Consider the following 136,251-nt stretch of genomic DNA (forward strand, 5'->3'; position numbering starts at 1 on the left):
AGTGCTAGCTGTGCCACTAGAGATCCTGGTTCGAATCCAGGCTCTGCTGTAGCCGGCCGCAACCGGGAGACCAATGGGGCGGCGCACAATTGGCCCAGCGTCGTCCAGGGTAGGGGAGGGAATGGCCGGCAGGGAGGAAGCTCAGTTGGTAGAGCATGGCGTTTGCAACGCCAGGGTTGTGGGTTCGATTCCCACGGGGGGCCAGTATGAAAAAAAGAAAAAAAAAGAATAATGTATGCACTAACTGTAAGTCGCTCTGGATAAGAGCGTCTGCTAAATGACGTAAATGTAAAACAAATTATAGTCCCACTAAGCGCAAACCAGATGGGATGGCGTATCGCTGCAGAATGCTGTGGTAGCCATGCTGGTTAAATGTGCCTTGAATGAATTCTAAATAAATCACAGACAGTGTCACCAGCAAAGCACCCCCACACCATCACACCTCCTCCTCCATGCTTCACGGTGGGAACCACACATGCAGAGATCATCCGTTCACCTACTCTGCGTCCCACAAAGACACAGCGGTTGGAACCAAAAATCTCAAATTTGGACTCATCAGACCAAAGGACAGATTTCCACCGGTCTAATGTCCATTGCTTGTGTTTCTTGGCCCACTCAAGTCTCTTCTTCTTATTGGTGTCCTTTAGTAGTGGTTTCTTTGCAGCAATTCGACCATGAAGGCCTGATTCACGCAGTCTCCTCTGAACAGTTGATGTTGAGATGTCTGTTACTTGAACTCTGTGAAGCATTTATTTGGGCTGCAATTTCTGAGGCTGGTAACTCTAATTAACTTATCTTCTGCAGCAGAGGTAACTCTGGGTCTTCCTTTCCTGTGGTGTTGCTCATGAGAGCCAGTTTCATCATAGCGCTTGATGGTTTTTGCGACTGCACTTGAAGAAACTTTAAAAGTTCTTGAAATTTTCTGGATTTACTGACTTTCATGTCTTAAAGTAATGATGGACTGTCATTTCTCTTTGCTTATTTGAGCTGTTCTTGCCATAATATGGACTTGGTCTTTTACCAAATAGGTATATCTTCTGTATACCACCCCTACCTTGTCACAACACAACTGATAGGCTCAAACGCATTAAGAAGGAAAGAAATTCCACAAATTAACTTTTAACAAGGCACACCTGTTAATTGAAACGCATTCCAGGTGACTACCTCATGAAGCTGGTTGAGGGAATGCCAAGAGTGTGCAAAGCTGTCATCAAGGCAAAGGATGGCTACTTTGAAGAATCTCAAATATAAATTTATTTTGATTTGTTTAACAATTTTTTGGTTACTACATGATTCCATATGTGTTATTTCATAGTTTTGATGTCTTCACTATTATTCTACAATGTAGAAAATAGTAAAAAATTAAGAAAAACCCTGGAATGAGTAGGTGTGTCCAAACGTTTGACTGGTAGTGTATGTCTATAGTATACTTTCTTATTCTGTCTTTGCAGATGTTTCCTTTTCTGTATGTTTGGAATCAGGCGTCAGGACTGACTCAAGTATGACCTCTTTCTTGTTCATTGACAGCGATATTGAATATTCACCACTTTATTTATATGATCAATGCATGTGAAGCATAGAGAACAGTGGTATGATTGTATTTCATGTCCTGGGTATTATGTCCAATGTATGGTGTATTCTCTAATCTCTTCCAGTCTACCCATGTTTACAGTTTTAAGAAGATTCTCTATTTTGTTAACCATTTTGGCTGAGGGAATCATACTGAAGTAAATTCTCTTGAATTGTTAGAAACCAATATTATAATTTCTGAAAATTAGATTACATTAGATGTTTCATTTTGTGGATAACGTTCATTCCCCACAGAAATATATTCTCTGGGCCTATCGAGGCAACAGGGTGTTTGCCATGATCTTTGGGTATTGTTTTTCATTTAAACCAAATGGTACTGTTGTGTAATAACAACAGCTGTTCAACTTTCCCATTGGCTGATACTTAGCATTGCAAAAAGGCAGTAAAAAGTGATCCATTCTATTTCTATAGCCAAGGCATAGTAATATTCATATATTTTATATGTTTATCCTCATTTCACTGGGCTGAATAAACATCTCGGAAATGTTCACTTGTCATTAAAACAGAGAAACCTTAAATGGGAGTGCCACTGGAAGCTGGAGATGGACTATGTAAAACATGTACTGTACAGTGCATTCGGAAAGTGTTCAGACCCGTTGACTTTTTCCACATTTTTTACGTTACAGCATTATTCTAAAATTGATTAAATTATTTTTTTCCACTCATCAATCAACACACAATACCCCCATAATGACAAAGCAGGTTTTTCTAAATTTGTGCAAAATTATTAAAAATCACATTTACATAAGTATTCAGACCCTTTACTCAGTACTTTGCTGAAGCAACTTTGGCAGCGATTACAGCCTCGAGTCTTCTTGGGTATGACGCTACAAGCTTGGCACACCTGTATTTGGGGAGTTTCTCCCATTCTTCTCTGCAGATCCTCTCAAGCTCTGTCAGGTTGGATGGGGAGCGTCACCGCACAGCTATTTTCAGGTCTCTCCCGAGATGTTCGATCAGGTTGAAGTCCTGGCTCTGGCTGGGCCACTCAAGGACATCCAGAGACTTGTCCCGAAGCCACTCCTGCGTTGTCTTGGCTGTGTGCTTAGGGACGTTGTCCTGTTGAGTCTGAGGTCCTGAGCGCTCTGGAGCAGGTTTACATCAAGGATCTCTCTGTACTTTGCTCCGTTCATCTTTCCCTCGATCCTGGCTAGTCCTGCCGCTGAAAAACATCCCCACAGCATGATGCTGCCACCACCATGCTTCACCGTAGGGATGGTGCCAGGTTTCCTCCAGACGTGACGCTTGGCATTCAGGCCAAAGAGTTCAATCTTGGTTTCATCAGACCAGAGAATCTTAGTCTGAGAGTCTTTAGGTGCCTTTTGGCAAACTCCAAGCGGGCTGTCATGTGCCTTTTACTGAGGAGTGGCTTCCGTCTGGCCACTCTACCATAAAGTCCTGATTGGTGGAGTACTGCAGAGATAGTTGTCCTTCTGGAAGGTTCTCCCATCTCCACAGAGTAACTCTGGAGCTCTGTCAGAGTGACCACAGGGTTCTTGGTCACCTCCCTGACCAAGACCCTTCTCCCCCGATTGCTCAGTTTGGCCGGGCGGCCAGCTCTAGGAAGAGTCTTGGTGGTTCCAAACTTCTTCCATTTAAGAATGATGGAGGCCACTGTGTTCTTGGGGACCTTCAATGCTGCAGAAATGTTTTTGTATCCTTTCCCAGATCTGTGCCTCAACACAATCCTGTCTCGGAGCTCTACAGCGAATTCCTTCAACCTCATGGCTTGGTTTTTGCTCTGACATGTACTGTCAACTGTGGTACCTTATATAGACAGGTGTGTGCCTTTCCAAATCATGTCCAATCAATTGAATTTACCACAGGTGGACTCCAAGTAGAAACATCTCAAGGATGATCAATGGAAACAGGATGCACCTGATCTAAATTTCTAATCTCATAGCAAAGGGTCTGAATACTTATGTGTCACGAGAATTTTGTTATCTCAATGGTTGAAGTCAACTACTTCTTAAGTATTTGAATAATTCCCAAAAGGTCTCAACCCTGCAATGGTCAGCCTTTATTCATTGAGAGCGCTCTGCAACAAAATGGTCGTACAATATTTTTATACGCACACGTCAGAAGAGAAATCCCACCCCGCTGTAGGCGGCTGTATTTTTCCACTGTACACATCTTGTAAGTTCACACCTGGGTCTAGCTTATGTGATTTTCCTCTGCTCTCCTGACCATCAGGTCACACACCTTCTTATCATAGTCTACTCCTTGCTCGGGCAGGCTGCATTCTTCAGTTATCGCGTCCTCACAATGTCCTGAAAGCCTTTTCACTCCCCTTTCCCTGTGTGTTTTGGGAACCAGTCTCCTGTTATTTGGTTTCAATCGTTTTGCACTTCTGCTTGCCTAATTACAAGACACAAATACTCTGTTGCTGTGATATAAACACATTTGATTAACTCTCTAAGCTCTAGTCTATTAATTAGTCATACATTATTAGTTTAACTGAGGGTGTGACATTTTAGTCATATCTTACTCACACAATTCTTTATCATTATGTAAATAAGGTATCTGTTTTTTATTTTTAATAAATATGCAAAGATTTCTAAAAACCTGTTTTCGCTTTGTCATTATGGGGTATTGTGTGTAAATTGATGAGGGGAAAAAATTATTTAATCAATTTTAGAATAAGGCTGTAACGTACCAAAATGTGGAAAGCGTCAAGGGGTCTGAATACTTTCCGAATGCACTGTATGTCAAACATTTTAAGGAGGCCACTGTTTAATAATACAATCATAAGACTGGATCAAGTGTTATGGAAGAATTGTGCCTAATCAAGTAAAGTGATTCTAGAGTAACTATGGGCGGAATTAATTCAAAGGCGCGTTGTAGCGCTGTAAAAGTTATTTCCACTTGAGCCGACATCTGCAGCGCTTACCATGAATTAATGCGATCTCCGCAAATGTTGTGGAAAAACGTATGAACATTTCACCACTGTTACCTTGTCCAATGTAAGAATATGACATTAGATTTGTCCTCACATAATTGTGTAAAACTATGTCAGTACATTGTGTCATAAGCCCTGTTTATACCTGGTGCTAATATGCATCCTTTGTCCTGAACTTGTCCACATTCTGATTGCGCCCCATGTTTAGACAGATGGTGATTCAAATATGCATTCTGATTGTGACCAGTTCTTCCTGACCACCTCTGGAGGTAGTCAGGCACACGTTGTTTGGATATCTTACAGTGGGGAAAAAAAGTATTTAGTCAGCCACCAATTGTGCAAGTTCTCCCACTTAAAAAGATGAGAGAGGCCTGTAATTTTCATCATAGGTACACGTCAACTATGACAGACAAAATGAGAATTTTTTTCCCAGAAAATCACATTGTAGGATTTTTTATGAATTTATTTGCAAATTATGGTGGAAAATAAGTATTTGGTCAATAACAAAAGTTTCTCAATACTTTGTTATATACCCTTTGTTGGCAATGACACAGGTCAAACGTTTTCTGTAAGTCTTCACAAGGTTTTCACACACTGTTGCTGGTATTTTGGCCCATTCCTCCATGCAGATCTCCTCTAGAGCAGTGATGTTTTGGGGCTGTCGCTGGGCAACACAGACTTTCAACTCCCTCCAAAGATTTTCTATGGGGTTGAGATCTGGAGACTGGCTAGGCCACTCCAGGACCTTGAAATGCTTCTTACGAAGCCACTCCTTCGTTGCCCGGGCGGTGTGTTTGGGATCATTGTCATGCTGAAAGACCCAGCCACGTTTCATCTTCAATGCCCTTGCTGATGGAAGGAGGTTTTCACTCAATCTCACGATACATGGCCCCATTCATTCTTTCCTTTACACGGATCAGTCGTTCTGGTCCCTTTGCAGAAAAACAGCCCCAAAGCATGATGTTTCCACCCCCATGCTTCACAGTAGGTATGGTGTTCTTTGGATGCAACTCAGCATTCTTTGTCCTCCAAACACGACGAGTTGAGTTTTTACCAAAAAGTTCTATTTTGGTTTCATCTGACCATATGACATTCTCCCAATCCTCTTCTGGATCATCCAAATGCACTATAGCAAACTTCAGACGGGCCTGGACATGTACTGGCTTAAGCAGGGGGACACGTCTGGCACTGCAGGATTTGAGTCCCTGGCGGCGTAGTGTGTTACTGATGGTAGGCTTTGTTACTTTGGTCCCAGCTCTCTGCAGGTCATTCACTAGGTCCCCCCGTGTGGTTCTGGGATTTTTGCTCACCGTTCTTGTGATCATTTTGACCCCACGGGGTGAGATCTTGCGTGGAGCCCCAGATCGAGGGAGATTATCAGTGGTTTTGTATGTCTTCCATTTCCTAATAATTGCTCCCACAGTTGATTTCTTCAAACCAAGCTGCTTACCTATTGCAGATTCAGTCTTCCCAGCCTGGTGCAGGTCTACAATTTTGTTTCTGGTGTCCTTTGACAGCTCTTTGGTCTTGGCCATAGTGGAGTTTGGAGTGTGACTGTTTGAGGTTGTGGACAGGTGTCTTTTATACTGATAACAAGTTCAAACAGGTGCCATTAATACAGGTAACGAGTGGGGGACAGAGGAGCCTCTTAAAGAAGAAGTTACAGGTCTGTGAGAGCCAGAAATCTTGCTTGTTTGTAGGTGACCAAATACTTATTTTCCACCATAATTTGCAAATAAATTCATTAAAAATCCTACAATGTGATTTTCTGGATTTTTTTCCCTCAATTTGTCTGTCATAGTTGACGTGTACCTATGATGAAAATTACAGGCCTCTCATCTTTTTAAGTGGGAGAACTTGCACAATTGGTGGCTGACTAAATACTTTTTTCCCCCACTGTACAAGTGTAGACGGATCTGGACAGTGAAACTATTTAAATCATTATTAAAGTGCCTATTTTGTAGTTAGGGCACACTAAAACATGACATAATACAATACAGAACGTCAGTGTGAATACATTTATTAAATATAGTCACCATTAATCATTCACAGCCAGTCTTGGTATACGCTTCACTTTTATTAATGTTGTCATTTTTGGATGACAACTTACAGCACATAATAAAAAAGAAAATAAAAAACTACTTGAATCAACAATCAACATTATTTTTGAGGCTGTGCTTTAAAGAACAAAAAATAGCTTCTTTTTTTTTCAAACCATTTGTGAATGTAGACCAAAGCAGGAGTAGCCTACAAAGTAAAACTTTGAGAAATTCAAAAAGAAAGCTAACCATAACAAAATTCTCAAAACGATGCGTTACTAAGCCTCCACTAGAACTAATGGAGGTTCTTCACATTGAAGCTTACAGTCAAGGTCTTTCATTAGATTTCCTAATAAGAGCTCGCTTACAGAGGTCATCATTAAAATGTTGCATGTAATGGCAGGTGAGAAGAAACGTTACTGGTACCACATTGTCTCCAATTTCGAAAAGTGTTTTGAACCTAAAAAGACAAGAGTCCCTACACCGCATCTCTCTCTTTTACATGGAATCATTATCAAGCAATCAAACATATTTTGCTGCAAATACATTTCCAAATGCGCTAGGTGAAAAAAATGGGTCTGGGAAATGCTGAGAAATAGGAATGACTACTTTCAGAACAGCTCCACTCGGAACACCTAGGAAAGGAATCCTTAACAAAAGCTTACAAGAAAGACGGTAAAATACAGATTAAAGAGACGGTTATCAAAAAGTGTAAGAAGTGTACACAATAAGAAAATCTATACAAACTTTACACATAAAATCACTGAAGTACTGTCGAGTAAAAACAAGAGACAAACAAAACAATAGGAAAACGCTAAGAAAAATCCAAAAATACAGCATTCTAACCGATGAGTTAAAATACAGGACATCACTGATGTCAGACGCTTTACACAAACCTCGGGGACAGACACTCCCATTGGTTCATTTCTTGCAATTAAAACGTTTCCATGGTCAGGGCTACGTTCAGTACGGAAAAAAACATACTGCAACGTTCAATTAAATGGAAACGGTGCTGTTCTGAACGGCCGGTTCAAAGAGGGGAACACCGTCAGCATGGCCGCTGCCCGTTAAATACGTCATCCATTGCTTCAAGCCACACCCACCAAACGTACCTCAAAGTCCATTCAAGAACGTTGGAATGTTTTGGGGAAACGTGTCGTTCAGTACAAACCGTTACGCAACGTAGCAAATGTTTAATCGAACTGAACGCACCCCAGGTTTCAAATAAGCAATGATGTCATGCAGCAGTGTTGCTTTATCCACTCGATATCAACAAAGAAAGAAAACAAAAGGATGAAAGTGCAACATAAGCCCCGTTTATACCTGGTTCTCAGATCACAATCAGTCCATTGTCGTGATTTTTTTATTTTAACCCTTATTTTACCAGGTAAGTTGACTGAGAGCACATTCTCATTTACAGCAACGACCTGGGGAATAGTTACAGGGGAGAGGAAGATGAATGAGCCAATTGGAAGCTGGGGATGATTAGGTGGCCATGATGGTATGAGGGCCAGATTGGGAATTTAGCCAGGACACCGGGGTTAACACCCCTACTCTTACAATAAGTGTCATGGGATCTTTAGTGAGCACAGAGTCAGGACACCCATTTAACGTCCCTTCTGAAAGACAGCACCCTACACAGGGCAATGTCCCCAATCACTGCCCTGGGGCGTTTGGATCTTTTTTTAGACCAGAGGAAATAGTACCTCCAACTGGCCCTCCAACAGCACTTCCAGCAGCATCTGGTCTCCCATCCAGGGACCAACCAGGACTAACCCTGCTTAGCTTCAAAGGTAAGTTAGCAGTGGGATGCAGGGTGGTATGCTGTGATCTTGTCCACATTCTAATTGTGCCAACATTTTTAGACAGTTGCAGACGATTAAAAGATAGATTGTGATCAGATGTTCCTGACCACCTCCGGAGGTAGTCAGGCATGCATTGTGTTTGGATATCTTACAAGTGTAGACAGATCTGGACAGTGAAAACATTTAAAATCATTATTCCGCCTTCTAAATCATTGACAGGTGGCACCATTGACTTATGGTAAATATTTTTTTGAAAGAATATCCGTTAAATCATTTGCATACAGCGAGGGACCAGGAAATCTGGTCACAACGCGGACACAGTGGACGGATTAGAGACACATTTTTGTGTAGATGCATATCTGAAAATGTGGGCACAATCAGAATGTGGACAAGATCAGAACAAAGATCGCATGTTAGCGTCAGGTATAAACAAGGCTTTAGCGAGCCTGCAACAGCACCAATCTGCCTGCCTATCGATCGTCCTGTCGAAGACCTAGATCCCTCAACATACAACACTGCCCCTTCGATTTCTTTATTTCAAATGGCATGGACAGCAAAATACCCATCAGTACATTTATTTAAAAAATATATAAATATTTTTTCACGTAAAAAAATACCACAGCCGATTTTTATGCTAATACAAATAGGAAGAAAAATACATTTTCTTAGCGTAAAATTTTTTCGAGATCGGTCTCTCCAGAAAAGGTGAAAAAGCAGAATGAGTAGAAGAATCAGTATGAATTGTTGTGCGGTGGTAGCAGTAATAGTAGGTAGGGGGAAGGGAGGGGTTCAAGAGCTGTGGTACTTTGGATGTGTGGAGCGTTGGAGGTTTTGCTGGATGGGGGATGAGGCAGGGCTATATGTTGCGCCCCTTTACAATCAGGCCGCTGCCCTCCCTCCGTTTGCTGGTGTGGCCCAGCCGGGTTTGGTTGGTTGGTATGGGTCGTATTCTCTAGGCACCAAACGGAAGAAAAAAAACAGACAAACATGGATGGACTACCTGAACTTGTCCAATAAGAAAATCTAGTTTTAGTTTTCCGTTGCAAAACATTTTGCTGCGATGTGCACTAATGAATACAACCATGTTGTTTTTTTTTAGGTTTGGTTCTGTGCACTTTGACCTCTCGGAGAAGGGGTCATCATTATCATTCGTCCTCTTGCTGGAGGGTCGTCACTGTTCTGGAGGGTTCCGGCTCGCTTTGTTCCGGTGACTCTGCCTCTGTCCGGCACCTCTTGGCCGGCATGTCATAGAGGGGCGCGTCTTCGCCGTCATAGTGACCGTTACCACAATGGGGCTCCAGGGAGCCGTTCCTGTCGTGGCTGGGAGCGGTGGCCACTGCATCGCAGCCGTTGGACTTATTGTCCGAGGTGGTGGGAGGAGGGAGAGCATCCAGAGAGGGGTGGAGGGCAGTGGGAGGAGGGAGAGCATCCAGAGAGGGGTGGAGGGCAGTGGGAAGAGGGAGAGCCTCCAGAGAGGGGTGGAGGGCAGTGGGAGGAGGGAGAGCCTCCAGAGAGGGGTGGAGGGCAGTGGGAGGAGGGAGAGCATCCAGAGAGGGGTGGAGGGCAGTGGGAGGAGGGAGAGCCTCCAGAGAGGGGTGGGGGGCAGTGGGAGGAGGGAGAGCATCCAGAGAGGGGTGGAGGGCAGTGGGAGGAGGGAGAGCCTCCAGAGAGGGGTGGAGGGCAGTGGGAGGAGGGAGAGCCTCCAGAGAGGGGTGGAGGGCAGTGGGAGGAGGGAGAGCCTCCAGAGAGGGTTGGGGGGCAGTGGGAGGAGGGAGAGCCTCCAGAGAGGGGTGGAGGGCAGTGGGAGGAGGGAGAGCCTCCAGAGAGGGGTGGGGGGCAGTGGGAGGAGGGAGAGCATCCAGAGAGGGGTGGGGGGCAGTGGGAGGAGGGAGAGCCTCCAGAGAGGGGTGGGGGGCAGTGGGAGGAGGGAGAGCCTCCAGAGAGGGGTGGAGGGCAGTGGGAGGAGGGAGAGCCTCCAGAGAGGGGTGGGGGGCAGTGGGCCCGTTGAACTGGACGGATTCTGCTTTGACTTCATTTGCCACCGTGGATGATTGGGAACCTTCTCCTGAGCCCGAGTTGTGACTCACTAAACCTGTTGGAGGAAAGATAAAGAGTTGTGACTCACTAAACCTGTTGGAGGAAAGATAAACCGAGTGAGCTGAGACGTCATGAAACATGTAAGGTACTAACAATATAGGGGCACACAAGGGTCTCCACAAGAATTCACATGAGATATGTTTTCTCAGTCATTGTAACAGCATTTCATGTCCAGTTGAAGTCGGAAGTTTACATACACCTTAGCCAAATACATTTAAACTCAGTTTTTCACAATTCCTGACATTTAATCCTAGTAAAAATTCCCTGTCTTAGGTCAGTTAGGATCACCACTTTATTTTAAGAATGTGAAATGTCAGAATAATAGTAGAGAGAATTATTTATTATTTATCTTTCATCACATTCCCAGTGGGTCAGAAGTTTACATACACTCAATTAGTATTTGGTAGCATTGCCTTTAAATTGTTTAACTGGATCAAACGTTTTGGGTAGCCTTCCACAAGCTTCCCACAATAAGTTGGGTGAATTTTGGCCCATTCCTCCTGACAGAGCTGGTGTAACTGAGTCAGGTTTCCAGGCCTCCTTGCTCGCACACGCTTTTTCAGTTCTCCCCACAAATGTTCTATAGGATTGAGGTCAGGGCTTTGTGATGGCCACTCCAATACCTTGCTTGGGGTCATTGTCCATTTGGAAGACCCATTTGCGACCAAACTAACTTCCTGACTGATGTCTTGAGATGTTGCTTCAATATATCCACATCATTTTCCTTCCTCATGATGCCATCTATTTTGTGAAGTGCACCAGTCCCTCCTGCAGCAAAGCATCGCCACAGCATGATGCTGCCACCCCCGTGCTTCACGGTTGGGATGGTGTTCTTCGGCTTGCAAGCCCCCCCCCCCCTTTCCTCCAAACATAACGATGGTCATTATGGCCAAACAGTTCTATTTTTGTTTCATCAGACCAGAGGACATTTCTCCAAAAAGTAAGATCTTTGTCCCCATGTGCAGTTGCAAACCGTAGTCTGGCTTTTTTTATGGCGGTTTTGGAGCAGTGGCTTCTTCCTTGCTGAGGTGCCTTTCAGGTACAGTGGGGAAAAAAGTATTTAGTCAGCCACCAATTGTGCAAGTTCTCCCACTTAAAAAGATGAGAGAGGCCTGTAATTTTCATCATAGGTACACGTCAACTATGACAGACAAAATGAGATTTTTTTTTCCAGAAAATCACATTGTAGGATTTTTTATGAATTTATTTGCAAATTATGGTGGAAAATAAGTATTTGGTCAATAACAAAAGTTTCTCAATACTTTGTTATATACCCTTTTTTGGCAATGCCACAGGTCAAACGTTTTCTGTAAGTCTTCACAAGGTTTTCACACACTGTTGCTGGTATTTTGGCCCATTCCTCCATGCAGATCTCCTCTAGAGCAGTGATGTTTTGGGGCTGTCGCTGGGCAACACGGACTTTCAACTCCCTCCAAAGATTTTCTATGGGGTTGAGATCTGGAGACTGGCTAGGCCACTCCAGGACCTTGAAATGCTTCTTAAGAAGCCACTCCTTCGTTGCCCGGGCGGTGTGTTTGGGATCATTGTCATGCTGAAAGACCCAGCCACGTTTCATCTTCAATGCCCTTGCTGATGGAAGGAGGTTTTCACTCATAATCTCACGCTACATGGCCCATTCATTCTTTCCTTTACACGGATCAGTCGTCCTGGTCCCTTTGCAGAAAAACAGCCCCAAAGCATGATGTTTCCACCCCCATGCTTCACAGTAGGTATGGTGTTCTTTGGATGCAACTCAGCATTCTTTGTCCTCCAAACACGACGAGTTGAGTTTTTACCAAAAAGTTATATTTTGGTTTCATCTGACCATATGACATTCTCCCAATCCTCTTCTGGATCATCCAAATGCACTCTAGCAAACTTCAGACGGGCCTGGCTTAAGCAGGGGGACACGTCTGGCACTGCAAGATTTGAGTCCCTGGCGGTGTAGTGTGTTACTGATGGTAGGCTTTGTTACTTTGGTCCCAGCTCTCTGCAGGTCATTCACTAGGTCCCCCCGTGTGGTTCTGGGATTTTTGCTCACCGTTCTTGTGATCATTTTGACCCCACGGGGTGAGATCTTGCGTGGAGCCCCAGATCGAGATAGATTATCAGTGGTCTTGTATGTCTTCCATTTCCTAATAATTGCTCCCACAGTTGATTTCTTCAAACCAAGCTGCTTACCTATTACAGATTCAGTCTTCCCAGCCTGGTGCAGGTCTACAATTTTGTTTCTGGTGTCCTTTGACAGCTCTTTGGTCTTGGCCATAGTGGAGTTTGGAGTGTGACTGTTTGAGGTTGTGAACAGGTGTCTTTTATACTGATAACAAGTTCAAACAGGTGCCATTAATACAGGTAACGAGTGGAGGACAGAGGAGCCTCTTAAAGAAGAAGTTACAGGTCTGTGAGAGCCAGAAATCTTGCTTGTTTGTAGTTGACCAAATACTTATTTTCCACCATAATTTGCAAATAAATTCATAAAAAATCCTACAATGTGATTTTCTGGAGAAAAACATTCTCAATTTGTCTGTCATAGTTGATGTGTACCTATGATGAAAATTACAGGCTTCTGAAATCTTTTTAAGTGGGAGAACTTGCACAATTGGTGGCTGACTAAATACTTTTTTTCCCCACTGTATGTCGATATAGGACTCGTATTACTGTGGATATAGATACTTTTTACCTGTTTCCTCCAGCATCTTCACAAGGTCCTTTGCTTTTGTTCTGGGATTGATTTGCACTTTTCGCACCAAAGTACGTTCATCTCTAGGAGACAGATCGCGTCTCCTTCCTGAGCGGTATGACGGCTGCGTGGTCCCATGGTGTTTATACTTGCGTACACATTTTTTTCTGAGGTCTTGGCTGATTTCTTTTGATTTTCCTATGACGTCAAGCAAAGAGGCACTGCGTTTGAAGGTAGGCCTTGAAATACATCCACAGGTACACCTCCAATTGACTCAAATTATGTCAATTAGACTATCACAAGCTTCTAAAGCCATGACATCATTTTCTGGAATTTTCCAAGCTGTTTAAACGGCACAGTCAACTTAGTGTATGTACATTTCTGACCCACTGGAATTGTGATACAGTGAATTATAAATTAAATAATCTGTCTGTAAACAGTTGTTGGGAAAATTACTTGTGTCATGCACAAAGTAGATGTCCTAACCGACTTCCCAAAACTATAGTTTGTTAACAAGAAATTTGTGGAGTGGTTGAAAAACGAGTTTTAATGACACCAACCTAAGTGTATTTAAACTTCCGACTTCAACTGTAGCTACTTTAATTTATGTTCCCTGAGTGTATTTCTCCCTTCCACAATCGCTCAGGGTTTGTGTGTGTTCCCTTACCGTTGTGGTTGATGCTGCCGTCCTCCCTCTCAGAGTGGCTGGTGCTGCTGTTGGAGGTGGTGGGAGGGGGCGAGGCCGCCCGGCTGGACGTGGCGCTCTCTGTCTCGTCCAGCAGCCGGTCCATGTAGTCCCTGAGACACACAGGGATAAAAAATACCAACCTGTCAGCACTGACTACAGCCTACCAGTTTAGCACTTACACTAATCACACCACATGTATACCCTTTTCACAACACTGAGCCATACTGGGCGGGCCTGGTTACGCCTCCAGGATCATGTGAAAAGAAACGTCCAGGACCGCATAGTACAGATCAGCTTGGGAAGATTGTGATAAAAGGGTATTAGATTCACACCCCTAGAACATAATGTCAACAGTAGGTATGGTTCACAAAACAAAGGTGATCACACATTGAGTGTGTATTAGTCACAGGGAATACCCATTCATGACAAGTTACATTTCATTGACTATAATCTTTTCGTTTCATGTTTAAAGAGGCAATCAGCAGTTGCTACATCGATTTTTGGACCTATAAATTAATGATATGTACCCATTGATTCTTGAAGAATATAATATATGTTCAACTGTCGTACCCCATCAGAACCCCAAATATAAGCTTGTTTTACTCCAATGTTTGTAAACAAAGTAAATGTAAACAAACACTGTATAGCCTCAAAACATGGTTCAAACTATAATGTTGATATAATGGATGGTCAGTCCTTGCATCCATAGCTCTGTCTATGAATTTGAGAGTGGTTACATCTCTTCAGCCCCATCCCTCAGCTTTTAATTATTTATATTTTTCTCTACTGCTGATTGCCGCTTTAAAATACATTTCAAATCAGGTAAGCAAAAATCTATAATAAATAATTTTTATATATATAGAAAAAATGTTTGTATAAACACAACACATTTGTTGACTTAATTGAATATTCAAAACAATTCACTTGGTCTGGTGAAAATACTTACGTGACACCAGGGTGAAGGCTGTATTTCCTTTTCCCCAGCCTGCTTTGCTGTGCAAAGAAATCATAACGCTCAGACTTCTTCCACATGTAATAAAAGGCCACACATTCTCCTACTGACCTAGTTCTCACCTGAAAAATGTAATATCAGCAGACAACGAGATAGCCATTATTACCATCGCTTTCCACAGTTGGACTCAATTCAATTTCAACCCCCCCAGTCAAGTCTACAAGGGATGAGTAGAAATGCAATTTGTGAAGAAAAATAAAATAAATGCCTTGTGGAAAAAGTAGGAGTAGCTTTTCAATTCATGAACTGAATTTCAATTCCTCACGAGAGTTGGAGGTTAAAATGGAACTGACCCCAACCCTGATCGTTTCAAAACACATGAGATGTTAAATCAACATGAAGATAAATATTCTGAAAATAAACATACTTTTTAAATCAGATACCGTTTGTATTAAATATAATCTGATACATAATACAGTGCTTCCCCTAGGATTCTTTTCAGCAGCGGTGGCAAAGTTAGCAGGGGGAGGGGGACAACTTGGCAGTAGGCATGGCCAATGGTGTGGTCTTGCTGTTCTAAAGCTAATTTCCTGCAATTCTACACATTTTGCCATGGGCGGAGAGTGTGCATTCGGAAAGTTTTTATTTTTTTGCATTAATGTACAGTGAGGGAAAAAAGTATTTGATCCCCTGCTGATTTTGTACGTTTGCCCACTGACAAAGAAATGATCAGTCTATAATTTTAATGGTAGGTTTATTTGAACAGTGAGAGACGGAATAACAACAAAAAAATCCAGAAAAACGCATGTCAAAAATGTTATAAATTGATTTGCATTTTAATGAGGGAAATAAGTATTTGACCCCCTCTCAATCAGAAAGATTTCTGGCTCCCAGGTGTCTTTTATGCAGGTAATGAGCTGAGATTAGGAGCACACTCTTAAAGGGAGTGCTCCTAATCTCAGTTTGGTCCCTGTATAAAAGACACCTGTCCACAGAAGCAATCAATCAATCAGATTCCAAACGCTCCACCATGGCCAAGAACAAAGAGCTCTCCAAGGATGTCAGGGACAAGATTGTAGACCTACACAAGGCTGGAATGGGCTACAAGACCATCGCCAAGCAGCTAGGTGAGAAGGTGACAACAGTTGGTGCGATTATTTGCAAATGGAAGAAACACAAAATAACTGTCAATCTCCCTCGGCCTGGGGCTCCATGCAAGTTCTCACCTTGTGGAGTTGCAATGATCATGAGAACGGTGAGGAATCAGCCCAGAACTACACGGGAGGATCTTGTCAATGATCTCAAGGAAGCTGGGACCATAGTCACCAAGAAAACAATTGGTAACATACTACGCCGTGAAGGACTGAAATCCTGCAGCGCCCGCAAGGTCCCCCTGCTCAAGAAAGCACATATACAGGCCCGTCTGAAGTTTACCAATTAACATCTGAATGATTCAGAGGAGAACTGGGTGAAAGTGTTGTGGTCAGATGAGACCAAAATGGAGCTCTTTGGCATCAACTCAACTCGCCGTGTTTGGAGGAGGAGGAATGCTGCCTATGACCCCAAGAACACCATCCCCACCGTGAAACATGGAGGTGGAAACATTATGCTTTGGGGGTGTTTTTCTGCTAAGGGGACAGGACAACTTCACCGCATCAAAGGGACGATGGACAGGGCCATGTACCGTCAAATCTTGGGTGAGAACCTCCTTCCCTCAGCCAGGGCATTGAAAATGGGTCGTGGATGGGTATTCCAGCATGACAATGACCCAAAACACACGGCCAAGGCAACAAAGGAGTGGCTCAAGAAGAAGCACATTAAGGTCCTGGAGTGGCCTAGCCAGTCTCCAGACCTTAATCCCATAGAAAATCTGTGGAGGGAGCTGAAGGTTCGAGTTGCCAAACATCAGCCTCGAAACCTTAATGACTTGGAGAAGATCTGCAAAGAGGAGTGGGACAAAATCCCTCCTGAGATATGTGCAAACCTGGTGGCCAACTACAAGAAATGTCTGACCTCTGTGATTGCCAACAAGGATTTTGCCACCAAGTACTAAGTCATGTTTTGCAGAGGGGTCAAATACTTATTTCCCTCATTAAAATGCAAATCAATTTATAATATTTTTGACAGGCATTTTTGTTATTCTGTCTCTCACTGTTCAAATAAACCTACCATTAAAATTATAGACTGATCATGTCGTCAGTGGGCTAACGTACAAAATCAGCAGGGGATCAAATACTTTATTCCCTCACTGTATAATAAGTTCAAACCTGAAATATCACATTTACATAAGTATTCAGACCCTTTATTCAGTACTTTGTTGAAGCACCTTTGGCAGCGATTACAGCCTCGAGTCTTCTTGGGTATGATGCTACAAGCTTGGCACACCTGTATTTGGGGAGTTTCTCCCATTCTTCTCTGCAGATCCTCTCAAGCTCTGTCAGGTTGGATGGGGAGCGTCGCTGCACAGCTATTTTCAGGTCTCTCCAGAGATGTTCGATCAGGTTCAAGTCCGGGCTCTGGCTGGGCCACTCAAGGACATTAAGTGACTTGTCCCGAAGCCACTCTTGCATTGTCTTGGCTGTGTGCTTAGGGTCGTTGTCCTGTTGGAAGGTGAACCTTCGCACCAGTCTGAGGTCCTGAGCGCTCTGGAGCAGGTTTTCATCATGGATCTCTCTGTACTTTGCTCCGTTCAGCTTTCCTTCAAGCCTGACTAGTCTTCCAGTCCCTGCTGCTGAAAAACATCCCCATAGCATGATGCTGCCCCCACCATGCTTCACCGTAGGGATGGTGCCAGGTTTCCTCCAGACGTGACGCTTGGCATTCAGGCCAGAGAATCTTGTTTCTCATAGTCTGAGAGTCCTTTAGGTGCCTTTTTAGCAAACTCCAAGTGGGCTGTCATGTGCATTTTACTGAGGAGTGGCTTCTGTCTGGCCACTCTACCATAAAGGCCTGATTGGTGGAGTGCTGCGGAGATGATTGTCCTTCTGGAAGGTTCTCCCATCTCCACAGAGGAACTCTGGAGCTCTGTCAGAGTGACCATCGGGTTCTTGGTCACCTCCCTGACCAAGGCCCTTCTCCCCCGATTGCTCAGTTTGGCCGGGCGGCCAGCTCTAGGAAGAGTCTTGGTGGTACCAAACTTCTTCCATTTAAGAATGATGGAGGCCACTGTGTTCTTGGGGACCTTCAATGCTGCAGAATGTTTTTGGTACCCTTCCCCAGATCTGTGCCTCAACACAATCCTGTCTCGGAGCTCTACGGACAATTCCTTCGACCTCATGGCTTGGTTTTTTGCTCTGACATGCACTGTCAACTGTGGGACCTTATATAGACAGGTGTTTGCCTTTCCAAATCATGTTCAATCACCACTAAATAAGCTTTTTTTTTTTATCTGCACAAATGTATAAAAACCTATTGTTGCTTTGTCATTATGGGTTATTGTGTGTAGATTGATGAGGAATTGTATTTATTTATTCAATTTTAGACTAAGGCTGTAATGTACCAAAATGTGGAAAAAGTCAAGGGGTCTGAATACTTTCCCAATGCACTGTATGTTTTACATATATTTTGGAGTGGCAGCAATGATTTAGCAGCGGAGACCCGCCACTGCTAAATTAATATAGGGGAAGCGCTGTATAAGATCGACATAGCTTACCTTGTTGGCTTGTATTGAATGAAAGTCTTTCCCATAACCTTTTAGTCCTTGCTCAAAATATCTACATTCTTCTTCTGTCCACACAGACAGCTCTTCTGTGACAGAGGGGAAAGGGTTAAGTATCATGACAACTGCTGCATTCAAATAAAATATAATTAAACTACGAACATGTTACAGGTCCTAGGCATGGGACGCCATTCAACAACACACAGACACAAGCCAGGACCCAAGTAAGTCAAGGACAGCCTTTATAATATTGAGAGAAAATATGGCAGATATTTGAGTGAAATCAAGACAGAAAGCCTAAACCATTTCACTGCAGGTCTTACCTCTAGCTACCTTCACATTAAACTTCAGTCTTCTTAAAGCTTCCTCTGTGTCAAATTCACACTTGACCAACTCATAAAGCGCCTGTTGAAAGACAACATTGAGACTGTAAAGAAGATGGTTACAGACAAAAGTACATACTACAGTCTTTATAGTATACATTTTGAAAACAGTGAAATGTGGAGGTACTACTTGAACATATAAAAACAAATAACACCTAACTCTCGAAGTCATCCTGACTTCAGAGTCTGGAATGGCTCTTTGATAATGCGGCACAATGCGTCAACATTGAAGGGGGCTGTGCTTCTACTGGTCTTTCTGTGTCTTTCTCACTCGAACACCCACAGCCACACAAAGACCCCGAGCGCCACCCTCTTCCATTACAATGGTTGGATTTTCAAATTCAAACAACGAGTTCTCAAACCTCAGAGTAAAAAACTAACATTTGAGAGAACCAATCAAACCCGTCGCACAATTTCCAAGCTAATATTGCATTAACAAACGGCCTCCAGGCTACCTGAAGACAACCCTGGAAGCCAGTCTGTTTGAACACTAATCTGTTCGACTGGGGTGGTCTTCATACCTGCTCATTGTCTTTGATATGGGATCCCTCAGGAATGGCATCCACTCCCTTCTCCTCTCCTGTTCGTTTTGACGCCTCAGTCAGAAACTCCACAACCTTGCCCTCGGGAAGGAACTCGGGGTCCCATAAAAGCTGGTCATCGTTTTCATATACTGGAAGGAGAGAGAGAAGAGAGAAAAAAGAGAGAGGAGAGAAAGAGGAGAAAGGAGAGAGAAGAGAAAGGAGAGAGATCGAGGAGAAAGGAGAGAGATCGAGGAGAAAGGAGAGAGAAATCGGGAAAGAAAGAAGAGAGAAAGTCATTTTATTTCCTATTTACCTCTGTGTGATTGGAAGATATTTAACTTGAACTTAATTAGCGCATCGCAAACAGAATGCTTTACCTTTCTCATAGTCTTGATATTTACAAAGGCCAGGGGGCGTTTCAGCCTGATACATGGACCCAACCATGATTTCCTGTCCAGATCAAAACAAAAACATTATTTAGTTTCACAAATCAAAAGTGTGCTTCAAATTAATAGCATGTCTTTAAGGTTTGAGACCCGTCATTCAGGGCAGAGCCCCAACTGTTTAGCTATAAAAAAATAAAAAATAAGAATCCCTTGAGTTAATAAAGCCGCATACAAACATGGTCTCGAGTAAGGCAGCTCCAAAATGCAGGTGTTTCAGCCTAGCTCAGTGCTTTCTGTGGTGGAGGGGCAGCCAGCGAAAGCACAGAGCGTAGGCGTTGGTCATCTTCTCTAGTTGCGCCGTAATTGGCTCAATGTTCATTGGGACACTACGTCACTGCAGAATCTAAAGGGAGAGCTAGAAAGTTCAAGCCCCCTTGGTTGCCGCCATAGATTTACATTAGAAGTGCCTGTCCAAGAAGGCTCAACGTCATAGGCCACAGATAAAAATACATAAAATCACGTTATAACTACCGTAGCGTTGATTGGACTGGTCATGTCAACATCATACTTTCAAAATCTTAGCTAGCAAGCTAAACAAGCAGTCATCATCATGAATCACGTCGACAATCTATGGCAAATCCTTACTGGAATTATATACTGAAAAAAATATATGAATGCAACATGCAACAATTTCAACGATTTTACTGAGTTACAGTTCATATAAGGAAATCAGTCATTTGAAATAAATAAATTAGGCCCTAAGCTATGGATTTCACATGACTGGGCAGGGGTGCAGCCATGTGTGTGCCTGGGAGGACATGGGCCCACCCACTGGGGAGCCAGGCCCAGCCAATCAGAATGAGTTTTTCGCCAACAAAAAGGGCTTTATTACAGACAGAAATACTCCTCAGTTTCATCAGCTGTCCAGGTGGCTGGTCTCAGACGATTCCGCAGATGAAGAAGCCAGATGTGGAGGTCCTGGGCTGTTGTGGTTCCACGTGGTCTGCAGTTGTGAGGCCATTTGGATTTACTGCCAAGTTCTCTAAAACGACATTGGAGGCGGCTTATGGTAGAGAAATGAACATTCAATTCTCTGGCAACAGCTCTGATGGACATTCCTGCAGTCAGCATGCCAATTGCACGCTCACTCAAAACTTGAGACATCTGTGGCATTGTGTTGTGTGACAAAACTGCACATTTTAGAGTGACATTTTATTGTCCCCAGCACAAGGTGCACTTGTGTAATGATCATGCTGTTTAATCAGCTTCTTGATATGCCACACCATTCAGGTGGATGGATTACCTTGACAAAGGAGAAATTATCACTAACAGGGATGTAAACAAATTTGTGCACAAAATTTGAGAGAAATAAGCTTTTTGTGCGTATGGAACATTTCTGGGATCTTTTATTTCAGCTCCTGAAACATGGGACCAACACTTTACATGTTGCATTTATATTTTTGTTCAGTATAGATAAAACATCTCAGTGCTTATCGGCCATAAACATTACACAACGGTTTCCGAGCTGGTCATGGGTAAACCTCAGCCACGCTCAAGGTCCTAAACGATATTATAACCGCGATCGATAATAGACAGTACTGTGCAGCCGTCTTCATCGACCTGGCCAAGGCTTTCGACTCTGTCAACCACCGAATTCTTATTGGCAGACTAAATAGCCTTGGTTTCTCAAATGACTGCCTCGCCTGGTTCACCAACTACTTCTCAGATAGAGTTCAATGTGTCAAATCGGAGGGCCTGTTGTCTGGACCTAAGGCAGTCTCTATGGGGGTGCCACAGGGTTCAATTCTTGGGCCAACCCTTTTCTCCGTGTATATCAATGATGTCGCTCTTGCTGCTGGTGACTCTCAGATCCACCTCTACGCAGACGACACCATTTGGCCCTTCATTGGACACTGTGTTAACAAACCTCCAAACGAGCTTCAATGCCATACAACACTCCTTCCGTAGCCTCCAACTGCTCTTAAACACTAGTAAAACTAAATGCATGCTCTTCAATCGAACGCTGCTGGCACCCGCCCACCCGACTAGATTCACTACTCTCGACGGGTCTGACAACTACAAATACCTAGGTGTCTGGTTAGACTGTACACTATCCTTCCAGACTCACATTAAGCATCTCCAATCCAAAGTTAAATCTAGAATCGGCTTCCTATTTCGCAACAAAGCCTCCTTCACTCATGCTGCCAAACATGCCCTCGTAAAACGGACTATCCTACCGATCCTTGACTTCGGCGATGTAATTTACAAAATAGCCTCCAACACTCTACTCAGCAAATTGGATGTAGTCTATCACAGTGCCATCCGTTTTGTCACCAAAGCCCCATATACTACCCACCACTGTGACCTGTACGCTCTTGTTGGCTGGTCCTCACTACATATTCGTCGCCAAACCCACTGGCTCCAGGCCATCTACAAATCACTGCTAGGCAAATCCCCGCCATATCTTAGCTCATTGGTCACCATAGCAACTCCCACCCGTAGTATGCGCTCCAGCAGGTATATCTCACTGGTCATACCCAAAGCCAACACCTCCTTTGGCCGCCATTCCTTCCAGTTCTCTGCTGCCAATGACTGGAACGAACTGCAAAAATCTCTGAAGCTGGAGACTCATCTCCCTCACTAACTTTAAGCATCAGTTGTCAGAGCACCTTACCGATCACTGCACCTGTACACAGCCCATCTGAAATTAGCCCACCCAACTACCTTATCCCCATATTGTTATTTATTTTGCTCATTTGCACCCCAGTATCTCTATTTGCACATCATCTCTTGCACATCTATCATTCCAGTGTTAATACTAATTGTAATTATTTTGCACTATGGCCTATTTATTGCCTTACCTCCATAACTTGCTACATTTGCACATACTGTATACAGTGAGGGGGAAAAGTATTTGATCCCCTGCTGATTTTGTATGTTTGCCCACTGACAAAGACATGATCAGTCTATAATTTTAAAATGGTAGGTTTATTTGAACAGTGAGAGACAGAATAACAAAAAAATACAGAAAAACGCATGTCAAAAATGTTATAAATTGATTTGCACGTTAAAGTGGGAAATAAGTATTTGACCCCTCTGCAAAACATGACTTAGTACTTGGTGGCAAAACCCTTGTTGGCAATCATAGAGGTCAGATGTTTCTTGTAGTTGGCCACCAGGTTTGCACACATCTCATGAGGGATTTTGTTCCACTCCTCTTTGCAGATCTTCTCCAAGTCATTAAGGTATCGAGGCTGACGTTTGAAAACTCGAACCTTCAGCTCCCTCCACAGATTTTCTATGGGATTAAGGTCTGGAGACTGGCTAGGCCACCCCAGGACCTTAATGTGCTTCTTCTTGAGCCACTCCTTTGTTGCCTTGGCCGTGTGTTTTGGGTCATTGTCATCATGGAATACCCATCCACGACCCATTTTCAATGCCCTGGCTGAGGGAAGGAGGTTCTCACCCAAGATTTGACGGTACATGGCCCCGTCCATCGTCCCTTTGATGCGGTGAAGTTGTCCTGTCCCCTTAGCAGAAAAACACCCCCAAAGCATAATGTTTCCACCTCCATGTTTGACGATGGGGATGGTGTTCTTGGGGTCATAGGCAGCATTCCTCCTCCTCCAAACACGGCGAGTTGAGTTGATGCCAAGGAGCTCGATTTTGGTCTCATCTGACCACAACACTTTCACCCAGTTCTCCTCTGAATCATTCAGATGTTCATTGGCAAACTTCAGACTGCCCTGTATATGTGCTTTCTTGAGCAGGGGGAACTTGCGGGCGCTGCAGGATTTCAGTCCTTCACGGCGTAGTGTGTTACCAATTGTTTTCTTGGTGACTAGGGTCCCAGCTGCCTTGAGATCATTGACAAGATCCTCCCGTGTAGTTCTGGGCTGATTCCTCACCGTTCTCATGATCATTGCAACTCCACGAGGTGAGATCTTGCATGGAGCCCCAGGCCGAGGGAGATTGACAGTTATTTTGTGTTTCTTCCATTTGCGAATAATCGCACCAACTGTTGTCACCTTCTCACCAAGCTGCTTGGCGATGGTCTTGTAGCCCATTCCAGCCTTGTGTAGGTCTACCATCTTGTCCCCGACATCCTTAGAGAGCTCTTTGGTCTTGGCCATGGTGGAGAGTTTGGAATCTGATTGATTGATTGCTTCTGTGGACAGGTGTCTTTTATACAGGTAACAAACTGAGATTAGGAGCACTCCCTTTAAGAGTGTGCTCCTAATCTCAGCTCGTTACCTGCATAAAAGACACCTGGGAGCCAGAAATCTTTCTGATTGAGAGGGGGTCAAATACTTATTTCCCTCTTTAACATGCAAATCAATTTATAACATTTTTGACATGCGTTTTTCTGGATTTTTTTGTTGTTATTCCGTCTCTCACTGTTCAAATAAACCTACCATTACAATTATAGACTGATCATTTCTTTGTCAGTGGGCAAACGTACAAAATCAGCAGGGGATCAAATACTTTTTTCCCCTCACTGTATATATTTTCTGATGTATTTTTGACTTTATGTTTTGTTTACCCCATATGTAACTCTGTGTTGTTGTTTGTATCGCACTGCTTTGCTTTATCTTGGCCAGGTCGCAGTTGTAAATGAGAACTTGTTCTCAACTGGCTTACCTGGTTAAATAAAGGTAAATAAAAAATAAAAAGTAGGAAACTGCAAATTCAAGAATGAGTGGTTTGCAAGGAATCAGTGGCTAACTCCGAGCGTCACAAAGCAATCACTATTTTGCTTCCCCTGTCTGCTATTTGGTGGAGAGGGTGTGTGGTCCAAGTCTGGTTTGAAGGATTTAAAACATCTGTCTGAAAGGGTCTATTTTCTAAGCTTAAAAAGGACAAACATTCACACGCAACACCATGGGCCAGAACATTTTGAATACATTGGCCATGCTGTCAATCCAGCATGACTTCATCCAGAGAATGCCAGACTTTGATGAAAGTTTGATGACAAAGTTTTGCCCACAAGAAGGACCGCCGCGCCACCTTCCTGTTCAAGTGAGCACAGCACAAACAAACGGTGAGTCCAAACATGTGTATTGTATGTTGCTGCATAAATGATGTAATATGCCAGGGAGATACAGTTGAAGTCGGAAGTTTACATACACTTAGGTTGGAGTCATTAAAACTCATTTTTCAACCACTCCACAAATGTCTTGTTAACAAACTATAGTTTTGGCAAGTCAGTAAGGACATCTACAAGTAATTTTTCCAACAATTGTTTACAGACAGATTATTTCACTTATAATTCACTGTATCACAATTCCAGTGGGTCAGAAGTTTAAATACACTAAGTTGACTGTGCATTTAAACAGCTTGGAAAATTCCAGAAAATGATGTCATGGCTTCAGAAGCTTCTGATAGGCTAATACACATCATTTGAATCAATTATTGGTGTACCTGTGGATGTATTTAAAGGCCTACCTTCAAACTCAGTGCCTCTTTGCTTGACATCATGGGAAAAGCAAAAGAAAATCAGCCAAGACCTCAGAATTTTTTTTGTAGTCTGGTTCATCCTTGGGAGCAATTTCCAAATGCCTGAAGGTACCACGTTCATCTGTACAAACAATAGTATGCAAGTATAAACACCATGGGACCACGCAGCCGTCATACCGCTCAGGAAGGAGACGCGTTCCGTCTCCTAGAGATGAACGTACTTTGGTGCACAAAGTGCAAATCAATCCCAGAACAAAAGCAAAGGACCTTGTGAAGATGCTGGAGGAAACAGGTACAAAAGTATCTATATCCACAGTTAAACAAGTCCTATATCAACATAACCTGAAAGGCCGCTCAGCAAGGAAGAAGCCACTGCTCCAAAACCGCCATAAAAAAGCCAGACTACGGTTTGCAAATGTCCTCTGGTCTGATGAAACAAAATTAGAACTGTTTGGCCATAATGACCATAGTTATGTTTGGAGGAAAAAGGGGAACGCTTGCAAGCCGAAGAACACCATCCCAACCGTGAAGCACGGGGGTGGCAGCATCGTGCTGTGGGGGTGCTTTGCTGCAGGAGGGTCTGGTGCACTTCACAAAATAAATGGCATCATGAGGAAGGAAAATTATGTGGATATATTGAAGCAACATCTCAAGACATCAGTCAGGAAGTTAAAGCTTGGTCGCAAATGGGTCTTCCAAATGGACAATGACCCCAAGCATACTTCCAAAGTTGTGGAAAAATGGCTTAAGGACAACAAAGCCCTGACCTCAATCCTATAGAACATTTGTGGGCAGAACTGAAAAGGCATGTGCGAGCAAGGAGGCCTACAGACCTGACTCAGTTACACCAGCTCTGTCAGGAGGAATGGGCCAAAATTCACCCAACGTATTGTGGGAAGCTTGTGGAAGTCTACCTGAAACGTTTGACCCAAGTTAAACAATTTAAAGGCAATGCTACCAAATACTAATAGAGTGTATGTAAACTTCTGACCCACTGGGAATGTGATGAAATAAATAAAAGCTGAAATAAATAATTCTCTCTACTATTATTCTGACATTTCACATTCTTAAAATAAAGTGGTGATCCTAACTGACCTAAGACCGGGAATTTTTACTAGGATTAAATGTCAGGAATTGTGAAAAACTGAGTTTAAATGTATTTGGCTAAGGTGTATGTAAACTTCCGACTTCAACTGTAAGTATACTGTAGCTAAGAAAGTAATACTAAGTATATGTTGTGTAGTAAGCTGTTAGTAGCCATGTGTTTCACCCTATGAATTTGGTCCCGCACCCCCTCAGAACTTAGCCTACTGTTCTGACTTGGTGGTGCACATGTAGCCTATAACCTCTTTTAGAGAAATGTAATCATCGATTATTGTAAGAGCTTTCATTGTCTGCTTATATGCCCCCTTTATTTATCCTACGGTTCTGACTTGGTGTACAGGGAGAACACTGTAAGAATGTCCCATGTTCTGAATTCTGTCGCTGTACATTTCAAACGTGCTGAACAAATAGTTACATTGACTCTGTCCGTCTTAGCTCGCTCATTGTCTTAATCGAAATTACGGCTTGCCTCTTATCCGCTCATCGTTTCCTTATGCCATAGTTTGTACATCTCAATTGTTATATTGTTTATATAGGTCTCTCTCATTATCTTATTCATCCTTTTAGGCAATGTTGGAATGATGCATTTCATTGTTTTGCTTACTTTGTGTACTATAATTAGCTCATGTGCCTTTCTCCACGAGGAGGGGATACTATATAATGTTGTTGGGTCTGTAACCATGCTTCCCATTCAAATATTTGTTTTAAACAAAAAGTTTAGTAGACCCATGTAATTCCAGTTGATAATGTGAGGGTTGATTTGTTTGCGCAATGCGCTGTCTGTGCGTCGGTATATTGTCTATATAAGCGGATCCTCGTGATTGTGGTGATTTAAAGAGTAAAGTTAAGGCCTTAACATCTTGCTGAATTTATCTGAACACCTATCTGGATTTCTGTCGGTGTCCATGTTGAAAGTGCTGAACGAAGGCCTACCTCGTCGCAGCTCGTTTGCTTGCGCTTCCTTATACTCAGAGCGAAGTGTTCATGATACAAGAATAAACATGATTAATTTTCTGAACATAAATGTAATAATGTTTGTGTACGGTTAAAAAGTCAAAACTCATGTCAGCATTCGTTACTATTGAAGGAGAATGCGTTTTTTAAATTTTTTTATCGGGTTACACAAATCCACAAGGGGTCAGTAGAAACAATTTTATTTAAGCAAGTCAGCCATATCAGCTATGGGTTTTTAAAAAGGAAGTAAATGAGCCTGAATTAACTATTTCGCTGCCAGACAAGGCTCCGCTGATAGCCAGGTGTAGCAGTGGTAAGGATTCATTCCATGGTGCTGAAAGGAAAGCTATGCGGTCGGGACAGCTTTATGTACGCCCTAACAGTTTGTGGGCACCGTTTGTCACTGTCATAGTGCACTGAATGTATTGTTTAGTGTTGTGTAGTGCAATGTTCCCTCTAATCTGCACGCGGGCGCACAGTAGCCCCGAGAATATCAGCCCACAGAGAGAAGCATGAGATTGAACTTCAGTCAACTTTCTAGAGCAGTGGTCACCAACCGGTCGATCTCGATAGACTGGTCCATCTCCAAGGCATTCCTAGTCGATCGCCAAACATTTATGTAAAAAAAAACAACGATAAAGCCATGTGTTCCTTTTTTCTTCTTCTTTTTTTTTCTTTTTCAGGCTGTTGGCGGTAGGTGCACCCGACTCAGCTGCCCTGCGCGCCGGGTTAGCAACCGTTGCCATTTTGAACCATTTCATGTGTCTGAAGGTACAAATCATATGCACTATAGGCCTACCGCTGGCCAATCGGATGGTTCAGATGACCGTGTCTGCAGTAACGTAGCAGGTATAAAAGAAAGCTACAGCAAAGTTGATACTGTGAGATTAAAACCATGACTAGAGAGACCGTCAACAAATACAGCAAAGAGTTGCTGTTTTTATGAGTGAGTTCATGTTTAAGTTCTTACTCAGCACTGTCAACACTTTGTATTCAACACGTTTATAAGCCATAAAATGCACGCTTCCTATTTCCACTCAGCGCTACAACAAGCACTGCAGCAGTAATGAATGAGTAGGAAAGTGTATCTATAGGCTTGCGTTGTTGTTGTTGTTATTAGCAGCTTGGGTCTTTTGTAATATCAAGGAATATTGATCCCTTTCTCTGTTCATAGGAGTAACAACATGAATTTGTGCATGAGGCAGAAATAATGCGGTGCGACTCGAGTTGCCATCAGCTGGAAGACGGTGTCCCTTTTTGGTCAGAGTCAGTGGAGGAAAGGGAGAGCGGAGGGATGTTGAGAGGCGGACCCTCAGTCTGCTGCGCTCTCCCTCCGCTGAGACTGACCATTAGATGGAGCAGGGGCATAACTTTGGTTTTAGAAGTGGGGGGAACATAACCTGGCAGTGGGACTGGGGGTCCTCCCACAGAATGTTTTGGGCCAGAATTGTTTTGTTTTTTTAGCTCATTTTCTGCATTTCTACACAATCCAATATGCCGTTCTATTTAGAACAACAAAAAGTAAGCAAAAATGCCCACAGTCATAAGGCTAGGTAAGAGATCATTATTAAACATGTTTACGTGATTGACAAGACTGAAATAGATCAAAGGCAATTCAATCATCAATATCGTGTTACACCTTTAACCAATAGCCTAACAAATGAACAGCTTTAAAAAATACAAAATACTTTTGATTGTCTTTATTCTCTATATCAAATTTCAGCCAGCCCAAACCGCCTGCACGCCTGACCCTCACCAGTCTAGTACAAAACTCAACTCTCTCCCAACAATTTCCTTCCCACTTTTTTTTTTATTCCCAAGGAAAGGGTTGGAAACAAACGTTTTAAAAAAATACACCCAAAAAAACACATACACCTCAAATTAATACACAAACAGCAAATCCTCCATATAATTAATCTCATAGGCCTAATGTACTGTAGAGCTCTTTCTACTTACCTGTCCATAGGGGTCCAACACCCTGTAGCGCCCCAACCCAACACACCCCACTCAACCTTAGGATCTTAGAGAAACATAAATGATTGGTTTCGGGTTTTAGGCCAAGGCCAGAGTGACAACCCACAAGACGGCAGACCCCCAGGGCCAGGACTGAGCAGCCCAGCAGCTAGGGATTGCCTGAATAGGTATCTCCGCTGACGTCGGCATGTTTTCAATACAGACTCCTTTAGTTGTACTGTACTCCATATAAGGCATCCAGACCTTATGAAAGTTGCCCAGTATACCCTTAATCTTGTAATAAATCTAGTAATACATAACTTGACATTTCTGCCATCCATTGTGACATTGTGGGAGGATAACCAACCTTCCAATTAATGGCAATTAATTTCTTAGCCGCTATAAATGCTAGGTTACACAGTTTCTTCTGATAACAGTCTCAAGTATTCCAAGCAAACAAAAACTGGGAGAAGGGAGAATCTGTAGACATGCTGAGATAAAATAATATACATACTCTTTGCCAGAATTCAGTCAGCCTTCACAAGACCATTTGTGTTTTACACCTCCAGCAGAGGAAATACATTTGAGTGCATGTAATTCAGTTTCAATGGCATATAGTACGTTCTATGGATGGTCTTAAACTGCAGTAATTTATGTCTTAAATTATATGAATATGACTGGGCATTCAAACATACAGTGAGGGAAAAAAGTATTTGATCCCCTGCTGATTTTGTACGTTTGCCTACTGACAAAGAAATGATCAGTCTATAATTTTAATGGTAGGTTTATTTGAACAGTGAGAGACAGAATAACAAAAGAAATCCAGAAAAACGCATGTCAAAAATGTTATAAATTGATTTGCATTTTAATGAGGGAAATAAGTATTTGACCCCCTCTCAATCAGAAAGATTTCTGGCTCCCAGGTTTCTTTTATACAGGTAACGAGCTGAGATTAGGAGCACACTAGGAGCACACTCCTAATCTCAGTTTGTTACCTGAATAAAAGACACCTGTCCACAGAAGCAATCAATCAATCAAGATTCCAAACTTTCCACCATGGCCAAGACCAAAGAGCTCTCCAATGATGTCAGGGACAAGATTGTAGACCTACACAAGGCTGGAATGGGCTACAAGACCATCGCCAAGCAGCTTGGTGAGAAGGTGACAACTGTTGGTGCGATTATTCGCAAATGGAAGAAACACAAAATAACTGTCAATCTCCCTCGGCCTGGGGCTCCATGCAAGATCTCACCTCGTGGAGTTGCAATGATCATGAGAACGGTGAGGAATCAGCCCAGAACTACACAGGAGGATCTTGTCAATGATCTCAAGGCAGCTGGGACCATAGTCACCAAGAAAACAATTGGTAACACACTAAGCCGTGAAGGACTGAAATCCTGCAGCGCCAGCAAGGTCCCCCTGCTCAAGAAAGCACATATACAGGCCCGTCTGAAGTTTGCCAATGAACATCTGAATGATTCAGAGGAGAACTGGGTGAAAGTGTTGTGGTCAGAGGAGACCAAAATCGAGCTCTTTGGCATCAACTCGCCGTGTTTGGAAGAGGAGGAATGCTGCCTATGACCCCAAGAACACCATCCCCACCGTGAAACATGGAGGTGGAAACATTATGCTTTGGGGGTGTTTTTCTGCCAAGGGGACAGGACAACTTCACCGCATCAACGGGAGGATGGACGGGGCCATGTACCGTCAACTCTTGAGTGAGAACCTCCTTCCCTCAGGCAGGGCATTGAAAATGGGTCGTGGATGGGTATTCCAGCATGACAATGACCCAAAACACACGGCCAAGGCAACAAAGGAGTGGCTCAAGAAGAAGCACATTAAGGTCCTGGAGTGGCCTAGCCAGTCTCCAGACCTTAATCCCATAGAAAATCTGTGGAGGGAGCTGAAGGTTCGAGTTGCCAAACGTCAGCCTCAAAACCTTAATGACTTGGAGAAGATCTGCAAAGAGGAGTGGGACAAAATCCCTCCTGAGATGTGTGCAAACCTGGTTGCCAACTAAAAGAAACGTCTGACCTCTGTGATTGCCAACAAGGGTTTTGCCACCAAGTACTAAGTCATGTTTTGCAGAGGGGTCAAATACTTATTTCCCTCATTAAAATGCAAATCAATTCATAAAATTTTTGACATGCGTTTTTCTGGATTTTTTTGTTGTTATTCTGTCTCTCACTGTTCAAATAAACCTACCATTAAAATTATAGACTGATCATGTCTTTGTCAGTGGGCAAACGTACAAAATCAGCAGGGGATCAAATACTTTTTTCCCCTCACTGTATCTGTATCCATTCATCATCATCAATAGCTTCTACCAGGTCTTCTTCACATTTTTGTTTTACATGTTTTGTGTCATCGGGAAAAGCCTCTATCAACCCTATATAGTTTGGAAATCAACTTGAGGTTTGTCAGAATACCTTAAAATAGTATCAATCTTTGAAGTATCTGGCTTGTCCAGTGTTTGCTGCAAAGAGAGAATAAAGTGTTGTATGAGGCATGACAATTACCTTGGTGTACATTTACACATTATATTATCCAAGAATAGAATCAATGGTTCAATAATTGAAATGACCATTATTCCCAGATCCCAGACTGTAGCTTTAAGCTTTAGCTGCTGTCCTGTAGCTACTGTAGGTCTACCCATCAATTCGATGGAACTTTGTTAATATACTGCAAAATTCACCTGAGCTACGTAGACTGGTCTTCCCTGGCTGTCTAACCCTACTGGGACACCTGTCACCATCATGATGAGCATAGTGTTGTGTACTGACTGTGCACCATGACAGTGAAGCCTGTAGAGCTGTTTATTACGGTCAGTGTGAAAAGTAGGGACTTAGCTAGGGAAACTGACAGATCAATAACGTTACATTGCTAGCTATACTGACTTGTGGTCCTCTGTAGCTCAGCTGGTAGAGCACGGCGCTTGTAACGCTAAGGTAGTGGGTTCGATCCCCGGGACCACCCATACACAAAAAAAAAAAAAAATGTATGCACGCATGACTGTAAGTCGCTTTGGATAAAAGCGTCTGCTAAATGGCATATTATATATATTATATTATAGTAGAAACTCACATTGCACAGAAAAAAAAAACTTAAGAATACCGGTCTTCAATCATTTGGCCGCTGCTTTCATCGTTTGATTCAGGTGTGATTGAGGCAAAAATAATAGCTAACGTTAGCCAACTTTTGGCCAGCTCTCTCTCTACCGGTACATCAACTGGCGAAAGCTAGTAGAGTTAATTTACTTCTGTTGAAAAGGGACAAAACAAAGGCTACAAAACATTTCCATACAAACAACAGCTGTTAGATAGTAATAATAGCCACCTCATATCGCTATATGATAGATAGCTAGAGGCTAGAGCTGAGCTGGCTGGGGAAGCTAGCGAATTCATTCACCTCAGTTGAGAGGGGATGAAACATTAGCTAACATTACATATCAGTTACACTAGCTACTAGCTCAGCACTGGGAATAAACACTAAATTAGTTTTTTCCCCTGTAAAGTTAAACAGCAGCTACCTTGCCAGCTACATCAGTCAACTAAATAGTAGCCAGTTTCTGATCTGCTTGCTTTTACAACTCAGAGAAAAGAACGCAACACATACCTACTGACAGCAGCTGCTGTTCAACTAGTGGCTTCCATTTCGTGGTGTCAAGCTCAGAATCCACTAACAATCGACTCATCTACTCCTAAGATTCAGTATTCTTGCAGTATTTGAAACTCTTTCCCGTAGTATACTTAGAGAACAAGCTCTCGCATCTTTCACAGCAAAGAAAGAGCGAGCTAGCGAGTGAGAGAGAGAGGTGGGAGGGGCACAGCCAGGCATAGGTAGGGTCGGCTCCCAGGCAGAACCGTGCCTCGATAATCAGAAGATGTAGGCTATAGGCAATGCTTTATTTCGCAACTTCTTGGCTTGCAATGTCTCGCGCAAGTTCACTAAAGTAGGGACTATCAATGAGTAGGCTGAGCTATTCTACATGCAACAGACCAAAGACCAAACAAACACTACTGTTTTTCATAACTAAGAGTAAGAGGAACAGGTGAGGGAGAGAGGATCGGGGCAGGCAGACAGTCAGAACCGTGCACATAGGCTATATCTTGGTAATCTGTATCTAGTGTGGCGTACCGCGGACAAGCCACCAGGGGGAGACTCGTCGAGGCCTGGTGACAGACGGAGTCTACATCACGCTCCCTCTGCTGGACGTGCGAGGTCTCGACGGGTCTTCCAACTAATTGGGGCTGGTGAGTAATCAAGGGGCTGATTGCTCACCAGCCGTACGGGGCCCATAAAGTTGCCAGGAGGGCAGCACACGAGAGGGTTGGAGGTAGTGAGATGTTGCTACCGGATAGACGTCTTCAAGGCCTGCTAGAACCGAGGGGCTCGGTGTTCTACCCCAGAGGAGACAGCATTCCCCGTAGCCCAGAACCCGGAAGAGGTCTCTTTTCTTTTTTTCTTTATTGTTTTAAATAAACCCTTTAAAACTGAGGTATCACACTTGTGTCTGATCTGTGTAAACGTCTAGCTCAAACACCCTGGTATGCCACACTAGCAATGCCTCGTAAATTCACCAAAAGTATATTAAAGTATATATTAGGCTATCAATGAGTATGGCTAAGCTATTATTTATAGTGCCAGTGAATTGAAGTTGAACATCGCCAAATGCATCAGTTACAGTGCATTCGTGAAAGTGTTCAGACCCTTTGATTTTTTCCACATTTTGTTACGTTACAGCCTTATTCTAAAATGGATTAAATTGTTTTTTTCCCCCTCATCAATCTACACACAATACCCCATAATGACAAAGCAAAAACAGGTTTGTCTAAAGTTTTGCAAATGAATTAAACAAAAAAACTGAAATATCAAATGTATTGTATTATACACAAGTATTCAGACCCTCAGTACTTTCTTGAAACAGCGATTACAGCCTTGAGTCTTCATGGGTATGACGCTACAAGCTTGGCACATCTGTATATGGGGAGTTTCTCCCATTCTTCTCTGCAGATCCTCTCAAGCGCTGTCAGGTTGGATGGGGAGCGTCGCTGCACAGCTATTTTCAGGTCTCTCCAGAGATGTTAGATCGGGTTCAAGTCCGGGCTCTGGCTGGGCCACTCAAGGACATTCAGAGACTTGTCCCGAAGCCACTCCTTCATTGTCTTGGCTGTGTGCTTAGGGTCGTTGGAAGGTGAACCTTCACCCCCAGTCTGAGCGCTCTGGAGCAGGTTTTCATCAAGGATCTCTCTGTACTTCGCGCCATTCATCTTTCCCTCAATCCTGACTAGTCTTCCAATCCCTGCCGCTAAAAAAACATCCCCACAGCATAATGCTGTCACCACCATGCTTCACCGTAGGGATGGTGCAAGGTTTGCACCAGATGTGACGCTTGGCATTCAGGCCAAAGAATTCAATCTTGGTTTCATCATACCAGAGAATGTTGATTCTCACGGTCTGAGAGCCTTTAGGTGCCTTTTGGCAAACTCCAAGCCGGCTGCCATGTGCTTTTACTGAGGAGTGGCTTCTGTCTGGCCACTCTACCATAAAGGCCTGATTGGTGGAGTGCTGCAGAGATGGTTGTCCTTCTGGAAGGTTCCCACATCTCCACAGAGGAACTCTGGAGCTCTGTCCTGGTGGTTCCAAACTTCTTCCATTTTAGAATGATGGAGGCCACTGTGATCTTGGGGACCTTCAATGCTGCAGACATTTTTTGGTACCCTTCCCCATATCTGTGCCTCGACACAATCCTGTCTCGGAGCTCTACAGACAATTATTTCGACCTCATGGCTTGGTTTTTGCTCTGACATGCACTGTCAACGGTGGGACCTTATATAGACAGGTGTGTGCCTTTTCAAATCATGTCCAATCAATTGAATTTACCACAGGTGGACTCCAATCAAGTTGTAGAAACATCTCAAGGATGATCAATGGAAACAGGATGCACCTGAGCTCAATTTCGAATCTCATAGCAAAGGGTCTGAATACTTATGTAAATAAGGCAAAAATTTTCACTTTTCACTTTGTCGTTATGGGGTATTTGGTGTAGATTGATGATGTTTAAATGTATTTAACCAATTTTAGAATAAGGCTATAACGTAACAAAATGTGGAAAAAGTCAAGGGGTCTGAATGCTTTCCGAATGCACTGTCAATTAGGCCTAACTGTGCAATAAAAAGTAATGTGCCTGTACAGTGGGGAAAAAAGGATTTAGTCAGTCACCAATTGTGCAAGTTCTCCCCACTTAAAAAGATGAGAGAGGCCTGTAATTTTCATCATAGGTACACGTCAACTATGACAGACAAATTGAGAAAGAAATTCCAGAAAATCACATTGTAGGATTTTTAATGAATTTATTTGCAAATTATGATGGAAAATAAGTATTTGGTCAATAACAAAAGTTTCTCAAAACTTTGTTATACAGTGATCCCTCGCCACTTCGCGGTTCACTTATCGCGGATTCGCTATTTCGCGGATTTTCATAATGCATTTTTTTTTTTTTTTTGGTGCATTGTGCTCTGCATTCTGATTCGCTAAAAACTCACTCCCGCTTCTTGTATCAAAACATGCTACGAATTGTGCTATCATTTTGTCGTCTCGTGCAGTTATGTGTACGTACATAAAACAGCTTGGCAAATTTACATTAAGTTGGCCAAATTATCTTGTAATTTCGAACATCTTCTAAACCCATAATGTCGACGAAACGGCCTACACGTGAGTCACTGTATTTGTATACATGTAATAGTTGCTAATTGTAAAAAAAAAAAAAGTTTTCTATTTCGCGGATTTCACTTATCGCGGGTCATTTTCGGAACGTAACCCCCGCGATAAACGAGGGATTACTGTATACCCTTTGTTGGCAATGACACAGGTCAAACGTTTTCTGTAAGTCTTCACAAGGTTTTCACACACTGCTGCTGGTATTTTGGCCCATTCCTCCATGCAGATCTCCCCTAGAGCAGTGATGTTTTGGGGCTGTCGCTGGGCAACACGGACTTTCAACTCCCTCCAAAGATTTTCTATGGGGTTGAGATCTGGAGACTGGCTAGGCCACTCCAGGACCTTGAAATGCTTCTTACGAAGCCACTCCTTCGTTGCCCGGGCGGTGTGTTTGGGATCATTGTCATGCTGAAAGACCCAGCCACGTTTCATCTTCAATGCCCTTGCTGATGGAAGGAGGTTTTCACTCAAAATCTCACAATACATGGCCCCATTAATTCTTTCCTTTACACGGATCAGTCGTCCTGGTCCCTTTGCAGAAAAACATCCCCAAAGCATGATGTTTCCACCCCCATTCTTCACAGTAGGTATGGTGTTCTTTGGATGCAATTTTTTTGTCCTCCAAACACGACGAGTTGAGTTTTTACCAAAAAGTTATATTTTGGTTTCATCTGACCATATGACATTCCCCCAATCCTCTTCTGGATCATCCAAATGCACTCTAGCAAACTTCAGACGGGCCTGGACATGTACTGGCTTAAGCAGGGGGACTCGTCTGGCACTGCAGGATTTGAGTTCCTGGCGGCGTAGTGTGTTACTGATGGTAGGCTTTGTTACTTTGGTCCCAGCTCTCTGCAGGTCATTCACTAGGTCCCCCCGTGTGGTTCTGGGATTTTTGCTCACTTGTGATCATTTTGACCCCACGGGGTGAGATCTTGCGTGGAGCCCCAGATCGAGGGAGATTATCAGTGGTCTTGTATGTCTTCCATTTCCTAATAATTGCTCCCACAGTTGATTTCTTCAAACCAAGCTGCTTACCTATTGCAGATTCAGTCTTCCCAGCCTGGTGCAGGTCTACAATTTTGTTTCTGGTGTCCTTTGACAGCTCTTTGGTCTTGGCCATAGTGGAGTTTGGAGTGTGACTGTTTGAGGTTGTGGACAGGTGTCTTTTATATTGATAACAAGTTCAAACAGGTGCCATTGTTACAGGTAACGAGTGGAGGACAGAGGAGCCTCTTAAAGAAGAAGTTACAGGTCTGTGAGAGCCAGAAATCTTGCTTGTTTGTAGGTGACCAAATACTTATTTTCCACCATAATTTGCAAATAAATTCATAAAAAATCCTACAATGTGATTTTCTGGATTTTATTTTCTCAATTTGTCTGTCATAGTTGACGTGTACCTATGATGAAAATTACAGGCCTCTCTCATCTTTTTAAGTGGGAGAACTTGCACAATTGGTGGCTGGCTAAATACTTTTTTCCCCCACTGTAGCTTATTGAATGAAACCCTGGCTGGCTGTTGATGTCCTAGGTCAGGGCTCTCCAACCCTGTTCCTGGAGAGCTACCTTCATGTAGGTTTTTCGCTCCAACCCCAGTTGTAATTAACCTTGATTTAGCTTATCAACGAGCTAAATGTTGAATCAGATGCGCTTGATTATGGTTGGAGTGAAAACCTACAGGATGGTAGCTCTCCACGAAGAGGGTTGGAGAGCCCTGTCCTAGGCAATAGATCGCAAAGCAGCATCCCAGCTAAAGTTCACTTTCTCATCCATAAACAAAGTCAAGTGCAAATATGGTTAAGCAGCTCAAATCAGCAGGATGGATCTAAATATTTTGGGGAGACCTATACAGTGAGGGAAAAAAGGATTTGATCCCCTGCTGATTTTGTACGTTTCCCACTGACCAAGAAATGATCAGTCTATAATTTTAATGGTAGGTTTATTTGAACAGTGAGAGACAGAATAACAACAAAAAAATCCAGAAAAACACCTGTCAAAAATGTTATAAATTGATTTGCATTTTAATGAGGGAAATAAGTATTTGACCCCCTCTCCATCAGAAAGATTTCTGGCTCCCAGGTGTCTTTTATACAGGTAACGAGCTGAGATTAGGAGCACACTATTAAAGGGAGTGCTCCTAATCTCAGCTTGTTACCTGTATAAAAAGACACCTGTCCACAGAAGCAATCAATCAATCAGATTCCAAACTCTCCACCATGGCCAAGACCAAAGAGCTCTCCAAGGATGTCAGGGACAAGATTGTAGACCTACACAAGGCAGGAATGGGCTACAAGACCATCGCCAAGCAGCTTGGTGAGAAGGTGACAACAGTTGGTGCGATTATTTGCAAATATAAGAAACACAAAAGAACTGTCAATCTCCCTCTGCCTGAGGCTCCATGCAAGATCTCACCTCGTGGAGTTGCAATGATCATGAGAACGGTGAGGAATCAGCCCAGAACTACACGGGAGGATCTTGTCAATGATCTCAAGGTAGCAGCGACCCTAGTCACCAAGAAAACAATTGGTAACACACTAAGCCGTGAAGGACTGAAATCCTGCAGCGCCGTCTGAAGTTTGCCAATGAACATCTGAATGATTCAGAGGAGAACTGGGTGAAAGTGTTGTGGTTAGATGAGACCAAAATCGAGCTCTTTGGCGTCAACTCAACTCGCCGTGTTTGGAGGAGGAGGAATGCTGCCTATGACCCCAAGAACACCATCCCCACCGACAAACATGGAGGTGGAAACATTATGCTTTGGGGGTGTTTTTCTGCTAAGGGGACAGGACAACTTCACCGCATCAAAGCGACGATGGACGGGGCCATGTACCATCAGATCTTGGGTGAAAACCTCCTTCCGTCAGCCAGGGCATTGAAAATGGGTCGTGGATGGGTATTCCAGCATGACAATGACCCAAAACACACAGCCAAGGCAACAGAGGAGTGGCTCAAGAAGAAGCACATTAAGGTCCTGGAGTGGCCTAGCCAGTCTCCAGACCTTAATCCCATAGAAAATCTGTGGAGGGAGCTGAAGGTTCGAGTTGCCAAACGTCAGCCTCGAAACCTTAATGACTTGGAGAAGATCTGCAAAGAGGAGTGGGACAAAATCCCTCCTGAGATGTGTGTAAACTTGGTTGCCAACTACAAGAAATGTCTGACCTCTGATTGCCAACAAGGGTTTTGCCACCAAGTACTAAGTCATGTTTTGCAGAAGGGTCAAATACTTATTTCCCTCATTAAAATGCAAATCAATTCATAACATTTTTGACATTAGTTTTTCTGGATTTTGTTGTTGTTATTCTGTCTCTCACTGTTCAAATAAACCTACCATTAAAATTATAGACTGATCATGTCTTTGTCAGAGGGCAAACATACAAAATCAGCAGGGGATCAAATACCTTTTTCCCTCACTGTACATTTGGCAGCCAAGCACGAGTTATCAATGTAGCCTATTATCATCTGGACATGACGTTGAAATATCTTCACGCCTAGAATAAAAACCTCCAGGCTTCCGTCATAAGGGTCAATTCAATTCGAAAAAAATGAATGACAGGGGGCAGTTTGGAAAGACAGCTGTGTGAATCATCCTCTGTAATAATGCACATGCTCGGATAATAATTACAGAACCAATGTCTCTAGTAATACCCGTCTGAATAGGGCTACATGGCAAAGAATAGGCTTATCAGCATAGAGAGCGCCGCATCATCCCATGGGATCTGTCAAGGCAGCGCACAGCAGAAATATCACTGAATTATTATAGTTCCTACACATCACCTTCTATATTCAAACGAAATAGGCATTTTCTAGGCAAATGGGCAGCATAATGCTCATGTCAGTCCTCTAGAACGCAAATGTAGTCTTGCTAGTAGGACTCTGGAATAATGAGGTGGTGTGTATCCGTTTCAGCGCGTTTTGGGAGTCGAGCAAGAGTCGACTCCTACGACTTCAAGCACAGGAGTCGGAGTCGACTCCATAAATCCAGTCCAAACACCACTATGTTCAACTCTCCCATACTGGTCCAGCCAGCCTTTCAGAAGCTTTGCCTTCACACAGCCTGTCCGCCCGCTTTGTGGTATCCTAAATCCAGCCTAGTGAAAACTCCAAACAGCCTACCCGACCGCTCTGAAGCATCCGCATGGTCCTAAAGCACACACTGCCGCTGTTTTTTGTATCCCATTGCAATTATAAAACTTATGGTGACAAAAATGCAATTTCAGAATGTGTGGGGGACATGACGCCCCCCCCATCCCCAGTGAAAGTTGCACCCCTGAGATGCAGGCACCATCAGCCCAGCAAAATAAAAAGCATATTATTTAAATGTATGCTCACTCAGCTGTGGCTCACAAGTAATACAAAAACAGATCTATTACCGGTGTGATTATATAGCCTACCTAAAATGTTGAAGTATCTACAGTTGAAGTCGGAAGTTTACATACAGTGGGGAAAAAAAGTATTTAGTCAGCCACCAATTGTGCAAGTTCTCCCACTTAAAAAGATGAGAGAGGCCTGTAATTTTCATCATAGGTACACGTCAACTATGACAGACAAAATGAGAAAACAAAATCCAGAAAATCACATTGTAGGATTTTTAATGAATTTATTTGCAAATTATGGTGGAAAATAAGTATTTGGTCAATAACAAAAGTTTCTCAATACTTTGTTATATACCCTTTGTTGGCAATGACACAGGTCAAACGTTTTCTGTAAGTCTTCACAAGGTTTTCACACACTGTTGCTGGTATTTTGGCCCATTCCTCCATGCAGATCTCCTCTAGAGCAGTGATGTTTTGGGGCTGTCGCTGGGCAACACGGACTTTCAACTCCCTCCAAAGATTTTCTATGGGGTTGAGATCTGGAGACTGGCTAGGCCACTCCAGGACCTTGAAATGCTTCTTACGAAGCCACTCCTTCGTTGCCCGGGCGGTGTGTTTGGGATCATTGTCATGCTGAAAGACCCAGCCACGTTTCATCTTCAATGCCCTTGCTGATGGAAGGAGGTTTTCACTCAAAATCTTACGATACATGGCCCCATTCATTTTTTCCTTTACACGGATCAGTCGTCCTGATCCCTTTGCAGAAAAACAGCCCCAAAGCATGATGTTTCCACCCCCATGCTTCACAGTAGGTATGGTGTTCTTTGGATGCAACTCAGCATTCTTTGTCCTCCAAACACGACGAGTTGAGTTTTTACCAAAAAGTTATATTTTGGTTTCATCTGACCATATGACATTCTCCCAATCCTCTTCTGGATCATCCAAATGCACTCTAGCAAACTTCAGACAGGCCTGGACATGTATTGGCTTAAGCAGGGGGACACGTCTTGCACTGCAGGATTTGAGTCCCTGGCGGCGTAGTGTGTTACTGATGGTAGGCTTTGTTATTTTGGTCCCAGCTCTCTGCGGGTCATTCACTAGGTCCCCCCGTGTGGTTCTGGGATTTTTGCTCACCATTCTTATGATCATTTTGACCCCACGGGGTGAAATCTTGCGTGGAGCCCCAGATCGAGGGAGATTATCAGTGGTCTTGTATGTCTTCCATTTCCTAATAATTGCTCCCACAGTTGATTTATTCAAACCAAGCTGCTTACCTATTGCAGATTCAGTCTTCCCAGCCTGGTGCAGGTCTACAATTTTGTTTCTGGTGTCCTTTGACAGCTCTTTGGTCTTGGCCATAGTGGAGTTTGGAGTGTGACTGTTTGAGGTTGTGGACAGGTGTCTTTTATACTGATAACAAGTTCAAACAGGTGCCATTAATACAGGTAATGAGTGGAGGACAGAGGAGCCTCTTAAAGAAGAAATTACAGGTCTGTGAGAGCCAGAAATCTTGCTTGTTTGTAGGTGACCAAATACTTATTTTCCACCATAATTTGCAAATAAATTCATGAAAAATCCTACAATGTGATTTTCTGGATTTTTTTTTCTCAATTTGTCTGTCATAGTTGACGTGTACCTATGATGAAAATTACAGGCCTCTCTCATCTTTTTAAGTGGGAGAACTTGCACAATTGGTGGCTGACTAAATACTTTTTTTCCCCACTGTACACTTAGGTTGGAGTCATTAAAACTCGTTTTTCAACCACTCCACAAATTTATTGTTAACAAACTATCGTTTCGGCAAGTCGGTTAGGACATCTACTGACACAAGTAATTTTTCCAACAATTGTTTACAGACAGATTATTTCACTGTATCACAATTCCAGTGGGTCAGAAGTTTACATACACTAAGTTGACTGTGACTTTTAAACAGCTTGGAAAATTCCAGAAAATTATGTCATGGCTTTAGAAGCTTCTGATAGGCTAATTGACATAATTTGAGTCAATTGCAGGTGTACCTGTGGATGTATTTCAAGGCCTACCTTAAAACTCGGTGCCTCTTTGCTTGACATCATTGGGAAATCAAAATAAATCAGCCAAGACCTCAGAAAAAACATTGTAGACCTCCACAAGTCTGGTTCATCCTTGGGAGCAATTTCCAAACGCCTGAAGGTACCACGTTCATCTGTACAAACAATAGTATGCAAGTATAAACACCATGGGACCACGCAGCCGTCATACCGCTCAGGAAGGAGACACGTTCTGTCTCCTAGAGATTAACGTACTTTGGTGCGAAAAGTACAAATCAATCCCAGAACAACAGCAAAGGACCTTGTGAAGATGCTGGATGAAACAGGTACAAAAGTATCTATATCCACAGTAAAACGAGTCCTATATCGACATAACCTGAAAGGCCGCTCAGCAAGGAAGAAGCCACAGCTCCAAAACCGCCATAAAAAAGCCAGACTACGGTTTGCAACTGCACATGGGGACAAAGATCGTACTTTTTGGAGAAATGTCCTCTGGTCTGATGAAACAAAAATAGAACTGTTTGGCCATAATGACCATTGTTATGTTTGGAGGAAAAAGGGGGTGCCTTGCAAGCCAAAGAACACCATCCCAACCGTGAAGCACGGGGGTGGCAGCATCATGCTGTGGGGGTGCTTTGCTGCAGGAGGGACTGGCGCATTTCACAAAATAGATGGCATCATGAGGAAGGAAAATTATGTGGATATATTGAAGCAACATCCCAAGACATCAGTCAGGAAGTTAAAGCTTGGTCGCAAATGGGTCTTCCAAATGGACAATGACCCCAAGCATACTTCCAAAGTCGTGGCAAAATGGCTTAAGGACAACAAAGTCAAGGTATTGGAGTGGTCATCACAAAGCCCTGACCTCAAAACCTATAGAACATTTGTGGGCAGAACTGAAAAAGTGTGTGCGAGCAAGGAGGCCTACAAACCTGACTCAGTTACACCAGCTCTGTCAGGAGGAATGGTCCAAAATTAACCCAACTTATTGTGGGAAGCTTGTGGAAGGCAACCCGAAATGTTTGACCCAAGTTAAACAATTTAAAGGCAATGCTACCAAATACTAATTGAGTGTACAGTGGGGAAAAAAAGTATTTAGTCAGCCACCAATTGTGCAAGTTCTCCCACTTAAAAAGATGAGAGAGGCCTGTAATTTTCATCATAGGTACACGTCAACTATGACAGACAAATTGAGGGAAAAAAGTCCAGAAAATCACATTGTAGGATTTTTTATGAATTTATTTGCAAATTATTGTGGAAAATAAGTATTTGGTCACCTACAAACAAGCAAAATTTCTGGCTCTCACAGACCTGTAACTTCTTCTTTAAGAGGCTCCTCTGTCCTCCACTCGTTACCTGTATTAATGGCACCTGTTTGAACTTGTTATCAGTATAAAAGACACCTGTCCACAACCTCAAACAGTCACACTCCAAACTCAACTATGGCCAAGACCAAAGAGCTGTCAAAGGACACCAGAAACAAAATTGTAGACCTGCACCAGGCTGGGAAGACTGAATCTGCAATAGGTAAGCAGCTTGGTTTGAAGAAATCAACTGTGGGAGCAATTATTAGGAAATGGAAGACATACAAGACCACTGATAATCTCCCTCGATCTGGGGCTCCACGCAAAATCTCACCCCGTGGGGTCAAAATGATCACAAGAACGGTGAGCAAAAATCCCAGAACCACACGGGGGGACCTAGTGAATGACCTGCAGAGAGCTGGGACCAAAGTAACAAAGCCTACCATCAGTAACACACTACGCCGCCAGGGACTCAAATCCTGCAGTGCAAGACGTGTCCCCCTGCTTAAGCCAGTACATGTCCAGGCCCGTCTGAAGTTTGCTAGAGTGCATTTGGATGATCCAGAAGAGGATTGGGAGAATGTCATATGGTCAGATGAAACCAAAATATAACTTTTTGGTAAAAACTCAACTCGTCGTGTTTGGAGGACAAAGAATGCTGAGTTGCATCCAAAGAACACCATACCTACTGTGAAGCATGGGGGTGGGAACATCATGCTTTGGGGCTGTTTTTCTGCAAAGGGACCAGGACGACTGATCCGTGTAAAGGAAAGAATGAATGGGGCCATGTATCGTGAGATTTTGAGTGAAAACCTCCTTCCATCAGCAAGGGCATTGAAGATGAAACGTGGCTGGGTCTTTCAGCATGACAATGATCCCAAACACACCGCCCGGGCAACGAAGGAGTGGCTTCGTAAGAAGCATTTCAAGGTCCTGGAGTGGCCTAGCCAGTCTCCAGATCTCAACCCCATAGAAAATCTTTGGAGGGAGTTGAAAGTCCGTGTTGCCCAGCAACAACACCAAAACATCACTGCTCTAGAGGAGATCTGCATGGAGGAATGGGCCAAAATACCAGCAACAGTGTGTGAAAACCTTGTGAAGACTTACAGAAAACGTTTCACCTGTGTCATTGCCAACAAAGGGTATATAACAAAGTATTGAGAAACTTTTGTCATTGACCAAATACTTATTTTCCACCATAATTTGCAAATAAATTCATTAAAAATCCTACAATGTGATTTTCTGGAATTTTTTTTCTCATTTTGTCTGTCATAGTTGACGTGTACCTATGATGAAAATTACAGGCCTCTCTCTTCTTTTTAAGTGGGAGAACTTGCACAATTGGTGGCTGACTAAATACTTTTTCCCCCCACTGTATGTAAATTTCTGACCCACTGGGAATGTGATGAAATAAATAAAAGCTTAAATAAATCACTATTATTCTGACATTTCACATTCTTAAAATAAAGTGGTGATCCTAACTGACCTAAGACAGGGAATTTTACTAGGATTAAATGTCAGGAATTGTGAAAAACTGAGTTTAAATGTATTTGGCTAAGGTGTATGTAAACTTCCGACTTCAACTGTATATATTTTTTTAATGGCCCGAACAACAATGCTAGCAGGGTAATTCAAACAAAGCCAATATGCGGTGATAATGTATTGGGCCTATAGCTTACCGCACAAACGTCATTGCTACAGTACTGTTTTTAATTGGTTAATGTTGCATAGGCTTAAGTTTTAAAGTTGTAAAAATCTGAGCGGTAGATCTCAGCTTGCATTTTGACTCAAAGTGATCTTGACTCAGAAAAGGTTGGTGACCACTGTTCTAGAGTTTTCCCTGTTAACACTATCAACGTTTCCCTTTACTGTGGCAATTGTGATCTAATCAACGCAATATTAGCCACTTTCAATGCAACATACTGAAACAGAAACTACGCAAGAGATTTTGTTGTAGGCAGAACACATCGGAGTAGGATTCTATTGCATTGACACACACGACTAAGCCCGTACTCTACACAGACTGGTGCGGCATAAACATTCCGATCTGCAGTAGGACTATATGCAAATAGACCATTGCCATATATGGATCTATGCCATTTACTTTGAACTGGACTGTGTTTACAGCATGAGCAGTCGTGAGTAGATGCGCTTGTTTTGAGATCAAAGCGAGAGCTGCATGTAGCCACCTGTGCACATTTTGTTCATATCCTTTGCTAGTTATTGAGTTATTAGCCCAGTTATACATAATTTGTAGTCAGCAATAGGGGAGTGATTGCTCCCTACAAGAGCACAAAACGTGTACATTTCTACACATTGTCATGACTTGCCCTCATGGGTTGAGGATCAAACATTCCTGCTAGGCAAAGGTTTGAACACCCCTGGGGGCCAGTTGTATGACTTAACAGCCGGTCATAAATAGTTTGTAGAAAAGGACTCCTTTTGGTCTCTCGTATGGGAAGAAATAATTTCCCTGTGAGACAAAGGAAGTCTTCCCGCCAAGACGCCAACATCCAAAAGTGGATAATGAAACAATATTCCTACTTAAAAGAATGTGAGAAATGGTCCGTGGGGATCTAAAGAATAATCATGTCATATTGTTTATTATTTTGTGATGTCATTAAGGATGGTATCAAGTAATAACTAACTCGGAAAGTGTACATATTCTATCTATCAAGTTCACATCTAAATGTTGTATAAAATATATGATTAAGTATGAGAGTATTTTGGTGAAGATAGGAATGTGATTTTAGTCTTCTAATGACAGTTTTTCACATTAACTATGCACAGTGACTAGCCACGCCCCGAGTGACATCAGGGATCGTGTAAACATGATGGGATGCCACTTTCACCCCGAGTCTATAAAAAGCCTTGAAAACAAATCAACCTCTAGACCAGCAGATGTGAAGCGTGAGCTAAACATTGCAAATGGTTGAATTTCTACCAGACCAAGAAGCCCACGGCTTAAAATGGTTGACACTCTACAAGACCAGCAGACGTGAAGTGTGAGCTAAACGTTACACAATGGTTTAAAACTACAACTCCATTACCAAAGGAAGACCAGCAGACGTGAAGCGTGAGCTAAACGTTGTAAAATGGTTGAATTTCTACAAGACCAGAAAGACCAGAAAACGTGAGACGTTAGTCCACACGTTTTAAATGGAGAAACTCTGAAACTCTCAACCTCTACACGAGGTGAAGAAGAAGACAATGCACTAGGCCATATCATTTCAGTCTGCAGCTGGCATGTATAGTCGTCTAGAGAACTTTCACTAAAGACACGAGTTGGGAAGGACAATCCCTCTCAGACAACCGCTGGTACATCTGAAATATCCATTCTAACCAGCACTACGACCAGAAACTCTACCAAGGACATTGGGATCTCTGGTGGCCAAAACAGAGTCCTACATCATCAACTCAACTATCGAGGCCAGCTACACGTAAATACATGTTGCATTTCTAATCCGAATTAGTGTTATTAGGGTGCATAAGTATTATGATTACTGTGAGCATAGTCTCCAAAGGAACCACGATAGTTTGAATCTCTGTCTCTCCCTTCCACTCTGACCCTCCTTCTACCCAAGCATTCAGGCTATTGTTAGTCCAGTCCACTAGGGACTTGTTTTCATTATATCACGTTAGTAATCAATAACCTGTGTGTGTTTGAATTGTGTTATTATTTAGTTAGTTAGTTAGTAAATAAATAATTAAGCCAATTTGTGTATTGCTGATTTATCAATAAGGTCAGGGATCTTGCAGGTTCAAGGATTATGCGACTTTCAGAATGAGACTGATAAGAGGTAATTATTTAATAAGTGACTGTTATCGATATATATATATATAAAACATATATCTCCTAAGAGTTTAATTCGGGAGATGGTAACTCGTTAAACAACTTATTCCGTGGTGCCCCAAATTCCTAATGAGTTAATTGTTACATTATTAATTTAATCGAGTGACAATTAAACATAGTTAGGTGATTCGATAAATAACAGTCATACATTAAAGTAAGTCACGTCACGACAACATCGTTGAAAAGCGAGTCAAGTAAAGAGCTTTTTTTTTTTGCCTTAAAGGGGCAGTGTTGTATTTTGAGAAGCTTGAATAAGCTAAGTAGCCAATAGGCAGAGGGTAGCATAATTTGCCTGAATCTCTGTAATAATGGTATGGGAATAATAATTGATTTTATTTTGTACAGTGGTTTCTTGCATCAAACAACAACATTTTCAGTCACTTCCTTGTCTGAAGGACAAGTGGATAAACAAGTTAATTTCAAAAGTCTCATGGAATGTAGGCCTACATTGAACCCGACATTGGCTGCTTCTGTAGACTGAATGATAGTACAGCTATTCCCATGTTAAGATGCATTTTCTCCATAGTTTTTTTATGGTAGGCCACTCTGGTAGTCCTACATTATGATCAAATAACCACAGCAGCCTACTTGACCACTTAAAACTGTAACTTAAAGCGGGTACAGCCTCAGTGTTCACAGTAAACACTGAGCGCTGGAAGTTGCACAGGATTAGGAGGGAACGTTGGTGTAGTGGCTCTTTAAAAAATGTGTTGAGTTTGCCCCACAAAGATTTACATGCTAAAATCGCCACTGGAACTATCATATCTAACGAATGATTAAACAATATATTTACCTTTTTCCAATCCTCAGAAGGGACATAATCCTGGTCTTCTTCTGACTCTTCCTCTGCATCCTTATCTGAAACGTTTGGCATTTTCACTCTTTTCGCCACTTTTTCCACACATCAGTTCTCATTTTGAACCACTGGATTAAAATGCATACAGTGCCTTCAGAAAGTATTCACAACCCTTGACTTTTTCCACATTTTGTTGTATTACAGCCTGAATTTTAAATGGATTAAATTGAAATAGTGTCACTGGCCTACACACAATACCCCATAATGTCAAAGTGGAATTATGTTTCTTTTTTTTCTTTTTTACAAATGAAAAGCTGAAATGACTTGAGTCAATAAGTATTCAACCCCTTTGTTACGGCAAGCCTAAATAAGTTCAGGAGTAAAAATGTGCTTAACAAGTCTCACTGTGTGCAATAATAGTGTTTAACAGGATTTTTGAAAGTCTACCTCATCTCGGTACCCCACACATCAAAGTATCTGTAAGGTCCCTCAGTCAAGCAGTGAATTTCAAACAGAAACAACTACAAAGACCAGGGAGATGGGTAAAAAAAAAAAAAAAAGCAGACATTGAATATCCCTTTGAGCATGGTGAAGTTATTAATTACACTTTGGATGGAGTATCAATACACCCAGTCACTACAGAGATACAGACGTCATTCCTAGCTCAGTTGCCGGAGAGGAAGGAAACCGCTCAGGGATTTCACCATGAGGCCAATGGTGACTTTAAAACAGTTAGAGGTTTAATGGCTGTGATGGGAGAAATCTACTCCACAATACTGACCTAAATGACAGTGAAAGGAAGGAATACTGTACAGAATAAAACATATTCCAAAACATGCATCCTTTTTGCAATAAGGCACTAAAGTAAAACTGCAAAAAATGTGGCAAAAAATGTACTTTATATCCTGAACAGAAAGGGTTGTTTGGGGCAAATCCAACACAACACATTTCTAAGTACCACTCTTCATATTTTCAAGCATGGTGGCTGCATCATGTTATAGATATGCTTGTCATCGGCAAGGAGTAGGGAGTTTTCTAGGATAAAAATAAACGGAATAGAGCTAAGCACAGGCAAAATCCTATAAAGGAAAACCTGGTTCAGTCTGCTTTCCAACAGATTCTGGTAGACAGATTCACCTTTCAGCAGGTCAATAACCTAAAACACAAGGTTAAATATACACCGGAGTTGCTTACCAAGACGACATTGAATGTTCCCGAGTTTTTACTTAAATTGCCTTGAAAATCTATGGCAAGACCTGAAAATGGCTGTCTAACAATGATCAACAACCAACTTGACAGAGCTTGAAGAATTTTAAAAAGAATAATGTGCAAATATTGTACAATCCAGGTGTGCAAATCTGTTAGACTTACCCAGAAAGACGCACAGCTGCAATCGCTGCCAAAGGTGATTCTAACATGTATTGACTAAGGGGTGTGAATACTTACAGTGAGGGAAAAAAGTATTTGATCCCCTGCTGATTTTGTACGTTTGCCCACTGACAAAGAAATGATCAGTCTATAACAGTGAGTGACAGAATAACAACAACAAAATCCTGAAAAACGCATGTCAAAAATGTTATAAATTGATTTGCATTTTAATGAGGGAAATAAGTATTTGACCCCCTCTCAAATCAGAAAGATTTCTGGCTCCCAGGTGTCTTTTATACAGGTAACGAGCTGAGATTAGGAGCACTCCCTTTAAGAGTGTGCTCTCTATTTCTGCATTTCAATTTCAATACATTTGCTAACATTTCTAGAAACATGTTTTCACTTTGTCATTATGGGGTATTGTGTAGATGGGTGAGAAAATCTATTTAGTCCATTCTGAATTCAGGCTGTAACACAACAAAATGTGGAATAAGTCAAGGGGTATGAACACTTTCTGAAGGCACTGTAGAATAAGATCTCACAAACTATCCAATATAAAAAGCGTGTTTCGGTAATGAAAGCAAAGGTGCATACTTTCAAAGTACTTGAGCGTCTGTGATCCGCGTATCAGCTCTGCCGTGCCGTGGGATTTGACGGAGCGCGTGCGACCCTCGCTGGACAACTGGTTCTCGTTCCCCAGTCCTGACGAGATCTTCACCCTCTCGGTCTGAACACACACACCCCCCAAAGCATTACACACAGATTTATCCCCAATGGTACATTACATTCAAAGAAGCCCCTTTGTAGGGTGTCCACCCACTCTGCCCAGAGTGGGAGAAACGCGCTTTGGTGTTGAAATTTCCTTTCCTTGTGTTATAAAATACATTTTACCAAGACAAATATTTTACCAAGACGCGCTTTTTTTACACTATAGCGTATTTATTGCCTTACCTCCATAACTTACTACATTCGCACACACTGTATATATATTTTCTGTTGTATTTTAGATTTTCATGTTTTGTTTACCCCATATGTAACTCTGTGTTGTTTTTATCGCACTGCTTTGCTTTATCTTGGCCAGGTCGCATGTTCTGAATAGTTTCTTTAACGTATTTTTAGTTTTTTCTTTTTTTTCCCCCCACCTTTATTTAACCAGGTAAGCCAGTTGAGAACAAGTTCTCATTTACAACTGCGACCTGGCCAAGATAAAGCAAAGCAGTGCGATAAAAACAACAACACAGAGTTACATATGGGGTAAACAAAATATAAAATCAAAAATACAACAGAAAATATATATACAGTGTGTGCGAATGTAGTAAGTTATGGAGGTAAGGCAATAAATACTCTATAGTGTAAAATAGTTATTATAGTGTAATTTCGTATTAACACTGGAATGATAGATGTGCAAAAGATGATGTGCAAATAGAGATACTGGGGTGCAAATTAGCTAAATAAATAACAATATGGGGATGAAGTTGGATGGGCTAATTACAGATGGGCTGTGTACAGGTGCAGTGACCGGTAAGCTGCTCTGACAACTGACGCCTAAAGTTAGTGAGGGAGATGAGTCTCCAGCTTCAGAGATTTTTGCAGTTCGTTCCAGTCAATGGCAGCAGAGAACGGGAAGGAATGGCGGCCAAAGGAGGTGTTGGCTTTGGGGATGACCAGTGAGATATACCTGCTGGAGCGCAGACTACGGTTGGGTGTTGCTATGGTGACCAGTGAGCTAAGATAAGACAGGGATTTGCCTAGCAGTGATTTATAGATGACCTGGAGCCAGTGGGTTTGGCGACGAATATGTAGTGAGGGCCAGCCAACAAGAGCGTACAGGTCACAATGGTGGGTAGTATATGGGGCTTTGGAGACAAAACGGATGGCACTGTGATAGACTACATCCAATTTGCTGAGTAGAGTGTTGGAGGCTATTTTGTAAATGACATCGCCAAAGTCAAGGATCGGTAGGATAGTCAGTTTTACGATGGCATGTTTGGCAGCATGAGTGAAGGAGGCTTTGTTGCGAAATAGGAAGACGATTCTAGATCTAACTTTTGATTGGAGATGCTTAATGTGAGTCTGGAAGGAGAGCTTACAGTCTAACCAGACACCTAGGTATTTGTAGTTGTCCACATACTCTAGGTCAGACCTGCCGAGAGTAGTGATTCTAGTCGGGCGGGCGGGTGCAAGCAGCGTTCGGTTGAAGAGCATGCATTTAGTTTTACTAGTGTTTAAGAGCAGTTGGAGGCTATGGAAGGTGTTGTATGGCGTTGAAGCTCGTTTGGAGGTTTGTTAACACAGTGTCCAATGAAGGGCCAGATGTATACAAAATGGTGTCGTCTGCGTAGAGGTGGATCCGAGCATCACCAGCAGCAAGAGCAACATCATTGATATACACAGAGAAGAGTCGGCCCGAGAATTGAACCCTGTGGCACCCCCATAGAGACTGCCAGAGGTCCAGACAACAGGCCCTCCGATTTGACACATTGAACTCTATCTGAGAAGTAGTTGGTGAACCAGGCGAGGCAGTCATTTGAGAAACCAAGGCTATTTAGTCTGCCAATAAGAATGCGGTGGTTGACAGAGTCGAAAGCCTTCGCCAGGTCGATGAAGACGGCTGCGCAGTACTGTCTTTTATCGATCGCGGTTATAATATCGTTTAGGACCTTGAGCGTGGCTGAGGTGCACCTATGACCAGCTCGGAAACCGGATTGCATAGCGGAGAAGGTACGGTTGGATTCGAAATGGTCGGTGATCTGTTTGTTAACTTGGCTTTCAAAACTTTCGAAAGGCAGGGCAGGATGGATATAGGTCTGTAACAGTTTGGATCTAGAGTGTCACCCCCTTTGAAGAGGGGGATGACCGCGGCAGCTTTCCAATCTCTGGGGATCTCAGACGTTACGAAAGAGAGGTTGAACAGGCTAGTAATAGGGGTTGCGACAATTTCGGCAGCTAATTTTAGAAAGAAAGGGTGCAGATTGTCTTGCCCAGCTGATTTGTAGGGGTCCAGATTTTTCAACTCTTTCAGAACATCAGCTGTCTGAATTTGGGTAAAGGAGAAGCGGGGGGGGGGGGCATGGGCAAGTTGCAGCAGAGGGTGCAGAGCTGGTGGCCGGGGTAGTGGTAGCCAGGTGGAAAGCATGGCCAGCCGTAGCAAAATGCTTGTTGAAATTCTCGATTATTGTAGATTTATCGGTGGTGACAGTGTTTCCTAGCCTCAGTGCAGTGGGCAGTTGGGAGGAGGTGCTCTTATTCTCCATGGACTTTACAGTGTTCGAAAACTTTTTGGAGTTAGTGCTACATGATGCAAATTTCTGTTTGAAAAAGCTAGCCTTTGCTTTCTAACTGATTGTGTATATTGGTTCCTGACTTCCCTGAAAAGTTGCATATCGCGGGGGCTGTTCGATGCTAATGTAGTACGCCACAGGATGTTTTTGTGCTGGTCAAGGGCAGTCAAGTCTGAGGAGAACCAGGGGCTATATCTGTTCTTAGTTCTGAATTTTTTGAATGGGGCATGCTTATTTAAGATTGAGAGGAAAGCACTTTTAAAGAACAACCAGGCATCCTCTACTGACGGAATGAGTTCAATTTTCATCCAGGATACCCAGGCCAGGTCAATTAGAAAAGCCTGCTCGCTAAAGTGTTTTAGGGAGCATTTGACAGTGATGAGGGGTGGTCGTTTGACCGCGGACCCATTACGGACACAGGACATATCATTAACATTATATCAAAAAAGTCTGATTTCGTAACCTAATACATCCAATAATTATCACCAAGCTCTGTTGACAGAGTGGTGTGCTTTCTTGCAATGACTTTTTAGGATTTTACATGTGGTAGTCATCTGCAAAGTTGTTTCCGTCGGTCGCAAAAAGCCAAATTATCATGACACAAACTGAATTAAATGTAAAAGGCTTTGAAAATAAAAACCTTGCGATACGCTCAGTGCTCCGTTGACATTTCAGAGCTACGCTTGTTTTTGTGAGAGAAAAAAACAACAAAAAGTATACTAAAATATGAAAATACTACATGTCATGTCTCAAAATCGATATCCATCTTACCTCTGGATTTGGGAAGAAAGATGACGAGTTCAACGGTGAGCCTGTCAGTTAGCCTTAATTGTCGTACAGCATCCAGCCAAGCTGACGCAATGCTATTTTCCTGATGTTTGACCGCTGTTTCTCTGGCCTCCTTTGATTTAGTCACCCTAATTCTGGCCATCCTACAAGGCTAAAAACTCCAATCACTTTTGACCGGATTATGATAGAGACATGAGGTTTGGACCGTTGGTTTTCATAGAGTATCTACATAATTAACATTATTTTACCCATTTGGTCAAAATATGCGTTTTTTTATTGGACATCCTACCCTTTGAAACAACAAAATCAACATTCATTACTCATATATGAAACAGTGACATCAGCATCAACGCTCACTAGATGCATCTATCATCAGAAGATTTGTAACTATACATTTCTGACTGAATATGTCAACCATGTTGGTTGTAGAATATGTAGTGGTGCTTTATAACAATCAAATTAGAGCAGTAAGGTGCCAACAAGCATTCCTTCTTTATGAGTGTGTTGGTTGATATCCTGTTATTTCAGGAGATTCATGGCACTCACCTTATTCCTCTTCAGCTCGCCAGTGCTTCTACTGCTTTCATCATTGTCCAGATCCTCTTCCTCCTCCTCTTCCTCATCCTCCAACTCCTCTTCATCCTCAAAGTCTTCTTCCTCCTCCTCTTCATCTGCGGGTGAACCACCGCCACATCCGTACATACTCAACAACTCATGAATGGGCATCTCTCCCTCCTATGGCACAAATGGAAAAAAAACAAATATATATTTTGTTGCACACTGAATTCAGTGGATTACACTTAAAAATAGACTAGATTCATATTATCAATATTTAAGTGTTGCCTTCTAACATAAATCACTTGTAAAACTATGCAAGAATAGGGATGAAATAGTATATACACTGCTCAAAAAAATTAAGGGAACACTTAAACAACACAATGTAACTCCAAGTCAATCACACTTCTGTGAAATTAATCTGTCCACTTAGGAAGCAACACTGATTGACAATAAATTTCCATGCTGTTGTGCAAATGGAATAGACAACAGGTGGAAATTATAGGCAATTAGCAAGACACCCCCAATAAAGGACTGGTTTTGCAGGTGGTGACCACAGACCACTTCTCAGTTCCTATGCTTCCTGGCTGATGTTTTGGTCACTTTTGAATGCTGGCGGTGCTTTCACTCTAGTGGTAGCATGAGACGGAGTCTACAACCCACACAAGTGGCTCAGGTAGTGCAGCTCATCCAGGATGGCACATCAATGCGAGCTGTGGCAAGAAGGTTTGCTGTGTCTGTCAGCGTAGTGTCCAGAGCATGGAGGCGCTACCAGGAGACAGTACATCAGGAGACGTGGAGGAGGCCGTAGGAGGGCAACAACCCAGCAGCAGGACTGCTACCTCCGCCTTTGTGCAAGGAGGAGCAGGAGGAGCACTGCCAGAGCCCTGCAAAATGACCTCCAGCAGGCCACAAATGTGCATGTGTCTGCTCAAACGGTCAGAAACAGACTCCGTGAGGGTGGTATGAGGGCCCGACGTCCACAGGTGGGGGTTGTGCTTACAGCCGAACACCGTGCAGGACGTTTGGCATTTGCCAGAGAACACCAAGATTGGCAAATTCGCCACTGGCGCCCTGTGCTCTTCACAGATGAAAGCAGGTTCACACTGAGCACATGACAGAGTCTGGAGACACTGTAGAGAACGTTCTGCTGCCTGCAACATCCTCCAGCATGACCGGTTTGGCGGTGGGTCAGTCATGGTGTGGGGTGGCATTTCTTTGGGGGGCCGCACAGCCCTCCATGTGCTCGCCAGAGGTAGCCTGACTGCCATTAGGTACCGAGATGAGATCCTCAGACCCCTTGTGAGACCATATGCTGGTGCGGTTGGCCCTGGGTTCCTCCTAATGCAAGACAATGCTAGACCTCATGTGGCTGGAGTGTGTCAGCAGTTCCTGCAAGAGGAAGGCATTGATGCTATGGACTGGCCCGCCCGTTCCCCAGACCTGAATCCAATTGAGCACATCTTGGACATCATGTCTCGCTCCATCCACCAACGCCACGTTGCACCACAGACTGTCCAGGAGTTGGCGGATGCTTTAGTCCAGGTGTGGGAGGAGATCCCTCAGGACACCATCCGCCACCTCATCAGGAGCATGCCCAGGCGTTGTAGGGAGGTCATACAGGCACGTGGAGGCCACACACACTACTGAGCCTCATTTTGACTTGTTTTAAGGACATTACATCAAAGTTGGATCAGCCTGTAGTGTGGTTTTCCACTTTAATTTTGAGGGTGACTCCAAATCCAGACCTCCATGGGTTGATACATCTGATGTGTATATACACTGCTTAAAAAAAATAAATGGAACACTAAAATAACACATCCTAGATCTGAATGAATGAAATAATCTTATTAAATACTTTTTTCTTTACATAGTTGAATGTGCTGACAACAAAATCACAAAAAGTATCAATGGAAATCAAATGTATCAACCCATGGAGGTCTGGATTTGGAGTCACCCTCAAAATTAAAGTGGAAAACCACACTACAGGCTGATCCAACTTTGATGTAATGTCCTTAAAACAAGTCAAAATGAGTCTCAGTAGTGTGTGCGGCCTCCACGTGCCTGTATGACCTCCCTACAACGCCTGGCATGTTTCTTCTTCTTTTTACTGAGTTTATATATAACTAACAGATTACTGTTCCCAGGGCCATAGTCATTAGGGTATGAAAAGGTTTTGCAACGTAAAACAAAAACAAGTGTTTAATCTTGGACAAATTCAGGTAGTCCCTCCCTGTTTCAGTCCATCTTCAGTCCAATCACTAAATGAAATGATTTTGAGACGCACCCGGGCAAGGTCGTCGATCTCATTGCTAAAGTTGGTCTCTCCCTCGAGCCTCTCCTCCTCTTCCAGTGTGCGTTCATCGTCAAAGTCATGGACGAGCATATCTGCTGAAGGATCAAACTCATGGTCCTCTGCTGAACCTCCTGAGGAAAAACACACCGCGAAATTTTAAGAGGAGATAGTCGATGATAAAGTGCTTCATGGTTTATAACTAACAATATTATGACAGTGGGATTTGTTCAGTCCAATTTTACTTCATAAAGGTTAATGTTCTAATGAGGGATTCAAAAGTACACATAACCATTAGAAAATACACAATAATATTTACCTGGGCTCGTACTCCCAACGGAGGGCTAAAACAAAACACTCAAGATTAGTCAGAACCAGATACACAAATACAACACACATAGCTGTAACTTTGCTATAACTTTTCGGTTCAGAGATACTTTCAGTGAATTATGCGGTTTTCTGGACGAGGCCAGTGTCGTCTACAGACAAAAAGCCTGAACAAAAACGTAAATAGGAACTACGATACATTAAACTGATCATCTGTCTGCTAGTAGGGTAGTGGATGGAAGTCAAAGTAAAAGCGCGCCTGAAACTTACGACTGGCTCCTTGTTGGCTAAAAATAGACATCAGTGACTGTAGCTTTTTTGGTTCTAACAAGGAGACCTCTGATGATCAGGCCAGAATAGAAACAAGTCAAATCAAGCATTTCAAGAGAGCGATAAACAAATGGGTTGTTCTCTCACAATGTGGACACTTTGAACGATAGCTATTTGCTAGCCCCCTGCCTCAGTTAACGTTAGTTACCTAATCACATAATTAGCTAGATACCTAGTGTCGCTTTCAGTACGCAGAATACCACCAGGTCAAAAAAAAAAATGCAATAGCATTCTAAAATATGAACTTTTATCTTTTCGAGTGGGTAACGTTTTAACGCTCGTAGTCAGCCAAGCTTCCCCAACAACAGGCTACATAGCTAGCTAGCTTAGCATAGCCATCGAGCTAACTAGCCAGGCATCATTGCTAAACTGAAGTTTGCAAAATACAATTTCTGGAAATTAGACAAGTTTAATATTTTGAAATGTATATCGCTTCTCCGTATATTAGTAAATATTTGTCGCTTCTCATTTGGAGCATGTGCACCCGACAGAATCAACTCTATAAACCTAAAAACATTGTTATTTTCCCGAATATTTATTAGACTTTGCGTCCTACCTCCGCCATGTTTGAAATTCTGTAGGGTCACATTGGGGGTCAGCGATTTCCCGGATAGACTTGCGCCGCGGGTCGTGCTATCTGGGATCCTTGGGACGTCCCTTCCCCCATTGAAATTGGAATTTAAAATGGTTATGTTAGTGTAAGGGTAGGGGTTAGGGTTAATATCTTGATTTACAATCTTCTTCTGAGAGAGTATCAGAAAAATACTGAAGCTACAGATGTTAGTCTAAGTTAGCTATCACCAACATTAGCTGACCATAATTTCATGTTATACTGATACATCAAACGGTTTCACATAGACTGTTACCTTTTTGGAGGAAAAATACAAGTTTATTGCTTTTGTTTTATTGAAACTTGATTGAACTAAAACTGTGAAATAGTGGTAAAGGGGACCGTTTTTCACAGAAGTGTGGTTGTCATAATTTCAAGGGATTATAATTCTACCTATGTTTCTTATTGCTATGAAAGGGTAATTGCCTACAATTACCTGCATTTAATTTACCATAATTGAGGAGCAAACATGTGTGACTCAGAAAACGGACCAAATATCGTGAGATCCAAAAATGCTGTCAAGTCCTTTCTGGGAAATGTTGACATTGTGATGAGAAAATTGCCACAAATACCACTATGTTGCTATGTGGAAGGCCATTGCCTGAATCTGTTTTACGATGGCCGGATATCTATATCTGTATCTATATCAAGATACCCTCATTAAGGAACACTTTACCAGAGCATGGCAATAAACTCACCCACTATCAAAAAACTAAATATCATCTGCAGATGATGCTAACCAGATAGGATGCACGTCACCATCACAGCACGTATGACACACCTGAAAATACTTTAGGAAAGCATGACATAACTAGAGAGCCTATATAAAAAGGGAGACCAGACAGGTGTCTTCAGAGAGACAGAAACGGTGTGTAGTGAATCCACAATCTACAGCATCTTGATCCACAGAGCCACCATGAAGTCCCAGTTGTTCTCTCTGCTGCTGCTGTGTGTGCTGTGTGTAGGGGAGGTTCGAATGGAGGACGGTGCGACTGTGAGCGTTGTGCGACTCTGTGGACGGGAGTTCCTGAGGGCCGTGGTGTACACCTGTGGAGGGTCAAGGTGGAGAAGGCTTCCAGTAGAGGACATAAATGGTCAGTATCACGGAATTACACAGAACTCCATGATATTGTATCTCTATGGTCATACTAATTATTTGAAAATCAGTGTCATAGTAGTAGCATCTGTTACAAGATTAGAAATATAACTCAACACTCAAGCAATGTATTTTGCCATATGCCATAATGTAAACTTGAACGATAAATCATCATACAACCTGCAGCTATGATTTGGTTTACATGTTTGTAAATGTTTGTGAAGTTTTATAATAGTTTGCCTATAGAATGAAGCAAGAACAGACACTGGTTGCGTACATTAACAGTTTAGAAAATATTCTGTAACATTGATAACAGTCGGTGTTCTGGTTGTCCAGGAAGGGTGGACCAGAATGGTCTAAAACCCTGGGCGGCCGAGCCTGTGGTGGACCAGAGACGACGAGACTTGAACGAAGCCCTGTCCACCGTGTGCTGTCAACTGGGCTGTCGGAAGAGTGACCTTACAATCATGTGCTAGGGGCCAATGTGCAGACATTGGCGACTTGGCGTTAATGTTTGTTAGAAAATAGTCCTTATTCAATATAGTTGGTTGGCTTTCAATGGATGTCAGCTAAAGATATCATTACTTCCAATGACTTTCATTTTACTTTTATCTTGACTTTCAATGCAATTCCCTCATTGATCTTATCAGCAATAAACACTGCACTTGTAACCACTGTGATATCTCCTCAGATTGCTTTATTATCATTGACCTGACTTTGGTTAATACAACAAGAGGCAATACATGTTGTACAATGGGGCATTTTAGCTAACCAAAGCGAATGGGTCACAGTCAGCAAGTAGACATTTGACTGGACAACTGTACAAAATCAATAACCTATTCAGCGAGTTGTGACAAGATCAGCAAATTATTTCAGCAAGTTATGATACTGAAAACCCATGAGTCATCAGTTCAATAACATTTCCGCTGAATGAGGTCTGTATGAGAACTGTACAGACTTTGCCTCTCAGGATGAAACTTAGACTATTTCTTTAGTCTAAGTTTCCTAAAAATATCAAACATGCCCTCCAAAATCTGAGAGCAATATTCAAAATATGCTAGAAGACAGTGTGTGACGATGTGCCACAGTGATTCCAAAAGCTATTTGAGATTTAAATGATCAGGAAATGCTGTATTATACAGAATTGGTACATTATTATACAGACAATAACATATGTAACCAAAATTAATAATTTCAAGAAAGATATTCAGACTACGGTATGAACTTATTTCCTTTTACCTGAGACTATATTCTTATTGCCGATGATACTTCCTTGATACGTTTGTTTGACAAAAACCCCAATGCTCTAGGCATGACCTTCATTTGAAGGTTTCACAGCACTTCCACACAACCATTCTCCATGATATGCAAATGAACATCATACACATGATAGACACTTTAGAATACCCACATTCTGTGGCATGAACACAGAAATTGAACATAGGCAATTTGGTTACACTTGACTTGAACGCTCGGTCATAAGGGTTTTATAAGACTGTCATGACAATGACATTACAGCTGGTGTCCCTTTGTGGCAATCGACGTCACACTGTCACGACACAAGCCAGTTGGCTAGCTTTAAACCTGCCCAATTAACTGATCAAAACATTATTTGTGTCATCACCGTTGTCATAAACTGACACCAACAGTCATTACTTTTTACCAAATCAATTATGTCATGCTTGTAACACTGTTATGTAGCCCTTATGACGGACTACATAGGACTATATAGGACGTGAGTACCCACAGTGCAAGGCAGTCATCTGTGACTGTGGTCGGCGACTCACTCAAAGTAAACAGCGTAGACGTTGGCCACGGCGAAGAGAGAGCTGTTCTTGAAGGTGTGCGAGGAGAAGGTATCGTTGGAGGCGTCCCACAGGCAGCGGCTCCCGATGCGCATGTTCTGGTCACTGAGCTGTCCGATGCTGATTAGAACAATGATCTTATAGCGGGGAACCATCAGATCCTTCACCCTGGCTTTGATCACCTACAGGACAAGGAAGAGGCACAGACTGAAAGGGAGAAAGGGAACGCTAGCAGCCATTCAACTCTCAGCCGGTCACTTTTTGGCAATCGGGAGTTTTTTTTTTTGTGGCATGACTGTGGCCATGTACACTGTAAGGTGTATCAGAGAGCTGTTGGTGAAGCTATTTCTATTTCAATGTTAAGATCAACCATACATGACAATAAACAACTCCTTGGAAATTGAAGCCAAAAGATGCAAGACTGTTAGCCTGTGTGCCTGACAATATGTTAAGCCAATTTGACATTATGGTAGGGCAACGATATTAGCTTGCTACGATATGACCATAGGAATTGGCAAGATAGCAAACAGATCTGGGACCAGGCTAGGGCAATGATATAGGGTAAGGTGAATGTAGAAGCAGTCTGGCATCTAGGCTACCAGGTACCTCAAATTGTACAGATACCAATCTCATCTGAAATAATAATAAAATAATAACTCTTGAATCATTTCATGATTTGCTCTGCATAAGCAAAGGCATTCTTTAATGACAATCAATATTACCTCGGATATGGTCTTTGTCATCTGCCGACAGAGCTCAGCTTCATACTTCTCCTCTTGCAGGTAACTTGCGAGCACATCCTTCAGGATGTCATTGACCGTGAGAACAGGGAAGCGTCGATATGGTGCTATTCAAGAGGGGGGCATAACGTTTCACATAATGTTACACCAATGCGATGTAGTTACTGAGTAACCACAATGGAATTACTCAATTATAATCCAAGTAGCTTCCAGGCTTCCTCGCCGAGTGATGAACAAGACTTGGCCGTATGGTAATGTAAGGCTATAGTAGCCCAACTAACCACTCCTTCAAATAAGAATGTAATTATTAGCCTGATCCCAGGTCTGTTTGTGTCGTCTTACCAACTATGGTCATTGTCACGTCAAACAGAGAGAGATCTGGGGCCAGGCTAGCACTGGTTACCATGTGGTGAAAATAAAGGCCTCACCCAATTGGAAGGTGTTCTCCATCTGTACTGCGGGTCGAGGGTTATCGTCATGGTGACCAGGCTCATCGATATAGGATACGGTGCTTATAGAACTGCAAGTCAAGATCCATATGTATTCAGATTCAGTGGAAGAACACCAAAAGGTATGTGTTTGAGAAGTTGTCCTCAACCACTGATACAGGGTCAGATATTTTTTCCATCTCCCTAATGGTTTTATTGGGTTAGGATTGGGAGTATGGCATCTACTGATCTGATCCTAGATCTGTGGCTAGGGCAACTTCTACCTCAAGCATTTGAATCTAACTTTAATATCATGAGGGCAAATCTTCCATCAGAGAAAATAAAATAACTAATTGATCTGGATAAATAAATGAAGTCTGAAATTCTTCAATAATTTGAGCTAAATGCTTAACTTCAGAAGAGTACTCACTCCTTGGTCTTGTCCCTTGTTTCCTTGGCTCTGACATCATGGCTGCCAAGAGATGACACACTACCTCTCTTCTTCAGAAGACGAGCTGCCTTTTCTTTTGCTAAATCAGACATTACTCTGCCTGTTGTCTAGCTAATCATTATAGGGGGAAAGCTTTGTATTAGGCACCTAAACACATTCAAAGCTAAAACGATTTGTGTATCTTATAGTGTAGTTGATGGTAACCATGTCAACACAAACAGATAAATAATAACACACACAAGACATTTATCAGTTCCAACTAAGTAAATAGTATAGTAGCTATAGGCCTAAATGAGACATTGTGAGAATTCTATCAGTCTCCTCTTGAAGGTTTCAAAAAGGTAATTGAATGCATAATGCACTGAACAGGGCAATATAGGCCTATTGGTGTGCCTACTTGGCGAATTGTTTCTCCCAAAATGTGAAAACTTGCTCAGTTGCTCGACCATGTGAAACAACTACAACTGGGAGAACGTTCATTCACATTTGAGCAGGAGAGTGCATTCATAATGACTTGCAACGGAAACCGTTTAACCATTTAGGCTGTGTTCTTAAATTCACTCTGGCCATCTACTCCAATTTCAGAGCACTCTCGTCTGAGTGTGCCAGAGCACCCGTTGAATGTGGCCGGTGTCAGTAAACGTAGGCAAAAAAAGCGTAATTAAATTGTTGCCAGCAGCACAATTACAGTCACCAACGCTCTTGATAACATGAAAACAGCCTAACCAACTCTGCTAGGGCGAGTAAAATGATCAGAATGAGGTGTTCTCTCATTTATGTCTGGAAGTAGCTTGCAAGCTAGCCAACGTTAGCCAGTTAGCTTGGGTACTTGACTGCCGTTGTTTTATTTTATTTATTTAACCTTAATTTAACTAGACAAGTCAGTTAAGAACAAATTCTTATTTACAATGGCCTACCAAAAGGCAAAAGGCATCCTGCTGGGACGGGGCTGGGATTAAAAATAAAAAATAAAATAAAAAATATAGGACAAAACACACCACGACAAGAGAGACACCACAACACTACTTAAAGAGAGACCTAAGGCAACAACATAGCATGGTACCAACACAACATGACAACAACATGGCAGCAACACAACATGACAACAACATGGCAGCAGCACAACATGGTACAAACATTATTGGGCATAGACAACAGCACAAAGTGCAAGAAGGTAGAGACAACAATACATCACGCGAAACAGCCACAACTGTCAGTAAGAGTGTCAATGATTGTGAGGTCAGAACGCTAGGTTCAACCCTACTCCTCGGCCAGAGCGTCCAGTGTGCGCTCTGAACGCTCCGAGAGCCGAAACGCTCTGAATTTACGAACGGACAATCTGATAATGCTCTGAATTTACGAACGCCCAGTGCGCACTCTGGCACTCCAGATTGACTTTACGAACACACCCATAAACTCTCGTTTCGTTGCAAAACATTTTCCGTTTGGCGTAAACGGTTTCTGTTGCAAAACGTTTTGCAACAGACGAAATGTTTTGCAACATAATCGGCGTAATGAATAAACCCCAAGTGCAACGTTTCACCCTGTTAGCAAAGCTACACGACAGCAGCAGAATGTTGTAACATGTGTATTACAAAGTCCTACAAGCAGAAACATTTAACCATTTTTGTTCAGCTCAAAATAACAACACTCTTACCTATTCAGAATTCCACGAGTCAAAGCGGAAACATTGTAGCGATTCAGCGCATTGTGTTGTCCTGACAACCGTCCGTTTTGGAGGAGGGGTTTCCTATCCTGCACCAACTGCATTCATAGGTCTTTAAAAGGACCCTGTACAGTTTGGCGCGCGCAATACAACTGACAAAAACAACAACAACAACAACAACGCAATGCACATTCAATAGCCTATCCAAAAGAGTAGTGTATATTCATCTGCGCCTGTAACATTGCATTGTAAAAAATAATAAAGACATCCATTTTAATTTCCAATATTCTCCCATTCTTTATTACCAAGTAAAACAGGTATTACATTATATTAACTTTTTATATATTTATTCTTAAAATCTTTGGATGGGGAATGTACATGGCATGTTTGCATATTCAGTGTCCTATGCAGTGAATAAAATACAGACAGAAAAAACGTTTATTTGTATTTGTGAATTATTTTTAAAGGACCAGTAAGGCTCAAATGCACCCAGGACAAAAAAGTAAAGTTGAAATACATTTACCATAGTTTTTGATTATATCAAGGATAAAAATTGTATTTTGTCATTGGTTGTGACTCATTTTGAATATACTGATTTGGAAATAAGTAATAAAATGTGAGGTAATTCTATCACCATTGTCATAAAGTGAAAATAATACACTAAAATGTTTCTCCTTGAGATGGGCAGGGGCAAAACAATTATAGTTACACAAAACTATTTGTTGTTGGTGTGCAAGTCAGGAGGAAACATAGGAGGACGTTACAGCAATATATCATGGAAGTGTGATAATGTTGTTGGGATTCATGCCAAAGGTTAAAGGTTAAATCTTCAGGTGAAAGGTCAAACACGATGACATGACTAAAAGTTACAGTAAAGGCAATCACATAGTACACTTACTAGCTATAACAGGCGTAGGTCTGAATTAACCTGGTTACATCCGACTGAACGCTACTCTCACTACTGTTTGGTTTAACCAGTCTAGGTCAGAATAGCATTGGATTAGGAGGGGGACTCTTTTGTGTTCTGCTGGGCATCATAAATGTCTTGAAATAAATTAAACTAGCATTGTAGAGTAAAAAGGTAACCAAAAACAACCTTTTGAGTAACGCAGATTTGGACAGTCAGTATTTTACAAGAAATACACATTAGAAATAAAATAAAACAAAAATGTGTTCTGTGATGTATTTTGAAGGCTAACACCAACCGTATAACATCAATCTTATTTGACAATACACAGAAACACCCATATGTCCAAAGGGATATACGAAGAAGCTTTTTTTCATATTTACACTTTTTTACAAATTGATTTTCAATATATTGCTATTAGAAAATGATAAAACATCTATTTACTCCACATGGTGGAAAAACAAGAAACATAACATTAGGGGCTTCCGTTAAATATTCATTATTATTCTATTTTAGATAAATCCTTCTAGGAGCACTTTTCCATCTTCTTTGATGTCCTCCGGTTATACCTCCCAGCGGGCAAAACTGGTTAAAACTGGTTGAAATGACCTCATTAAGACCTACTTCCAACCAGTAATTGATGTAATTCTAGCATTTACATTTTAGTCATTTAGCAGATGCTCTTCACCAGACTCCTGGACACAACAACTCTAAGGGACAAAACAGAACCCAGAAAGAAATGTAATCTGGTCAAAGCCAACTCTGCTATTCAGCCTGTACGGCTGCCTGCTTTGTTTTAGTCATCCACAATCAGGAAAACAATGTGAACCATTACATGAACCACTTGACCTCCCAGCAAACACACAACCACCACATACATAGTAACGTTGTCTCCACATTGACTCCCAAGTTGTGGGCCTCAACTTGCTGGTACAGTACCAGCTGGTACCATATCAGTTGAATCAACCCAATAAATAAAATAAAACCATCAAAATGTCATCCTAACCCTGCACATGGAGTATTTGTCGTAATCAATTGAATTATCAATTCATGTTAACAGTGTCTATCTATTCACTTAAATCTGTCCAGTGCATCTTCCATCATCACATACAATTCTTCTCACAAATAAGGCTGGATAACTGTCTGTGCTGCCAATGATAAATTACTTTGCTAAACGGGAGTAAATGTGTTGAATCCATAATCTTTAATTTATTTTGATTTATTAATATTTGTTTTATTTTTGATTAGGATGGCCATTAGCCGATGCCAATGGCGACAGCTAGTCTTACTGGGGTCCGACGCATAACGAAAACATTACAGACAAAAGACATTACAATTTACCTCAACAACCCTCAAGGTGCACAACATGGAAAAAGGCGGTGACTACTTGCATAAACTCCAACAGTGAGACTACTGTATTGAGTGAGTTAAAACATAAAGTGATACCCTGGTGAACCCTGGTGGACAGTGTGTGTTACATCACATCTTGTTGTTGCTGCTATGCCATCAGTCACCCCTCCCTGCGTAAGGTTTCAGACGTTTCTCAGTTGGTAACTTGTATCGAATGAAGAATCCATAAAAAGTCTCTCATCATCCTCACAGTCAAAAGCCATTGTATGGTTGAAAGGGTTCCATTTTACAACAGTGGTGACTAGTTGTCTGCCAGATATTTCCCTGTAAAGGAAACACAAGCAGAGTATTCAGTCAGGGGAATTCCAACTGTTTGCTATTGCCAAAGCGTTGTTGTCTTGCCCTGTCTGCATGGTCAGGCAACAATGTCATATTCAGGGTTAGAATCAATACAATTTCAGTTCAGTTTCAAATGGGGCCCGTGATCCCAGAACGTGTGACAATGACCATGGAAGTAGGCAAGACAGCACAAACCGATCTGGGACCAGGCTAGTATTTTAATGCTTCCCTCACACACAGACACTGACCTGCTGCAAATCTCTTTTTGACCAGCGAGAGCCTGTAGCCGGCCCCCACCAGCTGGATGTCACAGCCGGACAGAGTGCTGCCTTCACTGGTAAACTGCACCGCTAACTGAGACGGCTTACTGGGACCGTCTGTCAACTGGAACCTGCCCAGTAGAGCCCCCACTCCTATAGGAAAGAGAATAATGATGATGATGATGGTGATGATGATGGTGAGATGATAGTGTTGGTGATGATGATGGTAGTGAAGATGGTGATGATTATGTGATGGTGGTGGTGAAGATGGTGATGATTATGTGGTGGTGATGGTGATGTGATGACGAAGAGTATAATTACGATTATGACGACAAAGTTGAGGCAGATGATAACAAAGACGATGAGGAGGAAGACAGAAGAGGAGGAAGAGGAGGAAGAGGGGGAAGAGGGGGAAGACAGAAGAGGAGGAAGAGGGGGAAGAGGGGGAAGACAGAAGAGGAGGAAGAGGAGGAAGGGGAGGAAGAGGGGGAAGAGGGGGAAGAGGGGGAAGAGGGGGAAGACAGAAGAGGAGGAAGAGGAGGAAGAGGAGGAAGAGGGGGAAGAGGGGGAAGACAGAAGAGGAGGAAGAGGAGGAAGAGGAGGAAGAGGGGGAAGAGGGGGAAGACAGAAGAGGAGGAAGGGGAGGAAGAGGGGGAAGAGGAGGAAGACAGAAGAGGAGGAAGAGGAGGAAGAAGACACAGGAAAAGTGAAAGAGGAAGATCACCTACCTCCATTTTCAGACCTCTGGGAAAGGCTTGGTATCTTCCATAGAATGTTCTGCTGCTCTGGGTTCCTTAGAGACAAAACAAAATAAAGTTATAGTTGCCTTTATTATTTAAATGACACTAACCTGGATAAATACATTGTAAATTAAAATGTAAAATTATAAGACTAAATATGTTTTTAAAAATCTCAGTCAGCAATTCAGCATCCTCACCAGGTGGCAGTGGGGATCATGGCTTGGAGTTTGGCCACGCCCCCGTCCACAGGGACCAGGAAGTGGATGTTGTGGAGGGGGGAGGGGGCGGCGGCCATGGCCTCCATGTTGTATTTGTAGTCTATTCTGAGGTCCGTGCTGGTGGTGTCGCCACGCCAACTCACCGCCAGGTTCAGAGGAGTAGACTGGATCCCCTCAGCTGCCACCTGAGACACACACACACATGCATGCATGCAAAAACACAGTCATGTGCACGCACACACACACACACAACAGTATTTGGATTTAACTCTGCGCTGACAACAATATGTGCTGAGCTATGTAAGAGTAGAGTAACTTCAATGCATTTGTTTAACAATTACATGTCATTGTGACTATACAGTATACCCTGTAATAATATGTACTATCCAGATGGTCTCACCTGATATTTGATCATGTCCACATTGTAGTAGGTTGCTTGAGGCTTCTGGTCAGCCACTCTCCTCAGGTGGCTCATCAGGTTTGGCATATTTACCCAGAATTCCTTGGTGTCCACATTGGGCATGGTGGTGTCACTAAAAATGGGCATTTTTGGTTTGCTGATGGTACAATAGTACAATGACTGTATCTGATTCAAGTACTGTATATTATGATATTATCTTGCATGTTTTCCAATAAATTGTTTGGTGATCACGGTAAGTGGTTTAACCAGGTTTCAAATCACAGGGATGTCTCTCCCTAACCAATCACAGGGGTGTCTGTCGTAGCCGGCCGCGACCGGGAGACCCATGGGGCGGCACACAATTGGCCCAGCGTCGTCCAGGGTAGGGGAGGGAATGGCCGGCAGGGATGTAGCTCAGTTGGTAGAGCATGGCATTTGCAATGCCAGGGTTGTGGGTTCGATTCCAGTATAAAAAATAAATAATGTATGCACTCACTAACTGTAAGTCGCTCTGGATAAGAGCGTCTGCTAAATGACTAAAATGTAAAATGTAAATGTGTCTCTCCCTAACCAATCACAGGGGTGTCTCTCTATAACCAATCTGAGCCAGTGTGTCAGGCTGAACAACACCATTTTCCTGTGACTACATTCATGATAAAGCACAGGCTCTTCTGCCTTATTGTTCAAATATAAGGATTAAAACATGTTACTATTGGTCCTGTGACTGTCTACTACGATTAGGGGCATCCACCAAGAGCCCATCGTTTGTAACATTCCCCCAAAATAAAAAAATATGAATTCCTTGCCCCAAAACACAATATTGAGTCAGTGTACTGTATAATAAGCCTTACCAGCACAGTAGATGTGGGTTGGGGAGGACCTGCTCTAGCCGGCAGTAGTTGCTGATGCTGAAGGTGAGTACGGGGGCAGACGGGTGGCTGGCAAAGTGCCTGGTGATGCCTGCTGGGAAAGACAGCACCATCTCCCCAGTGATTTTCACCACACACCTAGATCATGGAGAACAGAGCCAGCTCAGTGCTCAAAAATGGGTCAGTCAAAAAGAGGAAACTACAGTACCCAGAATCCATAGGGGTGCCACAAACAAACTACATTTCACACAGAAATAGCCACATTCTCAGTTTTCAGAACAATATATAGCCTAGGCACAATGCATTTCCCTATGGGGACAACAAAAGGAGACATTACAGTTTGAAATTGAAATGAAATAGTCATACAGTAGTTGCAATATGATATATATATCAACAATATCATAGCCATCTTACTTGTTGCATATACTCTGATGAGGGTCGCTTTGCCGGCTGAAACATCACGTTGTCATGAATTTGCATTCACATCAGTATTAACTTTGATATAAATTCGACATCAATGTTGTTATTCATATCAGTATCAATATTGCTACTTGTGTTAGCATTAGCCTAGCATTGAGAGGAATAGCCTAGCATTGATAGGAATGCTAGCCTTACTTGCTGGGGTCGGCTCCTTTGAAGTAGGCGTTGATGGTCTCGGTGAAGGCAGCCGCCACAGGCAGAGTGTCCTGGCCTCCCATGGTCAGTGGGCTGGGTCCTCTGGAGCATCCTGACACACACACGCATACACACACGACACACACACACACACACACACGACACACACGACACACACACACACACACAACACACACACAACACACACACAACACACACACAACACACACACACACACACGGTTGATCACCACAGAAAGGCACTAATCTCAGTAGCTATATCACTTCCTGTGTGTGTAACGGCCTACAGACATGTGGTCAAATGAGCAGACATGCGTAAGGGAGAGAGAGGGGAAGAGCGTAGAAATAGCAAGATAGAAGATTGGACAGATCATAGAAAGCGATAAAATAACGCTTGACGAGACCAGAGAAACATGGACAGCCAGGGTAGTGCAGTACAGTACGGTAGCCTCCATGCACTGGTACGGAGTCATATTCATTAGGCGCCAAACGGACTGAAAAGGACTACCTGAACTTATCCAATAAGAAATGCTAGTTTTCCTTTTCCGCTGCAGAACGTTTATTTCCGCAGTGTGACCTAATGAATATGACCCCGGTACGACTCACCTCCAAAAGACAAATAAAAGCGGCCATGGTCAAACCATACCATGGTTGGCTGTTTTTCCTCTGTTCATGTGGGGCGGGGTAGAGGACATGGAGGGAGGGAGAGGGGGATGAGAGGCAGGCAGGAGCAGAGGAAGAGAAGAGGAGAGGAGAGGTGGATGACTTCCTGGAGGTGTAACCCCCATCACAAGACAGATGGAGCATGATGGATGGATAGAAAGAAAGTGTGCTGTCTGGTGGAGTCTGATTGGAGCATGGGAGGTGTAGATCATTGTGTGTTTAGGAGAGTGAAGATGACGAGGAAGGTATTCATCACTCTATCAACAGTATTTCACCAGTTTGTCCCATTATGGTTTCACAAAAGTCATATTTTATGCTTCAAATGTGAGCATACCTCCACTTTCAAAATGACAAAATAATGAACAGTTCATTATGATGAACACCGAATGTGTTAACACCAGAGGCATACAGTGGTGAATGAGGTGTTATGGAGGATGGTAGTACCTGTGGTGGATATGTTGAGCTCTCTCCCCATGGTGGGGGTGGAGGCTGCGCTCAGCAAGGTGATGGAGGAGATGGAGGAGGAACTCTCGGCTCGGGCCAGGGGGGCAAAGGGAGGGGGGCTGCCGGAGACTGGGGGGCTGAAAGGCCGAGCCTGGGGGAGGTGGGGTGGGAGAATATCAGTAGCATGTTGCTGTACCAAACATTTTTACAACACAATGTAATGTTAGCAGAGCAACCGCAGTTAGGTTAGCAGTATCTCAAACTTAGTGGAAATCAGTTGAAGAAAAACAAATAAGTCGCAAGTCTATCACAAGTCTAACACATTCTAATAGTATCTATCACAAGTCTAACACATTCTAATAGTATCTATCACAAGTCTAACATTCTAATAGTATCTATCACAAGTCTAACACATTCTAATAGTATCTATCACAAGTCTAACACATTCTAATAGTATCTATCACAAGTCTAACACATTCTAATAGTATCTATCACAAGTCTAACACATTCTAATAGTATCTATCACAAGTCTAACATTCTAATAGTATCTATCACAAGTCTAACACATTCTAATAGTATCTATCACAAGTCTAACATTCTAATAGTATCTATTACAAGTCTAACACATTCTAATAGTATCTATCACAAGTCTAACATTCTAATAGTATCTATTACAAGTCTAACACATTCTAATAGTATCTATCACAAGTCTAACACATTCTAATAGTATCTATCACAAGTCTAACACATTCTAATGTAATGTTAGCAGAGCAACCGCAGTTAGGTTAGCAGTATCTCAAACTTAGTGGAAATCAGTTGAAGAAAAACAAATAAGTCGCAAGTCTATCACAAGTCTAACATTCTAATAGTATATTTTACAAGTCTAACACATTCTAATAGTATCTATCACAAGTTTAACACATTCTAATAGTATCTATTACAAGTCTAAGATTCTAATAGTATCTATCACAAGTCTAACACATTGTAATAGTATCCATCACAAGTCTAACATTCTAATAGTATCTATCACAAGTCTAACACATTCTAATAGTATCTATCACAAGTCTAACATTCTAATAGTATCTATCACAAGTCTAACATTCTAATAGTATCTATCACAAGTCTAACACATTCTAATAGTATCTATCACAAGTCTAACACATTCTAATAGTATCTATCACAAGTCTAACACATTCTAATAGTATCTATCACAAGTCTAACACATTCTAATAGTATCTATCACAAGTCTAACATTCTAATAGTATCTATAACAAGTCTAACATTCTAATAGTATCTATCGAAAGTCTAACATTCTAATAGTATCTATTACAAGTCTAACATTCTAATATTACATTACATTACATTACATTATTATCTATCACATATTATCTATATTATCTATCACAAGTCTAACACATTGTAATAGTATCTATCACAAGTCTAACATTCTAATAGTATCTATCACAAGTCTAGCATTCTAATAGTATATATTACAAGTCTAACACATTCTAATAGTATCTATCACAAGTCTAACACATTCTAATAGTATCTATCACAAGTCTAACACATTCTAATAGTATCTATCACAAGTCTAACATTCTAATAGTATCTATTACAAGTCTAACACATTCTACTAGTATCTATCACAAGTCTAACACATTCTAATAGTATCTATCACAAGTCTAACACATTCTAATAGTATATATCACAAGTCTAACATTCTAATAGTATCTATCACAAGTCTAACACATTCTAATAGTATCTATCAAAAGTCTAACATTCTAGTAGTATCTATTACAAGTCTAACACATTGTAATAGTATCTATTACAAGTCTAACATTCTAATAGTATCTATCACAAGTCTAACACATTCTAATAGTATCTATCACAAGTCTAACATTCTAATAGTATCTATCACAAGTCTAGCATTCTAATAGTATATATTACAAGTCTAACACATTCTAATAGTATCTATCACAAGTCTAACATTCTAATAGTATCTATTACAAGTCTAACATTCTAATAGTATCTATCACAAGTCTAACACATTCTAATAGTATCTATTACAAGTCTAACATTCTAATAGTATCTATTACAAGTCTAGCATTCTAATAGTATCTATTACAAGTCTAACATTCTAATAGTATCTATTACAAGTCTAACACATTCTAATAGTATCTATCACAAGTCTAACACATTCTAATAGTATCTATTACAAGTCTAACACATTCTAACAGTATCTATTACAAGTCTAACATTCTAATAGTATCTATCACAAGTCTAACACATTGTAATAGTATCTATCACAAGTCTAACATTCTAATAGTATCTATCACAAGTCTAACACATTCTAATAGTATATATCACAAGTCTAACATTCTAATAGTATCTATTACAAGTCTAACACATTCTAATAGTATCTATCACAAGTCTAACACATTCTAATATTATCTATTACAAGTCTAACACATTCTAATAGTATCTATTACAAGTCTAACATTCTAATAGTATCTATCACAAGTCTAACATTCTAATAGTATCTATCACAAGTCTAACACATTCTAATAGTATCTATCACAAGTCTAACATTCTAATAGTCTCTATTACAAGTCTAACACATTCTAATAGTATCTATCACAAGTCTAACACATTCTAATAGTATACATCACAAGTCTAACATTCTAATAGTATCTATCACAAGTCTAACACATTCTAATAGTATCTATCAAAAGTCTAACATTCTAGTAGTATCTATTACAAGTCTAACACATTGTAATAGTATCTATTACAAGTCTAACATTCTAATAGTATCTATCACAAGTCTAACACATTCTAATAGTATCTATCACAAGTCTAACATTCTAATAGTATCTATCACAAGTCTAGCATTCTAATAGTATATATTACAAGTCTAACACATTCTAATAGTATCTATCACAAGTCTAACATTCTAATAGTATCTATCACAAGTCTAGCATTCTAATAGTATATATTACAAGTCTAACACATTCTAATAGTATCTATCACAAGTCTAACATTCTAATAGTATCTATTACAAGTCTAACATTCTAATAGTATCTATCACAAGTCTAACACATTCTAATAGTATCTATTACAAGTCTAACATTCTAATAGTATCTATTACAAGTCTAGCATTCTAATAGTATCTATTACAAGTCTAACATTCTAATAGTATCTATTACAAGTCTAACACATTCTAATAGTATCTATCACAAGTCTAACACATTCTAATAGTATCTATTACAAGTCTAACACATTCTAACAGTATCTATTACAAGTCTAACATTCTAATAGTATATATCACAAGTCTAACATTCTAATAGTATCTATCACAAGTCTAACATTCTAGTAGTATCTATTACAAGTCTAACACATTGTAATAGTATCTATTACAAGTCTAACATTCTAATAGTATCTATCACAAGTCTAACACATTCTAATAGTATCTATCACAAGTCTAACATTCTAATAGTATCTATCACAAGTCTAGCATTCTAATAGTATATATTACAAGTCTAACACATTCTAATAGTATCTATCACAAGTCTAACATTCTAATAGTATCTATCACAAGTCTAGCATTCTAATAGTATATATTACAAGTCTAACACATTCTAATAGTATCTATCACAAGTCTAACATTCTAATAGTATCTATTACAAGTCTAACATTCTAATAGTATCTATCACAAGTCTAACACATTCTAATAGTATCTATTACAAGTCTAACATTCTAATAGTATCTATTACAAGTCTAGCATTCTAATAGTATCTATTACAAGTCTAACATTCTAATAGTATCTATTACAAGTCTAACACATTCTAATAGTATCTATCACAAGTCTAACACATTCTAATAGTATCTATTACAAGTCTAACACATTCTAACAGTATCTATTACAAGTCTAACATTCTAATAGTATCTATCACAAGTCTAACACATTGTAATAGTATCTATCACAAGTCTAACATTCTAATAGTATCTATCACAAGTCTAACACATTCTAATAGTATATATCACAAGTCTAACATTCTAATAGTATCTATTACAAGTCTAACACATTCTAATAGTATCTATCACAAGTCTAACACATTCTAATATTATCTATTACAAGTCTAACACATTCTAATAGTATCTATTACAAGTCTAACATTCTAATAGTATCTATCACAAGTCTAACATTCTAATAGTATCTATCACAAGTCTAACACATTCTAATAGTATCTATCACAAGTCTAACATTCTAATAGTCTCTATTACAAGTCTAACACATTCTAATAGTATCTATCACAAGTCTAACATTCTAATAGTATCTATTACAAGTCTAAGTGTGCCATACCAGGTCTCCTATTGGTTTCCCAGGGGGCAGTTTGGGTCGAGAGGAGGGCCTTGTAGGAAGAGGGGGAGGGATTGGACTACCTCCTGACAGGGGCGTGGCAGGACGAGGTGGAGAGGAGGGGCCTGTAAAGGGAAAAGGGAGGCATGTGACATGAGGACATACTAAGCTTATGACCAGCACTATCTAGATCCCATAGCAATTGTAGTAATAGAGTGATGTCAACTAATTACATTTTCACGATGATCGGGTTACCCATTCTACTTGTATTGTATTTCTATGTTTTCCTAGAGTGGTAATCTACCTGTTGTATTTCTATGTTTTCATAGAGTGGTAATCTACCCATTATATTTCTATGTTTTCCTAGCGTGGTAATCTACCCATTATATTTCTATGTTTTCCTAGCGTGGTAATCTACCCATTATATTTCTATGTTTTGCTAGCGTGGTAATCTACCCATTATATTTCTATGTTTTCCTAGCGTGGTAATCTACCCATTATATTTCTATGTTTTCCTAGCGTGGTAATCTACCCATTATTTACATTTACATTTTAGTCATTTAGCAGACGCTCTTATCCAGAGCGACTTACAGAAGCAATTAGGGTTAAGTGCCTTGCTCAAGGGCACATCGACAGATTTTTCACCTAGTCGGCTCGGGGATTAGAACCAGCGACCTTTCGGTTACTGGCACAACGCTCTTACCCACTAAGCTACCTGCCGCCCCGGTATTTCTATGTTTTCCTAGCGTGGTAATCTACCCATTATATTTCTATGTTTTCCTAGCGTGGTAATCTACCCATTATATTTCTGTTTTCCAAGAGTGGTAATCTACCCATTGTATTTCTATGTTTTCCAAGAGTGGTAATCTACCCATTATATTTCTATGTTTTCCTACAGTGGTACTCACCACTGCCTGGGAAGGGTCCGGGGGAGGACACCATGGGCCTGTAGGTGTGCGGGGGGAGGGGTGGGGACAGCGTGCCCCTGAAGCCCGGGGTCAGTCCCAGGGGCCAGGCCATAAAGTCAGGCTGCTCCTCCCTGAGGAACACCAGAGGGGAAGGGACGCCTGCCCGAGGGGAGCGCTCCGCAGGCAGGGGGGGAGGGATGGGACTGGTAGGGGCAGGGGAGTACTCCAGTGGGGCAGCAGGGGCAGAGGGAGCTGCGGAGTACTCCAGTATCTCATCATCATCCAAAAACAGACTAGGATTGATGGCGATGCATGGCGGGGAGTCCGGGGGCGAGAAGTCGGGAGGCAGGGGGGGAACGGGTTCGTCTGGAGGGGGAATGGAGATGATGGAGATGGGCGAGTCGGGTGGAGAGGAGAAGGGCGGTGGGGAGGGGGGAGGCTCATCCGGAGGGGGGCCCGGCGAGAGGCAGGGGGAGTCTAGGGCAGAGGAGAGGGAGTTGGGCGAGTCAGGAGGAGGATAGGCAGGGGGTGGAGGCGGGGCCGGTTCGTCCGGTGGGGGCGGTCTCTCACTGTTGAAGCTGACCCATCGGGGCGAGGCCCTGCCCTCATTGGTCCGGGAGGATTCCATGGGGCCAAACACATCGTCCAGGTCAGGCACCGGGGAACCTCTGTATGAGGCTGGGGATTGGACATTCAGGTAGATGGGGGCGGGGCTTGAGACTATTCTCCCATTGGGTAAATCAGCTGTGGGGGAAAAAAAAGTTCAGAGATCTTCCTGAGTTCACTTCTATCAATGCTGTCCAAAGAACAATGACAAGTGTGCACGAGGCATGGGAATATGGACGCTGATTCATGCCAAAACGAAAACAAATAAAACCATTGAAGTTTTGGCATGAATCTGCTTCCATATGGGAATTATGGTCACTAGCAAAATAATATTACCGGAAGAATCAGACGAAGAATAGCCTTGACTAGCTGCTGGGATGTTCTTGGGAGGAAGTGGAGGAGGAGCTACAAAGAGAGTGACACTTGGTCAAACGACTTGCATTTTGTACACCAGTTAGTCTACACTACTACGGCACTAAAGGGTGTGACACTAGGTCAGTCTGTAGACTTACTTAAAGCGGCAATCAGCTGTTGAAACAATAACAAAGTGTTTCCCCACCACTGTTTTGGTAAAAAGCTGAGGGATGGGGCTGGAGAAATGTAACCACTCTCAAATTCATAGACAGAGTTATGGATGCAAGGACTGACCATCCATGATATCAACATTATAGTTCTAACCATGTTTTGAGGCTTTACAGTGTTTGTTTACATTTACTTTGTTTTATAAACACTGGAGTAAAACAAGCTTATATTTTGGGTTCTGATGTGGTACGACAGTTGAACTAAAGCTCATGAGGCATTTATAAGTTATATTCTTCAAGAATCAATGGCTACAACATTGGTCTCAAACTGGCGGCCTGCAAGCCATATGCGGACAACAAGCTGATTTCAATGTGGCCCGCGGCTGTGTTAGCAAATGCCATGCTTGTTCTATTATAATAATATAATAGCACAATCATGACTGATATAAATGATATAGTGGGGGCTTACCTCCTGTGGGAAAGTGTCTGGTCAAAGGGGATACAGAGTATGGTCTGGAGTCACTCCATGCATCAGCCTCTATACAGACTACTATGATAGACAAAGACAGGATATAAAAATGGCTCATCACACCTCAGTGGGATATGATGCACAAACCTAACAAACTATTGACACACATTTAGATCCCATTATGTAAAAACACAAAGACACACAAATATACATTCAGTCAGAAAGACTATTCTTGTGAGAGTTACCATCATTTCTGTTACTATCATATCTGTGTGTCTCATAGGTCGTCTCTGGAGGAGGCCCGAAGAAAGCTGGGGATGCTCTGCGATTCTGGGATACTCTCTCACTGCAAGAGATGGTAAATTCAAGATATGTAAATGCGATTTTACAACTCTGATAATCAAGATCTCAGCGATGTACTTGTACTTTGTTATTTAATTGAATTTAACAGCTTAATTGTTTTCCCAAACAGAACATTTAGCAGACCCAACACAAATTCTATCAACACAGTACATAGCAAATATGGTAGCATGTTTGCTGTGTCAGCATTAGCACAGTTTTGAACTCTGACCTTTGTGTCTCGGGGGCGGGTCTTGGTGTAGGGGTGGAGCGTCTGGGTCTGGCGATCTCCTCACCTGGAAGAACAACCCGATACCAGTGATATTAGATTATATACAGTATATCATCATAATATACTGTATCATATATTCATATCTGTATACTGAGGTCTTCACTGCTTGAGTTCTTGCACCTCTTATAGAGTAGCTCAAAAGTATTGTGGAGTTCCTGAACCTAAGTACAGTGCCTTCAGAAAGTAATCACATCCATTGGCTTTTTCCACATTCTGTTGTGTTACAGCCTGAAATTGAAATGTATTAAATTGTGATTTATTTTTTGCCACTGGCCTACTACACACAATACAACATGATGTCAAAGTGGAATTATGTTTTTCATTTTTTTTTTTACAAATTAATAAAAAAATGAAAATCTGAAATGTCTTGAGTCAATAAGTATTCAACCCCTTTGTTATGGCATGTTCAGGAGTAAAAATGTACTTAACAAGTCACAATAAGTTGCATGGATTCCCTCGATGTGCAATAATAGTGTTTAACATGATTTTTTTATGAATTTCAAACACAGATTAAACCACAAAGACCAGGGAAGTTTTCCATTGCCATGCAAAGAAGGGCACCTATTGGTTCAAAAAAGCAGACATTGAATATCCCTTTGAGCATGGATGGTGTATCAATACACCCAGTCACTACAAAGATATAGGCTTCCTTCCTAACTCAGTTGCCGGAGAGGAAGGAAACCGCTCAGGGATTTCACCATGAGGCCAATGGTCACTTTAAAACAGTTACATTGCTGTGATAGGAGAAAACTGATAATGATCAACAACATTGTAGTTACTCCACAATACTAACCTAATTGACAGAGTGAAAAGAAGGAAGCCTGTACAGAATACAAATATTCCAAGACATGCATCCTATTTGCAATAAGGCACTAAAGAAATACTGCAAAAAAATGTGGCAAAGCAATTCACTTTTTGTCCTGAATACAAAATGTTATGTTTGGGGTTAATCCAATACAACACATTACTGAGTACCAATGTTCCCTCTAAGATGTGCGTGCGCAGTAGCCCCAAGATTGCTGTGCAGCTCCCCAGGACTGCCTCGCAGAAAGCTCCCCAGGACTGCCTCGCAGAAAGCTCCCCAGGACTGCCTCGCAGAAATATCAGCCCACAGAGAGAAGCATGAGATTGAACGTCACTCAACTTTCTAGAGCAGTGGTCACCAACTGGTCGATCACGATGAACTGGTCGATCTCCAAGACATTCCTAGTCGATCGCCAAACATTTATGTAAAAAGAAACAATAAAAAACACCAGATTCAGCTGCCCTGCGTGCCGGGTAGGCAAACTGTTTCCATTTTGAACCATTTCATGTGTCTGAAGGTACAAACTCTGCCTTCCCGGCGGGCCCAGAGAGCAAATCAAGCGCACTATAGGCCTACCGCTGGCCAATCGGATGGCTCAGATTACCGTGTCTGCAGTAAAGTAGCCGGCATAAAATAAAGCTACAGCAAAGTTGATACTGTGAGATTTCAAAACGTTTAAAACCATGACTAGAGAGACTGTCAACAAATACAGCAAAGAGCTGCTGTTTTTTTGAGTGAGTTCATGTTTAAGTTCTTACTCAGCACTGTCAACACTTTGTATTCAACACTTTTATAAGCCATAAAATGCGCGTTCTTCCTATTGCCACTCAGCGCTACAACAAGCACTGCAGCAGTAATGAATGAGTAGGACAGTGTATCTATAGGCTTGCGTTGTTGTTGTTGTTATTAGCAGCTTGGGTCTTTTGTAATATCAAGGAATATTGATCACTTTCTCTGTTCATAGGAGTAACAACATGAATTTGTGCATGAGGCAGAAATAATGCGGTGCGACTCGAGTTGCCATCAGCTGGAAGACGGTGTCCCTTTTTGGTCAGTGGAGGAAAGGGAGAGCGGAGGGATGTTGAGAGGCGGACCATCAGTCTGCTGTTCTCTCCCTCCACTGAGACTGACCATCAGATACAGGCACCATCAGCCCAGTAAAATAGACTGACCATCAGATACAGGCACCATCAGCCCAGTAAAATAGACTGACCATCAGATACAGGCGCCATCAGCCCAGTAAAATAGACTGACCATCAGATACAGGCGCCATCAGCCCAGTAAAATAGACTGACCATCAGATACAGGCACCATCAGCCCAGTAAAATAGACTGACCATCAGATACAGGCGCCATCAGCCCAGTAAAATAGACTGACCATCAGATACAGGCACCATCAGCCCAGTAAAATAGACTGACCATCAGATACAGGCACCATCAGCCCAGTAAAATAGACTGACCATCAGATACAGGCACCATCAGCCCAGTAAAATAGACTGACCATCAGATGCAGACACCATCAGCCCAGTAAAATAGACTGACCATCGGATGCAGGCGCCATCAGCCCAGTAAAATAGACTGACCATCAGATACAGACACCATCAGCCCAGTAAAATAGACTGACCATCGGATGCAGGCGCCATCAGCCCAGTAAAATAGACTGACCATCAGATGCAGACACCATCAGCCCAGTAAAATAGACTGACCATCAGATACAGGCACCATCAGCCCAGTAAAATAGAAATAAATAAGCTAATTATTTAAATGTATGCTCACTCAGCTGTGCTTCACAAGTAATACAAAAACAGATCTATTACCGGTGGGATTATATAGCCTACCTCAAAAAAATGTAAATAGCCCGAACAACAATGCATTGGCAGGGCAATTGAAGCAAAGCCAATATGCGGTGATAATTCATTAGGCCTATAGCTTACTGCACAAACCTCATTGCTACAGTACTGTTTTTAATTGGTTAATGTTGCATAGGTTACATTTTTGAAAGCAATGTTTTTAAAAAAATCTGAGCGGTAGATCTCGGCTTGCATTTTGACTCAAAGTGATCTTAACTCAGAAAAGGTTGGTGACCACTGTTCTAGAGTTTTCCCTGTTAACACTATCAACGTTTCCCTTTACTGTGGCAATTGTGATCTAATCAACGCAATATTAGCCACTTTCAATGCAACATACTGAAACAAAACGAACTATGCAAGAGATTTTGTTGTAGGCAGAACACATCGGAGTAGGATTCTATTGCCTTGACATGCACGACTCAGCCCGTACTCCGCACAGACCGGTGTGGCACAAACAATCAGAGCTGCAGTAGGCCTATTTGCAAATAGACCACTGCCATATATGGATCTGTGCCATTTACTTTGAACTGGACTGTGTTTACAGCATGAGCGGTCGTGAGTAGATGCGCTTGTTTTGAGATCAAAGCGAGAGCTGCATGTAGCCACCTGTGCACATTTTGTTCATATCCTTTTCTAGTTAGTGAGTTATTAGCCCAGTTATAGATCATTTGTAGTCAGCAATAGGGGAGTGATTGCTCCCTACAAGAGCACAAAACGTGTACATTTCTAGACATCTTTGAAAAGCGAGTCAGGTAAGGAGCTTTTTTGGGGGTCTTAAAGGGGCAGTGTTGTATTTTGAGACAGGCTTGAATAAGCTAAGTAGCCAATAGGCAGAGGGTAGCATAATTTGTCTGATTCTCTGTAATAATGGTATGGGAATAATAATGCATTTTATTTTGTAAAGTAGTTTCTTGCATCAAACAACACAACAACATTTTCAGTCACCTCCTTGTCTGAAAGATGTCAAGCCCTGTTAATGTCAAGCCCTGCATGTTTTTTCCCCCCAAAGTCTCATGGAATGTAGGCTACATTGAACACCACACATTGGCTGCTACTGTAGGCTGAATGATAGAACAGCTATTTCCATGTTAAAATGTTATGGGATACATTTTCTCCATTGTTTTTGATGGTAGGCCACTCTGGTAGGCCTACATTATGATCAAATAGCCACAGTAGCCTACTTGACCACTGTTAAAACTAACTTAAAGTGGGTACAGCCTCAGTGTTCACAGTAAACAGCCTCAGTGTTCACAGTAAACAGCCTCAGTGTTCACAGTAAACAGCCTCAGTGTTCACAGTAAACAGCCTCAGTGTTCACAGTAAACAGCCTCAGTGTTCACAGTAAACAGCCTCAGTGTTCACAGTAAACAGCCTCAGTGTTCACAGTAAACACACACCGGAAGTTGCACAGAATCGTCACAAAGTTCCTGAGTGGCCGAGTTACAGTTTTGACTTAAATCTGCTTGAAAATCTATGGCAAGACATGAAAATGGTTGTCTAGCAATGATCAACAACCACTTTGACAGAGCTTGAAGAATTTTGAAAAGAATAATGGGCAAATATTGTACAATCCAGGTGTGCAAAGCTCTTAGAGACTTACCAAGAAAGACTCAGCTGTAATCGCTGCCAAAGGTGATTCTAACATGTATTGACTCAGGAGTGTGAATACTTATGTAAATTAGATATTTCTGTATTTCCTTTTCAATAAATTTAAAAACATGTTTTCACTTTGTCATTATGGGGTATTGTGTGTAGATGGGTGAGAGAGAAAAAATCTATTTAATCCATTTTTAATTCAGGCTTTAACACAACAACATGTGGAATAAGTCAAGGTGGTCCTCTGTAGCTCAGCTGGTAGAGCACGGCGCTTGTAACGCCAAGGTAGTGGGTTCGTTCCCCGGGACCACCCATACACAAAAAAATGTATGCACGCATGACTGTAAGTCGCTTTGGATAAAAGCGTCTGCTAAATGGCATATTAATATTAATTAATTAATTAATTTAATTAATAATACTTTCTGAGGGCACTGTATAAGCACTACCGGCACTCAAAATGAGCACTGGCACCTATTTCAGTCCAAGTCAAGCCCTGGTGATAATACAGCTACAGAAAGTATTATTGTGATTAGGAGCAATCAACCAAGATACCACTGACTGTACTAACACATAGCTAAAACCCATGCAACACAAACACACACATGCAGTCAGGAAGACTATTCTTGTGAGAGTTACCATCATTTCTGTTACTATCATATCTGTGTGTCTCATAGTCATAGGTCATCTCTGGAGGAGGCCTGAAGAAAGCTGGGGATGCTCTGCGATTTTGGGATACTCTCTCACTGCAAGAGATGGTAAAATCAAGATATGTAAATACAATTTTACAACTCTGATAATCAAGATTTCAGCGATGTACTTGTACTTTGTTATTTAATTGAATTTAACAGCTTAATTGTTTTCCCAAACAGAACATTTAGCATTAGCACAGTTTTGACCTTTGTGTCTCGGGGGCGGGGCTTGGCGTAGGGGTGGAGCGTCTGGGTCTGGCGATCTCCTCACCTGGAAATAACAACCGATACCAGTGATATTAGATTATATATCATAATGTAATATAATATATTATTTATACTGACAGCCACTGAATGTGCATCTTAACTCAAACTATTGAAACTACAGTATGCATCCCAACCTTAAACAACTAGTGTAACTGATGGTGTAGAACTATGACAAGATACTGTACTGTATGTGTATTCAGTTGACATTGACAGACTGTAAAACAAATTACAGATAGCATTACACTACTTCCACAAACAATGTACTTACAAGACAGGTGTCTCTTTATCGAGCCCTGCAACGAAAACAAAGTACTTTTCAGTATACCAGTAAAAAGGAATCGTAACCTAACATACAAAACATGAATGTAAACAGTTCAACCAGTAATTACAGTATAGGTCCTGGATTAGTCTCCCTGTACAATTGCTAATGTGAAAGAATAGAGTGAAAAACTAACTGTAAGTATATATGGAAACTGAAACAAATACAATATTTTGTGAGGTCATCGGTAAATGTCATAGGCATTGAAATGAAAAGGCAGTGTTTGGGTGTATAAAGAATTAAATTGACAGCACTCCAAAAGACAATCTTCATAATTAATTTATTTCCCTGCAAGTGATTTGGATGCAGACACTTTTAAAATGAACCACCAGGTGGCGACTTACCGGGCTGCGTCTCTGAGACCAGCAAAAAGGAAGAGAGAAGAGACCTGGTCAGAGAGTGAGTGACAAATCAGTCAAATAGAACTGAAAAGAATGTAACACCCCTTTACTTCAACACTGTGTAATAAAGCCTACATATAGTAACGCAGCAATACAACATAGCACGTGGTAGGTTACGTTACCTCAGCTTGTCAATACAACATAGCACGTGGTAGGTTACGTTACCTCAGCTTGTCAATACAACATAGCACGTGGTAGGTTACGTTACCTCAGCTTGTCAATATAACATAGCACGTGGTAGGTTACGTTACCTCAGCTTGTCAATACAACATAGCACGTGGTAGGTTACGTTACCTCAGCTTGTCAATACAACATAGCACGTGGTAGGTTACGTTACCTCAGCTTGTCAATACAACATAGCACGTGGTAGGTTACGTTACCTCAGTTTGTCAATTCAACATAGCACGTGGTAGGTTACGTTACCTCAGCTTGTCAATACAACATAGCACGTGGTAGGTTACGTTACCTCAGTTTGTCAATACAACATAGCACGTGGTAGGTTACGTTACCTCAGCTTGTCAATACAACATAGCACGTGGTAGGTTACGTTACCTCAGCTTGTCAATACAACATAGCACGTGGTAGGTTACGTTACCTCAGCTTGTCAATACAACATAGCACGTGGTAGGTTACGTTACCTCAGCTTGTCAATACAACATAGCACGTGGTAGGTTACGTTACCTCAGCTTGTCAATACAACATAGCACGTGGTATGTTACGTTACCTCAGCTTGTCAATACAACATAGCACCTAGTAGGTTACATTACCTCAACCTTTTTCATTTCCATATGTACTAGGAAGCTAAGTATTTGTTTCTTGTCCTTCAAGAATGTGACTGATCAAAGTGCCTCAGGCCTTGAAAATGAAAGAATTGAACTGATTGAAAGTAAGGGGATATTGGTGAACAAATGCCGTGGTCAAGACGATGAAGGTGACAGTGCAATGAGTGGAGCTTACTCAGGTGTTCAAAAGCGCATGTCAGACCGAGAGCCTAATGCTTCTTAGGTAGTTCTTTATGAGTTTTAGTTTAGAAAACGATCTCTCCGCAGAAGTGACAGTTACAGGAATGGTTAAAAACAGCTTGATTGCCATAGCAACAGAAGGGAAACAGAAGGGAGTGGTGATTCAAATACAGCAGTTCTGCAACACCTTTACATGAACCTCTCATTCTCCTTAATTGCCGGAAAGAGATGAACTGTATAAGAAGCTCTGGGGACAGGTCGTCTGGATACTGGACAGCCAATACATTGGCAGATGCAAACAGATTATAATCTTTAACTTACCACAGTTTTTAGGGGCTCAAACTAAAAAAGAGGTTTGCGATTTTGTTCATACTGTTGAACCGGCGTTTGAGTTGTGTGTTTGCAATATCAACAGTCCATTATCTCTGGTATATCTTGGCATGCATCATTCAAGACTTAGTTTAAATTGTGTGCAGCGCAATGGACATATCATGCACAATGTCTCAGAAAAGACTGTCTGGGTTGTCAATACTCGGTATAGAAAACAGTCGGGCCAGCAACCTGGACCTACAGGCCGTGGTGAAAAAATCTGCACACAAAAATGGAAGGGGACGCAGTCGCATACTGTAGCTACTGTAGGCCTCTACGTAGAAAAAGAGAGACAAGCACAGACACAGAGATACGTTCTTCTAAGAGAAAGAAAGAGGAAAAGAGACACAGCGAGAGAGAGAAGCAGCCAGGAGGACTTCAGAACACCAGAGAAGTCTCTCAAATTGGATTTCATTTCATTTAACTTGATTGCAGCCCATTTGTGTAGGCTGTTAGCCAGACAAAATCTGCTGAGTTCAACAATAGTAGCGAAATTTATCCTCAAGCCGACTGCTTTTTTCCTTAATTCTTAGGCTATTTGATGTGTATTTTTATAAAGAGTTTATAAATAGCAGTTAAATACTGTATATAGCTATAGCTAGTAGGCTACACTGCTTAATGAAACATAGTAAGATAGTGTTTTGAGGGTGAACTGACTGTATTATTTGGTTTTACACACAGCAAATTTCTATCCAAGCTGGGAGAGAGTGCGAGCAGGGCTTATGTCATGCAGGTTAAGGTAAGCTATACAGGACAGTTGTATAATTTTATAAAATCAATTGGTTGCTGATTAGTATGCTGTTGTATGGAACATTAATTTTATAAATCTGCAATGTTTGAATTTCCAACTTTAATTACTGATCAAGTAATTACATTTTTGCTGCGAGCCACCTGTCTAAATGGCAGCCTTGTGACACCGTGTATAGCTTTGTGAAATGTTTGGCTTAACATGAGAAAATTACGATCAAATAAGCTTACCAATAAACATTTATCCATTAGCTAAAGCAAAGCTATAGGCTACATGCCCTGGTACCACAGAAAGCCTATAATCGATTCACATAAACGTGTCGCAATTTCAGCACCATGGACAGCTATCGGTAGTCTATACTTTCTGAGTGGCTGTCTGGCTGTCGCATTCGTTTTTCTTTTTAGCTTTGGTCAAGGGAGATTCAAGTAAAGTTATCAACTAAAATAAAATGTGTTAAAGGCATGCAGTGAAAATGTAACATAAAGTAACATAAAACATAGTAACATAAAGCATACATAACATGCAGAGGGAGGAATTAGAATAGCTAAACAACTCAAATAGAAGAGCCTATCCCAGCGGGCAAAACTGGTTGTAATGACAATCACTGACATCATTATGGTTGTGAAAAGGACGTTTTGTAAACGTCTTTTTAGCAACCAGAAAAATACATCTTCATCTGGTTGTAATTGGGCTATACCTGACCAGATAACAACCAAAACGATGTCTTTCTTGATGTCGTCGTGAAAACAATGATTGTTTGGTTCTAATCTGATGATATGACAGAAAATCTGTTTATAACAACAACAAAAAGTGTAACATTTTGCCCGCTGTTTTTTTTTTTGCTACAGCATGGGAAAAATAATCCAAGTGAGAAAATAATCCACAGCCAAGTGAATTCATGCCATGCCTTTTCTATATACTGAAACAGATACACTTTTTTAAAATATTTTTTTTACTGACTTACCGGACTTCTCCTCTACAAGAGAAACAGATGTAGGAGAGAGAGGGAGATGGAGAGAGAGGGAGATGGAGAGAGTAGGGGGAGAGGGAGAGAGAGGGAGAGGGAGAGAGTAGGGGGAGAGGGAGAGAGAGGGAGATGGAGAGAGTAAGGGAAAGAGGGGGAGGAAGTGAGAGGAGGGACAGATATTCAGATGTTCAGTACATTCCAGATCATGTCACTGGCTAGAATTATCTGTAGCCGTCTTCAGTTTCATCAAACCGATTCATTTAATACTTCATATACCCGAGAGAGCTAGCGTTCTTGGAGTAGCAGCTAAGGCCGTGGCCCTTAGTAATAATGACCCAAGTTCAAGTCCGGTCAGGGACATTGCACTTTAACCTACTTCACTAGGTACAGTTCTAGGGTCAGCTTTCCCTCCCCTAATCCAAGACTTAACAATTAGCGGGAAAATGCTAAACTGACCCAAAATCAGCATCTAGGGACAACTTCACCATACTCCAGTTCCATCCAGTTAGAACATCAAGGGCTCACCATAGAGGGAGAGAGAGCCAAACCTCCTACGGAAGCTTTCAGTTCGTCCATGGAGGGAACTGCACACTTGGCAGTGTCGGAGGGCAACGGCTTGATCTTGATCTTGAACTTCCTGTTGTCGTCCTCATCCTCCGAGTCGCTGGAGAAGTGCTGCTTGCCTTTGGGAGCTGGTGAACACTCATTAAGTAAGAAGATCTTTTACATACAGATGTAGGATCTTAATTTGAGCCAGTTTGCTACAGCAGGAAAATAATCCTGCAGCAACAGGAAATGTGAATTATTATGTGGATTATCATTCATGGACATTTTTTGTAGGGGTTGATACATTTTTCATTAGGGCAAATCAAGTCTGTCATTTTAATGTGGAAATTACAAACTTTAGAAGCCTTTTTCAACCTTGAATACCTTACAAGTTTGCATTTCCTGAAAATTCTCAGCAACAAAAGAGTGATAAAATTAAGATCCTACATCTGTAAGGTGACATTAAATAACAATATATGTTACATAGGGTGACATTATATAATGTAGTTATCTTTTACATAGGGTGACATTAAATAATGTAGTTATCTTTTACGTAGGGTGACATTAAATAAGGTAGTGGAGATGAAGAGCTGCTTGCCTTTGGGAGCTGGTGAACACGCGTTAACATCTTTTACATAGGGTGACATAAAAGTACAACGCAGCCGTTTTTATCTCAATATCAAATCATTTCTGGGTCACAATTAAGTACCTTACCATTTTAATTGAAAACACTCACTGTAAAAAAAAAGAAGCTTATTAGCAAAGAGCAATTTCTCAAGCAATAATTTAGCTAGGACTGTCTGGGAGTGGGGAGGGGAGAACTGAAAACTAGCTGTTATTGGCAGAGAGGTTTGTAACTCTCTTTCTTATTGGTCTATTAACTAATTTACCACATGGTGATGTCACTATGGAAGGCCAAAACTCCATCCCACCAAAACAGTCTGAAATTTCAGGTGGTCTTTTCAAACAGCTCTTACACTAAAAGGGCATTATCATCACTTTCACAATTTCACAGTATTATTCCAACCTCATAATGTGGAAATATACACTGCTCAAAAAAATAAAGGGAACACTTAAACAACACAATGTAACTCCAAGTCAATCACACTTCTGTGAAATCAAACTGTCCACCTAGGAAGCAACACTGATTGACAATAAATTTCACATGCTGTTGTGCAAATGGAATAGACAACAGGTGGAATTATATAGGCAATTAGTAAGACACCCCCAATAAAGGACTGGTTTTGCAGGTGGTGACCACAGACCACTTCTCAGTTCCTATGCTTCCTGGCTGATGTTTTGGTCACTTTTGAATGCTGGCGGTGCTTTCACTCTAGTGGTAGCATACAACCCACACAAGTGGCTCAGGTAGTGCAGCTCATCCAGGATGGCACATCAATGCGAGCTGTGGCAAGAAGGTTTGCTGTGTCTGTCAGCGTAGTGTCCAGAGCATGGAGGCACTACCAGGAGACAAGCCAGTACATCAGGAGACGTGGAGGAGGCCGTAGGAGGGCAACAACCCAGCAGCAGGACCGCTACCTCCGCCTTTGTGCAAGGAGGAGCAGGAGGAGCACTGCTAGAGCCCTGCAAAATGACCTCCAGCAGGCCACAAATGTGCATGTGTCTGCTCAAACGGTCAGAAACAGACTCCATGAGGGTGGTATGAGGGCCCGACGTCCACAGGTGGGGGTTGTGCTTACAGCCCAACACCGTGCAGGACGTTTGGCATTTGCCAGAGAACACCAAGATTGGCAAATTCGCCACTGGCGCCCTGTGCTCTTCACAGATGAAAGCAGGTTCACACTGAGCACATGTGACAGACGTGACAGAGTCTGGAGACGCTGTGGAGAACGTTCTGCTGCCTGCAACATCCTCCAGCATGACCGGTTTGGCGGTGGGTCAGTCATGGTGTGGGGAGGCATTTCTTTGGGGGGCCGCACAGCGCTCCATGTGCTCGCCAGAGGTAGCCTGACTGCCATTAGGTACCGAGATGAGATCTTCAGACCCCTTGTGAGACCATATGCTGGTGCGGTTGGCCCTGGGTTCCTCCTAATGCAAGACAATGCTAGACCTCATGTGGCTGGAGTGTGTCAGCAGTTCCTGCAAGAGGAAGGCATTGATGCTATGGACTGGCCCGCCCGTTCCCCAGACCTGAATCCAATTGAGCACATCTGGGACATCATGTCTCGCTCCATCCACCAACGCCACGTTGCACCACAGACTGTCCAGGAGTTGGTGGATGCTTTAGTCCAGGTCTGGGAGGAGATCCCTCAGGAGACCATCCGCCACCTCATCAAGAGCATGCCCAGGCGTTGTAGGGAGGTCATACAGGCACGTGGAGGCCACACACACTACTGAGCCTCATTTTGACTTGTTTTAAGGACATTACATCAAAGTTGGATCAGCCTGTAGTGTGGTTTTCCACTTTAATTTTGAGGGTGACTCCAAATCCAGACCTCCATGGGTTGATCAATTTGATTTCCATTGATAATGTTTGTGTGATTTTGTTGTCAGCACATTCAACTATGTAAAGAAAAAAGTATTTAATAAGATTATTTCATTCATTCAGATCTAGGATGTGTTATTTTAGTGTTCCCTTTATTTTTTTGAGCAGTGTATATAAAACACAGGAAAATCCCATTTTTGACTGCACTGGGCCTTTAAATAATATAGCGCACATAGAGAATGAGCACAAAGGAGAGAGACAAATCAAGGGTTGAATTACAGAGGTGCACAGGGGTAATCTTGGCACCAATAACCTCATCTCGTAAACCCAGATCCCAAATCTTGTGTAACCTTGATTAGGATCAGATACATTTATGTTATGTACGTCTGTCCACGAGAGATTACCCATAACCAAATCTGTCACGAAATACTAGCACAGAGGTAGACAAAAGAGCAGCCCAAGCATTTCTAAGTAAATAAATGAGTAAAGATTGTCCGTCCCCTATCGTTCGGGTAACTCATTTATAATTAGCATTAGCATACATCCGTTCTAAAGACACAAATGGATACTTTATCAGACGCAAAGCTCATAGTCTCTGGAGCACAAATGGTGCGGCGATATAAAAGCTTACATGTCTGACTGTCAGTACCTCTCTAGGTGTCTACTGCAGTTTCAACAGGAGTAGTGTAGTTAGTAGGGTAATCTGATCCTAGATCAGGCAGAAGGGGGACACCTTCTGCCTGATCTAGGATCAGATTACCCTACTAACTACACTGCTCCTGCTGAAACTGAAGTAGACCTTCTGCCTGATCTAGGATCAGATTATGCAATCCCAAATCCTAACGGTTACTATTTATCTCACTGTTGAAGCTAGAACATCTCACTGAATATTACCTCACCTCTTACCTTGTCACCAGGCTCAATTGCTGATTTGACCCTTGGCCAGTGACTAGGGGTTACACAAACCTACATTTTCAATTGAAACCAATGGTATTAAAAACGTTCTAGGCTGGATGCAACAAAGATAGGCAAGGGAAACACTCTAATGTGACTGTTTTCACTTGCTGCCCCTCTTCTGGTCCTGCAGGTCAGGTTCACTCACATGTAGAGCATGAAGATAGAGAGAGATAGAGAGGGTGTCTGATTGATTTGGCCTATTTAACATTGAGATCCACTGGGCCAATGTGTCGCTCAGCTAGCTAAACAGGTCAATAGCTTAGCAGTCAGTGTACCAAGACTGTTGCCTGTGTAACAACATAGCTGCCACCCCTGTCTGTCCTGAGTTGGGCGTGAACCAGGGACCCTCTGCACACATTAACACTCATCACCAAAAGAAGCACAATAATGCTGACCAGGGCAACAGTACTTCTCTAGGTGTCTGACCAGGGCAACAGTACTTCTCTAGGTGTCTGACCAGGGCAACAGTACCTCTCGGTGTCTGACCAGGGAAACATTACTTCTCTAGGTGTCTGACCAGGGCAACAGTACTTCTCTAGGTGTCTGACCAAGGCAACAGTACTTCTCTAGGTGTCTGACCAGGGCAACAGTACCTCTCTAGGTGTCTGACCAGGGAAACAGTACTTCTCTAGGTGTCTGACCAAGGCAACAGTACTTCTCTAGGTGTCTGACCAAGGCAACAGTACTTCTCTAGGTGTCTGACCAGGGAAACAGTACCTCTCTAGGTGTCTGACCGGGACAACAGTACCTCTCTAGGTGTCTGACCAGTGTAACAGTTCCTCTCTAGGTGTCTGACCAGGGCAACAGTACCTCTCTAGGTGTCTGACCAGGGAAACAGTACTTCTCTAGGTGTCTGACCAGGGCAACAGTACTTCTCTAGGTGTCTGACCAAGGCAACAGTACTTCTCTAGGTGTCTGACCAGGGCAACAGTACCTCTCTAGGTGTCTGACCAGGGAAACAGTACTTCTCTAGGTGTCTGACCAAGGCAACAGTACTTCTCTAGGTGTCTGACCAAGGCAACAGTACTTCTCTAGGTGTCTGACCAGGGAAATAGTACTTCTCTACGTGTCTGACCGGGGCAACAGTACCTCTCAAGGTGTCTGACCAGGGCAACAGTACCTCTCTAGGTGTCTGACCAGGGCAACAGTAATTTTTCTAGGTGTCTGACCAGGGCAACAGTACTTCTCTAGGTGTCTGACCAGGGCAACAGTACTTCTCTAGGTGTCTGACCAGGGCAACAGTACTTCTCTAGGTGTCTGACCAAGGCAACAGTACCTCTCTAGGTGTCTGACCGGGGCAACAGTACCTCTCTAGGTGTCTGACCAGGGCAACAGTACCTCTCTAGGTGTCTGACCGGGACAACAGTACCTCTCTAGGTGTCTGACCAGGGAAACAGTCCTTCTCTAGGTGTCTGACCAAGGCAAAAGTACTTCTCTAGGTGTCTGACCAAGGCAACAGTACTTCTCTAGGTGTCTGACCGGGGCAACAGTACTTCTCTAGGTGTCTGACCGGGGAAACAGTACCTCTCAAGGTGTCTGACCAGGGCAACAGTACCTCTCTAGGTGTCTGACCAGGGCAACAGTACTTCTCTAGGTGTCTGACCAGGGCAACAGTACCTCTCTAGGTGTCTGACCAGGGCAACAGTACCTCTCTAGGTGTTTGACCAGGGCAACATTACCTCTCTAGGTGTCTGACCAGGGCAACAGTACCTCTCTAGGTCTCAGGACAGGACAACAGTACCTCTCTAGGTCTCAGGGCAGCACAACAGTACCTCTCTATGTCTCAGGACAGGACAACAGTACCTCTCTAGGTCTCAGGGCAGCACAACAGTACCTCTCTATGTCTCAGGACAGGACAACAGTACCTCTCTAGGTCTCAGGGCAGGACAACAGTACCTCTCTAGGTCTCAGGGCAGGACAACAGTACCTCTCTAGGTCTCAGGGCAGGACAACAGTACCTCTCTAGGTCTCAGGGCAGGACAACAGTACCTCTCTAGGTCTCAGGGCAGGACAACAGTACCTCTCTAGGTCTCAGGGCAGGACAACAGTACCTCTCTAGGTCTCAGGACAGGACAACAGTACCTCTCTAGGTCTCAGGGCAGCACAACAGTACCTCTCTAGGTCTCAGGGCAGGACAACAGTACCTCTCTAGGTCTCAGGACAGGACAACAGTACCTCTCTAGGTCTCAGGGCAGGACAACAGTACCTCTCTAGGTCTCAGGGCAGCACAACAGTACCTCTCTAGGTCTCAGGACAGGACAACAGTACCTCTCTAGGTCTCAGGGCAGCACAACAGTACCTCTCTATGTCTCAGGACAGGACAACAGTACCTCTCTATGTCTCAGGACAGGACAACAGTACCTCTCTAGGTCTCAGGCAGGACAACAGTACCTCTCTAGGTCTCAGGGCAGCACAACAGTACCTCTCTAGGTCTCAGGGCAGGACAACAGTACCTCTCTAGGTCTCAGGGCAGGTGACGTCACCTACACTATGCCCGCTACTAGCGCACCGCTAACTAGCTAGCCATTCCACATGGACTACATCTGATCATCTAAAAGGATATTTTCTCTCTCCTCTCCGGGTCTGAGACTGAAGCCCTCAGCGTCCACGTCTGGAGTGGCCTGTAACAGGAAGTAAATATGTAAGTGGTAAAATTATTGTTTGTGACATCGTGTAACAACAAATACATTCACTTCTCTCATGCTTGTGGTTAAAGAAATGCACACAAAAACTGCAGTCCTGTGTTTTTTATAGATGGAGATGTTTGAAGATGCTTGTTTGTTAAGACTCACACAAACTTAATGTACGATTCTGAAAAGAGAGATCACATTTTGAATCCAAATTCAATGTTACATGAGGATGATTGATTGCCATAATCAGGAAAGTCGTAGGGAGCAGAAGCGGAAGTGACGTCTGGTTGTGGGAAGTAACGTTTAGAATGTGGTTTCCCCATTGTGGTTGAAACATCTTTATAAGCAAATTATTGCATCAGCGGTTCTGAAATTGTTATATATTTTCTAAATTTGTATTAGTCACGTCATTAGTTACGCCATTAGTCATTAGTCACTAGTCAGTAGCTATTAGTCACTGGTCACTAGTGATTAGTTACGCCATTAGTTATTAATTATTAGGCACTAGTCACTATTCATTAGTCATTAGTCACCATTCATTAGTCACTTGTCACTATTCATTGGTCGTTATGTCACTATTAGTTAGTTAGTAGTCACTATTCATTAATTAGTCACTATTCATTAATTATTAGTCACTATTCATTAGTTATTAGTCACTATTCATTAGTTATTAGTCACTATTCATTAGTCACTATTCATTAGTCATTAGTCACTATTCATGCGTTATTAGTCACTATTAATTAGTTATTACTCACTATTCATTAGTCATTAGTCACTATTCATTGGTTAATAGTCACTATTTATTAGTCAGTAGTCACTATTCATTAGTTATTAGTCATTAGTCATTAGTCACTATTCATTAGTTCTTAGTCACTATTCATTAGTCACTCGACATTAGTCACCATTCATTAGTCATTAGTCACTATTTATTAGTTATTAGTCACTACTCATTAGTTATTAGACCCTATTCATTTGTCACGTCATGAGTTTGAGTTTTGACAACCAGGGGGTCACTACCTGTTATTGCTTATTCACTAACCCTTTGTATTACTACTAATCACTGACACTATAGAGGGATTACTTACTGCACTGTGTTGTACATATGTACTTACATATCGGTCCCAATCAATCTCCCCATAATAGCCATTTGGAGCCCCGTTGGTCTTTTTCTGTGATAATGGAACGTGTGAGTGAGAAACTCTCATAACAACAAGCATTTTATATACCCATAGCTTGAAACAACAACAACAACAACAACAGCACTATTCACAAATGAGATGCATTAAACGACAGTGAAGTAAACAAACAAAGAAGAGTGAGGATAAGAGTATCAATGACATCACATCGATTGTTTACCCCATAGTCTACCTTTCTCATACTTACTCCATCTTTGTCAGGGGAGCCCCTGTATAGACACACAACAAAGGAAAGGACAGAATCATCAGGTAAGACTACTTCGAAAAATATTGGTGTAAAGCTCAAAAATATGTTTTGAATGACCGCTCAAATAGCTATCAAATAAAAATAAAAACAACTTTATTTGGATATCCCATCTATTGATGTTCTACATAGAGCAACATAGCAACTGCATGTCTATGGATTTACAACCAAATAAAGTGTTACCAAAGTAAATCCTGATGTAGCTGCTGAATTATGCAATGTTTTGATGTCTCAGTGCTTCATTCTGCTCGTTAAACTGTCTACTCGTGCACACTCACGTGGAGTCTGTGTCCTTCTCCTTCTTTCGTAACCCAAAGGCCTTCCTGGTGCGTTTTTTCAGTCCTAAAGGAGAAGGAAAGAAGGGTAGCGGGAGAGAAAGTGAGTTGGAGAGAGTAGGCTATCTCAGTGCTGATAACTCAAATAGTTTGAGTTACTTTACTCAAATGAGTCAAGGCAACCGGTTCGTTTCCTCAAACCATTTGAGTTCAATTAACTTATGTGTTACAGTGGGTGGGTGGGGGGGGGTAAATTAGCATAAATGTATTGTGTCATTTTGGAGTCACTTTTATTGTAAATAACAATAGAATATGTTTCTAAACACTTCTACATTAATGTGGATGCTACAATGATTACGGATAATCCTGAATGAACCGTGAATAATAATGAGTGAGAACGTTACAGACACACAAATATCATACCCCCAAGACATGCTAACCTCTCACCATTAAAACAATGGGAAGTTAGCATTTTTGGGGGGAGTATATTTATGCCTCTGTAACTTTGTCTCTCATCATTATTCACGATTCATTCAGGATTAAGTGTTTAGAAACATAGTATATTCTTATTTACAATAAAAGTGACTCCAAAATGACACAATACATTTATGCAAATTTACCCCCCCCCCCCCCATTATTTCCCATTACCATTCAGACATAAACTTGATATAGTCATTGCGTGCTATGAATATGGGACCAAATACTTAACTTTTTACTACTTTAATACACATAAGTTAATTTGTTCCAATACTTTTGGTCCCCTAAAATGGGGAGACTATGTACAAAAAGTGCTTTCATTTCTAAACGGTTGATGAAAATACCCTCAAATTAAAGCTGACCGTCTGCACTTTAACATCATAGCCATTGTATCCAGAGCCAAAACAACAACAAAATGTGTCATAAGTGAATTTGTCCAAATACTTATGACTTCTTTAAATGCGGGGACTAGATACAGTACATTCGGAAAGTATTCAGACCCCTTGAGTCTTTCCACATTTTGATACGTTACAGCCTTATTCTAAAATTGATTAAATTGTTTTTCCCCCCCCTCATCAATCTACACACAATACCCCATAATGACAAAGCAAATACAGGTTTTTAGAAATGTCACACTTACATAAGTATTCAGACCCTTTACACAGTACTTTGTTGAAGCATCTTTGGCAGCGATTACAGCCTCGAGTCTTCTTGGGTATGACGCTACAAGCTTGGCACACCTGTATTTGGGGAATTTTTCCCATTCTTTTCTGCAGATCTTCTCAAGCTCTGTCAGGTTGGATGGGGAGTGTCGCTGCACAGCTATTTCCAGGTCTCTCCAGAGATGTTTGATCGGGTTCAAGTCCAGGCTTTGGCTGGTCCTCTCAAGGACATTCAGAGACTTGTCCCGAAGCCACTCCTGCGTTGTCTTGGCTGTGTGCTTAGGGTCACTGTCCTGTTGGAAGGTGAACCTTCGCCCCAGTCTAAGGTCCTGAGTGCTCTGGAGCAGGTTTTCATCAAGGATCTCTCTGTACTTTGCTCCGTTCATCTTTCCCTCGATCCTGACTAGTCTCCCTGCCGCTGAAAAACATCCCCACAGCATGATGCTGCTCAGTTTGGCCAGGCGGCCAGCTCTAGGAAGAGTCTTGGTGGTTCCAAAATTCTTCCATTTAAGAATGATGGAGGCCACTGTATTCTTGGGGACCTTCAATACTGCAGACATTTGTTGGTACCCTTCCCCAGATCTGTGCCTTGACACAATCCAGTCTCGGAGCTCTACGGACAATTCCTTCGACCTCATGGCTTGGTTTTTGCTCTGACATGCACTGTCAACTGTGGGACCTTATATACAGTGGCTTGCGAAAGTATTCACCCTCCTTGATATTTTTCCTATTTTGTTGCCTTACAACCTGGAATTATAATGGATTTTTGGGGGTTTGTATGATTTGATTTACACAACATGCCTACCACTTTCAAGATTAAAAATATATATTATTGTGAAACAAACAAGAAATAAGACAAGAAAACAGAAAACTTGAGCGTGCATAACCACCTTTTGCAGCAATTACAGCTGCAAGTCTCTTGGGGTATGTCTCTATAAGCTTGGCACATCTAGCCACTGGGATTTTTGACCATTCTTCAAGGCAAAACTTCTCCAGCTCCTTCAAGTTGGATGGGTTCCGCTGGTGTACAGCAATCTTTAAGTCATACCACAGATTCTCAATTGGATTGAGGTTTGGGCTTTGACTAGGCCATTCCAAGACATTTAAATGTTTCCCCTTAAACCACTCAAGTGTTGCTTTAGCCGTATGCTGAGGGTCATTGTCCTGCTGGAAGGTGAACCTCCGTCCCAGTCTCAAATCTCTGGAAGACTGAAACAGGTTTCCCTCAAGAATTTCCCTGTATTTAGTGCCATCCATCATTCCTTCAATTCTGACCAGTTTCCCAGTCCCTGCCGATGAAAAACATCCCCACAGCATGATGCTGCCACCACCATGCTTCACTGTGGGGATGGTGTTCTCGGGGTGATGAGAGGTGTTGGGTTTGCGCCAGACATAGCGTTTTCCTTGATGGCCAAAAAGCTCCATTTTAGTCTCATCTGCCCAGAGTACCTTCTCCCATATGTTTGGGGAGTCTCCCACATGCCTTTTGGCGAACACCAAACGTGTTTGCTTATTTTTTTCTTTAAGCAATGGCTTTTTTCTGGCCACTCTTCCGTAAAGCCCAGCTCTGTGGAGTGTACGGCTTAAAGTGGTCCTATGGACAGATACTACAATCTCCGCTGTGGAGCTTTGCAGCTCCTTCAGGGTTATCTTTGGTCTCTTTGTTGCCTCTCTGATTAATGCCCTCCTTGCCTGATCCGTGAATTTTGGTGGATGGCCCTCTCTTGGCAGGTTTGTTGTGGTGCCATATTCTTTCCATTTTTTAATAATGGATTTAATGGTGCTCCGTGGGATGTTCAAAGTTTCTGATATTTTTTTATAACCCAACCCTGATCTGTACTTCTCCACAACTTTGTCCCTGACCTGTTTGGAGAGCTCCTTGGTCTTCATGGTGCCGCTTGCTTGGTGGTGCCCCTTGCTTAGTGGTGTTGCAGACTCTGGGGCCTTTCAGAACAGGTGTATATATACTGAGATCATGTGACAGATCATGTGACACTTAGATTGCACACAGGGGGACTTTATTTAACTAATTATGTGACTTCTGAAGGTAGTTGGTTGCACCAGATCTTATTTAGGGGCTTCATAGCAAAGGGGGTGAATACATATGCACGCACCACTTTTCCGTTATTTATGTTTTAGAATTTCTTGAAACAAGTTATGTTTTTAATTTCACTTCACCAATTTTGACTATTTTGTGTATGTCCATTACATGAAATCCAAATAAAAATCCATTTAAATTACAGGTTGTAATGCAACAAAATAGGAAAAACGCCAAGGGGGATGAATACTTTTGCAAGGCACTGTAGACAGGTGTGTGCCTTTCCAAATCATGTCCAATCAATTGAATTTACCACAGGTGGACTGACTCCAATTAAGTTATAGAAACATCTCAAGGATGACCAGTGGAAACAGGATGCACCTGAACTCAATTTCGAGTCTCATAGCAAAGGGTCTGAATACTTATGTAAATAAGGTATTTATGTTTTTAGGTTTTTATAAATTTGCTAAAGTTTCTACAAACCTGTTTTCGCTTTGTCATTATGGGGTATTGTGTGTAGATTGATGAGGGGGGAAAAAATCATTTAATCCATTTTAGAATAAGGCTGTAATGTAAAATTTGGAAAAAGTCCAGGGGTCTGAATAATTTCGGAATGCACTGTCAATAAAGTGTTTCATTTCTAAATGGTAAAACAGATATGTATAAAATACCCTCAAATAAAAGGTGGCATTCTGTGTTGTCTCATATGAAACATTTGATCTCAAATCCAAAATTCTGCAGTATAGAGCCACATTAAAAGTTTTAGCTTCACTGTCCAAATACATACGGAGGGGAGTGTAGTACAACAAACCATGTCAGAAGTAATCATTTTGTTATACAAGTTGCATAAAATTAATTACTAAAGAGGAAGATTAAATTGCGGTCACTACATTTACAAAGGTAGGATGCGTAACTTAGGAACACAATCACCACATTTGTACAACCAAAGACTAAACGGAAAGGATAGAAAAGCCAGTAGTGGTCAATGGAAACACTCCATTGAGCCAGTGCTGTGGGGGAATATAGCTACAGCGGCCATTCTGTGCCAAAACGGAGGCCAAGCCCCCTCCAGGGTTGGCATCATACAGTGTTGTAATAATATAATAATAATATGCCATTTAGCAGACGCTTTTATCCAAAGCGACTTATAGTCATGTGTGCATACATTTTTACGTATGGGTGATCCCGGGGATCGAACCCACTACCCTGGCGTTACAAGCGCCATGCTCTACCAATTGAGCTACAGAGGACCACCAAAGAGTCAAAGAGTCAAAGAGACTGGAAAAAACAACACACCCTGATACAGTTTAATGTGTGGACACAGCCACAGCTCAGAGCTCAGGGCCTATGTCCCCCAGAGGGCACCCATGTTGGTACAGTCCTGTTTGAGGTGACTTTGGAGCAGAAGTGGACTAACCTAATACTGGGGACCCATAGGGTGGGCTGGGGACCCATAGGGTTGGCTGGGGACCCATAGGTTGGGCTGGGGACCCATAAGGTGGGCTGGGGACCCATAAGGTGGGCTGGGGACCCATAGGGTTGGCTGGGGACCCATAAGGTGGGCTGGGGACCCATAGGGTGGGCTGGGGACCCATAGGGTGGCCTGGGGACCCATAGGGTGGGCTGGGGACCCATAGGGTTGGCTGGGGACCCATAGGGCGTGTGTGTGTGCAGTCTGTTATTCCAGCCCAGTAATACTGTAAAAGTGACCCTTTACTGTGGTCACTTTCCGGGGTATTTGTCTCTTGCCTCCACTATCCGTGCTCTACCCTCTTGGTTACAGAGGATGTGAGATTATTTATGGCATGCATGCCCAATGCAGACGTGATGGGATTAGTATTGGCCTTGTGGGCATGTCCAATGCACTTGTACATGTGGCTTTTCATTTCTATACTGAAACAGGATTAACAAATCCTCACACATTGTTTACATTTTACATTTACATTTTAGTCATTTAGCAGACGCTCTTATCCAGAGCGACTTACAGTTAGTGAGTGCATACATTATTTTTATTTTATTTTGCATACTGGCCCCCCGTGGGAATTTTGCTGAGATGCTTTCTCCATTTTAAATGCCACTATTAGAAATTGGAAAAGCACTCACACAACTGAGATAACGTATGTGTGTGGGAATCATTTGCTAATAAGTTGAAAGAAAAGGCTGATCGATACTGGCAAGATCAGTGTGTGGGTTTTTCAATTAATGACGATAACCATGTTGAAGGATACCAGATTTGACTTCTACAGCTACACCACAGTACTTTACATGCCATCATGAAATGGATTAATGCAAGCCCTACCCTAGCGGACTAAACTCCACTTTCATCATAAACTTCCTGGACTGGAGTTTAGTCCGCTAGCCCTACCCTTGTAATTAAGGAAGGCCTTATTAAGGATGACACGCACAGGAGACAGATAGTATTAGCAAATATCACTATCATGAGGGTATGCAGAAATGAATTTAAGGTTATTTTGATTTAATTAAAAAAATACGTTGCTTGAAAAAGTTGCTATTTGTTTGCTTCATGTTATATATAGGTCCCATGTGGCTCAGTTGGTAGAGCATGGCGCTTGCAACGCCAGGGTTGTGGGTTCGAATTCCCAACCGGTATGAAAAAAAAGGTATAAAAAATGTATGCACTCGACTGTAAGTTGCTCTGAATAAGAGCGTCTGCTAAATGACAAAAATGTAAATGTATCATCCTGGTTTAATTAATATGCAGTTCAACATTGTCAGCGCTAGCATTTGTATTATAGTCCAGCTTTACTACATTAAACAAACCACTAGCTAGATCTCGTAATGTGAGGTTCATAATACACACCTAGCACAAGCTAGCGGTTCATTAAAACTGCAGTATGTTCCTTAATTGAAACTAAGTGGGCAATATACCTGGATAAAATATAATTGCCTTTTGGAGGAAGCAGACGAAGAGCTAGGAGAGACAGATTGGTGAGGGGGGAGAAAGGTTAATAGCGGGGTAATTACTGCTGCTAGCTAACTTTTGATGTAAACAATGTGGCCATCAAACACTGGACTCGTATGGCAGTTACATTTAGTTTAGTTATATTGTTGGCTGTCGTGAGAGAAATTAATCTATCTTGCTGGCTAACAAGGTAAGCTGATCTTTCTCTACCTTCACAACACACTAGCTCTGTGGTTATTTGCTGTGCTAGCCAAATGTAGCTAAGAGCAAATAGATAATAAACAGGAAATAAACGTTGTCTGATGATTTTGTCTAGTGGATCTGGTAGCAACAAGGCAATGTGTGTATATAACTCTTTGTTAAATTTTTGGGTTGGATCAAGAAATACTAACTTGCCATTTTGTGCTAGCTAGCCAACTAACTAGCTACAGTGGGGAGAACAAGTATTTGATACACTGCCGATTTTGCAGGTTTTCCTACTTACAAAGCATGTAGAGGTCTGTAATTTGTATCATAGGTACACTTCAACTGTGAGAGACGGAATCTAAAACAAAAATCCAGAAAATCACATTGTATGATTTTTAAGTAATTAATTTGCATTTTATTGCATGACATAAGTATTTGATCACCTACCAACCAGTAAGAATTCTGGCTCTCACAGACCTGTTAGTTTTTCTTTAAGAAGCCCTCCTGTTCTCCACTCATTACCTGTATTAACTGCACCTGTTTGAACTCGTTACCTGTATAAAAGACACCTGTCCACACACTCAATCAAACAGACTCCAAACTCTCCACAATGGCCAAGACCAGAGCGCTGTGTAAGGACATCAGGGTTAAAATTGTAGATCTGCACAAGGCTGGGATGGGCTACAGGACAATAGGCAAGCAGCTTGGTGAGAAGGCAACAACTGTTGGCGCAATTATTAGAAAATGGAAGAAGTTCAAGATGACGGTCAATCACCCTCGGTCTGGGGCTCCATGCAAGATCTCACCTCGTGGGGCATCAATGATCATGAGGAAGGTGAGGGATCAGCCCAGAACTACACGGCAGGACCTGGTCAATGACCTGAAGAGAGCTGGGACCACAGTCTCAAAGAAAACCATTAGTAACACACTACGCCGTCATGGATTAAAATCCTGCAGCGCACGCAAGGTCCCCCTGCTCAAGCCAGCGCATGTCCAGGCCCGTCTGAAGTTTGCCAATGACCATCTGGATGATCCAGAGGAGGAATGGGAGAAGGTAATGTTGTCTAATGAGACAAAAATTAAGCTTTTTGGTCTAAACTCCACTCGCTGTGTTTGGAAGAAGAAGAAGGATGAGTACAACCCCAAGAACCCCATCCCAACCGTGAAGCATGGAGGTGGAAAAATCATTATTTGGGGATGCTTTTCTGCAAAGGGGACAGGACGACTGCACCGTATTGAGGGGAGGATGGAAGGGGCCATGTATCGCGAGATCTTGGCCAACAACCTCCTTCCCTCAGTAAGAGCATTGAAGATGGGTCGTGGCTGGGTCTTCCAGCATGACAACGACCCGAAACACACAGCCAGGGCAACTAAGGAGTGGCTACGTAAGAAGCATCTCAAGGTCCTGGAGTGGCCTAGCCAGTCTCCAGACCTGAACCCAATAGAAAATCTTTGGAGGGAGCTGAAAGTCCGTATTGCCCAGCGACAGCCCCGAAACCTGAAGGATCTGGAGAAGGTCTGTATGGAGGAGTGGGCCAAAATCCCTGCTGCAGTGTGTGCAAACCTGGTCAAGAGCTACAGGAAACTTATCATCTCTGTAATTGCAAACAAAGGTTTCTGTACCAAATAATAAGTTCTGCTTTTCTGATGTATCAAATACTTTTGTCATGCAATAAAATGCAAATTAATTACTTAAAAATCATACAATGTGATTTTCTGGATTTTTGTTTTAGATTCCGTCTCTCACAGTTGAAGTGTACCTATGATAAAAATTACAGACCTCTACATGCTTTGTAAGTAGGAAAACCTGCAAAATTGGCAGTGTATCAAATACTTGTTCTCCCCACTGTATATAGTAATTATGGTACGCTGCAGCCCCAGATTTTTACTGGGGAACCTCCTAGGGTGAATTCTATTCAGCTGTTTTGATATTTTGGTGTAGGCCTAGTTTATGCCAAGCACAATGAGCAGAAAAAATGCATCTCAATAGTCTCCCATGGCTTCCTCTCTTTGTCCCTTTTCCTTCATTTGCACTGATGTGAAAGAGCTGGACAGGTGAGACGAGTTCACAGGGAGCATCTATCTACCCTATTGCTTTCACCAATGCCCAATGTTTTTTAAGGCCAGTGACAAAAGGAGAGGGTACTTCTTGGGGATGAAGTTACTTTAGACTATTTCACTTTCCCTCTCCACTCCAAATTCTTTAATGGACGACTTAATAAAACATTGTACACAAACACTGCACTGAATAGCAGTCAACTGGAGTCAGAGAAACTCTAGGCAGAGCCCTCCCTCTCTCTACTATGGATAGCGTCTCACAGCCATCTCTATTTCTGTCCATTCTGCCTATCTGTTCCCTAAGACCTTCCAATCCCATAGTGCACCTTGCACGTGGGCACTGAGACTTACACTACCATAGCTCTCATTGATGAATGGCGAGAAAGGCTGACATCTCAATTGTATTAGAGCCTAGGAGCTGCCAGCTTGGCATGCAAGTCTACAAATGGTTCAGTCGTCAATGACATATCATCAATGGCATGCTTCACAAATAATCTTTATCAATAAAGCCTGTTACACTCCTTGTGTTAGCCATTCATTCAGCAGGCCTAAGCAACCTGCAAGTAAGTAATGTTAGACCATATATGTGTATGTGTTTTGTTAGCAATGCCTACCGTGTTGACATGATGTCTGATCTGAAAGGGATGTATTAGCTGATGGTGAATGAATGCAACTATACTGTTTAATATCTACCATGTTTTATCATTACCATGATGGCTTGGGTTATAGACATATAACAAATAGAGAATAGACCAACCAATGTCACAATGAAAACACAAATTAAAATGGTTTGAAAATGTCCTCTTGATATGATGGGTAGGACCATCGGTGAATGGGTAACTGATTCACACATTCTGAAATTAGTTGGCATTATTTCAGCCAATACATTAGTCTAGAACATAATACACTAGAGCTCACAGAATTCTAGCACATTTAGTATTGAGACACAAGAGTGGGTATAACCTTGAGACACGACTATTGACTACACACACAGCCATCACCAGACACACACATACACAAAAGCAACCCTGCCGAGCCGGACGTCACTCTCATAGTGCTACATACACAGCTGTGGAGTGAACATCTATTTAATATAATATAATATGCCATTTAGCAGACGCTTTTATCCAAAGCGACTTACAGTCACGCGTGCATACATTTTTGTGTATGGGTTGTCCCGGGGATCGAACCCACTACCTTGGCGTTACAAGCGCCGTGCTCTACCAGCTGAGCTACAGAGGACCACTACCCTCCCTTTACAAATCCCCAGGTCATCACACTATAGGTAGAAAAAACATATGCTAGCCTAAGCAACAAACACACAGATGTGCCAGATAGCTTATTACCATGCACTAGCATAAGCGGGTAGGAGAAGAGAGGGAGGATGTAGAGGATAGAAAGGAGGAGGCACAAATAATTACCTTGAATCATGGTTGCAGTAGTTCATTCCTCTGTCCCCCTCCACGGATGGAGGGAGACCGGCGACAGATGGATAGCGAGACAGACGGACGGATGCAGAAATCCGAGATATTCCAAGTGGCTAAAGGATGCCGGGGTTGGGCATTGCTAATTCCCGAACGGCTCCCCAGTGGAGCGGAACGTCGTTGCTCCCTACGGGGGGTGGGGGAAGTATCCAGGCAGGCTGACAGGCAGGGGGAAGTGTCAGAGACAGAGACCCAGGGAAGGTGCAGCGAATCGGGGGAAGGGCCCTGCGCGTTAGGCCCCAGTCGCCCCAGCAGCACAGACACACGGCATCAGAAGTAGATGCTGAGGAGGAAAGGCAAAGGAGAAAAATACTGAGCGAGAGAGGCAGACTTGCTTTGGCAATGTAAACATATGTTTCCCATGCCAATAAAGCCCTTTGAATTGAATTTAATTTAATTGAGAGCAAGAGAGCGAGAGAGAGAGGGCGCAAGGGAGGAGGAGGGAGTAGGAAGCTTGCTGATGTCACAGCTGAGCAGAGCCAATCCCGGCACTCCGGCAATCATCTGCTTTCTCCAATGGCTTCTGTACCCTGATGCCTTACCCTTACCAAAGACAGTACAGTATGAAGGTAGGCTAAAACTGATCCCCGATCACACTTCGAGGCGATGTCATGGCGACGTTGGCTTGCTAAACTCATGCTTATAAACACGTAATCTGGTCTAACGGTCTTATCGCGCCAAACTGCGCATGTGCAGGTCGTCACCACAAAGGCACTCCTTCGATATAAAGTTGTTTTTGACGAAGATGAAAACGTGTCAGTTTGTCACTTTCACGAGGTTGGAATAATAACGTGTTCAACTACATAAGACATTGGCTCGAATCTAGGTTGGGCCTTTAGATTTCAAGAAAATTAACAACTAAGGAAGAATTGAATTGTCAAACCCTGGTCTGGTCTGTTTCGCAAGCGTTCCCGGAAGTCTCGCGAAGTTGCGTCTCTGGGTTTAGAAACTCTGTGCCCTCAGCTTGGTCGGTTAGCAGACATACTGTACTATACACACAATTGCACACTCATTGCATGGTTCTTCCTTTTGTGCCTGCTACAGCAACATAGCACAGGGATGCTTATAAATATTTATACTGTATGTGGACAATTCTACATGCATCTAACGGTATATTCTTTTTTGTGTGTGCATATAGTCCCCTGTAGCTCAGTTGGTAGAGCATGGCGCTTGCAACGCCAGGGTTGTGGGTTCGTTTCCCACGGGGGGCAGTATGAAAAATGTATGCACTCACTAACTGGAAGTCGCTTTGGATAAGAGCGTCTGCTAAATTAGTAAATATGTGAAATCTGTTTTCGCATCACAGGATGACAATCCTTTATACCAAAGTAGTGTTGTCAACAATCATCAGCACACGCGGAAGAGTAGGGAAGACGTCACACACTTGCCTTAGCTTGTCAGAGGCAGAGAGGGGAGAGAAGGATAGGGAGGGGGGGAGAAGGATAGAGAGGGGAGGGGGTGAGAATTTGAGAGGGGGGATGGAGAGAAGGATAGGGAGGGGGGGAGAAGGATAGAGAGGGAGGGGGGGAGAATTTGAGGGGGGGAAGAGAGAGAGGGGGTGAGAATTTGAGAGGGGGGATAGAGAGATGGGGGAAGAGGGAGAGAGGCACATATGTCAATTAGGTGCAATAGAAGAAGGATTCAAATGTGTGTGAGGGGAGGGATAAGGGTTCTTATGTGGTATCTGGGTAATTGTCGTAGGACATTTTAGTCCATCTATAAAGGAAATTACTGGGTCCTAGCAGACAACTACTATATGACAGGTGCAGAGTGGGGAGGGGGGGGACCCCTATTGTTCTGCTGTGTTGAGGGGACAGATGAGGGAGGTCATCTGGGGGGTTGGGTATCTGGAGTAGAGAGGTCATAGGTCAGGGGTATTCAATGACTGACAAACAGAACAGTTTTCCTTCTAACTGGTCCACCTTGAATTTGAATATTTCTCTCTCCCTCTGCCTGTCACTCCCTCTCTGCCCCTCTTTCTTTCTCTCTCCCTCTGCCTGTCACTCCCTCTCTGCCCCTCTTTCTTTCTTTCTCTCTCCCTCTGCCTGTCAATCCCTCTCTGCCCCTCTTTCTTTCTCTCTCCCTCTGCCTGTCACTCCCTCTCTGCCCCTTTCTTTCTCTCTCCCTCTGCCTGTCACTCCCTCTCTGCCCCTCATTCTTTCTCTCTCCCTCTCTGCCTGTCACTCCCTCTCTGCCCCTTTCTTTCTCTCTCCCTCTGCCTGTCACTCCCTCTCTGCCCCTCATTCTTTCTCTCTCCCTCTGCCTGTCACTCCCTCTCTGCCCCTCTTTCTTTCTCTCTCCCTCTGCCTGTCACTCCCTCTCTGCCCCTCTTTCTTTCTCTCTCCCTCTGCCTGTCACTCCCTCTCTGCCCCTCTTTCTTTCTCTCTCCCTCTCTGCCTCTCTGCCTCTCTTTCTTTCTCTCTCCCTCTCTGCCTGTCACTCCCTCTCTGCCCCTCTTTTGTTCTCTCTCCCTCTCTGCCTGTCACTCCCTTTCTGCCCCTCTTTCTTTCTCTCTCCCTCTGCCTGTCACTCCCTCTCTGCCCATCTTTCTTTCTCTCTCCCTCTGCCTGTCACTCCCTCTCTGCCCCTCTTTCTTTCTTTCTCTCTCCCTCTGCCTGTCACTCCCTCTCTGCCCCTCTTTCTTTCTCTCTCCCTCTGCCTGTCACTCCCTCTCTGCCCCTTTCTTTCTCTCTCCCTCTGCCTGTCACTCCCTCTCTGCCCATCTTTCTTTCTCTCTCCCTTTCTGCCTGTCACTCCCTTTCTGCCCCTCTTTCTTTCTCTCTCCCTCTGCCTGTCACTCCCTCTCTGCCCCTCTTTCTTTCTCTCTCCCTCTCTGCCTCTCTGCCTCTCTTTCTTTCTCTCTCCCTCTCTGCCCCTCTTTCTTTCTCTCTCCCTCTCTGCCTGTCACTCCCTTTCTGCCCCTCTTTCTTTCTCTCTCCCTCTGCCTGTCACTCCCTCTCTGCCCCTCTTTCTTTCTCTCTCCCTCTCTGCCTGTCACTCCCTCTCTGCCCCTCTTTCTTTCTCTCTCCCTCTCTGCCTGTCACTCCCTCTCTGCCCCTCTTTGTTTCTCTGTCCTTCCCCTTGGCCCTAACTTTGATGTTTGCAGACCTACAGTGAGGGAAAAAAGTATTTGATCCCCTGCTGATTTTGTACGTTTGCCCACTGACAAATAAATAATCAGTCTATAATTTTAATGGTAGGTTTATTTGAACAGTGAGAGACCAGACAAATCCAGAAAAACGCATGTCAAAAATGTTATACATTTATTTGCATTTTAATGAGGGAAATAAGTATTTGACCCCCTCTCAATCAGAAAGATTTCTGGCTCCCAGGTGTCTTTTATACAGGTAACGAGCTGAGATTAGGAGCACACTCTTAAAGGGAGTGCTCCTAATCTCAGCTTGTTACCTGTATAAAAGACACCTGTCCACAGAAGCAATCAATCAATCAGATTCCAAACTTTCCACCATGGCCAAGACCAAAGAGCGCTCCAAGGATGTCAGGGACAAGATTGTAGACCTACACAAGGCTGGAATGGGCTACAAGACCATTGCCAAGCAGCTTGGTGAGAAGGTGACAACAGTTGGTGCGATTATTCGCAAATGGAAGAAACACAAAATAACTGTCAATTTCCCTTGGCCTGGGGCTCCATGCAAGATCTCACTTCGTGGAGTTGCAATGATCATGAGAAAGGTGAGGAATCAGCCCAGAACTACACGGGAGGATCTTGTCAATGATCTCAAGGCAGCTGGGACCATAGTCACCAAGAAAACAATTGGTAACACACTACGCCGTGAAGGACTGAAATCCTGCAGCGCCCGCAAGGCCCCCCTGCTCAAGAAAGCACATATACAGGGCCGTCTGAAGTTTGCCAATGAACATCTGAATGATTCAGAGGAGAACTGGGTGAAAGTGTTGTGGTCAGATGAGACCAAAATGGAGCTCTTTGGCATCAACTCAACTCGCCGTGTTTGGAGGAGGAGGAATTCTGCCTATGACCCCCAAGAACACCATCCCCACCGTCAAACATGGAGGTGGAAATAACCATGCTTTGGGAGTGTTTTTCTGCTAAGGGGACAGGACAACTTCATCGCATCAAAGGGACGATGGACGGGGCTTTGTACCGTCAAATCTTGGGTAAGAACCTCCTTCCCTCAGCCAGGGCATTGAAAATGGGTTGTGGATGGGTATTCCAGCATGACAATGACCCAAAATACACGGCCAAGGCAACAAAGGAGTGGCTCAAGAAGAAGCACATTAAGGTCCTGGAGTGGCCTAGCCAGTCTCCAGACCTTAATCCCATAGAAAATCTGTGGAGGGAGCTGAAGGTTCAAGTTGCCAAACGTCAGCCTTGAAACCTTAATGACTTGGAGAAGATCTGCAAAGAGGAGTGGCACAAAATCCCTCCTGAGATGTGTGCAAACCTGGTGGCCAACTACAAGAAACGTCTGACCTCTGTGATTGCCAACAAGGGTTTTGCCACCAAGTACTAAGTAATGTTTTGCAGAGGGGTCAAATACTTATTTCCCTCATTAAAATGTAAATCAATTTATAAAATTTTTGACATGCGTTTTTCTGGATTTTTTTGTTGTTATTCTGTCTCTCACTGTTCAAATAAACCTACCATTAAAATTATAGACTGATCATGTCTTTGTCAGTGGGCAAACATACAAAATCAGCAGGGGATCAAATACTTTTTTCCCTCACTGTATAAGGTGAAATCTCCAACTGCTTATACCTCTCCAGACCCTTCAGATCCACCACTACACTGCTTATACCTCTCCAGACCCTTCAGATCCACCACTACACTGCTTGTATCTATCCAGACCCTTCATGTCTGCAAACAGCATATCTGCAAACAGCAACAGCACTGCCGCTGATAAACTGTGGCTGCCACATAATTTTTTTATATACAGTGCATTCAGAAAGTATTCAGACCCCTTTACTTTTTACACATTTTGTTACATTACAGCCTTATTCTATAATGGATTTAATAAAATAAACAGGTTTTTATAAATGTTTGCAAATGTATAAAAAAACAAAACAGAAATACCTTATTACATAAGTATTCAGACCCTTTGCTATGAGACTCAAAATTGAGCTCAGGTGCATCCTGTTTCCATTGATCATCCTTGAGATGTTTCTACAACTTGATTGGAGTCCCCCTGTGGTAAATTCAATTGATTGGACATGATTTGGAAAGGCATACACCTGTCTATATAAGGTCCCACAGTTGACAGTGCATGTCAAAGCAAAAACCAAGCCATGAGGTCGAAGGAATTGTCCGTAGAGCTCAGAGACAGGATTGTGTCAAGGCACAAGGTCACCAAGAACCCGATGGTCACTCTGACAGAGCTCCAGAGTTCCTCTGTGGAGATGGGAGAACCTTCCAGAAGGACAACCATCTCTGCAGCACTCCACCAATCAGGCCTTTATGGTAGAGTGGCCAGACGGAAGCCACTCCTCAGAAAAAAGGCACATGACAGCCCACTTGGAGTTTGCCAAAAGGCACCTAAAGGACTCTCAGACTATGAGAAACAAGATTCTCTGGTGTGATGAAACCAAGATTGAACTCTTTGGCCTGAATGCCAAGCGTCACGTCTGGAGGGATGTTTTTCAGCGGCAGGGACTGGGAGACTAGTCAGGATCGAGGGAAAGATTAACAGAGTAAAGTACAGAGAGATCCTTGATGAAAACCTGCTCCAGAGTGCTCAGGACCTCAGACTGGGGTGAGGGTTCACCTTCCAACAGGACAACAACCCTAAGCACAGAGCCAAGACAATGCAGGAGTGGCTTCGGGACAAGTCTCTGAATGTCTTTGAGTGGCCCAGCCAGAGCTCGGACTTGAACCCAATCGAATATCTCTGGAGAGACCTGAAAATAACTGTGCATCAACGCTCCCCATCCAACCTGACAGAGCTTGAGAGGATCTGCAGAGAAGAATGGGAGAAACTCCTCAAATACATTTTTTTACATTTTAGTCATTTTAGCAGATGCTCTTATCCAGAGCGACTTACAGTTAGTGAGTGCATACATTTTTCATACTGGCCCCCCGTGGGAAACGAACCCACAACCCTGGCATTGCAAGCGCCATGCTCTACCAACTGAGCTACAGGGGACTAGGTGTGCCAAGCTTGTAGCGTCATAACCAAGAAGACTCGAGGCGGTAATCTCAGCCAAAGGTGCTTCAACAAAGTACTGAGTAAAGGGTCTGAATACATGTAAATGTCATATTTCAGTTTTTTATTTTTAATACATTTGCAAAAAAATCCAAAAACCAGTTTTTCCTTTGTCATTATGGGGTATTGTGTTTAGATTGATGAGAGGAATAATGATTTAATCAATTTTAGAATAAGGCTGTAACGTAACAAAATGTGGAAAATGTAAAAGGGTCTGAATACTTTCCGAATGCACTGTATATAATGTATACGTATAGATCAGTGGCGGTCAGTGCGGTTTAAGATTATGGAGTACACTTTTTTTTAAATGTGCATGTCCTTATTTCTATTACAGCATATTGGATTACTGTCATTCATATTCCATTCACCCAGTTCAATGTAACAGCGATAGGTTTAGGCTACTACATGATACTCACATGTTCCCTATACCCATCATGAGGTTGCTACAACCTAGCCTATGAATGAAAGTTTACAACGTAGGTGCACAGGTCGAATGAAAAATGTGAATAAACAAGGTGACAAATTCAATACCAACTTGCACACTCTTGCCTGCATCTAGCTGACCTAGGGTGTAATCATTAGTCCAATAGTTGCAAACGAGAGTTTCTATTCAACAAATTCAGGCATGTTTAACCCCGTTTCATTACGTTTGCTTCCGTTTAAGAAACGTTTTTCAACAGAATCGGCAGACTGAATACACCCTGATCACCAGCACACACAGTTCCCTTTCATAGCAGCCACATACAAACAGTATGATCCCTTTGCTCGTTGCTTAATTCCTTCTCACATCTACGCGCGCTCCTCCTCTCACCTTTTTCCTTCGTTTGTGGACTTCAGTGCATAACAGCTATCCCATTTTTAATTTTTAATCTTTATATGTTTTTTTTTGTTTTGTATTTTTATTATTATGATGTTTTCATTATTTTTGATAAACATCTTTGTAAAGCACATTGAATTGCTTCGATGTATGAATTGTGCTATATAAATAAACTTGCTTGCGACCAGGCGAATAAACCTTTCCAAGCCAAGCCAAACCACAGCATAACCACTAAACACAGTCTACATCGTTGTCACCATATTAGCTAATGTCATAATCAACATAGCTACTAGAACTAATGCGTTAGTAAACCCACTACAATCATGCAGTACAGTAAGCAGTTTAGCAGTTACACCGCTGGGCCCCGGTGGCAATAAATACGTTGACTTGGAAGAGTTTTACATTTTTATTTTAGCAGACGCTCTTATCCAGAGCGACTTACAGTTAGTGAGTGCATACATTTTCATACTGGCCCCCCGTGGGAAACGAACCCACAACCCTGGCGTTGCAAGCGCCATGCTCTACCAACTGAGCTACAGGGGATTCTACAAGAGTGCCAGTGTTGGATAGCCTTAACCAGCTAGCTAACATAGCATCCCTCTCTGTTTGAACTGGGTGTTTGAGTAGGCTAAACTAGCTAGCTGCATTCGCTAGCTAAGTAAGTGAAAGTGAAAATAAAAATACTACAAAATATAGCTAGCGCTCTCTCTTTCTCTCTCTTGCTTCTCCTTCATTTTTGAAGAAATGTATTTGTTCAAAACAGTTCAACTATTGTCTTTCTCTCTCTGAGTCAACTACTCGCCACATTTTATACACTGCAGTAGCTAGCTGTAGTTTATGCTTTCAGTACTAGATTCTCTGATCCTTTGATTGGGTGGACAACATGTCAGTTAATTCTGCAATAGCTCTGGTAGGTTGGAGGACATCCTCCGGAAGTCATCATAATTACTGTGTAAGTCTATGGAAGGGGATGAGAACCATGAGCCTCCTAGGTTTTGTATTTTGTATTTTTTCTTTCACCTTTATTTAACCAGGTAAGCCAGTTGAGAACAAGTTCTCATTTACAACTGCGACCTGGCCAAGATATAGCAAAGCAGTGTGATAAAAACAACAACACAGAGTTACATATGGGGTAAAAAAACATAAAGTAAAAAAATACAACAGAAAATATATATACAGTGTGTGCAAATGTAGCAAGTTATGGAGGTAAGGCAATAAATAGGCTATAGTGCAAAATAATTACAATTAGTATTAACACTGGAATGCTAGATGTGCAAGAGATTATGTGCAAATAGAGATACTGGGGTGCAAAAGAGCAAAATAAATAACAATATAGGGATGAGGTAGTTGGGTGGGCTAATTTCAGATGGGCTGTGTACAGGTGCAGTGATCGGTAAGGTGCTCTGACAACTGATGCTTAAAGTTAGTGAGAGAGATAAGAGTCTCCAGCTTCAGAGATTTTTGCAATTCGTTCCAGTCATTGGCAGCAGAGAACTGGAAGGAATGGCGGCCAAAGGAGGTGTTGGCTTTGGGGATGACCAATGAGATATACCTGCTGGAGCGCAGACTACGGGTGGGTGCTGCTATGGTGACCAATGAGCTAAGATAAGGCGGGGATTTGCCTAGCAGTGATTTATAGATGGCCTGGAGCCAGTGGGTTTGACGACGAACATGTAGTGAGGACCAGCCAACAAGAGCGTACAGGTCACAGTGGTGGGTAGTGTATGGGGCTTTGGAGACAAAACGGATGGCACTGTGATAGACTACATCCAATTTGCTGAGTAGAGTGTTGGAGGCTATTTTGTAAATGACATCGCCGAAGTCAAGGAACGGTAGGATAGTCCGTTTTACGAGGGCATGTTTGGCAGCATGAGTGAAGGAGGCTTTGTTGCGAAATAGGAAGCCGATTCTAGATTTAACTTTGGATTGGAGATGCTTAATATGAGTCTGGAAGGAGAGTTTACAGTCTAACCAGACACCTAGGTATTTGTAGTTGTCCACATACTCTAGGTCAGACCCGTCGAGAGTAGTGATTCTAGTCGGGTGGGCGGGTGCCAGCAGCGTTCGATTGAAGAGCATGCATTTAGTTTTACTAGTGTTTAAGAGCAGTTGGAGGTTACTGAAGGAGTGTTGTATGGCATTGAAGCTCATTTGGAGGTTTGTTAACACAGTGTCCAATGAAGGGCCAGATGTATACAAAATGGTGTCGTCTGCGTAGAGGTGGATCTGAGAGTCACCAGCAGCAAGAGCGACATCATTGATATACACGGAGAAAAGAGTCGGCCCAAGAATTGAACCCTGTGGCACCCCCATAGAGACTGCCATAGGTCCAGACAACAGGCCCTCCGATTTGACACATTGAACTCTATCTGAGAAGTAGTTGGTGAACCAGGCGAGGCAGTCATTTGAGAAACCAAGGCTATTTAGTCTGCCAATAAGAATGCGGTGGTTGACAGAGTCGAAAGCCTTGGCCAGGTCGATGAAGACGGCTGCACAGTACTGTCTATTATCGATCGCGGTTATAATATCGTTTAGGACCTTGAGCGTGGCTGAAGTGCACCCATGACCAGTTCGGAAACCAGATTGCATAGCGGAGAAGGTACGGTAGGATTCGAAATGGTCGGTGATCTATTTGTTAACTTGGCTTTCAAATACTTTCGAAACGCAGGGCAGGATGGATATAGGTCTGTAACAGTTCGGATCTAGAGTGTCACCCCCTTTGAAGAGGGGGATGACCGCGGCAGCTTTCCAATCTCTGGGGATCTCAGACGTTACGAAAGAGAGGTTGAACAGGCTAGTAATAGGGGTTGTGACAATTTCGGCGGCTAGTTTTAGAAAGAAAGGGTCCAGATTGTCTAGCCCAGCTGATTTGTAGGGGTCCAGATTTTGCAGCTCTTTCAGAACATCAGCTGTCTGAAGTTGTGTGAAGGAGAAGCAGGCAATAAGGCAGTAATCGCTGAGATCCTGGTTGAAGACAGAGGAGGTGTATTTAGAGGGGCATGGGCAAGTTGCAGCGGAGGGTGCAGAGTTGGTGGCCGGGGTAGTGGTAGCCAGGTGGAAAGCATGGCCAGCCGTAGCAAAATGCTTGTTGAAATTCTCGATTATTGTAGATTTATCGGTGGTGATAGTGTTTCCTATCCTCAGTGCAGTGGGCAGCTGGGAGGAAGTGCTCTATTCTCCATGGACTTTACAGTGTCCCAAAACTTTTTGGAGTTAGTGCTACAGGATGCAAATTTCTATTTGAAAAAGTTAGCCTTTGCTTTCCTGACTGCTTGTGTATATTGGTTCCTAACTTCCCTGAAAAGTTGCATATCGCGGGGGCTATTTGATGCTAATGCAGTACGCCACAGGATGTTTTTGTGCTGGCCAAGGGCAGTCAAGTCTGAGGAGAACCAGGGGCTATATCTGTTCTTAGTTCTGTATTTTTTGAATGGGGCATGTTTATTTAAGATTGAGAGGAAATTACTTTAAAGAACAACCAGGCATCCTCTACTGACGGAATGAGATCTATATCCATCCAGGATACCTGGGCCAAGTCAATTAGGAAGGCCTGCTCGCTAAATAAAGTGTTTTAGGGAGCGTTTGACAGTGATGAGGGGTGGTCGTTTGACCGCGGACCCGTTACGGACGCAGGCAATAAGGCAGTGATCGCTGAGATCCTGGTTGAAGACAGAGGAGGTGTATTTAGAGGGTAAGTTAGTCAGGATGATATCTATGAGGGTACCCATGTTTATGGATTCAGGGTTGTACCTGGTAGGTTTGTTGATAATTTGTGTGAGATTGAGGGCATCTAGTTTGGATTGTAGGATGGCCGGGGTGTTAAGCATATCCCAATTTAGGTCACCAAGCAGTACGAACTCTGAGGATAAATGGGGGGCAATCAATTCACATATGGTGTCCAGGGCACAGCTGGGGGCTGAGGGGGGTCTGTAGCAAGCGGCAACAGTGAGAGACTTATTTCTGGAAAGGTGGATTTTTAGAAGTAGAAGCTCAAACTATTTGGGCACAGACCTGGATAGTATGATAGAGCTCTGTACTCAATGTACTCAGAGGAGGACAGAAACTAGCTGTCCTCTGGCTACACCATGGTTCTACCCCAGGTAGTGCTGCTGTGGCTACTGTAGACCTTCATTGCATTTTTAAATTTATCTTAATCAATTATTTGGTGACGTGAATATTTTTAGTTTTTTAATGTTTCACTATTTTAACTTTTATGAAATTCACTGATGAGGATGGTCCTCCCCTTCCTCCTCTGAGGAGCCTCCACTGGTATAGATGTATGCCATAGGAGGACCCCATCCACGGACCCCCCTCCTCCCCCATCTCCCGCGCTGGAGACCCCATCCCACCCCTCAGCAGGAAGACCCCAGGAAGAACCCCCCCCCCCCCCCCAACCCTGCTGAAAAAATCATAGGGGAGACACTGTTGGGAGTAAATGGGCATTTCTCTCTCACTCACTCTATCACCAAGATGGTATTCATTAGGCAACAAATGGAAGAAAACTGACTGAAGCAGGGAGGGACTATGTGGACTTGTGTGTCCACATGTGTCCAATATAAACAGATTGTTTTCGCTTTCCGTTAAGAAACGTTTTAAAACAGTGTGCCTTAATAAATAATCCAACCCAGCACTCCCCTCTCCACCACTGGCAAGTCAGGCCATAAGCAATGTTGTAGCTGAGCCTCTCAGTAACATGTTAAAGGGATTATTCAATTTGCCGTAAGACATCACAGACTGGCAACGGGCCACGGGTTCTGCTCTGTTAATAACCACCTGGTTACATAAGGAAGACCAGGCTATAATCTCAGGATATCCTTGGGTCACCAGCCAAATTAGTATGATATGTTACGTTTGGTTACATAAGACAGAAGGTTACTTAAGGCAAAAACGAGAAAAAAAAAATCATTAATTAATTGAAACATATATATATATATATATGTAGTGGGGGAAAAAAGTATTTGATACACTGCCGATTTTGCAGGTTTTCCTACTTACAAAGCATGTAGAGGTCTGTAATTTTTATCATAGGTACACTTCAACTGTGAGAGACGGAATCTAAAACAAAAATCCAGAAAATCACATTGTATGATTTTTAAGTAATTAATTTGCATTTTATTGCATGACATAAGTATTTGATACATCAGAAAAGCAGAACTTAATATTTGGTACAGAAACCTTTGTCTGCAATTACAGAGATCATACGTTTCCTGTAGGTCTTGACCAGGTTTGCACACACTGCAGCAGGGATTTTGGCCCACTCCTCCATACAGGCCTTCTCCAGATCCTTCAGGTTTCGGGGCTGTCGCTGGGCAATACGGACTTTCAGCTCCCTCCAAAGATTTTCTATTGGGTTCAGGTCTGGAGACTGGCTAGGCCACTCCAGGACCTGGAGATGCTTCTTACGGAGCCACCCCTTAGTTGCCCTGGCTGTGTGTTTCGGGTCGTTGTCATGCTGGAAGACCCAGCCATGACCCATCTTCAATGCTCTTACTGAGGGAAGGAGGTTGTTGGCCAAGATCTCGCGATACATGGCCCCATACATCCTCCCCTCAATACGGTGCAGTCGTCCTGTCCCCTTTGCAGAAAAGCATCCCCAAAGAATGATGTTTCCACCTCCATGCTTCACGGTTGGGATGGTGTTCTTGGGGTTGTACTCATCCTTCTTCTTCCTCCAAACACGGCGAGTGGAGTTTAGACCAAAAAGCTATATTTTTGTCTCATCAGACCACATTACCTTCTCCCATTCCTCCTCTGGATCATCCAGATGGTCATTGGCAAACTTCAGACAGGCCTGGACATGTGCTGGCTTGAGCAGGGGGACCTTGCGTGCTCTGCAGGATTTTAATCCATGACGGCGTAGTGTGTTACTAATGGTTTTCTTTGAGACTGTGGTCCCAGCTCTCTTCAGGTCATTGACCAGGTCCTGCCGCGTAGTTCTGGGCTGATCCCTCACCTTCCTCATGATTATTGATGCCCCACGAGGTGAGATCTTGCATGGAGCCCCAGACCGAGGGTGATTGACCATCATCTTGAACTTCTTCCATTTTCTAATAATTGTACCAACAGTTGTTGCCTTCTCACCAAGCTGCTTGCCTATTGTCCTGTAGCCCATCCCAGCCTTGTGGAGGTCTACAATTTTATCCCTTATGTCCTTACACAGCTCTCTGGTCTTGGCCATTGTGGAGAGGTTGGAGTCTGTTTGATTGAGTGTGTGGACAGGTGTCTTTTATACAGGTAAGGAGTTCAAACAGGTGCAGTTAATACAGGTAATGAGTGGCGAACAGGAGGGCTTCTTAAAGAAAAACTAACAGGTCTGTGAGAGCCGGAATTCTTACTGGTTGGTAGGTGATCAAATACTTATGTCATGCAATAAAATGCAAATTAATTACTTAAAAATCATACAATGTGATTTTCTGGATTTTTGTTTTAGATTCCGTCTCTCACAGTTGAAGTGTACCTATGATAAAAATTACAGACCTCTACATGCTTTGTAAGTAGGAAAACCTACAAAATCGGCAGTGTATCAAATACTTGTTCTCCCCACTGTATATATGTACAGTGGGGGAAAAAAGTATTTAGTCAGCCACCAATTGTGCAAGTTCTCCCACTTAAAAAGATGAGAGAGGCCTGTTATTTTCATCATAGGTACACGTCAACTATGACAGACAAATTGAGAATTTTTTTTCAAGAAAATCACATTGTAGGATTTTTAATGAATTTATTTGCAAATTATGGTGGAAAATAAGTATTTGGTCACCTACAAACAAGCAAGATTTCTGGCTCTCACAGACCTGTAACTTCTTCTTTAAGAGGCTCCTCTGTCCTCCACTCGTTACCTGTATTAATGGCACCTGTTTGAACTTGTTATCAGTATAAAAGACACCTGTCCACAACCTCAAACAGTCACACTCCAAACTCCACTATGGCCAAGACCAAAGAGCTGTCAAAGGACACCAGAAACAAAATTGTAGACCTGCATCAGGCTGGGAAGACTGAATCTGCAATAGGTAAGCAGCTTGGTTTGAAGAAATCAACTGTGGGAGCAATTATTAGGAAATGGAAGACATACAAGACCACTGATAATCTCCCTCGATCTGGGGCTCCACGCAAGATCTCACCCCGTGGGGTCAAAATGATCACAAGAACGGTGAGCAAAAATCCCAGAACCACACAGGGGGACCTAGTGAATGACCTGCAGAGAGCTGGGACCAAAGTAACAAAGCCTACCATCAGTAACACACTACGCCGCCAAGGACTCAAATCCTGCAGTGCCAGACGTGTCCCCCTGCTTAAGCCAGTACATGTCCAGGCCTGTCTGAAGTTTGCTCGAGTGCATTTGAATGATCCAGAAGTGGATTGGGAGAATGTCAGATGAAACCAAAATAGACTCAACTCGTCGTGTTTGGAGGACAAAGAATGCTGAGTTGCATCCAAAGAACACCATACCTACTGTGAAGCATGGGGGTGGAAACATCATGCTTTGGGGCTGTTTTTGTGCAAAGGGACCAGGACGACTGATCCGTGTAAAGGAAAGAATGAATGGGGCCATGTATCGTGAGATTTTGAGTGAAAACCTCCTTCCATCAGCAAGGGCATTGAAGATGAAACGTGGCTGGGTCTTTCAGCATGACAATGATCCCAAACACACCGCCCGGGCAACGAAGGAGTGGCTTCGTAAGAAGCATTTCAAGGTCCTGGAGTGGCCTAGCCAGTCTCCAGATCTCAACCCCATAGAAAATCTTTGGAGGGAGTTGAAAGTCTGTGTTGCCCAGCGACAGCCCCAAAACATCACTGCTCTAGAGGAGATCTGCATGGAGGAATGGGCCAAAATACCAGCAACAGTGTGTGAAAACCTTGTGAAGACTTACAGAAAATGTTTGACCTGTGTCATTGCCAACAAAGGGTATATAACAAAGTATTGAGAAACATGTCCCCCCCACATTCTGAAATTGTATTTCTGTCCCCCCCCTAGCCTCTAGTTATCTGTCAGATAGCGATATGATAGTGGCTATTATTACTATCTAACTGTCATGAATGTCTGTGGAATGCGGTAGGCCAGAGTCAAGCGCAGGACACAGAATGAAATCTACTTTACTGTATAGTAAAGAAACAAGCAAAACCTCCAACACAGGGAGGAGCAACCCGCTCACAAACGACACTCGTAACAAGTAACAAACAGTGGGAGCGAACAGGTTAAATAGGGAAGGACATAATGGAAACAGGTGTGCAACACTAGACAACAACCAGATGAACATAGAAACATAGAACATAGATCGGCAGCAGCTAGTACTCCGGTGACGACGAACGCCGAAGCCTGTCCGAGCCAGAAGGAAGGGCAGTCTCGGCAGAATCTGTGACACTAACAGCAGTTGTTTGTATGGAAATGTTTTGTAGAATTTGTTTTGTTCCGTTTTAGAAGTAAATTAACTTGGCAAGCTTTCTCCAGTTGATGTACCGTTAGAGACAGAGCTGGCCAAAAGTTGGCTTACATTAGCTATTATTTTTGCCTCAATCCAACTAGACCTGAATCAAACGATGAAACCGTTGGCAAATTATTGAAGATTGATATTCTGACATTTTTTCAGTGCAATGTGAGTTGTATTAGTCAGTATGGCAATGTAACTTTATTGATCTGTCAGTTTCCCTAGCTAATTCCCTACTTTTCACACTGACACAGTCAGTAATAAACAGCTCTTGCATTGTATTACTGGGCTATATCAGCCAATATGCTAGATGTAGTTTGAAGAGAGCAGAGTTGGAGAGACTTGCACTTTCTCTTGAGCAATTTTTATAGCCTACCTTTTAGGAATGGGAAGATTCCCAGCAGGGTCAGACAGCCAGGGAAGACCAGTTTACGGAGCTCAGGTGAATGTTGCAGTATATTCAGTGGATGATACAAAGTTCCATCTTGAATTGATGGGTAGACCTACAGTAGCTACATGATAGCAGCTTAAACTTAAAGCTACAGTCTGGGGTCTGGGAATAATGGTAATTTCAATTATTGAACCATTGATTATATTCTTGGATAATATTATGTATAAATGTACACCAAGGTAATTATTTGTCATGCCTCATTTTAGGAGGATCAGATGGTGACAGGGGTCTCAGCAGAGTCAGGCAGCCAGGGAAGACCAGTCTGTGACAGAGGTGAGGTGAATTTTTGCAGATCACAACACTTTATTCTCTCTGTGCAGCAAACACTGGATAAGCCAGATGCTATTTTAAGGCAGTCTGACAAACCTCCGAAGTTGATTTCCAAACTGTATCAGGGGTTGATAGAGGCTTTTCCAGATGACACAAAACCTGGGAGACGCTATTGATGATGATGAATGGATACAGATATGTTTGAATGCCCAGTCATGTTCATATAATCTAAGACATAAATTACTGCAGTTTAAGACCATCCATGGAACGTACTATATGCCACTGAAACTGAATATCATGCACTCAGAAATTGTATTATTCTGCTGGAGGTGTAAAGCACAAAATGGGACATATTTGCATACAGTGCCTTGCAAAAGTATTCATCCCCCTTGGCGTTTTTCCTATTTTGTTGCATTACAACCTTTAATTTAAATGGATTTTTATTTGGATTTCATGTAATGGACATACACAAAATAGTCCAAATTGGTGAAGTGAAATGAAAAAAATAACTTGTTTTTCAACAATTCAAAAAAATAAATAACGGAAAAGTGGTGCATGCATATGTGTTCACCCCCTTTGCTATGAAGCCCCTAAATAAGATTTGGTGCAACCAACTACCTTCAGCAGTCACATAATTAGTTAAATAAAGTCCACCTGTGTGCAATCTAAGTGTCACATGATCTGTCACATGATCTCAGTATAAATACACCTGTTCTGAAAGGCCCCAGAGTCTGCAACACCACTAAGCAAGGGGCACAGATCAGAAGTACAGATCAGGGTTGGGTTATAAAAAAATATCAGAAACTTTGAACATCCCACGGAGCACCATTAAATCCATTATTAAAAAATTGAAAGAATATGGCACCACAACAAACCTGCCAAAAGTGGGCCGTCCACCAAAACTCACGGACCAGGCAAGGAGGGCATTAATCAGAGAGGCAACAAAGAGACCAGTATCTGTCCATTGGACCACTTTAAGCCGTAAACTCCACAGAGCTGGGCTTTACGGAAGAGTGGCCAGAAAAAAGCCATTGCTTAAAGAAAAAAATAAGCAAACACGTTTGGTGTTTGCCAAAAGGCATGTGGGAGACTCCCCAAACATATGTGAGAAGGTACTCTGGTCAGATGAGAATAAAATCGCTATGTCTGGCGCAAACCCAACACCTCTCATCACCCCGAGAACATCATCCCCACAGTGAAGCATGGTGGTGGCAGCATCATGCTGTGGGGATGTTTTTCAATTCTTGAGGGAAACCTGTTTCAGTCTTCCAGAGATTTGAGACTGGGACGGAGGTTCACCTTCCAGCAGGACAATGACCCTCAGCATACTGCTAAAGCAACACTCGAGTGGTTTAAGGGGAAACATTTAAATGTCTTGGAATGGCCTAGTCAAAGCCCAGACCTCAATCCAATTGAGAATCTGTGGTTTGACTTAAAGATTGCTGTACACCAGCGGAACCCATCCAACTTGAAGGAGCTGGAGAAGTTTTGCCTTGAAGAATGGTCAAAAATCCCAGTGGCTAGATGTGCCAAGCTTATAGAGACATACCCCAAGAGACTTGCAGCTGTAATTGCTGCAAAAGGTGGCTCTACAAAGTATTGACTTTGGGTGGGGGGGGGGGGGGGGGGGGGGTGAATAGTTATGCACGCTCAAGTTTTCAGTTTTGTATTCTTATTTCTTGTTTGTTTCACAATAAAATAAATGTTGCATCTTCAAAGTGGTAGGCATGTTGTGTAAATCAAATGATACAAACCCCCCAAAAAACAATTTTAATTCCAGGTTGTAAGGCAACAAAATAGGAAAAATGAATACTTTTGCAAGCCACTGTATATATTTACAACAAAATATATGGGGGATTGGAAATGATGCAGACAATTACCTTGTTGGAAGCCACAATCTATCTATCTATTTTTTAAATTAAATTATCAGCCTTGGCATGTTGTGCTGGAGACAATCACCTACGACTCAGTTGAACGGGAGATCTTGGCATGCAAGTCCGACTTTGTTTGATTAGGTTGTTTCAGGTAGCGGACAACGTGCCCACTTTGGATAACATGGCCAGTTGCTTTCGTCCTATCACTTTTGAGACGATTCCTTTTCTGTCTCAGCTGTGACTTTCAACACAGTTTATTTTGCATTATTTGCTAGAAAACGCATTCGCCTCGGAAATGAGCAATGGCTGAGATTAGCGGCGTGAAGGACGTTTTTCTTCGTTGGGTCCATTTCATGACATTTTCTTCATTAGCCACAAGATGGCCCCAAATATCTGAGTATTTCCTCAAGATCAAAGTAGTTTGCATCATCTGCGGTGAGACCTGTATCAAAGTGTTACAGCATTATTAAAGGCTGACTGTAATTATTAAACAACTTAGTGGGCAGTAATATCATACATCATACATTATAATATGCGTTCCACTTTCGCCTCCTAGAAACAGAAAAGCTCAATATATTCCCCTACGTCTACTTAATTGGACTAGAATTACATTCATTCAATGCAAATATCTGTTTTGGGTGACTTGAGGCCATATTGAAATAATATTTGGAATGTCCTAAAAAGAATAATGGCCATTATGTTGCAAATATATTAGGGTAGGGAACAGGGGTCAGTGATCCAGACTCCTGGCAGTCATGGGCTTGGTCACCCTGCATCAGAGCAGGAAAAAGAAGCTTGTGATTACTGTGAAAACCCCCTAGTGATTACTGTGAAAAAATAAATAAATAAATACTGAGAGAGCGGGAGAGAGCGACAGAGAGAGAGAGGGAGAGAGAGTAATGAGACCTGTGTGGCAGAGTGACGAGACAGGACATGGCATCTCCAGTGACATTCGGAACTTCACGTAGGCTTGCCAGGCGTGCCCACTGACACCCAGCAACTGACACACATTAATATGTGCACGAACACACAAACATAAACATTTGTGCACACGTGCGCGCACACACACACACAACGCACACATACAGATACACACACACACGACAGAATGAATACTCACACAGTTATCTGACCCCATCTGTTTGGGTTTAGAGTGAACCAGTCACAGCAAGCCATCTAATCTGCATCCCTCATCGGCTCCAGGGAGCAACGGGCAGCCAGGGCCACGAATAGAGCCTGTGCTGGCTACGGACCTGGGCGGACCTGAAGGGGGTAGTACCAGAATGATAAAACTCCAAATAATCCTATACATAATCCTCATAATTATCCTGACTAAATAACAGCCATTTGGAGTTCGATTAAATTCTAATACATAGAGACATAATATAAGCCTTATAGAGCCCCACAGTGGAGGTGTCATAACCCCCATAAAACCTAGCGGTCAAACAGGGAAATGGTTCCAATCGTTTTTCCACCATTCATTTTTCCCATAGGGGATTTTAGAAACACTTAAAATAAGGGCTGTGTTTCGTTTAGGCTTACCCTGGCGTGACGTAAAAAAAAAAAAAAAGTCACCTTGTCCTAGAGAGGTTGACACGGTTATCAAAACGTCACGCCAGGGTAAGCCTACACAAAACACAGCCCTTATTTTAAGTGTTTCTAAAATCCCCTATGGGAAACATTAATTGTGGAAAAATGATTGAACCGTTTCCCTGTTTGACCGCTAGGTTTTATGGGGGTATTATGACTCATACCATGGTACTCTATTATAAGGCATTATAAAGGCTCATACAGTGAGGGAAAAAAGTATTTGATCCCCTGCTGATTTTGTACGTTTGCCCACTGACAAAGACATGATCAGTCTATAATTTTAATGGTAGGTTTATTTGAACAGTGAGAGACAGAATAACAACAAAAAAATCCAGAAAAACGCATGTCAAAAATGTTATTACTTGGTGGCAAAACCCTTGTTGGCAATCACAGAGGTCAGACGTTTCTTGTAGTTGGCCACCAGGTTTGCACACATCTCAGGAAGGATTTTGTCCCACTCCTCTTTGCAGATCTTCTCCAAGTCATTAAGGTTTTGAGGCTGATGTTTGGCAACTTGAACCTTCAGCTCCCTCCACAGATTTTCTATGGGATTAAGGTCTGGAGACTGGCTACGCCACTACAGGACCTTAATGTGCTTCATCTTGAACCACTCCTTTGTTGCCTTGGCCGTGTGTTTTGGGTCATTGTCATGGTACTCTATTATAAGGCATTATAAAGGCTACACAAAACACAGCCCTTATTTTAAGTGTTTCTAAAATCCCCTATGGGAAACATTAATTGTGGAAAAATGATTGAACCGTTTCCCTGTTTGACCGCTAGGTTTTATGGGGGTATTATGACTCATACCATGGTACTCTATTATAAGGCATTATAAAGGCTCATACAGTGAGGGAAAAAAGTATTTGATCCCCTGCTGATTTTGTACGTTTGCCCACTGACAAAGACATGATCAGTCTATAATTTTAATAGTAGGTTTATTTGAACAGTGAGAGACAGAATAACAACAAAAAAATCCAGAAAAACGCATGTCAAAAATGTTATAAATTGATTTACATTTTAATGAGGGAAATAAGTATTTGACCCCTCTGCAAAACATGACTTAGTACTTGGTGGCAAAACCCTTGTTGGCAATCACAGAGGTCAGACGTTTCTTGTAGTTGGCCACCAGGTTTGCACACATCTCAGGAAGGATTTTGTCCCACTCCTCTTTGCAGATCTTCTCCAAGTCATTAAGGTTTTGAGGCTGATGTTTGGCAACTTGAACCTTCAGCTCCCTCCACAGATTTTCTATGGGATTAAGGTCTGGAGACTGGCTACGCCACTACAGGACCTTAATGTGCTTCATCTTGAACCACTCCTTTGTTGCCTTGGCCGTGTGTTTTGGGTCATTGTCATGCTGGAATACTCATCCACGACCCATTTTCAATGCCCTGGCTGAGGGAAGGAGGTTCTCTCCCAAGATTTGACGGTACATGGCCCCGTCCATCGTCCCTTTGATACGGTGAAGTTGTCCTGTCCCCTTAGCAGAAAAACACCCCCAAAGCATAATGTTTCCACCTCCATGTTTGACGGTGGGGATGGTGTTCTTGGGGTCATAGGCAGCATTCCTCCTCCTCCAAACACGGTGAGTTGAGTTGATGCCAAAGAGCTCGATTTTGGTCTCCTCTGACCACAACACTTTCACCCAGTTCTCCTCTGAATCATTCAGATGTTAATTGGCAAACTTCAGATGGCCCTGTATATGTGCTTTTTTGAGCAGGGGGACCTTGCGGGCGCTACAGGATTTCAGTCCTTCACGGCGTAGTGTGTTACCAATTGTTTTCTTGGTGACTATGGTCCCAGCTGCCTTGAGATCATTGACAAGATCCTCCCGTGTAGTTCTGGGCTGATTCCTCACTGTTCTCATGATCATTGCAACTCCACGAGGTGAGATCTTGCATGGAGCCCCAGGCCGAGGGAGATTGACAGTTATTTTGTGTTTCTTCCATTTGCGAATAATCGCACCAACTGTTGTCACCTTCTCACCAAGCTGCTTGGCGATGGTCTTGTAGCCCATCCAGCCTTGTGTAGGTCTACAATCTTGTCCCTGACATCCTTGGAGCGCTCTTTGGTCTTGGCCATGGTGGAGAGTTTGGAATCTGATTGATTGATTGCTTCTGTGGACAGGTGTCTTTTATACAGGTAACAAACTGAGATTAGGAGCACACTCTTAAAGGGAGTGCTCCTAATCTCAGCTCGTTACCTGTATAAAAGACACCTGGGAGCCAGAAATCTTTCTGATTGAGAGGGGGTCAAATACTTATTTCCCTCATTAAAATGCAAATCAATTTATAAAATTTTTGACATGCATTTTTCTGGATTTTTTTGTTGTTATTCTGTCTCACACTGTTCAAATAAACCTACCATTAAAATTATAGACTAATTATTTCTTTGTCAGTGGGCAAATGTACAAAATCAGCAGGGGATCAAATACTTTTTTCCCTCACTGTACATGCTTATAACATGTTGTGAATCTGTTGTATGACCAAAAACAATGAAGTAGCTCCATATTCAATAGTTTACTGTGAAAACAATGTAGAAGACAATATTTCATCATAATATTTTATATATCATATTTTTTTGGGGGAGCATGTTATGTCGATGGCATCAGAAGTTTATACTAAAGCTGAAACTCTGGTTGGACAGTGAGAAAGTTTACTTTTACCCTAGTGACGGTGCTAGGCTAGGCTAGCCATGCAAAAATGTACATGTTTTCAAGCCCTCATATACACACAGGCTGTATATGTCCTGCACACACAGAGTACATTTTTGTCATTTAACAGACGCTCTTATCCAGAGCAACTTACATGAGCAATTAGGGTTAAGTGCGTTGCTCAAGGGCACATCGACAGATTTTTCACCTAGTCGGCGATTAGAACCAGTGACCTTTCGGTTACCGGCACAACGCTCTTAACCACTAAGCTACCTACCTCTCTCTCTTTCTCATCTGAAACAAGGACAAGCATTAATCTGCTAGTGATAGCCAAAAACGTCATAGTGTCATAAAAAAATTATACGATTTACAGGTCTGGCTAGCTGCTAAGCCAAGGCAATATTTCATAACATATTTCAGATAAATTGAGTCGGCAGAAATCACAATTCCAAGTCTAATTTAACCATGAATGCATGATAGGTATACGTGCTATAAAAACTATACTTTCACTTAAAACCTAGCCAGTATTTACTGAGTATACGTTTGTAAGCAAACTCTGTGTTCTCCGAGTCTGCCCATGGTTTATAAGGACAAAGAACAGGCCTTCAGCCTCGTATGTCACAAATCATCTCCATTCTCCGTGTGTGTGTGTACGTGTGTGTTTGTGTGTGTACATATGCTTAAACCCAGAGGTGATGTTCATTGTCACGTCCTCGTTGACCGAGAACGACAGTGTGTGTGTGTGTGTGCGTGCGTGCGTGCGTGTGTCTATTGCTCCATCGCCATAGGGATGTTCTCTTCTACATCCAGACTCTCCGTCGATTGAGGACAGGAAGCCCATAAGAAACTACAAATGTCAAAGTGGTGCCATAACCTAAAATAATGAGTGTACTGAAACGACACAGTCAACTATTACATAGCACACTTCCAGTGCAGGCAGATAGCCTATTAGATACATCTAGCCTGGCTTTGAGCCATTGATGGATGGATAGACTGTTTAGATTTATTCTAGTGTCAAAATGTACTATAAAGTGTAAATAGGATAATTGTGGTCATAAAGTCAGTCTCTTCCAAAACTGAGTGAGACACACCGGGTAAATTAAGGTTGGGTTTTGATTTGAGGATGTCAATTTGCCAACCAACATGGGGTGAACAGCTGCGGTGATTGCTCTCTATCCAATAACATAGACAGTGAGACAGACCCGCCCAGCAGCTACGACTTTGTTTACAAAAGACAACACGTTGTGCATTTTTTTACTTGAGAAATACTGCACCAAACACCTTAGTTAGATGTAAAATTGCGCAACTAAAACATCCTCTGCAAAAACGTCAAAATTAATTACATATTTCTTGAGTTTAATAACTTTGATTCATTCTGGGGATTTTGAGAAAGTGAAATAGGCTTCCTCGTCTACAATGTCTCATGAGGGACAAACATCATTAACCAAACGCGGAATCGGTCAGGAAACACACCTCCTTGTGGCTCTTTAACACCTCACAAAGCAAGCAACTGTCTTGATGATGCATAGGTTGTGGATTCTGTTCGACACAAGTCTTTACCCACTGAGCACACACTGGTTGAATCAACGTTGTTTCCACGTCATTTCAATTAAAAAACGTGGAATAGACTTTGAATTGACGTCTGTGCACAGTGGGTAGTGTCACACTCCTGATGGAAACACAACACTAGAGCTGACATTAACATAAAACACTGGCGACACACTGGTGTGGGGTAAGTCTTACTGCCTGACTACAGCAGACTTGAGCCTCTCCTGTCAAGCTAACTCTAAACTAACATCTCAACTGGCAAGGCGAGCTCCAGGAAGACATTTATTTTCATATGTGGAACCAGAGAGAGCACAGTTTGTTTTGCTGGAAGTGGTTCTCTTCCCCAAATCCCCACCCCTTTGGCCCGAGCCCTGAGGCCCCTTGCCTGGGTAGCGAGGACTGCCTTCGCAGGCCCCTCCACCACCACATGCTCCTACCCCTGGTGCTGGGCTGGCTGCTGGGTTTGGGAAGTTGAGCGGCTCATCCCCAGCCCATTGACGTCAGTCACCCACACACCACAAGACCTCTGTCGGGAGTTTCAAAACAAACTTCGCTGTCAAGGCAACATGGAAAAAGCTGGCCCTGTGTGACCGTGTGTACAGTAAACAGTCGAGTTTCTCTGAATTGGCAGGAAAGAGGAAAAGGGTCTGAATTTCCTCTAGTGTCTCAAGATACAGCTAATACATCCTGCTGAGATAGGGACAACACAGATTAGACTGAATAGAGATTAGAGATTTAAAGGCCTACTACAGTAACTTTAATAGTGTGTATTGATATCACAATTGTAGCAGGAACAGATGAGTTGGTACCATGACTACAGTACATATGATTAGATGAGTTGGGACCATGACTACAGTACATATGAATAGATGAGTTGGTACCATGACTACAGTACATTGGAATAGATGAGTTGGTACCACGACTACAGTACATAGGAATAGATGAGTTGGGACCATGACTACAGTACATATGATTAGATGAGTTGGTACCATGACTACAGTACATAGGAATAGATTAGTTGGTACCATGACTACAGTACATATGAATAGATAAGTTGGGACCATGACTACAGTACATAGGAATAGATGAGTTGGTACCATGACTACAGTACATATGAATAGATGAGTTGGTACCATGACTACAGTACATAGGAATAGATGAGTTGGTACCACGACTACAGTACATAGGAATAGATGAGTTGGTACCATGACTACAGTACATAGGAATAGATGAGTTAGTACCACGACTACAGTACATATGATTAGATGAGTTGGTACCATGACTACAGTACATAGGAATAGATGAGTTGGTACCACAACTACAGTACATATGAATAGATGAGTTGGTACCATGACTACAGTACATATGAATAGATTAGTTGGTACCACGACTACAGTACATAGGAATAGATGAGTTGGTACCATGACTACAGTACATAGGAATAGATGAGTTGGGACCATGACTACAGTACATATGAATAGATGAGTTGGTACCATGACTACAGTACATATGAATAGATGAGTTGGTACCATGACTACAGTACATAGGAATAGATGAGTTGGTACCACGACTACAGTACATAGGAATAGATGAGTTGGTACCATGACTACAGTACATAGGAATAGATGAGTTGGGACCATGACTACAGTACATATGAATAGATGAGTTGGTACCATGACTACAGTACATAGGAATAGATGAGTTGGTACCACGACTACAGTACATAGGAATAGATGAGTTGGTACCATGACTACAGTACATAGGAATAGATGAGTTGGTACCATGACTACAGTACATATGATTAGATGAGTTGGTACCATGACTACAGTACATATGATTAGATGAGTTGGTACCATGACTACAGTACATATGAATAGATGAGTTGGGACCATGACTACAGTACATAGGAATAGATGAGTTGGGACCATGACTACAGTACATATGATTAGATGAGTTGGTACCATGACTACAGTACATATGAATAGATGAGTTGGGACCATGACTACAGTACATATGCATAGATTAGTTGGTACCATGACTACAGTACATAGGAATAGATGAGTTGGTACCACGACTACAGTACATAGGAATAGATGAGTTGGTACCATGACTACAGTACATATGAATAGATGAGTTGGTACCATGACTACAGTACATATGAATAGATGAGTTGGTACCATGACTACTGTACATAGGAATAGATGAGTTGGTACCATGACTACTGTACATAGGAATAGATTAGTTGGTACCACGACTACAGTACATATGATTAGATTAGTTGGTACCACGACTACAGTACATAGGAATAGATGAGTTGGTACCATGACTACAGTACATAGGAATAGATGAGTTGGGACCATGACTACAGTACATATGAATAGATGAGTTGGTACCATGACTACAGTACATAGGAATAGATGAGTTGGGACCATGACTACAGTACATATTAATAGATGAGTTGGTACCATGACTACAGTACATAGGAATAGATGAGTTGGGACCATGACTACAGTACATATGAATAGATGAGTTGGTACCATGACTACAGTACATAGGAATAGATTAGTTGGTACCACGACTACAGTACATAGGAATAGATGAGTTGGTACCATGACTACAGTACATAGGAATAGATGAGTTGGGACCATGACTACAGTACATATGAATAGATGAGTTGGTACCATGACTACAGTACATATGAATAGATGAGTTGGTACCATGACTACAGTACATAGGAATAGATGAGTTGGTACCACGACTACAGTACATAGGAATAGATGAGTTGGTACCATGACTACAGTACATAGGAATAGATGAGTTGGGACCATGACTACAGTACATATGAATAGATGAGTTGGTACCATGACTACAGTACATAGGAATAGATGAGTTGGTACCACGACTACAGTACATAGGAATAGATGAGTTGGTACCATGACTACAGTACATAGGAATAGATGAGTTGGTACCATGACTACAGTACATATGATTAGATGAGTTGGTACCATGACTACAGTACATATGATTAGATGAGTTGGTACCATGACTACAGTACATATGAATAGATGAGTTGGGACCATGACTACAGTACATAGGAATAGATGAGTTGGGACCATGACTACAGTACATATGATTAGATGAGTTGGTACCATGACTACAGTACATATGAATAGATGAGTTGGGACCATGACTACAGTACATATGCATAGATGAGTTGGTACCATGACTACAGTACATAGGAATAGATGAGTTGGTACCACGACTACAGTACATAGGAATAGATGAGTTGGTACCATGACTACAGTACATATGAATAGATGAGTTGGTACCATGACTACAGTACATATGAATAGATGAGTTGGTACCATGACTACAGTACATTGGAATAGATGAGTTGGTACCACGACTACAGTACATAGGAATAGATGAGTTGGTACCACGACTACAGTACATAGGAATAGATGAGTTGGTACCATGACTACAGTACATATGAATAGATGAGTTGGTACCATGACTACAGTACATATGAATAGATGAGTTGGTACCATGACTACTGTACATAGGAATAGATGAGTTGGTACCATGACTACTGTACATAGGAATAGATGAGTTGGTACGATGAAAACAGTACATAGGAATAGTTATTGTAGAAAAGAGTGTGACAGGCATCAAATGAATCAAATCAAATCAAATTACTGAATAACTGTTTAACTATTAGTATTATTAAGTAGAAGAAAAAGCAGAAGAGACTCACTAGAAAAATATAAATAAATCTTAATGTGACCTAAATAAATAACAAGGCAATAACTTACAGGAACAGTAGAGGAAGTTGTCCTACTACAGTATCTATCATAGTGACAGCATCTACAGTACATGACAATGAATAATGATGGTTTCTCTGGAAAGACACCCTAACCTGTAGGGAACGGCTCAGCCCTCACGTTAACAACCATGTATACCTGATCCCATCTCTACCTCACTGGGCTGTGATACTGTGTCTGTTGGCAATGTGAGAGGTTAGCGCCCACAGGGTCTATCACACAGCATCGCTATTTTACATTTACATTTTAGTCATTTAGCAGACGCTCTTATCCAGAGCAACTTACAGTTAGTGAGTGTATACATTTTAATTTTTCATACTGGCCCCCCGTGGGAATCGAACCCACAACCCTGGCGTTGCAAACACCATGCTCTACCAACTGAGCTACATCCCTGCCGGCCATTCCCTCCCCTACCCTGGGCCAATTGTGCGCCGCCCCATGGGTCTCCCGGTCGCGGCCGGCTACGACAGAGCCTGGATTTGAACCAGGATCTCTAGTGGCACAGCTAGCACTGCGATGCAGTGCCTTAGACCACTGCGCCACTCGGGAGATATCTCTGCATGTCCTGTTTACATTCTATCCTGCGTCCAGCAGCAGTCTGTTACAGCAAAGTCAACAACATCCCAGTGGAGAGAATCCTTGTCCCAACATTTTTAACATAAATCCTTCCTTCTTTGCTAGTTTCCTTGAGGTAATCATGCTATTGGCGAGGTGTAGTGCAACCACCAATACTCTGCTCCTGCCATTGGGCCGCCCATTTCAGACACTGCCCAAGGTCGTGCAACAACTGGTGGAGCTCGTCGTTTGCTGCCACCCAATGATCACCGGTCTAGATCCCACCGCTGCCACCAAATGATTGCATAGTAGGTGAAAGGAAGGTTTCTATTGGCCTGTTGTTTTTACCCATCAAGCCATGTCAGATCAGTGATTACGTCAAGGATGGGAGGAAGGAAGGATGCATTGTGATAGTATTGGAGGGCAGCCAGTGGCTTTTGAGTAGACTCGAGCAGGCTTTTTCAAACCTCTCCTTGGGGCCCCCCCCCAGACGTTCTATGTATTTATTACCTATCACCAGTGGTGGAAAAATTACACAATTGTCATACTTGTGTAAAAGTAAAGATACCTTGATAGACAATGACTCAAGTAAAAGTGAAAGTCACCCAGTAAAATTGTACTTGAGTAAAAGTCTAAAACTATTTGGTTTTAAATATACTTAAGTATCAAAAGTTAAAGTATGAATAATTTAAAATGTCTTATATTAAGTAAACCAGACAGCACAATGTTCTTGTTTTTTAAATTTAAAGATAGCCAGGGGCACACTCCAACACTCAGACATAATTGACAAACAAAGCATATGTGTTTAGTGAGTCCACCAAATCAGAGGCAGTAGGGATGACCAGGGATGCTCTCTTGATAAGTGTGTGAATTGAACCATTTTCTGTCCTGCTAAGCATTCAAAATGTAACGAGTACTTTTGGGTGTCAGGGAAAATGTATTGAGTAAAAAGTACATTATTTTCTTTAGGAATGTAGTGAAGTAAAAGTTGTCAAAAATATAAATAGTAAAGGACAGATACCCCAAAAAACTACATAAGTAGTACTTTAAAGTATTTTTCCTTAAGTACTTTACACCACTGCCTATCACACCTGATTCAGCTCGTCAACTAATCATCAAGCCCTTGAATAGGTGAATCAGGTGTGCTAGTTCAGGACTACAACAAAATGGTGAAACATCTGGGAGATTAGTTGATGAGGAGAGGTTTGAAAAAGGCTGGACTGTATGTTGTTCCTTCAAAACTAAAGTTGACTGACATCCTATATGACACTACAATTACAGAAAGGTAAGACACAAAACAATACAAATTCATGCTCATTTTAATAATTTCATACAAAATATTTGTTGAACACAATATACAATACCTTACCATACATTGTGTGAGACTTTTGAGAAATACATGGGAAATATAAGTACATCTTAAACAATGTAATATTTCAATAAACATATAAGCTGTACAATGACCTGTCACCGTACATAATATAGGAACAACACAGCCTTCATATGGCTTCAGATAACAACAGGAAAACAATAGAAGCTGAGGAACTACATTTCTGCCAAGCACCTCCCAAGAGATATTGTGCGTTTGACTACTGTAGATGTTGGGATTTCCAGATACTAACAAACCATTTGAATTTCAAATCCTGGAATTGTTTAGTTTGAGAGTATTTCCCCAAAAACAATTTATTGAGAAATTAAAGTTGGTAAATTTCTTAGCAATCAGTTTAACCCTGAGAGCCTTGTCAGCACTGTGAATTGTGAATCTGAAAGGCTTTTTAAGAATGTTGAATGGAAATCTTAAGCATTATATAGTTGAACAAATATTTGACTTGTTTTGACAGGTAATGATGGTAGTGCATATAAATTATACCAAATGTACATTTTATAAATATTATTCTATTTACAGATGAAAGATCATAAATAAAACTGTTTCAGACAGTTGAAGGTTTGACATAGGACTAGGCGCAAGGAAGAGGATATTGAGTGGCTAAGCTTTCACACACACACACACACACACACACACACACACACACACACACACACACACACACACACACACACACACACACACACACACAGAGAGAAACACACACACAGTCAAGGTGGGACATGTTGTCACAGTGATGTTATGCTGATATCCCCACAGCTGAGAGATGTAGCTTCCATTGCAGTACCATTTAGATGTATTGTTGCCAGACTAGCAAATAGGTGCTGAGCTATCCAACTTGTCAAAGTGCTTGACAGAAATTATGGAGAAAACTACAGGGGACATTTTAGATTACATTAATTTAACATTGAATCAACATTTAAAAAGATGCCATTTGTTCTGCCATTTCTGCCAAACCTTGAGAGTTGTCAGCTCAAGGGGGATCTGGCAACCAAAATAATAAACATTAGCTGAAATCAGACATTGTTGAATGGAGGTTTATTTTTTGACTTTGGGATTTCTCTCTCTCTCTGGAAAGAAACCATTCAAATGTTTTCTCTCAAAAAAATCTGAAGAAATTTGATTGAAGTGGTAATCAGGTATGACAGCACTCCTCTCTTAGGCAGGGTTCCATTTCACTGTTAAAGTGCATTTATCAGGACATCTTTGGAGTGTATTGGTTTTGACAGTTTACATGGGAAAAGATCGCGATAATTGCTTTACGGTTAAGCAAATATGTAAAATCAAAAGTAACAGGTTTGCAACTGCTTTGCTGTGAATTTGGAAGTTATTGGTTCTGTGGCATTTG

At 42.3% G+C, this 136,251-nt stretch overlaps 5 protein-coding genes across 5 annotated transcripts in view; 1 reads left to right on the top strand and 4 right to left on the bottom strand.

Moving 5' to 3' along the window:
• Positions 1-6,500: 6,500 nt before the first annotated feature.
• On the bottom strand, positions 6,501-57,694 carry LOC311147069 (mesoderm induction early response protein 1-like). The gene is made up of 14 exons (XM_084183687.1): positions 57,685-57,694; positions 56,791-56,815; positions 56,466-56,605; positions 54,170-54,358; positions 50,148-50,280; positions 48,183-48,247; positions 19,693-19,765; positions 19,313-19,464; positions 18,732-18,813; positions 18,403-18,497; positions 14,745-14,872; positions 13,778-13,908; positions 10,335-10,425; positions 6,501-9,749 (listed from the first exon to the last, which is right to left on the bottom strand). The coding sequence occupies exons 1-14, from the start codon at positions 57,691-57,693 to the stop codon at positions 9,479-9,481; spliced, it is 1,584 nt and encodes a 527-aa protein (XP_084039813.1). The 5' UTR covers position 57,694; the 3' UTR covers positions 6,501-9,478.
• Positions 57,695-58,654: 960 nt separating this feature from the next.
• On the top strand, positions 58,655-59,310 carry insl5b (insulin-like 5b; the record flags this gene model as incomplete). Its single annotated transcript, XM_084182792.1, has 2 exons — positions 58,655-58,832; positions 59,171-59,310. 2 exons carry the CDS (start codon positions 58,655-58,657, stop codon positions 59,308-59,310), a joined length of 318 nt encoding a protein of 105 aa, XP_084038918.1.
• A 202-nt stretch (positions 59,311-59,512) lies between these two features.
• On the bottom strand, positions 59,513-63,988 carry dynlt5 (dynein light chain Tctex-type family member 5). Its single transcript, XM_084183686.1, has 5 exons — positions 63,916-63,988; positions 62,238-62,369; positions 61,808-61,899; positions 61,362-61,486; positions 59,513-60,821 (listed from the first exon to the last, which is right to left on the bottom strand). Exons 2-5 carry the CDS (start codon positions 62,348-62,350, stop codon positions 60,618-60,620), a joined length of 534 nt encoding a protein of 177 aa, XP_084039812.1. The 5' UTR covers positions 62,351-62,369; positions 63,916-63,988; the 3' UTR covers positions 59,513-60,617.
• A 2,494-nt stretch (positions 63,989-66,482) lies between these two features.
• On the bottom strand, positions 66,483-105,282 carry LOC311146303 (SH3-containing GRB2-like protein 3-interacting protein 1; the record flags this gene model as incomplete). The annotated part of the gene is made up of 26 exons (XM_084182793.1): positions 66,483-66,505; positions 66,769-66,933; positions 67,509-67,573; positions 67,718-67,923; positions 68,139-68,271; positions 68,990-69,145; positions 69,422-69,457; positions 69,623-69,734; positions 70,750-70,900; positions 75,110-75,231; positions 76,015-76,758; positions 76,957-77,025; positions 77,611-77,691; positions 77,856-77,956; positions 78,182-78,245; positions 83,128-83,234; positions 83,388-83,451; positions 83,716-83,740; positions 84,111-84,122; positions 87,211-87,222; positions 87,739-87,905; positions 93,723-93,783; positions 94,905-94,961; positions 95,176-95,197; positions 95,511-95,574; positions 105,273-105,282. The coding sequence occupies 26 exons, from the start codon at positions 105,280-105,282 to the stop codon at positions 66,483-66,485; spliced, it is 2,829 nt and encodes a 942-aa protein (XP_084038919.1).
• A 29,535-nt stretch (positions 105,283-134,817) lies between these two features.
• LOC311147066 (3',5'-cyclic-AMP phosphodiesterase 4B-like) overlaps positions 134,818-136,251 on the bottom strand; it is a 108,794-nt gene continuing 107,360 nt past the window's right edge. Inside the window, exon 17 of the mRNA XM_084183684.1 lies at positions 134,818-136,251. This exon is cut by the window's right edge and continues 1,186 nt beyond it. The gene's annotated coding sequence lies outside the window, so the exon portion shown is untranslated.

The sequence above is a fragment of the Coregonus lavaretus genome (assembly GCF_964263955.1).
Source record: "Coregonus lavaretus genome assembly, chromosome: 19".
Taxonomy (NCBI): domain Eukaryota; kingdom Metazoa; phylum Chordata; class Actinopteri; order Salmoniformes; family Salmonidae; genus Coregonus; species Coregonus lavaretus.

Bases quoted from the DNA above. Each gene is read 5' to 3' on its own strand.
- dynlt5 (XM_084183686.1), bottom strand. From the start codon at position 62,350: ATGTCTGATTTAGCAAAAGAAAAGGCAGCTCGTCTTCTGAAGAAGAGA. The intron at 61,900-62,237 runs GTGAGTACTCTT...CTTGACTTGCAG, and splicing joins ACAAGGGACAAGACCAAGGA to TTCTATAAGCACCGTATCCT. The intron at 61,487-61,807 runs GTGAGGCCTTTA...CCTCTTGAATAG, and splicing joins GGAGAACACCTTCCAATTGG to CACCATATCGACGCTTCCCT.
- LOC311147069 (XM_084183687.1), bottom strand. The intron at 54,359-56,465 runs GTGCGTCTCAAA...TTTGTGCCATAG, and splicing joins AGATCGACGACCTTGCCCGG to GAGGGAGAGATGCCCATTCA. The intron at 13,909-14,744 runs GTAAGTATTTTC...TGTGTGTCTCAG, and splicing joins AGCCTTCACCCTGGTGTCAC to GGACTACATGGACCGGCTGC.